The 126118-nt window shown below is 38.1% G+C and overlaps 1 protein-coding gene across 13 annotated transcripts; it reads left to right on the top strand.

Annotated features, from left to right (window-relative positions):
* The first annotated feature begins 7037 nt into the window (after window positions 1-7037).
* On the top strand, window positions 7038-125656 carry ZZZ3 (zinc finger ZZ-type containing 3). 13 transcript variants are annotated; one of them, XM_063624114.1, is made up of 15 exons: window positions 8249-12154; window positions 15414-15561; window positions 46859-46992; window positions 47068-47126; window positions 48901-49056; window positions 104872-105010; window positions 107326-107473; window positions 107561-107676; window positions 108384-108455; window positions 109785-109886; window positions 110547-110642; window positions 113330-113482; window positions 121686-121820; window positions 123980-124080; window positions 124378-125656. In XM_063624114.1, the coding sequence occupies exons 5-15, from the start codon at window positions 49034-49036 to the stop codon at window positions 124520-124522; spliced, it is 1230 nt and encodes a 409-aa protein (XP_063480184.1). In that variant the 5' UTR covers window positions 8249-12154; window positions 15414-15561; window positions 46859-46992; window positions 47068-47126; window positions 48901-49033; the 3' UTR covers window positions 124523-125656. The 13 variants fall into 13 exon arrangements, with proteins under 13 accessions (XP_063480182.1, XP_063480181.1, XP_063480185.1 ...); XM_063624116.1 differs by having other exon boundaries at window positions 15414-15587; XM_063624115.1 differs by lacking the exons at window positions 8249-12154; window positions 15414-15561 and adding an exon at window positions 7414-7554.
* The last annotated feature ends 462 nt before the right edge of the window (window positions 125657-126118 follow it).

The raw sequence follows: 126118 nt of genomic DNA, 5'->3' as shown, positions 1-126118 counted from the left end.
CAATGAATTCCTTTGAAACTGGTTGTGGTATCAGTCATACCAGTAGTGTCTGTTATTGGGATATACAATAAGATAAAGATACTGGTCCCTAAGAGCTTATATATATATATATATATATATATATATTTTTTTTTTTTTAATAATATTTTTGAGACAGGGTCTCACTCTGTTGCTCAGGCTGGAGTGCAGTGGCGCAATCTCAGCTCACATGTGACCTCGACCTCCTGGGCTCAAGCAATTCTCCCACCTCAGCATCCTGAGTAGCTGGAACTACAAGAATATGCCACCACACCCAGCTAATTCTTGTATTTTTTGTAGAGACAGCGTTTTGCCATGTCACCCAGGCTGGTTTCGATCTCCTGAACTCAAGCAATCCACCTGCCTTGGCCTCCCAGAGTGTTGGGATTACAGGCGTGAACCACCATGACCGGCCAATTTTTTTTTACATTATAATTGTCAAAATACATAATATGTTAAGTAAAGGTCTAGCAATACCATAGACTCATAGCTAAAGATTGATCTATGTGTTGACAGATGTGGGATAAAATAAATAGTTTCTCTAAGGATGATTTTCCTGGAAATAAGCTGAGAATTAGGAAAATTGCAATCAAAGGCTAGTGAGAGCCTATATGTGTTAAGAGTCTATTGATTTATAGGCCAGGCGTGGTGGCTCACGCCTGTAATCCCAGCAGTTTGGGAGGCCAAGGTGGATGGATCACTTGAGGTCAGGAGTTTGAGACCAGCCTGACCAACATGGTGAAACCCCATCTCTACTAAAAATACAAAATTAGCTGGCGTGGTGGCATGTGCCTGTAATCCCAGCTACTCGGGAGGCTGAGGCAGGAGAACTGCTTGAACCTGGGAGGCGGAGGTTGCAGTGAGCCAAGATCGTGCCACTGCACTCCAGCCTGGGCAACAAGAGCAAAACTCCATCTAAAAAAAAAGAAAAAAGCATCTTGATTTATAATATGAAGGTGGTTACTTTTGAGGCCCTCACGTCTGTTTGTTTAAATTCAAATCCTAGTAGCTATATTAACTGATTTGGAACAATATTTAAATTTCTCTGATTTCTAGTTTTCTTCATTTGCTAAATGAGAATGTTGTAGTTTGAGCTTTCCAGGAAGCAGACACTGAGATAGTGTTAATGCATGCGTATGATTTGTTGGGGAATAACACAGATGAAAGAAAATGAGAGAAACAGGATTGAGCAGGAGGAGTAACCAGAATGAGGCAGACCTCACAAATTCTCTTCACGTGATGTTATCGTTGTGAGAAACTGGGAGAAATTCATCTTTAGTCTTAGTCCTGGAGTAGTAATGCCTCCTGTGGGCAAAATATTTGTTACCCTAGGCATACTGAACCTGTTATAACTGATTTTGTTTTTCCTTGTTACAACATCTGCTACAAAGCTTAAAGCAAGTGTTCAGGACCTTAGAGCATGTTTTTTTTTTTTTTTAAATTATTTATTTTGAGACAGTCGTGCAGTGTTGCCTAGGCTGGACTGCAGTGGCATGGTCATGGCTCACTGCAGCCTCAACCTCCCATGCTCAAGCAATCCTTCCACCTCAGGCTCAGCTGGGACCACAGGCATGCGCCAACACACCTGGCTAATTTATTTTTATTTTTTGTAGGGATGGGGTCTCACTATGTTGCCCAGGTTGGCCTTGAACTCCTGTGCTCAAGCAGTCCTTCTAGCTTGGCCTCCCAAAGTGCTGGGACTACAGAGGTGTGAGCCAGTGCACCCAACCAAGCATGTATTTTTGTGCATCATTTTTGTTTCTATTTTCTTTTTGCCCTAAATTTCCCATTTTAATTATTTTGAATTCTATTTTACCTGTTATACTGATTTTTTTTGGGTAAGCTACATGTCTTTTTAGAAACAAGCAAGGTATAATTATTAAAAATATGGCCTATTTGGTGATGTATAACAATGTCTTCCCCACCAGACAGTAGGCACCAAAAGGTTTTGTCTTGTTCACCCCCTTGTGTTTAACATAATGTATGAGACAAAATAGGTTCCTGGTAAATTTGTCTAATAAGTTCACATTTAGGACTCCATATTCAAATTTCTTCCTCGCTGGTTTTTGGTTACCACTGTTCAGTTTTCCTTTACAGTTCTAGTCCCTCATTTCTCCTTTGTAGTTTTTACTTTCTTCCTTGACCTCAACAATGTCAGTGCTTCTCAGGGTTTTGTTCTTGATTTTGTTTTTCTCACTCTGTGCTCTCCCTGGGTAACCAAATCTAAACCTCAGGTTCCAGTTACTATTTCTAAGCTAAAGGCTCACAAACCTGTACTTGCAGCTGAGACCTGAAGCCAGCATCCTTGACATGTATCTAACTGACTCTTGGGTTCTTCATTTAGATGTACTGGGGTTGCCTGAAACTCATTATACTCTAATGATAAACACACCATTCCCCCATCTAAACTTGCTCCTACTTTAGTATTTTCTGTGGTCATCAATAATACCTCCATCTCCCTGGTCACCGAAGCCTAGACTCTCCTTTCACTTCCCACTAATTCAACCACCCAAATCTTAGGAGATTCAGCCCCCAAAAGAGCTGGACATATACTGCGTTTGGACATGGGGACACTTATTAAACCAATCATAATGCCATGATAGTGCCCCCAAACAGAAAAGTGGTTAAATTATGCAATCATTTATCAGGGTTTATTTTTATTTTTTAGAGATGGGGTCCCACTGTGTTGCCCAGGCTGGGCTGCAGTGGCATGATCATAGCTTACTGCAGCCTCAAACTCCTTGGCTCAGGTGATCCTTCTGCCTTAGTCTCCAGAGTAGCTGGGAGTACAGGTGTGTAGCACCAAGCCCGGCTAATTTTAAAATATTTTTTGTAGAGATGGGATGTTGCTATGTTGCCCAAGCTAGGCCCGAACTCCTGACTTCAAGTGATTCTCCCACATTGGCCTCCCAAAGTGCTGGGATTACAGGTGTGAGCCACTATGCTTGGCCCAGTTCTGGGGGTTTTTGAAGAATATTTAATGACATAGAAAAAAGCTTATGATCCAATGAAAGAAATTAGGATAGATGACTTCGTATCCGATTTTATATACATGGGGAAAAAAACAGTGGTTTCTTTCAGGCAACAGTAAGTAGTAGTAGTAAATAATAACTTCCATCCCATGTAGGGTGCTTTGCATCAACTGTTCTCTTTCTCTGGAGTGTTTTTACCACCTTTGCCCAACTCCTAAATGCATTCACACTTTAGAAGTAGTGAATGCATACTTCATCTCAGATTGGATGTTGTTTCCTCAGAAGTACTTTAGAACATGTATGTACTTTTGGGCATATGGACATATTCTCATAGTGACCTGCACTTTTTTTTATGTTCTCCAATTTAAAACTTTTAATTAAGGCCAGGCGCGGTGGCTCACGCCTGTAATCTCAGCACTTTGAGAGGCCAAGGTGGGCGGATCACGAGGTCAGGAGATCGAGACCATCCTGGCTAACACGGTGAAACCCCGTCTCTGCTAAAAATACAAAAAATTAGCCAGGCGTGGTAGCGGGCGTCTGTAGTCCCAGCTACTCGGGAGGCTGAGGCAGGAGAATGGCGTGAACCTGGGAGGCGGAGCTTGCAGTGAGCCGAGATCGCGCCACTGCATTCCAGGCTGGACGACAGAGCGATCCGTCTCAAAAAAAAAAAAGTAAACTTTAATGTCGAAAATGCAGACTCGGGGGGGTGGGGGGCGCAGAAAGATCACACACAAGGCTGTCACTTCACACTTGGAGGGTTGCACAGCTGCCAGCAGAGGGGCTCCTCACTTCCCAGATGGAAGGAGGGGTGGGGGGCGGGGCGACCGGGCAGAGGCCTTCCTCACTTCCCCGACTGGGCTGCCGCAGGCAGAGGCGCTCCTCATATTCCAGACAGTGCGGTGGCCGGGCAGAGGCGCTCCTCACTTCCCAGACAATGAGGGGACTGGGCAGAGGGGTTCCTCACTTCCTAGACGGGGTGGGGGCCGGGCAGAGGCACTCCTCACTTCCCAGACGGGTGACCTGCACTTTTCATGAATGGCACTAACCAGTTTGAATTTATGTGATTATATTTTAAATGTCAGCCTCCCTCCCTAGACTGTGGGCTCTGTCAGAGTAGGGTCTGTGCTTGCTTTGTTCACCACTGTATCTCTAGCACCGTGTATGGCACCTGGCATATTTGTTGAAAGAATGAACTACATCAATGATTTTCAGAGTGTGTTCTGAGGTAGCATCTTATGTGCCGTGGTAAGGGACTGAGGAAAATGTCAGCTGGTTGCCTACTCCCAGGTCCTGTTTTATTTGGCTCAAATATTGGATCCTGGCATAAGAATATGAGTATACAAGAAATTTCCAGTGCTTCAGAAAATATTGTACAAACTGCTGAATTAGTTGATGTTAATGTATCTTCCATCTTCAATATTCTGTGATCCTAGGTGAAAATAACAAAGGGGGCCAGGCGTGGTGGCTCACGCCTGTAATCTCAGTACTTTGGGAGGCTGAGGTGGGTGGATAGCTTGAGGCCAGGAGTTTTGAGACCAGCCTGGGCAACATGGCAAAACCTCATCTCTATAAAAAATACAAAAATTAACTGGGCACGGTGGTGCATATCTCAGCTACAAGGGACACAGGAGGCTGCAGTGAGCCTAGACCGTGCCAGTGCACACCAGCTTGGGCGACAGAGCGAGATCCTGTCTCCAAAAGAAAAAAAAAGAAAATAAAATAACAAAGGCCATGTAGGAATATGTATGTCGTAATTAGGGAGTGGTACTTGCCAGCAAAGTTGGCCGTGGTTCCCTTTTCCAGGAGCAATGAAGCTCCTCTCTCCTACTCTTAACTGAGGATCTCAGGGGCCCTTATCCCTTTCCACTTGGCTAAGAGTTATTCTCAGGCCTAGAGTTTTTTCTTGGCTACCCTCTTTACCATCCATGAGCTTTCTCCTTATCCTGTAGGGATTACCCCGAAGACCCTACAGTCCAGCCATTTGGGGTTACTTGTAGTTTTCTCCCATTCACATACTCATTCATGCAGTTCCCTCAGCCAAGAATTATCTTTTTTTCTTCTTAGCAAAGTCATCCTGTAACTTAAATGCCAATCCTTTTAAGAAGCCCTTCCCAGAAGCCCTCCTCCACTCCCACAATACTTTATGTATCTATATAGAAACTTCTGCAGTTCAAATGGGCAAGTTACTTGCTTTATCAATAGAAAAATACAAATAATGTTACAGGCTGGGTTCCCGGGAAGCACACTCTTACATGACTAGTGTGCAGGAGATTTATTAGGGAATGCTCTCAGGATCATCACTTGTGGGAGGGAAGAAAAGCTGAACTGGGCAGAAGAAGTTGGGCTTCAATGAAGTCTCAATGGAATGCCTTAGCTGATCCCGCAGGTTGTTCTGCAGGAGGAGAAAATCCATCAGAATTGTACCAAATGGAGGTGACAGGGCTGGGCCTTTTATCCCTGCATTGATCAGTCACTGGATGTGGCCTCTCTGAGAACATTATGACACTGTGACACTGGCGTGCCTGAAAGGGGCTGACAACCGATGGCTGGCTGTAGGTATGACTCTTGGCGGCAGCAGCTCAGTTCTTTATTCCTGAAGTGGGGTCTGAAAAGTGCATCTCAAGGCCTACCACAAATAGTATATATCTCATGGGATTGTCAGAAGCCTAAAATAGGGTAACACAGAAAAGTACACAACATTTGGCCTGGCACATAGGAATCAAAAGCATGCTAAGTATGGTTATTATAACAGAATTTGGCTCTGTAAGTAGAAAGAGCAAGGTAGGGAAACGTGTTTATTTTTGTATCTCTAGTCTTAGTATAGGGCACTAGTATGTTTTATCTTTCCTTTTTTATTTTTGAGACAGTCTTGCTCTGTCGCCCAGGCTGGAGTACAGTGGCGCGATCTCGGCTCACTGCAACCTCCACCTCCTGGGTTCAAGTAATTCTGCCTCAGCCTCCCAAGTAGCTGGGATTACATGGGATAACAGGCGTGTGCCACGACACCTGGCTAATTTTTCTATTTATAGTACAGACGAAGTTTCGCCATGTTGGCCAGACTGGTCTTTAACTCCTGACACCTCAGGTGATCTGTCTGTCAAGGCCTCCCAAAGTGGTGGGATTACAGGCGTGAGACACTGCGCCCAGCCTCCCCCACCCCCATTTTTTTTTTTTTTTTGACATACTGCCACCCAGAAACACTAGTATGTTCAATAAATACTTGATGTTAATTAATATAAAAACATGTAACCCTTTTTCTTGAAGTAGATGTTAGAGTTGAACTCAAAACTAAAACACAAAACACCACTTAAACCATTTAATAACTTATTTGCAACATAAAAGAAGGCACAATACGTATCCGCTTGCCTGAAAAAAAAATAATGTTGCAAAGGAAAACAAAAGTAATGATGCAGCACTGGACAACTGTCAAAGAAGAGCCCCAGTTAATGGCTTCTACCACTGGATTTTATATTTTTGGAACAATCTTTATAGCCAGGGAAGGAGGTTTAGCTGTTTTTCCACAGCTCATAAATGATGAAGTTGTTTATCTTCATTAATGTGTGTTGGGCTTTATTTTCCTACATGCTCAATATCGTTGGTAGATCTGGTTTGTGCCAGACACAATTCTGGGGATACAGCAATGAGCAAAACAGTTTACTAAGTCCCTGCTTTTAAAAATCTTACATTCCTGGTGGTGAGGATACTGACAAATAAATAAGGTCTGGAAGTTGTAACTTATGAAGATATAAAAGCAGGTAAAAAGTTAAAGCAATGGTGCAGGTGTACTTTTTTGGATACAGTGGTCTGGGCAGCCCTCTGAGAAGGGACCTGAAATATGCATCGAACATCGACGAGTTAAAAAAAAACCTGGAGGAGATGTTCTGCCAGAGAAATCAGCAAGCGCAAAGACCCGAAGTGGTTCGAGCTTGCGTGCTGTGGTACCAGCCAGAAAGCCAGAGGTGAACGAGGGGAGGCAGAAGCATCATTCTAAATACATGTATGGATGTTCTCCTGGCTTGAGACCACAGTGCTAAGGGAGGTGGGGTTTACAAATCTCTCAGGAGGCCACAAAGGGCAGGATGAAGCCGATTTCCAACGGCGGAGCTACGAGGACGCCTTTCCTCTGCTAGGGCCAGGTTGGACGGTTGCAAGGGATGGACTGCAACCCGCCCTCGGAAGACCAACCTTCGCCCAGGGGCAGGGACGGGCCGGGGAGGGCCTCGGCGGCCCCCGACCCGCGGGCGCTGCACGGGCCGCGGTTACCAGCAGGCGGTGTAGTGAGCGCGCCTGCAGCAGCAGCAGCAACACCAGCAGCAACAGCAGCAGCAGCAGTCGCCGCCGCCCGCCAGTCCCAACGAGGAGAAAGGAGGGGACCGGAAGGAGCCGCTGGTGCTGCGGGAAGTGGCAGGAGCAGGAGGCGGGGACCCACCTGGAAGCGCCGCGGCGCCGCTATCGAGCTTCCTGCAGCGGTGGCCACCCGAGCAAGCGCCGTGGCGGGGGAGGTGAGCGGCCACGGCGGCGGCGCCTCCCCAAGTGGCCCGTGGCGTCCGACCCCGCGTGAAAGGTGAGCAAGAGCTCGGGACACGTGGTGAGGGCCAGACACGGGGGAGGGAGAATGAAGGGGGAGGGAATGGGGGTGGCAAACGATCGGCTTGGGACCCGGATTTGGAGCCAAGTACCGGGAGGGGGTGGGCTGGAGGCGACGACTGCGACGGCTGCGACGGCGAAGCCCCCACGTGGGGCGGGGGTGCGCGCGCACGTGTGCGCGGGCGAAAGGGGGGGGCGGGGAGGGCTTTTGGGAGGGCGTCGGGAGCGCGCTCGCTCAGTAGCGGCCCACGTGACGGGCACGCCGAAAATGTTTCCACGTGACAGGGAGGCTGCCTGAGGCAGCGCGCTGCGCTCTGTTTATGTAGTATAACCGTGGTAATTGGAGGTTTTTAAGATTTCCGCTTTTTTCCTGTACAAGGGGAAAGGAGGAGACATAAAGCGGAAAGACTTCCTACTGTCTCAGTGTTTTAAATGTTCACTACTCCGTTAGTGAAGTGCTTTCTAAGTTCCGAAATACTGATTTTTTCTGTACCGCCATGTTGGGTCTAGAGGAAGCTCGCGAGATGCGAGTGGGTTTGTATCGCGAGATCTCTCGATTCTCGCGGGACCTCGTTGGCAGAGCAGTTGTCCTGGATGGCGGAGCCTTGGGTTCCGGGGGCCTGGGACCTGCAACTCTTTCTACAAGGCAAGTCGTTAGGGAGGGGCCCGGGGCGAGTGCCTCTTGGTGCCGGGATACGTGCTGCATCAGCTTCCCATAGTCTTGAAGGGAATACAGTAACCCCATTGAGGCAACACTGCCCTCCCCATCCCCCTGCGGGCGCTCCGCCACCTGCAAAAGCATTTGCACCCCTCACCCGGGTCCTCCCCAGGCAGTGATAGTTCCACCCTGTCCCACTCACTGGAAGTCCGGGAGCCGTGCTCGCGCAGACCTGATGATTCCATTGGATACCGTTCCTCTTACTTTAAAACGTTCTTGTCAGTTTTTCTCTTCTTGCCATTTTCTAAAGTATTCCAGACCGGTTAACTATTCTGTCACGTTTTCTGCTGCAGTACCTGACTCCAGTCTCCTGAAACAGAACTCCTCCCATCTATTTTCTCTGGGTGTCTTTACTCGTCACCCTGACTTCGTATTTTCAGTAACTTTTGGCAGTATTTGGAGGGCCCATTATGTCTCTGACAGCACCTGTGGTCAGAATAAAATCCTGCTTTTAATCATTTTGTACGTGCCTATTAACTCAGTTATCGGTAGGGTTTTAATTACTACTGTGTTACTGAGGTTGCCATCTTTGATGTTTAGGGATGATTGTTTTAGGTTATATATTTAAGGTAACAGATTGTTTCATGTGATTTTTTTTTTTTTTTTGAGACGGAGTCTCGCTCTTGTCGTCTAGGCTGGAGTGTAGTGTGGGGCGGTCTCGGCTCATTGCAACCTCCGCCTCCCGGGTTCAAGCGATTCTCCTGCCTCAGCCTCTCGAGTAGCGAGTAGCTGGGATTACAGTCGCGCTTCACCACGCCCGGCTAATTTTTGTATTTTTGGTAGAGACGGGGTTTCACCATGTTGGCCAGTCTGGTCTCAAACCCCTGACCTCAAGTGATCCACCTGCCTCGGCCTCCCAAAGTGCTGGGATTTCAGCGCTGTACAGGCGTGAGCCACCGTGCCCGGCCTCAGGTCAACTTTTTAGTAAAGAGCGAACTCATCAACTTTGGTATCAGAGTTTGAGCTTTATTTTTCTTAAATGAGTTTGAAATCAATTTAATATTTCTCTCCAATTCCCTAATGTCTCAGAAACGAATTTACAATATACCTTTGTTTTTTCGTATTCTTAAGTAGTGTTTGGATTTTATTTAGTAGTTGCAGTACTAAAGGAGTGGGGAGTTAATTACAAAACGAATCAGGTGACTAGTTAATTCATTCGTAGTTTGTTTTTTAAAACTACAAAAGTGTTTTTTTTTTCCTATACATAATACAGAGAGGTATATAGTATAGAGTAACACAGTGCTTGTTTCACGGTACCACAAAGTTCCAGTCCTCAGTCTTAAATCTCTGTAACCAGCCTTTGTGGTTGCTGTGTATCATTCCAGATATTTCCATGTTTTAGTTTAGTTTCTGTTTCTTAAATGAAGGGGAGAAAGTGTTGTTTTAATGGAGTACCAACACAGTATTGGCAATCAGTAAACATTTTTTAACTAAATTAAATTTTTATTTAGTGATATATGCGTGTTTGTCAAGACTTATGTATGCATACTTAAGCAGATTTTTTTGTTTGTACTGATTTTTTTGGTAGTATAATCTTGTGAAAATATCACAAGTAACAGTGTTATTTTTTCAGTAAAGTTGATTTATTGTGCTTGGTAGCTTTGCACAGAAAGAAAGTACATGTAAAACAAGATTTAAATAAATTAATGTTTTATCACTTGAGTTTTATATTTTTATGTTTAATGTTTGTTGTATATTTAACTTTATATATTATATATTCTAAACTGTAACCTAACTATATAGGAGTTTTTCAGACGTTTTAAAAGTTTATCAGTGTGATTAAAATGATAGTTTGACCATGCAATTTAGTGATCTCAACTGGAGAGTGGTAGACATCTTAGTAGTTGGTACAAACAAAGGTATATATACTTGAAGTTGCTAAGCGACTATCATTTTGTAAGTGTTGTTTTTGTAATTTCCCCCCCCAAACCTACCAGTAATAATATTTATCAGACCAGTCACATAAGAAAAGTGTCCACTCTTTGGGCAATGTGGTTTTTTGTTGTAACAGTGCAAGTAGAAATGTTGAGGAATAGAAGTGAGTGTTGAGAGGTATGATGTTGGAAAGAGGAAAACGGGACATTGGGAGTGTAGAGGTTGATACTGAAATGGAATTGGACAAGATGGGGAGAAAAGAGGAATGTAGAAGGTTGACAGTGAGGCAAGAGCCATGGCCCAAGAATAGGCTCATAATAGTTGGAGGACACCCCAAGTCAGTATTTGAGGCAACTTTCTCCTAATTTTTTTAGACAGTTCTGGATCCATTCACAGAATTGCTAGATATTTCCTGTCATAAAAGTCAGCAGCTTAAGGTTATACTTAATTGAAACCTTGTGAATTCTTTACTTTAGATAAAGCTATTCTGTTAAATAACATTTAAGTACATTTTATTATTATTTTTAGAAGTGGGAAATTGTGAAAATGACAATGAGTTTGAAGGTCACAGTTCTACAATGGTAGAACTTTGCAAAGGTATCTACATAAGTTTAGCTTGGTAACTGGGCCTTTAATAGTCCACGTGCATCTGATTTATGAAATAATGTATGTTCTTTGTTCTTAGAACTTTTGTTTTATAAACTTTTCAGTAGTGGGTCTTGGGAAATACCAGTCTTTTACAGATACAAAATTATTTGAGGTACTTGGTAGAAATATATTGAGAAAAATCCAAGAAAGAGGAAAAATGTATTTTTACATGGTTTGTGTTTGCTTGAGTAGAATTTAAATAACCAAGAAATTTAATTTTCATTTTTCTCAATTATTACGGTCATATAAATGATGAGAGCTAATGAACTTCAGTGATCAGAGGAAATTAGTAACAGTGATGATATAATAATACTGATTTATTCTCACTTGAATTTTTTCCTTAAGGTCTGACACCATGCCAATTTCCACAGACCTGTAACTTTAAGTTACCTTAAGCTGGGCCTGGTGGCTCACGCCTGTAATACCAGCACTTTGGGAGGGTGAGGTGGGAGGATTGCTTGAGACCAGCAACAACATAGTCAGACCACGTTTCTACCAAAGAAGAAAAAAAAAATTAGCTGGGCGTGGTAGTGCACGCCTGTAGTACCAGCTACTTGGGAGGCTGAGATGGGAGGATTGCTTGAGCCCAGAAGGTTGAGACTGCAGTGAGCTGTGATTGCACCATTGCACTCCAGCCTGGGCAACAGAGTGAGTGAGACCCTGTGTCAAAAATAAAATAAAAACACCTAAATTTCATATGAAGATTCAGTTTGGAGTTACCTACAAGAAATAGTTGCTAGAAGAGTTTCATTTTTATAGTAGTATTTACTAGAGATTTGGTATATACTCTGGTGCAAATTTCTGTAGTTAATGCTCTGATAACCACTATAATTGTACTCTGAAAACCACTCTCAGTAAATATTTCCCAAAGTCCAAAGTCTTGATTATTTTGTTTGACCCTTTCCTTCTCACCTTTCTGTTTTTCTTTTCAGCTGATTTTTCTCGTCTATGTAGGTAATTTTTGTCTTATTAGAGAGGAGTGAGTTGAGTAACTTGCCCTGAGGAGAATATCACTTTGTGATTAATCAAACTATTCAGGTATTATTATTACTGTTGTTTTGGAACTTCAGTATATTTGTAAGTTAGAGTCAGTAATTCAACTGACATTTATTGCTAATGACCTCAGCCATTTGAAACATAACAGAAATCCTGGACATAAAAAAATCTCTAAGCCTTCAAAATGACTGCAACCAAGTATAATAAGCCATTAGCCTTTATTAGGAAACTACTAATTGGAATTAGTCCACAGATTCAAATCTTCAGTGTTGGCCATTGGAGTTAGGGACATTGGCAGCTGAAATGTCATCTTCGGGGGAAAAGGAAGAGCTGTTAAAATGTAAGTGGAACTATGGTAGAATAGTGTTTTAAGGCCATTACATAAAGACATACACTCCTATAATCACTAACTTGTGAAGGAATGACAGTATCACAGAGCAGCCTAGTAAGTTGATGCATCACAATGATAACTTTAATAATAAACTTTTATTCTGTGTACTATGTTTAAGGAAGTAAGAAATTGGTGTCTTTTGAGATTGTTATAAAAGTAACCATTTTCAAAATTCTGTTAATTAAATGTTAAGTTTCAGTTTTCTGGAAAATTTACTTGTAGATCTCTCCTTATCGGATGATACCAAATAAAAATGGTACTATTGTGTATGGAACTTCCTTTGTTTTATTTTATTATTTTAAGCTATTTATCTTTCTACTTAATATTTCAAGGAATTACTCCCAAACAAGGCTCTATTACATTTAATATTTGATGTCAGTAATGAACAACCAATTGCCTAAAGATTAGCACATTTGCTAACGAAGAAGATAGTAAAGCAGATAATTAGAATTAGTAAATGACCTATGCATATGATTCAGTTGTATAGTTTAGAATCCTGGTATTGAGTCTATTAGCCAAAGTGTCCTAAGGTGCCAGGTTTTTGTAGTGAGTTTTTTTCGTTGCATTGCTGGCCTTCTCTGTCTCATTTACTATGTTAATTTAAACCTTATGCTTTCATTAGTGGTAAAGTAGATAGTTTTTGACTTGTGTATAAGGGGTGTGTATGTATTTTAATGACTTTGAAAGCTGGTTTGAGGAATTAGATCTTGGGAATTAATATAATTATTATTAGCATTTTGATATATTTCTTCCATTATTTTAATGTATATTTTTTATGTATTTGTGGGTAAAAACATTTAATTTCGTGTCCTGCTTTTTAACCTACTGTTAGGTACTTCTTTCCCATTCTCACAATGCATCTTAATAACTATCATTATAAATGATTGTAAAATGTTCTGTGCAGTGAACATATCATGTTATTCCCCTATGTGAAGAACATATTTATACATGTTTCTTGTATATAGTATTATATCTCTCTTGTATATTGCCAGAATTGATTTTTTAGGTACATTTTGAAGGCTCTTAAAACATACTGCACAATATTAATCAAAAGGGATAAATTTGTATTCTCGAGTGGTTGTTACCCTATACTCATCAACATTTAACATTTTTAATAAAGGTTTAATGGGAGTGTATGGCATATTGTGCTTTATTTCTTTTTTTTTTTTTGAGACGGAGTCTTGCTCTGTCACCCCAGGCTGGAGTGCAGTGGCGCAGTCTCGGCTCACTGCAAGCGCCGCCTCCCGGGTTCACGCCATTCTCCTGCCTCAGCCTCTCCGAGTAGCTGGGACTACAGGCGCCCACCACCACGCCCGGCTAATATTTTTTTTGTATTTTTAGTAGAGACGGGGTTTCACCATGGTCTCCATCTCCTGACCTCGTGATCCGCCCGCCTCGGCCTCCCAAAGTGCTGGGATTACAAGCGTGAGCCACCGTGCCCAGCCGCTTTATTTCTTTAATTACTGAGGTGAAGCATGTTTATAGGTGTATTTATCTTGCGAACTTTCAAGATAAGCAGATTTTAACATTATTGCAGTCAAACATCTTTTTGTTTGTTTTGAGACAGAGTCTTGCTCTATTGCACAGGCTGGAGTGCATTGGCACCATCTTGCCTCACTACAGCCTCTACCCCCCCGGGTTCAAGCGATTCTCCTGCCTCAGCCTCCTGAGTAGCTGGGACTACAGATGCACGCCACCACACCCGGCTAATTTTTGTATTTTTGTAGAGATGGGGTTTTGCCATGTTAGTCAGGCTGGTCTGGAACTCCTGACCTGAGGTGATCCACTTACCTCGGCCTCCCAAAGTGCTGGATTACAGGGGTGAGCCACCGTGCCCGGCCCAAACATCTTGATATAATTTTGTTCTACTGATTTTATGAAATTCCTCCCTTTTCAGAACTGTAATAAACAATATTTGTTTAATTCTGTTTGTTTAGTTTTTCTAAGTTAGATTTAAATAAATTTAAGTTTTTACCTCATCTGGCATTGGTGTGAAAAGAGAATCTAAATGTTTTCCTCCAAATTGGTAATTTTCTCAACTCTCTTAAATAATGCTTTATTTAATTTTTTAATTTTTCTTATTTTTTTGTTATGATTCATTTTTACATTTTAATCATTTTTATTTTAAATTGTTTATTTTTACCCCAAGCCTTAAAAACATTCATATTGTTTTTAGATGATTCTGTGATATGTTTAATATCTTTTGCCTTGGCTTTCTTATTGTGGTGTTTGTTTCCTTATTTATTTTTAGGATTACTGTAAGTCGAGGATAATAAAGCTTATTTTTTAACAAAACAATGTTTTATAATTCCTTTTCTTGTCAGCCAGAATTTGAAATAAGATTTTTTCTATACCACATAATTTAGTTGCATTGAATGAAAATTTCCCCCTTCTTGAACAGAGATAAAATGTTAAACTACTTAAAAGTACTATGCTGGCCACAGTGGCTCATGCCCGTAATCCCAACACTTTGAGAAGCTGAGGTGGGAGGATCGCTTCAGCCCAGGAGTTGGACACCAGTCTGGGCAACATAGTGTGACCTCATATCTACAAAAAATATACAAAATTAGCTTGGTGTGGTGGCGTGTGCCTGTACTTTGAGCTACTGGGGAGGATGAGGCAGAAGGATCACTTGACTCCAAAAGGTTGAGGCTACAATGAGCCCAGATTGCGCCCCTACACTCCAGCCTGGGTGACACAGTGAGACCCTTGTCAAAAAACCCCCAACCAACAAGTACAGTACTAGAGACTGTAAGGAGTAAAACTACTTTGGCAGATTTTGGGGAATTAGAGAAATTAACTCCTAACATTAACAGTTCAGGATGTATGCTTAAAGTGTTAAACAGCAGTATACAACTTGATATCATATACCTCTAATTAATGAAAAAGTCTCATTTAACAGCTGTAGGACTCAGGTTACAGAATCACAATACCTTTCTTTTTCAAATGTTGAGATAGCAATATGATACATTTACTGAAATTTAATAACATAAGACATTCAAGTAAGCTTTAGGAAGGTATCTATATCAAAGAGCATTTTTAATACTGAAAGTGCTTACTGTTTACTCATGCCTTTTTTTCTGTTATGAAATAATTTGTGATCTCAAAATAATTGAAAAAAGGTATTTATGTTTATTTACATTTTGAAATTGTGATGGCTACAAAGCTGTTAATTTTATTAAATGGCTTTAATATTTTCTGTTTACAGATTTTTCTGGTTACAATAATGCTAGTAAGAAAAGCCAGATTTAAGTAACTTTGAGTGTGAAAAAATAATAAATATTTGAAAAAAAAGAAGTGTGTCCTGTGCTTGAAGAACACCTACAGAGAACTGAAGATGAACAATTCGATGTGATGTAATTTCCTTCTATCTTGGGTTATGGTGAGATTTAAAGGGATTGGAACATAACACCTTTTTTTCCTACTGGAATTCTGCTGCCCCATGAGAGATGAGTTGCTTTTTCAAAATGTCACTCAAATTGTCCAGGAAATAGAGTTGCTAATTATATTCTGGCACTATTTACCCTCCTTACTAGTTTTTAAAGTTTTTTTTTAATTGGTCAGAAGTTCAAGGAAAATAGATCCTGCCATTGTTACACACTTTCCCATTGGAAAGCAGATTGATGTGTTTCATAAATAAAATGAAATAATGCTTTTAGGTGGCTTGGCTGTATTATAGAGGAAACTACCAAGATTATTTCTCCTGGCAAAGGGGTGTGTGTGAGATTTATGCACTGATAGCCCTTGAAGAACTTTGTAATACTTCTCTCTTTTATTTACATTTTTTTATTTCCATAGATTATCGGGGATGTAATACTTCTCTATATTAACTCTCCACTCTCCACCCCAAACCTATAATTCTTATCTGAACTGTCTTCACTATATGTAGATTTTTATGGTGTTTTTGCAGTAATTTTTTTTTGAGACCGAGTCTTACTGTGTTGCCCAGGCTGGAGTGCAGTGGCATGATCTCGGCTCACTGCAACCTCTGCCTCCTGGGTTCAAGCAATTCTCCTGACTTAGCCTCCTGAGTAGCTGGGACTACAGGCATGTGCCACTATGTGCAGCTCATTTTTGTATTTTTAGTAGGGATGGGGTTTCACCATGTTGGCGAGACTGGTCTTGAACTCCTGACCTCCGGTGATCTGCCCACCTCGGCCTCCCAAAGCGCTGAGATTACAGGTGTGAGCCACCGCACCCAGCCAATGTGTCTTTTCCTAAGGAGAAATCTCCTCTTTTTCCTTCTTTTTAAATAAAGATAAATACAATTAAAGTATAATACACATAGAAAGTTCTCATAAATGTACACCTCAGTGAATTTTCACAGTGTGAGCACACTGGTGTAATCGTCACTAAGAAGAACACTGTCAGAACTCCAGAAACTTGTGTGTTTATTCCGGTCATTAATGGTCCCTAGGTGCCACCCCCCCACCAAGAGAAACCACTCTTTTGATGTCTAGCACCACAGAATTATTTGCTTTTGAGCCTAGGATTTATATAGTGTGTATTGTTTTTGTGTTTGGCCTTTTTTGCTCAATGTTATGTTTGTGAGATTCAGCTGTTTTATTGTGTCTTCATCCTGTTCTGATATGAGTAACCTGAGAAATCCTGTAACTCAACCTGATTTGTACCTTGAGATCTCAACACTTAGACATTTTTCTCATGGCATTCATAGTTTTCAAGAACTCCTAGGAGGGGACATCAAATAAAAGGCTTCTTTGTTTTAAACTCTGTGGTAGACCTTTTTTTGTGTTTTAATGACTTTTTTTTGTGTTTTAATGCTATTTGGGTAAACAGTATATTTTAACATTTCTGTCACTGATGGCTTATGCAGTACCTCAGCTGCTTTTGTTTTTTTTTTCCTACTTAAAAATTTTGTCTTAAAAACTATGGTACAGGATTCCTGGCCAGCTAATGGCTTTTTGGACTTTTATCTTATGACTTGGTAGCTTACTTTTCATTCTTTGAATTCCTCAAGCAGTGATTCCCATCCTAATTTTTATGATACCATGTAGTATCTTCAGTTATTTCAAAGCATGTTGTGAGCCTCCCCACCAAGAAAAAGATTCCAATTTAAGTTTAAGCCACTTTACTTTCAAAATACATTTATGAACAGTACAACTTTTATATTTATGAACAGTACAACATTGTGGTGTGTAGATTATAAAATCAAATAGGCTGGTAAAAAATTGGGAATCAGCTAAGAGCCTTACCTGCTTATTAACCCCTTTCAGGCTAGCTTCAAGTGTAAAGTGCAACTTTTATTTGTGTGTGTGACACAGTCTCACTCTGTCACCCAGGATGGAGTGCAGTGGCGCAATCTCGGCTCACTGCAACCTCCAGCTCCTGAGTTCAAGCGATTCTTGTGCCTCAACCTCCCGAGTAGCTGGCATTACAGCCGCCTGCCACCATGCCCGGCTAATTTTTGTATTTTTAGTAGTGGCGGGGTTTCTCCATGTTGTCCAGGCTCGTTTCAAACCCCTGACCTCAGGTGATCTGCCCTCCTCAGCCTCCCAAAGTGCAGGGATTATAGGCGTGAGCCACCCTGCCTGGCCGTAAAGTGCAACTTTCTTCTCAGGAGTTCTCCTTTTGTATTTTCCTCTCATTTCACTTTCTTAATTTTAAGGAAAGTCATAGTGAAAGATTTATGACTGTATTCCTTCACATAATTTTTCTTTCATATAAGTCCTATGGTTATGATATGCCTGGACGAATGCTCAATTTCCTTTTTAAGTGAATTTTGGTTATTTCAGTCAGTAAGTGTTAGGGCCAGAATATTATAAATGGCCAATAGTTGTTGAAATTAGGTATTTTGGTCATGATTAAGAGTAATGTGTATACTTAGCAGTCCTGTACTTCAGTCATCTTTCATTTGCTGAGCTTTTGTGGAAATTAAATGATTGTAAAGTTTTAGCCTACTTTCTAAAAAAAATCATTTGTTTTTTAATCTGGAGAGTGTAAATGTCTGACTTTGGGGAAACATCATGCTATAGGGGAACATTATCTCCTGAAGAATGGGGGAGAGATGAATTAACTTTTGTAATGGTTATAGAGTTACTTCTAAATTTGAATAAATGCTGTTCCTACCTAGTGAACTAGTCAGAGCATTTTCCACGTTGACCTAAGCCAAGCACACGGGTAGCTACTTCTTTTTCTGTAGTTAAGAGAATTTCACCAAGGATATTTTGATTTATTTGTAGCTATATGGGAGTGGTTCTCAGTGTTTATCATTCATCATAATCGCCTGAAAGTTGTTTGTTTTAAATAATAGATTGCTGGGCTCTGCCCTTAGGGTTTCAGATTTAGTAGGTCAGGAGACCACACTTTGAGTAGCACTACTTGGGTATAGTCAGGACATCTGCATTAAAAAACAAAATGAACAGACAAAAACCCTACAAGTGATTCTGATACATATCCTAGATGAGAACCTTTGATCAATAGTTCTCAATACAGTATATGGTTCTGGGCATAGCAGCAGAGCATCACTTGGGAATTTTACAAGTGCAGATTTTCTCCAACTCTGGAGATGGAACCCAGAAATCTGTGTTTTAAACTAAACCACTAGAGGATTCTGGTGTGTGCTAAAGTTTGAGAACCATCCTTGTAACTTTATAGTTCCCTGGCACGTATCAGGGAACTTACTAGAAATTCAAATTTCACACTGCACTCAGAGCTCTCATATAACAGATTCTGAATATCAGAATCTCATTTTACAGTAGTCTCTCCCGCACTCTTATCTTCAGTTTCACTTTTCTTCGGCTGAACATATTAAATGGGAAATTCAAGAAATAAACAATTCATGTTTTAAATTGTGTGCCCTTTTGAGTATCCTGATGAAATCTCTTATTGTCCCTCTTGTTGTGCCTGGGATGTGAATCATCCCTTTGTCCAGCGTGTCCATACTTTGTATGCTTCCCACTGGTTAATCACTTAGTAGCCATCTCAGTTATCAGATTGAAAAAACATAGTGTATATCTGGTTTGGTACTATCCTCAATTTCAGGTATCTACTGGGGATCTTGGAATGTATCGCTTGTGGATGGGGGGAGGGAACTACTGTAACTAGATTCCTAGGTGGTTTGTATGTATATTGAAGATTGAAAAGAGCTGCTTTAGGTGATCTTAAAAATTCATAAAAGTAATACTAATAACTAAAATTTATTGGACATTTGCTGTGGGCCAGATACATGCTTGATACTCTATTCATTATCATTAGTACTCCCTACAACCTTATACAGAGGGTTACTGTAACCCTCATTCTATAAATAAGCAAATCAAAGCAGAGGGGTTTCGTATCTTGGTGTCGCACAGGTGCTAAATGCAGGGTTTGGGATTTGAACCTAAGCACTCAAACTGGAGTTTTGGAGTTTGAGGTGCTCTCTTCATATGTATCTTCAGTACCGTTTGTGTGCTTGTATGTCCTTCCTTGTTCCAGTGCCATAGATTATATTCCAATGAATGTTTTTGGTATCACATTTTACAGTGACATTTGAATTTTCTTTCAAGTCTTATATTCATCAGAACAATCAGAAGTGGAAATAGCTGTGGTTTGAATACTTTGATCTTGTCAACCTAAATAACAGGCTTTCTAAAAGAAAATGATGTTTGTTTGGGAATAGGGCTTTGCTGTGGGAATTCTGTTGCTATAGTAAGCCATGTGCATATACAGGGAGGTAAAAGAAGACCAAAGTTTTTAAAGGAAAAATGAGGAGGATTTCATAATTATTTTGAGATAATTATTCTTGGCTACAAGGGTCAATAAAGTGCCTCCATTCTGAGGTTGGACCGGCAGTTGCTGGCAGATGTCCTCACAGAAGTTTTTTTTTTTTTTTTTTTTTTTAAAAACAACCCCCTGCCACCCCCACAAAAGAACAGAGTGTTGCTGTGTTGCCCAGGCTAGATGTAAACTCCTGGGTTCAAGCAATCTTCCTGCTTCTTGGGTAGCTGGGATTATGGGTGTGTATGTACCATGCACCTGGCTTGTTTTTGTTTCACGTTTTGTATAAGGTTATAGTTTTTGCAGAGTCTTTTGTGATAGTTTTTATCATGCATACCTGCATGAGAGCCCTTCCTTCATGGCCTTTCCCTGGCTGTTTGTCAGGGTGGTTTTTTTTGTTTTGTTTTGTTTTTTTAAACAAAACAAACACTACTACTACTCCAGTTTGATTCTGATAACTTTCATATAAGTCTATTCATCAAGGTGTTGTTACCCATTCAAACTCTTTGTTGCCTTAATAGATTTTGTTTTTGTGTGTAATTTCAGTAAGGCAGCTCTTACTGGTTAATGTTTCTGGTAAAAATTCGCATGCTAGGTCAGGTGCGGTGGCTCATCATGCCTGTAATCCCAGCACTTTGAGAGGCCGAGGTGGGCGGATCATCTGAGGGCAGGAGTTCGAGACCAGCCCAGCCAACATGGCGAAACCCCGTCTCTACTAAAACAAAAAATTAGCCAGGCGTGCTGGAGTGTGCCTGTAGTCCCAGCTACTCGGGGAGGCTGAGGCAGGAGAATTGCTTGAACCCAGGAGGCGGAAGTTGCAGTGAACCGAGATCATGCCATTGCACTCCAGCCTGGGTGACAGAGTGAGACTCCGTCCCAAAAAAAGAAAAAAAAAAAAATTGCATGTTGTGTGTTCAAGGACTGTATTGGTTTATTAAAGAGGACAACAATGCAATTCAGTATCTGGATGCTCCCACGTATTAAAATTATGCTTTGGAGTTTAATTCAAGTAAAACATGGAGATTTGCTTGATAATAGACCTAAATGCTGGTGTTAATTTCAAGGGAGTAATATGGGGAGGGTCACAATATTTATTATATTAATAGGTTTTCGGGGGGGAATTTCTTAGTCATATTAATTCTTTTTTTTTTTTTTTTTTTTTTTTGAGACGGAGTCTCGCTCTGTCACCCAGGCTGGAGTGCAGTGGCGCGATCTCGGCTCGCTGCAAGCTCCACCTCCCAGGTTCACGCCATTCTCCTGCCTCAGCCTCTCCGAGTAGCTGGGACTACAGGCGCCCGCCACCACGCCCGGCTAATTTTTTGTATTTTTAGTAGAGACGGGGTTTCACCCTGGTCTCGATCTCCTGACCTCGTGATCCACCCGCCTCGGCCTCCCAAAGTGCTGGGATTACAAGCGTGAGCCACCGCGCCCGGCCATATTAATTCTTTTTAAGTGCACAATTCAGTGCTTTTTAGTAAAATTACAGTGCCATGCAACTATTACCTCAATCCAGTTTTAGAACATTTCTGTCACACCAGAATGATCTCTTTTACCTGTTTTAAGTCATTCCCACCCTCAGCCTGTTACAGTTTTCTTTTCTTTTTTTTTTAAATCAGCTGGTGCATTTTAGAAGTTCTTAGTAATAAAACCAACCTATAGACTTTAATCTATAAACCTTTTTAAACTTTTAAGAAACTGAGAGGCTGGGGCACAGTGGCTCATGCCTGTAATAGTAGCTCTTTGGGAGGCTGAGGTGGGTGCATCGCCTGAGGTCAGGAGTTCAAGACCAGCCTGGCCAACACAGACAAACCCCGTCTCTACTAAAAATACAAACATTAGCCAGGCATGGTGGTGGGTGCCTGTAATTCCAGCTACTCTGGAGGCTGAGGCAGGAGAATCGCTTGAACCCAGAGGGGCGGAGGTTGCAGTGAGCTGAGATTGCGCCATTTCACTCCAGCCTGGGCAATAGAGCGAAACTCCATCTCAAAAAAAAAAAAGAAAAAAACTGAGAATTTAAAGTGATGTGAACAGTAGTGTTTAGGGCTAGGAAACGTTCTTTCATTCACTTAATGGACCATTCACAATCTATGTAATGTATGAAGAGGAAATGGGAAGAGAAAGAGAAGATAATTAAGAGAAACTTAATATCTATAGTTCCATGATGATATTGACAACCTCGGAGTTCTTGTCTGTGGTGGTGATTTGGATTCTGGAAAACTACTGTGTGTTTCTGTTGTCTTGATCTGAATGCCTTTCAAGAATGACACTTTCTTTTAAGAGCTTTATCTCTACAAGCTATGTGTTTTAAGAACTCTGGGGATGAATAATCACACAGTGTGCTGACTTAGGATATAGTTGTGCATAAGGCTTTTTTTTTTTGTAACACAAAAATATCTGAAAAATATCTGAAGATATGGTTTTTGGTTTTGATTAATTAAATAATTCACTAATAATAAAGATGATCAGAGCTTCTGATAAATTCTTGTTTTTGCTGGTAGTTTAATCTCCTAAAAGTTGAAGAGAATTGCTGGTGTGAAATTGATTCTTACCAACAAGGAAGAACACTTGGATATAGAATTAACCATTATTGAACATCTGTTTTGGGCAAATGGACTGTTTTTATAGTCACTTTTTTTGTGGTGTGGTAAAAAGAACATGGACTTGGGATCAGATAGACTTTGATTTAAATTCTGGCTCTAGCATTTAGAGTGCTGTAACTTTTTTTTTTTTTTTTGAGACAGGGTCTTGCCCTGTCACCCAGGCTGGACGGAATACAGTGGTGTGATCATATGAGCGCTGTAATTTTAAGCAAGTTACTTATTTCTAAGCTTTGTTTTCCTTATTATAAATAGATGTGGTACTTTCTACTTATATAGAGAGTATATAATGTACTTGATATAAAATAGATGCTCAGTAAGTGCTATTTGTTAATTTATTGATGTGGAAACAGAGGCTCAGAGAAGTTTGTCACACAGCTAGTAACTGACAAATATCTGACTCCAAAGCCCGTGCTTTTCCATGCCTCCCAGGTAGAAATTGAAACGATGGGAATCAAAAGGTAGTGATCATTCTATGCTGTCTTGGAGTTTACCTTAGGTAGCAATTCCCAGAAAAGCAGGTTTCAGAAAGTTCAGAAAAGAAAATGGTAATGACCACAGGTAGTTTAAGCAGTCAATATTGATAGGCTCCTAAAAATGAAACCTGTTATTTAAATTACAAAGAAAATTCCACTGGGGAAGAAAAACATGTGAGTAATCTAAAGAAATTGGCCGGGCGCGGTGGCTCACGCCTGTAATCTCAGCACTTTGGGAGGCCAAGGCGGGCAGATCACGAGGTCAGGAGATCGAGACCACGGTGAAACCCCGTCTCTAATAAAAATATAAAAAAAATTAGCTGGGCGTGGTTGCGGGCACCTGTAGTCTGAGCTACTCGGGAGGCTGAGGCAGGAGAATGGCGTGAACCCGGGAGGCGGAGCTTGCAGTGAGCCAAGATTGCACCACTACACTCCAGCCTGGGCGACAGAGCGAGACTCCGTTTCAAAAAAAAAAAAAAAAAGAAATAAACATGATTTCCTCATAAGTAAATTTTTTCAAAAGAAAAACATATCAAGGATACCCATTAGCCAGGTGTAGCGGCTCACACCTGTAATCCCAGCACTTTGGGAGGCTGAGGTGGGCGGATCCCCTGAGGTCAGGAGTTCAAGACCAACCTGGCCAACATGGCGAAACCCTGTGTCTCTACTAAAAATTCAAAAATTAGCTGGGCGTGGTGGCAGGTGCCTGTAATCCCAGCTACTTGGAGGCTGAGGTAGGAGAATCACTTGAACCCAGTAGGTGGAGGTTGCAGTGAGCCAAGGTCATGCCACTGCACTCTAGTCTGGGCAACAGAGCGAGACTCTCTCTCTCAAAAAAAAAAAAAATACCCCTTTAACTAATGGTATATAAGGTTAATTTAAAAAATCATTTGACTTATTGATAGGATTTAAAGGATTTGAATTATTGATAGGACTTACTGATGTGATCAGTAGTGTTTAGGGCTAGGAAACATTCTTTCATTCACTTAATAAACCATTCACAATCTATGTAATGTATGAAGAGGAAATGGGGAGGAAAAAAAAGAAGATAATTAGGAATGTAGGTAGGCTAGATAGAGCTGGAATGAGGTAAGGGTTGTAAAAATGCTTAAGGACAGTAAAAAGGGCTAGTCAATAAAGAAGAAAGAAGCCTTTTGATTAGGGAGATAACATTAAATAATGAGAAATACCCAAATTCTGTTTTACTTTATGTGTAGGAGAAGGGTTTTCATACTGGAAGGAAGACGGTTAAAAAAAAGCTGTTTAAAGACGAAGTTTTATTCCTTGGTATGTTACATGACAAAGAGCATCTACTTTCATTAAAGAAATTTAGAGCTCCAATTCCAGTAAAATACTTAGAGCAATGAAGTGTCAGTTTGAGTTTATTGATGTCAGTGGCTGCTTTTGGTTGTAGAGCTGTTTACAATGTTTGCTTTTCTAAAATAATATTGAGTAATTAAAATCATCAATGTAAAAACTTGTCTTCAAGTTCAACTTATATATTTTCTTATTCTATTAACTAGCACATTATAAACTAAGAATACTTTTTCTGAGTGAGGGAAGACTTTGATTAATAGCCTAGTAATTATAATTGAACAGTAAGTCTCCCTTAAAATATCCTTGAGTAAAATGGCATCTATACTTGTTTTCTTTTCCTGGAATACTCTTCTCAAATATTTTCATGGCCTGTTCCCTCACTTCTGTGGTTCAAATGTTACCTCAGCTAGAAAGGTTTTCCCTGAGGGAGTTTTTGAGGGACATCATTTACATAGACTTCAATGTGAATGGTGCTCATTGGTGTGAACCTCATTATACTACCTAAAATAGCGTCTTCTTCCTTCACTTTCCCTGGTTTTTCTTAATAGTAATGATCATACCTGATATTTATTGTTTGTCTCTTCTGAGAATATAATATCCATGAAGGATGAGATTATGTTTTTTCTGCTGCAGTTCTTAGAGCCTGGAATGATGCCTAGTTCATGGTAGATGGTCAGTGAATACTTGCTGAATGAATGAATTGATTGATTGATTGATTGAGAGAGATTTCAACACATGAATGGGGACACACACGTTTAGTCCATATAAGTATTTATATTATTATTATTCTTTGAGATGGAGTCTCGCTCTGTGTCGCCCAGGCTGGAGTGCAGTGGCACGATCTTGGCTCACTGCAACCCCTGCCTCCTGGGTTTAAGCGATCTTCCCACCTCAGCTTCCCAAGTAGCTGGGATCACACGCGTGCACCACAACACCTGGCTAATTTTTGTATTATTAATAGAGGCAGGGTTTCACCGTGTTGGTGAACAGGCTAGTCTTAAACTCCTGACCTCAAGTGATCTGTCCGCCTTGGCCTCCCAAAGTGCTGGGATTACAGGCATGAGCCAACGTGCCAGAATGCATGAATTTATACTGTAAAGTATTGGGACAAGGTTGTGAGCCCTAGGAACATTGCAGTGTGAATGTTAGCTATTACCACTGCTACTGCTGCTTAACTGAATTACATTCCCTATATACGTTTGATATACTGTTTTATTTTTAAGCACTATTCCTTGTGGAGTAAATTTCAACAAGTAGGATTTTCCCAAATACTTTATTTATTTTTGAGATGGAGTCTCACTGTGTCTCCCAGGCTGGAGTGTACTGGTGCAATCTCAGCTCACTGCACCCTCCGCCTTCTGGGTTCAAGCAATTCTCCTGCCTCAGCCTCTTGAGTAGCGGAGATTACACGCGTGTGCCACCATGCCTGGCTGATTTTTGTATCTTAGTGGAGACTGGGTTTTGCCATGTTGGCCAGGCTGGTCTTGAACTCTTGACCTTAGGTGATCCGCCCGCCTCGGCCTCCCAAAGTGCTGGGATTACAGGTATGAGCCACCACACCCGGCTTCCCAAATACTTTAAAACTTTAAAATTTTATATTTTCTCTAGCTTTATTGAGTTATAATTGGTAAATATAAAAATTTTAAATTTAATGAATGAGACTTACAGTGAATCACAAATTTTCTTAAACATTCCAATATTCTTATTAACCAAGCTAAATATTCATACACCTTTAAACTTAAAATTATAAGTGTGAAGTCAGTTACTATTTTGAATTTAGAAACTATCATCGTCTATAGGAACTTAAAAAATATTTAGGATAGTTTTAAACCACACAGTATTAGTATCATGAGTTTGATATACTTAATTTCAATATTCTAATTAATCATGGACGTTGGGCAGTCACTTACCTACGGGAACAGTTTTGCTGTCTTCAAGTTGAGATTCCTGTGACATACTTTATGTCCACCGTTCAGTTACCATCTCTTGACAGGCTGTTTATCAGCTTCACATTGGCCTTGGAAGCTGTCTTTGTCTAGGTGGTTTTTCTCATGTCACAGATGGACGTAATGAACTGTTAGTAAAAATCATCTGTATGGTAACAGTGGAACTCTAAGTTGATGTTGGTTTCTCTGAATTGAAGTTTAAGACCTTTTGTAATTGTTTTGTAATTGCTTTTTAACTCTATTGCCAGATCAAGTTTTGTAAACCTCACCCAGATTATTTCACCACTTGATAGGATTCCAGGAATCCATTTTCTGTCTGGCTGATGGCACAGGTTTTAGATCATTTAAAGACATTAAGGAACTGAGAGGTATTGATAGCTTTTGTTAATTTGTTGTAACAAAAAGTATGCCAGAAGACTAGAAACAGCATAACGTCTTATTTTTAAAAAGGAAAGCAGTAGTTTTGGAGATTGTTTTCCTAGATATGCCTTGGAGAAGAGGGAGAGAAATACAGGCTTAACTCATCAGCATTAAGAACATTTCATTAATAGTGTAAAATAAACTTTCTTAAATACTGTTAGCAGGAATTAATGTCAGACTTTGAGAGAAGTATCTAAAAAGGTTTGTTGTCCATTTTTAATATTTTCATTAATGTTTTGAATAAATGTACAGTTGTGCTTATAAAATGTCAGAACAATTTAGCTGGCAAGGATAACTAAAACAACTTGTAAGTTCTGTCTGAAACTACAGGCAGAAACCTATAGTGTGAGCTGCTTAAAAGTGTGGAATTAAAAAAATATGGAATTCAGATAGAAAAAGTTATATGAGTAAAATTTTGTTCAATTAATGTTAAGGCACTGTATGTACTAAGAGAATAAAAAATGTATTGCTCTATTCCTTCAAGGAGCCTATAATTGAATAGGGAATATAGATATATCAAACTATACATTGTAATTTTATGATAGAATTATTAAGCATTATGGGAGCAAAGGAGAGAGCAGTTCATTCTGATGGATCATTGAATTGGCCTTTGAGGAATAAGAGTTTTCTAGGAATTGAAGAGGGGAGAAGGTCATCTCCTTTCTTTCCCTCCCCATTCTTCTTTAAGGTACTGAAAAATCAGATTCAGGGCAGTGTTTATTAAGACAGATATATTTGTGGGCAAATAAAGAGTAGATTGGAATGAGAGATTAATTAGGCTACTACAGTTGTTTAAATAGAATGATGATGGCCTGAGCTGGAGCAATAACAATAGAACAGAAAGAGTAGATAGTTTTTTTTTTTTTCCGAAGACATTTTGGAGATAGAATAAATAGGGTTTATTAGCCAGGTGCCATGGCTCACACCTGTAATCCCAACATTTTGGGAGGCTGAGGCAGGCAGATCACCTGAGGTCAGGAGTTCGAGACCAGCCTGACCAATATGATGAAACCCTGTCTCTACTAAAAATACAAAAATTAGCCAGGCGTGGTGGCACGCACCTGTAATCCCAGCTACTCAGGAGGCTGAGGCAGGAGAATCGCTTGAACCCGGGAGGTGGAGGGTTGCGGTGAGCCAAGATTGCACCATTGCACTCCAGCCTGGGCAACAAAAGCAAAACTCCGTCTCAAAAAAAAAAAAAAAATAGAGTTTATTGATTGTATATTATTAGGAGTTTGGTTTTATATAGTCTCAGACATCCAACTGGTGAGTTGCTTAAAAAAGAAAAAACTAATGAAGTACCAGGCTGCAGTAATAAGATTTTGTCCATAATAAGGGATATAATATTCATTCCATGTTGGTTAGGACACATTTACAATGTTGGCCTTATTTCTGAAAGCTACACTTTAAGAAAAGTAAATGAAAAGATAGATATGTCAAGAGGAGGGTAACCCCTGAGAACCTTTGAAGGAATTGAGAGTGCTTACTGTGGAGAAGGAAGACTTGACAGGAATGAGTGAAGGAGGGAAGGGGACAGTTGTTTTCAGGTAATGCATGGCTGTAATGAGTTGTTCCACAGAGCAGAATTAGATCCAAGATACCACCAGACTTTTTTTTTCTGAGAACCAGGATATTCTCTTAACTGCAGTTACAATGATCAAAATTAGGAAACTTGCAGTTACAATGATCAAAATTAGGAAACTTAACATTAATACCGTTATCTAATTTACAGTCCACAATCAAATTTTGTCAATTATCCTAATAATTATTTTTATAGCTTTTTAAAATCAAAGATCATACATTGCATTTGATTTCGTGTCTCTCCAGTCTCCTTTAATCTGGAACAGTTAGTCAGATTTTTTTTTTTTTTTTTTTTTTTTTTGAGACCGGGTCTGACTGTGTTACCCAGCCTAGAGTGCAGTAGCATGATGATGGTTCACTGCAACTTCCACCTCCCAGCCCCAGGCAATCTTTTCACGTCAGCCTCCCGAATAGCTAGGACCACAGGTGCGTGCTACCATGCCTGGCTAATGTTTTGTTTTTCTGTAGAGACGGAGCATCACTATATTATCCAGGCTGGTCTCCAACTCTTGACATCAAGGGATCCTCCTGGCCTCCCAAAGTGTTGAGATTACAGGCGTGAGCCACAGCACCTGGCCTCACATTTCTTTATTTTATGTATTTTTTTTTGAGACAAGGTCTCACTTTGTCACCCAGGCTGGAGTGTAGTGGCATGAATTTGGCTTACTGTAGCTTTGACCTCCTGGACTCAAGTGATCCTCCTGCTTTAGCCTCCCAAGTAGCTGGGATTACAGGCCTGAGCCACCATGTCCGGCCTGGCCTCACATTTCTTGACATTTTTTAAGAGATTAGGCCAGGTATTTAGTGTCCCTCAGTTTGAATGTCTTGTGGTTAGATTCAGGGTGAGTACACTGATACTTTGAATTCTAGTCACTACAGTGTATGTTCAAATTTGCCACCCTTCCATATTTGTGATATCTTAAGTTTTTTTGCTTCATGTTTAAAAATACCTTGTTGGGTGAGGCGCATTGGTTTATGCCTGTAATCCCAGCACTTTGGGAGGCCAAGGGAGGAGGATCCCTTGAGCCCAGGAGTTTGAGACCAGTCTGGGCAACATAGCGAGAACTTGTCTCTACAAAAAAAAAGCCAGGCCGGGCACAGTGGCTCATGCCTGTAGTCCCAGCACTTTGAGAGGCTGAGGTAGGCAGATCATGAGGTCCAGGAGTTTGAGACTAGCTTGGCCAATATGGTGAAACCCTGTCTCTACTAACAGTACAAAAATTAGCCAGGTGTGGTGGTGTGTGTCTGTCGTCCCAGCTACTCGGGAGGCTGAGGCAGAAGAATCGCTTGAACCTGGGAGGCAGAGGTTGCAGTGAGCCTAGATCATGCCACTGTACCAGCCTGGGCGACAGAGCAAAACTCCATCCAAAACAAAAACAAAAACAATGGTACAGAAAAACCAAGTAAAAAAAAAAAAAAAAAAAAAAGCCAGGCATCATGGCTTGCGCCTGTAGTCCTAGCTACTCAGGAGATTTAGGTGGGAGGATTGCTTGAGCCCAAGAGTTCAAGGTTGCAGTGAGCTATGATCGTGTCACTGCACTCTAGCCTGGGCAACAGAGCAAGACCTCATCTGGAAAACAAAAAAAATTCCTTGTTAGCAATTTGAAACTATAATCAAGAAATGAAAAGGGGGTATCTTGTGATTTAAGAGACTCCTCTAACTTGGAAAAAGAAAGCAATTTTGAGTGCCCACTTTATGCCAGACATTCCATAATCTGATATGGAATGGTAATTATTCAAGATTGGTGTGCCTTTTTCTTTCATGGAAGAGAAAAGTAGTTAATCTCTCCTCAGAGAGGTTGTAATTTTTTACCAGGTATCTAACTGCAGTGCCCTTAATCATTCCTCTGTGACAGGACAGCTAAGTGTCAGAAAAGCCAGTAGGGTATGTCTTCTAGGCTAAATAACTTCTGAGGGCCCTTTTAGTCATTGCATTGGAAATTTACTTGGTTTTTCTGTACCATTGTTTTTGTTTTTGTTTTGGATGGAGTTTTGCTTTTATTGCCCAGGCTGGACTGTAATGGCATGATCTTGGCTCACTGCAGCCTCCGACTCCTGGGCTCAAGCGATTCTCCTGCCTCAGCCTTCCAAGTAGCAGGGATTACATAATGTTACCTGACACTCTGCCCAGCTAATTTTTGTATTTTTAGTAGAGACGGGGTTTCACTCTGTTGGCCAGACTGGTCTCGAGCTCTGACCTCGTGATCTGCCCACCTCAGCCTCCCATAGTGCTGGGATTACAGGCATGAGCCACTGCGCCTGGCCTCTGTACCATTGTTAACTGTATGGTGTTCTGAGTGATTTTCCTAAAGGGTATTCAATGATTTTTTTTTTTTTTTTTTTTGCGTTAAAGCAATTAAAGTTCAATTTAATGATGGCAAATTAGGGTAACAAATACAAATTAGGAATTTGGGTTATTGAAGTTTCCTAGAAAAATATTTATAAATGAAAAATACGTGTTTGTGTTCATTGTGTGTTCATAAATGCGTGATTCTTTTTAGATCCACTATTTCTGTATATAATTGGAAGAAATAGAAATCAGTCCAGAATGGTAGAAAGCTTGAATTTGGTCATGATGGTAGTTATGAAGTGTAGAGAGAAGCAGTCTGAGAGTTGGGGCCTAAAATAATAGGATAGAAGTAATGTGATCTTCTGCAATTCCATGTCTGGGTTATTCCTGAAAGGATTGAAGGCCGGATCTTGAAGAGAGATTTGTACACCTGTGTTCATAGCCACACTGTTCACAATAGTTAAAATGTGAAAGCAACGCAAGTGTCCATTAATGGATGAGCAAAATGTGGTATATGCATAGGGAATATTATTTACCTCTAAAAAGGAAGGAGATTCTGACATGTTGCCACATGGATGAACCTTGAGGACATTATGTTAAGTGACATGAGCCAGTCACAAAAAGATACTATATGTTTCCACATATATGAGGTATTTAGAGTAGTTAAAATCATAGAAACAAAAAGTAGAAGGATAGTTGCCAGAGGCTAGAGGTGGGGGATATGCGGAGTTAATGTTTAAGGAGCATAGAGTTTCAGTTTTACAAAATGGAGTTTTGGAGATGGATGGTAGTGATGATTGCATTATGAATATATTGGATTACACTAAACCATACACTTAAAAATGATTAAGATGACAAATTTTATGTTATGTGTATTTTACCACAATAAAAAAAAATATTGGGGAGGGGAGAAGTAACTTACCTCTCACTAAAGAGGCATACCCTTCTTTACCTACTAGAAAATGAAATGTCAGCCAGGCACAGTGGCTCATGCCTGTAATCCCAGCTCTTTGGGAGGTTGAGATTGGAGGATCACTTGAGGCCAGGAGTACCACTCCAGCCTGGGCAACATAGTGAGACCCTGTTTCTATAAAAATTTAAAAAGTAGCTGGATGTGGTGGCAAGCCCCTGTAGTCCTAGCTACTTGGGAGGCTAAAGCAGGAGTATCACTTGAGCCCAGGAATTTGAGGTGGCGGTGAGCTATTGTTCCCGCCCACTGCCCTCTAGCCTGGGTGACAAGAGTGAGATCCTGTCTCAAAAAACAAAAAAACAAACCCACAACAACTGAGCTCTGCCTTCCCCCAATCCTCACTCCTCCAGTAATACTTTAAAAGGAACTTTTTTTTTTTTTTTTTTTTTTTTTGGGTAATCAAAACATAGGATTCAACTAGTTTCTTTCTTTTTTTTTTTTTTTTTTTGAGATGGAGTCTCGCTTTGTCACCCAGGCTGCTGGTGTGCCATGGCGTGATCTTGGCGCACTGCAACCTCCACGTCCCGGATTCAAGTGATTCTCCTGCTTCAGCCTCCTGAGTAGGATTACAGGCACGTGCCCCCACGCCTGGCTAATTTTTGTATTTTTAATAGAGATGGGGTTTCACCATGTTAGCCAGGCTGGTCTCGAGCTCCTGACCTCAGGTGATTCACCCACCATGGCCTCCCAAAGTGCTGGGATTACAGGAGTGAGCTACCACACCCGGATCAACTGGTTTTTTAAATTTAAAAATTGATTAAGTATATTAGAAAAATTCAATGAGATGATAAATCGAATTAGTTAAACTAAATTAAACATTTTTCTTTCATTAGTAATGTTAAAACACTTAAAGCTACATGGAGTGATAGCAAATTAGTAAAGCCTATTAAGTCTTCTATGTAAAGTATGCTTCAGAAATATATAAGTATATATATGCATGATCTTGGCTCACCGTAACCTCTGCCTCCCAGGTTCAAGCAGTTCTCCTGACTCAGCCTCCCTAGTAGCTGGGATTACAGGCATGTGCCACCACACTCGGCTAATTTTGTATTTTTAGTAGAGACAGGGTTTCTACATGTTGGTCAGTCTGGTCTTGAACTCCTGACCTCAGGTGATCCCGCCTCGGCCTCCCAAAGAAGTATATTTTAATGAACTTTCTTGCATAGTCATTTAAAAATGCTTTTAGAATTTTTAACAAATGAAGCTTTATCTTAAAAGCCACCTGACAGTGTCCTTCAAGGATGGAAACATTTATATTCTGTGACCCAACAAGTCTGTTTTGAGGTAATAATCAAATGCAGACATAGAGTGTACAAGAATGTTAATCACAGCATTTTAAATAATAAATAGTAAAATATCAGAAACAGCTTAAATGTCCTAACAGAATGGAAATGGTTAAATCAGAAACTTTTTATACGGTTTTTATATGGCCATTAACAATTTTAGGCTGGGCGGTGTGGCTCACGCCTGTAATCCCAACATTTTGGGAAGCCAAGACGGGAGGATCACTTGAGCCCAGGAGTTGGAGATGAGCCTGGGCAACATAGGGAGACCTTGTCTCTACTAAAAAGAAGAAAAAAAAAATAGCCAGGACATGGTAGTGTACACACCTATAGTCCCAGCTACTTGGGAGGCTAAGCTGGGAGGTTCGTTTGAGCCTGGGAGATCAAGGCTGCAGTGAACAGTGATCTCACCATTGCATTGCAGGCTGGGTGACAGAGTGAGACCCTGTCTCTAAAAAATAAAAAAATCCCAGACAATTTAGCCCTTAATTATGTGGCTTAAGTGGGGAATAAATGGCAGGATGCCCAATTAAGTGTGTGTGGTGTGAACTGTGATTTTAAAAATGCACATTGAAATAAGAATGGAAGAGAATACACTAGTATGTTGTTGTTTTTTTTTTTTTTGAGACAAAGTCTCGCTCTGTCACCCAGGCTGGAATGCAGTGGCGCAATCTCAGCTCACCGCAACCTCTGCCTCCTGGATTCAAGCGATTCTCCTGCCTCAGCCTCCCCAGTAGCTGGGATTATAGGCATGCGCCACTGAGCCTGGCTAATTTTTGTATTTTTAGTAGAGACAGGGTTTTGCCATGTTGGCCAGGCTGGTCTGGAACTCCTGACCTCAGGTGATCCACTCACCTTGGCCTCCTAAAGTGCTGGGATTACAGGCATGAGCCACTGCGCCCAGACCTACACTAGTATGTTAAGTGGTTGTTGAAATGGGGTAAGCTATATTTGTACTTTATATTGTGGATGTGTCTAAATTGTTGTATTTTGTATAATTATCCATTCATTTAACATTTATGGGATACTATATGCTTGTTAAATAATTTGACAATTATTTATTGGATACCTGTACTTGGAGTCCTAGAACCAATCCCCCCGTATACTGAGGGATGACTGTAGTCTGTTCTCATTATTCTTGGATTCCACGTTTGTGAACTCATTTACTGGCTAAAATTTATTTGTAACCCCCAAATCAATATGCCTGGCACTTTCACAGTCATTTGCGGACATGTTCAGAGTGGTGAAATTTGAGTTGCTTGATATACACATTTTCAAATGAGGTTAAACAAAATGACTCTCTGCTGCCTTGTTCTAGCTCTCTTGTCTATTTACTTAGTGCTACCTCTTTCCCACTTTTTTTTTAGAGGTGGTTTCACTGTTTAAAATTGCCCCTAAGTGTAGTGCTAAAGTGCTGTCTATAGTGTTCCTAAGTGTAAGAAGGCTGTGATGAAAAGTTATAGTGTTGTTGACTGAGTTCAGTGTTTATGTATCAGCAATATAGAAGTGTTTTTAGGCTGGGCGCGGTGGCTCACGTCTGTAATCCTAGCACTTTGGGAGGCCGAGGTGGGCGGATCACTTGATGCCAGGAGTTAGAGACCAGTCTGGCCAACACAGTGAAACTCCATCTCTACTAAAAATAGAAAAAATCAGCTGGGCATGGTGGTGCACACCTGTAATCCCAGCTACTCAGGAGGCTGAGGCATGAGAATCATTTGAACCCTGGAGGCAGAGGTTTCAGTGAGCCAAGATCATACCACTGCACTCCAGCCTGGACAACAAAGTGAGATTGTCTCGAAAAGTAAGTAAATAAATAAAGAAATAAAAGTGTTTTTAAATAAAAGCACAGATAAAACAAGGATATGTGTTGTTAGGCTGTTGAAAATGTTTTAGTCAGAGGCTAGCAGGAACTTCACTCTGAATTTCTCTTAGTATTGAGTATTTGATAATTCAGTGCTCATGGCAACTTTATTAGAATCAACTATGTATGATCTGTTATGGCACTTAGGGATTTTGAAATATTGAAACTAGCTTGGGAACTGCTTTACCTGTCCTGTAGATTCTTAGAGGTGACGGAGAATCCAGCTTAGAGGTTGGTTAATATGCTGGTAAAAATGTTTGTGCCCTCTGAAGACAGTACAAATGCAAGAATTTAGAGCAATGGTGCACATCTGATAAGATTCAGGGTCTCAATATTTTGATATTCAGACCTTGACTTTGATATCAAAAGATATTTCAGGGAGGACTCTGTCCCATGAGAAATGGTAAAATATCTTAACTCATTATGAATCTTTACCTTGATTCGTCTCCTTTAGATTATTTTATTTGCTTTTAAGACTTTTCCTAGTCTTTTTGATTGTTGTGTTGACAGAAACCATTGAGAATTCTTAAGACAGATGGAGCATGGCTTTTAGAGAGGATTAAGTAGTCATTTATTTATTACCTGTGACTGGCTTTAAAAAAAATTGACATTAAATAACATCCTTAAGGATAAATATCACTAAATAAAATTAATGGAAATTTTGACTTTTTTCCTAAATTTAACCAATTGACAAATTTAAAAAATATTTAAAGCAAGCCAAGAATTAAAATTTTTTGTAAGCGTTTTCAAAATGCAGTATACAGTTAGGCAGCTATAAAATATATCGTTGTGAGGAAAACTGTAAGTTGATGAAAGGGAAACATTTGTAAAAATTAAATATGTAGATGGATCTTTACATCAGGCATTTCACCTAGGCCTTGCTGAATTATTTATGCTTCATTTATGAATGTCCATTGAAGATGAATGGCTGTCCAGAGCTGAGATTATGTCTTAATGATAAGTACATAGTACACAGTGTGTGCTAAACTAATGTATCTTGAAATGAATCAGTCTTGCTTGTCCAATAATCATTTTCAAGTTAGTCTGTTCCAGGATTTAACAAGCTGGTTTGGACCTAAGAATGATATATGGTGCCTTCTCATCTCATTTCTTCTTCTAAGTCATAGATCAACAGAGGGATTTTATGGAACTGAAAAGTCCAGGGTGTTTATCTGGGTTCAGGCTGAGCTAAGTCAGTGTGTTTAAATGATGTCATATTAGTGCTCTGCTTCTGTTGCTCTACTGCTGACAAATTCAGCTTTATTTTTTGCTACCTGAAGGAGACACTTATCTATCTGCCTTGTCTGTCTGTCTCATTAGCTATTGTCTCAGTCTGTTTGAGCAGCTGTAACAGAAAACCATAAACTGGGTAGCAAATAAAATAAACAGCCATTTATTTCTCATGGTTCTGGAGGCTGAGAAGTCCAAGGGCAGATTAAGTGTTGGCAACGGCCCAGTTCCTGATTTATAAGTGGCCATCATCTCACCGTGTCCTCACATGGCTGAAGGGGCTTAAACTTGACCAAACCCAGTCAAAGTAAAGGTAATTCTAGAAGAAAATTAATTTTGATCTTAAAAACGCTTTACTTGATCACATTATATAAATATTAACGCTTTTACTGGCTTATCATATGCTATGGTTTGAATGTCCCATCCAAAACTCATGTTGAAACTTAATCCCCAATGTGGCACTATTGAGAGGTAGGGCCTTTAAGACGTGATTGGATCATGAAGTCTCTGCCCTCATGAATGTATTAGTGGGTTAATTGGCTAATGGATTAATGGGTTATCATGGGAGGGGAATTGGTGGCTTTATAAGAAGAAGAAGAGAGACCTGAGCTAGCACATTAGCATGCTAGCTCAACCTCACCTTGTGATGCTCTGTGCTACCTCGGATCTCTTCAGAGAATCCTCATGAGCAAGAAGGCTCTCACCAGAGACAATTCCTCGACCTTGGACTTCTCAGTCCCCATAACAGTAAGAAATCAATTTCTTGGCTGGGTGTGGTGGCTCATAACTGTAATCCCAGCACTTTGGGAGGCAAAGGTGGGAGGATTGCTTGAGTACAGGAGTTCGAGACCAGCTTGGGTGACATAGAACTTGTCTCTATTTAAAAAGAAAGAAAGGAAGAAATTTATTTTCCATAAATTACCCAATTTCTGGTATTCTGTTATAAACATAGAAAAAGGACTAAACTTCATAGAGATGGAAAAGATATCCATCTATCTATGGAGAGGCATGGGTACCAAACATAAGGCAATATATAAGGCCTGATGTCAAAAGGGCCAGTTATGTTTATTTCCTATTTTTTCTTTTCGGTTTTGTTTTTTCAGTCTGTTAATGTAGAGTGAATTGCATTGAACCAACCTTATGTACATGTAAGCCAGTCTTACATTTTGGGGATAAACATCATTTGGTCATGGTGTATTATTTTAAAAATATTATTAGATTTGGTTTGTTAAAAAGTTGTTTGGAGTTTTACATCTATGTTTATGAGGAATATAGGTTTGTAGTTCAATTTTCTTGTAATGTTTTTGTCTGGTTTTGAAATCAGACTAATGATGGCCTCATGGAGTGAGTTGGGAAATCTTCCTTTTCAGTTTTCTAGAAGAGTTTGGGTAGAATTAGGATTATTTTTTTCCTTAAATGTATATCAAGTGGCATAGTTAAAATTTACCAGTGAACTCACCTTGGCCTGGAATTTATTTGTTGCCAAGTTTTTAACTATACCTTCACTTTTTTTTTTTTTTTTTTGAGATGGAGTCTCGCTGTCGCTCAGGCTGGAGTGCAGTGGTGCCATCTCAGCTCACTGCAATCTCCGCCTCCCGGGTTCACGCCATTCTCCTGCCTCAGCCTCCCAAGTAGCTGGGACTACAGGCTCCTGCTACCATGCCTGGCTAATTTTTTGTATTTTTAGTAGAGACGGGGTTTCACCGTGTTAGCCAGGATGGTCTTGACCTCCTGACCTCTTGATCCTCCTGCCTCGGCCTCCCAAAGTGCTGGGATTACAGGTGTGAGCCACCGTTCCTGGCCTATAACTTCACTTTCTTTAAGGATATTTAAGAAGGAATTTCTTGAGTGAGTTTTGGGGAGTTTGCGGTTTTTCATGGAATGTGTCCATTTCATCTAAATAGTTGGGTTTATTGACATGAAGTTATTTGTAATATTCTCTTATCTTTTTTTTTTTTTTTTTTTGAGACAGAGTTTTGGTCTTGTTCCCCAGGCTAGAGTGCAATGGCACGATCTAGGCTCACCGCAACCTCTGCCTCCCAGGTTCAAGTGATTCTCCTGCCTCAGCCTCCCGAGTAGCTGGGATTACAGGCATGCGCCACCACACCTGGCTAATTTTATATTTTTAGTAGATACGGGATTTCTCCCTGTCGGTCAGGCTGGTCTTGAACTCCTGACCTCAGGTGATCCACCCACCTCAGCCTCACAAAGTGTTGAGATTACAGGTGTGAGCCATCGCACCTGGCTTATTCTCTTATCTTTTAAAAACATTGAGATATACACTTAACCATAAAAATCACCCTTTTAAAGTATACAATTTGGTGATTTTTAGTATATTTACAAAATAGGGCAACCATCAATAGTGCCTAATTGCAGAATACTTACATCACTCTAAAAAGAAACCCCATACCTATATAGCACTCACTTTCTACCATTTCCTCCCTCCCACAGTCTCTGCAATCACTTATCTCCTTTTTGTCTCTATGGATTTGCCTATTCTGGATCTCCTTCCTTCTTGCCTGCCTGTCTGCCTTTTTTTTTCTTTCAGAATCTTGCCCTTTTGCCCAGGCTGGAGTGCACTGGCACAATCATGGCTCACTGCAGCCTCAAACTGCCAGGCTCAAGCAATCCTCTTGCCTCAACCTTCTGAGTAGCTGGGACTACAGGCATGTGCAACTATGCCTGGCTAATTTTTTAATTTTTTGTAGAAACAATGTCTTATCATGTTGCCCAGGATGGTCTCGAACTCCTACAGTTCAAGTGATCTTCCTGTCTTGTCTAGGCCCCTCAAAGTGCTGGAATTACAGGTGTGAACCACTGCACCTGGCCTATTCAGGGTATTTTATATAAATGGGAATCTTACAATATGTAACCATTTGTGACTGACCTCTTTCAGTTAGCATAATGTTTTTAAGTTTCATCCATGTTACAGCATTTATCAATACCTCACTCCTTTTTATGGCCTAATTGTATTTCATTGTGTTGATATGATATTCCTTGTTTTGTTTATTCACTCAGCAGTTGATGGACCTTTAAGTTGTTTCCACTTTATAACTATTATGAATAATGCTGCTGTGAACATTTTTGTACAAGTTTTTGTGTAGACATATGTTTTCCTTTATTTTTGGGTGTATACCTAAGAATGGAATTCCTGGGTCATATGGTAATTCTATGTTTAACTTGTTGAGGAACTGCCAAACTATTTTCCAAAGCAGCTGCACCATTTTGCATTCCTACCAGCAATGTACGAGGGTGCAAATAACTACATCTTTGCCAACACATGTTTTTGTTGTCTTTTTTATTATAGCAGTACTAGTGGGTGTGAAGTATCTCACTGGTTTTGATTTGCATATCCCTGAGGGCTAATGATATGGAGCATTTTTTCATGTGCTTATTGGCTATTTGTATATCTTATTTGCAGAAATATCTGTTTAAGTCTTTTGCCCATTTTTAGATTAGGTTTATCTTTTTATTAAGTTGTAAGGGTTCTTATAGATAGAGAGATGATTACAAATATTTTCTCCCATTTGATGGGTTAACTTCTTACTCTCTTGAGTTCTTGGAAGCACAAAAGGTTTTAATTTTGACGATCCCCATTTATCTGTATTTTTCTTTGGTTGGTTGTGCTTTTTGAATTTTTATTTTTTAATTGTTGCAGAATATATGTAACGTAAAAGTTACCATTTTAACCTTTTCTTTTCTTTTTTTTTTTTTTTTTTTTGGAGATGGAGTTTTGCTCTTGTCGCCCAGACTGGAGAGCAGTGGTGCAATCTTGCATCTACCATGCCCTGCTTATTGAGCTTCTTTGATCTGTGAATTCGTCATTTCCATCATATTTAGAAAGTTTGGGATCATTTCTTCCAATATTTTTTCTGCTTCTCTTTCAGTCTTTTGGGGACTTCAGTTACCCATGTTTTAGGCGTCGTGATGATATTCTATATCTCATTCATGGTTTTGTTTCCACTCTTGTTTCTCTCTGTTAGATTTCTATTGCTATGGCATCAGATTGATTGACCTTTTCTTTCGGTGTCTAATCCCAGCATACTTTTCATTCCAAACTCTGTGTTTTTCTAAGTAGAAGAATCAATTTGCGTTAAAAAGACTTATGTATCTCTACTTAGCTTGCTTAATATATCCATCTACCGCTTTGAACATAAGAACTACAGTTATAACTGATTTAATATTCTTGTCTAGTGACTGTCATGTACAGTTCTTTTTCTGTCAATTGTTTTTCTCATTTTAAATGGTATTTTCCTGCTTCTTTATATGATTTTTTTTTTTTTTTTTTTGAGACAAGATTTCACTCTGTCACCCAGGCTGGAGTGCAGGGGCATGATCGTGGCTCATTGCAGCCTCAACCTCCTGGGTTCAAGCAAAACCCCCACCTTGGCCTCCCAAGAACCTGGGACTACAGGCATGCGCCACCACATCTGTCCAATTTTTGTAGAAATGGGGTCTTGCCATGTTGCTCAGGCTGGTCTGAAACTCCTGGGCTCAAGCAGCCGCCCACCTTGGCCTCCCAAAGTGTTGGGATTACAGGCGTGAACCACCACACTTGGCCTGTTTGGTAATTTCTGATTGGATTCCAGGCATTCTCAATTTTACCTTGTTTGGAGCTGGATGTTTAATTCCCATAAAAATTCTTGGACTGTGTTCTGGGACACAGTGGAGTTCATTGGAAATGGCTTTATCCTTTTGAGGCTTGTTTTTCATCTGTTAGGTGAGACCAGAATAGTCTTTAGTCTAGAGCTCAGTTTGCACCACTACTGATGCAGTGTGGTACTGAGCATTGTACTTCATGTCCCACGAATTATGAGGTTGTCTCCTGTGTCCAGTAGGTTAACCAGTTTTTCCTGACTATGTGTGAGCCAAGTGTGGTGTTATGCTCGAGCTGGCTCATGAGAGCCGATTGTTAAAATATCAGGAAGTTTGTGAGCTAGCTTAATTCTTAAGATAATTAAATTATATAAACATAATTAAATCACTTATTATGAACAAAGGTAGTAAATGCTCAAAACTCATTACCTCATATAATTATATTATTTTATATTACTGTTTTTGTGCACTCACGGGAATTTATATCTATTGGGTACTGTTTTTTTTTTTTTTTCCTTCCTGAGACAGAGTCTCACTCTGTTGGCTTGGCTGGAGTGCAGTGGTGCAATCTCAGCTCACTGCAACCTCCACCTCCCGGGTTTAAGCGATTCTCATGCCACAGCCTCCTGAGTAGCTGGCACCACAGGTGTGCACCACCATGCCCTGCTAATTTTTGTATTTTTAGTAGGGATGGGTTTTCGCCATGTTGGCTAGGCTGGTCTTGAACCCCTGGCCTCAAGCGATCTGCCTGCCTTGGCTCCCAAAGTGCTGGGATTACAGATGTGAGCTGCTGCAGCCAGCCTTACTATGTTCTTATGGTAGAAACACTATGTAATGTATAATGTGTTGCCATGTATTTTTTTCAGATTCTTATTCACTGATATGTTGGTAGCTTGAAATTGGCAGTGGTGGAAGTATATATACCACAAACATTAGTAACCCTATAAACTAGTAACTACATACCACCTACCCTTCAGTTATTACATGTTTTCTGGCATACCCTTGCCTATGGATGTCTTTCCCTGTTTTACTGATCAATACTCAGCTCGAGATTTAAGGAGGTCCCTTGGAGATTATCTGAGATCTTGCCTCTCCTTTCTGCTCTCTCCTCTGTGGTACTATGTTCTGGGAGACTGTAGCTACCTTGGCCTCCCCTAAACTCCTCATTTCATTATCTTAACTCCAGAAAACCACTGAGCTTGCTTGGGACACCTTCCTTTCTCTGCAGCTTAGAAATTCTCCAGTAAGTAAACTGGGGACAATTGTAGGCTTTACCTAATTTATTTTTTCTCTTTCATTGATCACTGTCCTGTGTTGTCTTGTTTCTTTTGTCAGAAATAATTTTCATACATTTTTTTGGTCTAGATTTTTAGTTGTTTCAGGTGGGAGAGCATAAGTTTCATGCCTGTTATTCTATCTTGGCAAGAAGCATAAGTCTCTTGGAAGAGTTTTAGATAGGAGAATGACATGTCATTCTGTAGATCATGCATTTTTAAAGGATAAGACTTAATGAAAGCAGAGCTGGGCGCAATAACTCATGTCTGTAATTCCAGCACTTTGAGTGGCTGAGGTGGGAGGATCACTTGAGCCCAGGAGTTCGGGACTAGCCTGGGCAACATGGTGTGAAATCCTGTCTCTACAAAAAATACAAAAATTAGCTGGGCATAGTGGCATGCACCAGTAGTCTCAGCTACTTGGGAGGCTGAGGCGGGAAGATCATTTGAGCCTGGGAGGTCGAAGCCTGCAGTGAGCGGTGATTGAGCCACTACACTCCAGCCTGGGCAACAGAGTGAGACCCTGTCTCAAAAAAAAAAAAAAACTTAAAGTAGAGAGACTAATTAGAAGGCATTTGGGTTAGTTCAAATGAGAGCCTAAGGTTGGTCATGGGTGATGATACTACAGAGGCAGGGACAATTTGAGAAATATTTAGGAGGAAGAATCTAGTTTAGGATTTCTAAAAGGGTGTATCATAACTCATTTACATCTGAATCTCCTAAATGATCATAAATGAAGATTGTATGCTCCATTCCAAGTTTATTGAATCTGAATTTTTTTTTTTTTTTTTGAGATGGAGTCTCGCTCTGTTGCCCAGGCTGAAGTGCAGTGGTGTGATCTCAGCTCACTGCAACCACCACCTCCCAGGTTCAAGCAATTCTTCTGCCTCAGCCTCCCGAGTAGCTGGGGATTACAGGCACGCACCACCACACCTGGCTAATTTTGTATTTTTAGTAGAGACAAGGTTTCATCACGTTGGCCAGGCTGGTCTTGAACTCCTGACCTTGGGTAATTTGCCCACCTCAGCCTCCCAGAGTGCTGCATTATAGGTGTGAGCCACTGCGCCCGCCTGAATCTGAATTTTTAAAGATGAGGTTTAGAAATTTGTATTTTATTTCATTTTCTTCTTATTTTGTTTTTAAGAGACAGGTCTGTTTTACTCCAATTGGAGTGCAGTGGCTGTTCATAGGTGCAGTCCCACTACTGATCAACATGGAAGTTTAGACCTGCTCTGTTTCCGACCTTGGCCCATTCTGCCATCCTTAGGTGACCTGGTCGTCCCCTGCTCCCCAGAGGTCACCATATTGATGCTGAACTTAATGCAGACACCTGATTGACATAGTGCACTACAACTTAGAACTCCTGGACTCAAGCGATCCTCCTCCCTCAGCCTCCCAAGTAGCTGGGACTATAGGCATGTATGACTGCGCCCAGCTAGAAATTTGTATTTTAAACATGTACCTAGATTTAATGCTTATGAACACTAAAGTTTTATTTCTTTTAATTAATTAATTAATTAATTAATTTTTTAGAGACAGGGCTTCACTTGGTTGCCCAGGCTGGAGTGCATTGGTGTGATCATAACTTACTGTAGCCTGCAGCCTCGAACTCCAGGCCTCTTGCTTCCTGAGTAGCTAGGACTACAACAGGTGCACACCACCATGCCCCACTAATTTATTGTGTGCATTTTTATTTTTCTGTAGAGACAGGGTCTTGCCAAGTTACCCAAGCTGGTCTCGAACTCCTAGCCTCAAAGTGATCCTTCTGCCTTGGTCTCTTAAAGAGCTGAGATTACCAGCGTGAGCCATTGTGCCCAGCCTGAACACTAAAGTTTTAGAAGAAACTGATGTAGTTTTTTCGAAGTATGATCATCACTGGGAGCACATACATTGGAATGACCTGAAGTGCTGAATTGAAAATGAAAATTTATGCATTTGTCTTCAGGCCTTCTGAATCTGAATTTATGAGGTGATTGGGTCCAGGGATTTCTTAGACACACTAAAATTTGGGAGTCGGTAACCTGAAGTACTTCACAGATGTGATCTCTTTCGAACTTCACAATAACCCTGAGAGGTAGTAGGCAGGTATTATGTCTTTTATTTTATAGATAAAGCACAGATAGGCAAAGTGACTTGCTCATGGTGAAGTAATTATTGATGACAGAGAATCACATTTCTGTCTCCTTCCACCAAATCATATATTCTTCCTACTGTCTTTCTGTTGACTGTGAAATAGGCTTATCTTTGAAAATCTATAGAAGGCATCCAAGACACTGAACATGTTGTTCTGAGCAGAAAATGTACTTTTCTTTGATTATTGTACCAAATGAAAATTTGGTTCAGCTCTTTATAGCAAGTAACTGTGAAAGCTTAATTGTCTAGGAAAGGTGTTTCTGGGCTGGGCGTGGTGGCTCATGCCTGTAATCCCAGCACTTTGGGAGGCCAAGGTGGGTGGGTCACCTGAGGTCAGGATTTGAGACCAGCCTGGCCGACATGGCAAAACCCCGTCTCTACTAAAAGTACAAAAATTAAATGGACGTGGTGGCAGGCGCCTGTAATCCCAGCTACTCAGGAGGCTGAGGCAGAAGAATCACTTGAATCTAGGAGGCAGAGGTTGCATTGAGCCGAGATCGCACCGTTGCACTCCAGCTTGGGCAACAAGAGCAAAACGCCGTCTCAAAAAAAAAAAAAAATGTTTCTGTCTTTGACCATATCTTAATGCTTTTTACAACTGACGTTGAATGTCTCTTTCTTATAAAATCATTTAAAATCATAGTATAGTGCTTATATGTGGTACTTTCACTTACAACAAGTGAAGAATCAGGTAATAAATATGACCTGTTGTATGACCTTCCTTTTGAATTTTTTCCAAGCTCTCATAAAACTAAAAAATAATTTGCCTGAAAATTTAGGGATTGTGCTTAACTTTGAACTTCATTGTTTTATTTTAATAGTAAGTTGTGTGGCTTATATCCTGGTTATATCACTAGGGCTGTATCTTCTAGTGAGAGTTATGTAGTCTTTTGAAGTGATTACATGTGTGCTGTGAATCTGAGATCATGTAATCTATTTAACACAGTAGTACCAGTGTTAAGACTGCAAGAAGTAGAAAAAGTAATTCTTTTCAGTGAAGATTGGTTTTGGGTTTGCTTTTGGAATGCTTGAATAGTCAATGAATTTTATTAGTACATGAAAACAAGCAAAGCTCTGTTCCAAGGGAATAAATAAGATGGCTTTAGGAATAGGACTTAGATAGTTTGTTTTCCATTTTGTATGCTTTTTAAAAGACAAAATGCTGTTTTTTAAACTTCTAGAAGTAAGTAACTGTAGTTAAATAATTCAAATTAAAAAATTACTGTGTATTGTCATAATTCAAAGCAGTGTTTCCACTGCAGAAAGCATATAACAGTTTTGCAGAATGCTTAAGTTTGAAATGTATATTGAATGAAGTGAAGAACACAATATAGGGGCTACAAGAGTTTTGGCTAGTTTAATTTCCTTGCTTTTGTTACATGAGAGGTCATGACAATTTTTAAACTTAAAAAATACTTAATCTGGTTTTTTTTTTTTTTTTTTCTTTGTCACCCAGGCTGGAATGCAGTGACGCAATCAGGTCTCACTGCCCCTCTAAGGATCCTCCCTAGCAGCTGGGATTACAGGCGCACTCCACCACATGTGGCTACCTTTTTCTATTTTTTGTACAGATGAGGCCTCACTTTGTTGCCCAGGATGGTTTCAAACTCCTAGGCTCAAGCGATCCTTCTGCCTTGGCATCCCAAAGTGTTTATTTTTTTATGGTGTTACTTATATAGTTTTAATGTTTGAAAACCAAATGAAGAAGGAATTGTGTTTGAGGATAGATAATAGTTTCTTAATCGCTCTATTGTTAATGAAACTTCTCACTGAGAATATCTGAATGGTTGACAACCCAAATAACAAGTTTTATCCAGAAAGCATGTGTCAGGTTATCTACATTTTCATTGAAAAAAATTTTTTTTTTGAGATAGGGTTTACTCTGTTGCCTGGGCTGTAGTGCGGTGGCACGATCATGGCTAACTGCAGCCTCAATCTCCTGGGCTCAGATGATCCTCCCACCTCAGCCTACCAAGTATTTGGGACTATAGACACACACAACCACGTCTGGCTAATTTTCATTTTTTTTTTTTTGTTTAGAGAAGAGGGCTCACTATGTTGCCCAGCCTGGTCTCGAATGCCTGAGCTCAAGGGATCCTCCTGCCTTGGCCTCCCAAAGTGCTGAGATTACAGGCATGAGCCATCATGCCTCGCTAGGTTATCTGTATTTTCTATGTTGATTTGTACTCTTTTTACTGTGTAGTGGAGTGGTACAGCATGATGAAACATTTTAGAATGCCATTCATACGCTGCTTTCTTTGATATGTATGAATGAACATTCTTTTGTAGCTCATTTTTTTCACTGATAAACTGGTTAAAATGACTTAAAATTCTGTACAGTGCTTTTGGTCATCACTGTAAGTGTGTAGATCTATTTGTACGACTTGTAGCCATCAACCAAGTCTGTTTTTAAGAAGCTTACCTTTAAGGAATGTTTGTATACCTACATCTCCGTTTATTTTAAATAACATTTATTTTCTGTTTACTTCCAAAATTACTTGAGAAAGATATCAGATGTTTAAAGTGACATTTAAAGGACAGTCATTATCTTTTTTTTACTTCATTTTTAAGCATTGTAGATTTATTCCCTAAAATATAAAACACACAAAAAGGTACTTTTCTATTAATGGAGAGTAACTGTAGACTTAAGGAAAATGACATGTATCTATATTGGTAGTAAGAAAAGGAACCTGAGGAGCTCTTCAATTTGTAAGGGTTTAAGTTTAGAATTAAATTTAGAATATTTGTATGTGGGTACTCTCTGAGAAGAACTTGGAAGTGCTAGCCAATCATCTTAGTTTGTTGAAGACACATATTTCACAGCTAAATGTAAGGAATTACTTGTGAAGTTTAGTAGAAAACGAAGTGTGCTATATAAGTGTTTGGAAATATTACCAATTTTATTCACAAGTTTGTAAACAGTAACACATCTATAGTGACTATATTATGGTTTCCCTTCACAGATATCAAGTTGTTCTAGTACGACCATATAAATAAATAATTCCTGAAGTCTCAGTGTAACATGGACAATTAACAGTGATGACAGATAAATACAGACGCATGGGGATCAAATACTAGGCGAAACGATTTTTAAAAGGTAAGAAATAATGTAATCTTAATTAAGGCCAAGTGGGGTTTAGTTAGAAGTAATTGATTGAAGTTTCTTTTTCAGTGTATCAGGCTTTTAAGAAACACTGCAGGATCCTATCTTAATGCTGATAGAGCTCAGCTGTAAGTATCAGTTCTGTGAAAATAACAGTTGCAGATGTTCTTGCCTGCTAAATGTCGTAGTGGATAATGTTCCTATAGTGAACTCTATTCAAATAGAGTAGTTATGTGGTTGATTAGAACTTGATAGAGTGCTACTAGGGCACATTCCAGTATGCTCAGAGATGTACTTTAAGTTGTAGATGTTCTTTGCTTTTGATGATTGCTACTACCATCACACACTGTAAAACGTGATGTTTTGCCATGTTTGTGAAAGGCTTCAGTGTTTGCTACAAAGGAGTTGTCACTTGGAGTCTGTTATAAGAAGAGTGGGTTTTCAAGTCAAGGGTTACTTTATTATGTAGGATCATGTTTTCACTGAGCTTCTCCCCATGTTAACTTAGAACATTTCTTAATGTACTGTAGTATTAAATGGTTATTAGACAATTTTCCTACCTTGTGCTTTTTAAAGCATTTCCAGGGCATGTTTGGGAGAGGTGGCATCTATAGATATTAGATATTATTAGCCCTATTCCCTTTCTAGCTGACTAGAGCAGTAACCTATTTTTATTATGCAGTAAGTCTGCCTAGTAATTACAAGATTTTGTAATTATATCAGTCTTTAAGTTGTAATGCTTTCCCCAAAATGTATCACTATTATAATATCTAGTTTTATGCTTATAATAAAGTGACAGTTTCTGTCATAAACATCTGCTGGTCTTTTTCTTAGTCCTCTTCCTTGTTTTCAGATGGGCACTCATAGTAACCCATTTAGCCAGATTGTACATTCTCTCTTTTTTTTTTTTTTTGAGACTGAGTTTCACTCTTGTTGCCCAGGCTAGAGTACAATGGGGCGATCTTGGCTCACTGCAACCTCTGCCTCCCAGGTTCAAGTGATTCTCCTGCCTCAGCCTCCTGAGTAGCTGGGATTACAGGCGCACACCACCATGTCCAGCTAATTTTTTGTATTTTTGGTAGAGATGGGGTTTCACCATGTTGGCCAGGCTGGTCTTGAACTCCTGACCTCGTGATCCACCTGTCTTGGTCTCCCAAAGTGCTGGGATTACAGGTGCGAGCCACTGCGCCTGGCCTGTACATTCTTTGAAAAGGATATCATAATAAATTATTATAAAGTAAAAATTAACCAGACTGTTCTAAGAAATGGAATGTAATTAGATTAATTAGTCTGGCTAATTGGGTACTAAAACCGGAAAATCCTTGTTGTTCTTGTTCTTTTTAAAAATACATATGCCAAAAATAATAGAAATGTCCTTTTGTAATTGAATTTTGTAGCACTTGAATAAGCATCAAGGTTATCCTATAGGTATAGAAGATTTGGTTGATGATTTGTGTGATTCTTTTATGCATAACCTAAATGGTTATGTATACTTGATGTCGAGAATTTGGAAAGTCCTCTAGGACAAGAGTTAAGAGATGATATTATAAATTCTATTGTGAGAAATGCTATCAAGGGCAATCTTTAGATCACCGCCAAAAAATTACTGCCTTAGAGCAGTGGCTAGAAAAGAGCAAGACACATTTCGACTCAGTTCAAACTAATATTGAGTTGTAAGGATTTGGTATATTTCAGTATCTTTTTGGTTTGCTTTTGTTGATTTCTAAAAATCCTATTTCAGTTTCTTAGTATTCTTGAGGCTACAGAGTTACCAAGAAGCATGGAAGATGTCACTATGAACAGATTCTATACCTGTATTTCTTCTTATTATAGAAGGAGTAAATCTATTAGCATAAGTTCATCATCTTCTTTAATCCTTTTTTTCATTATTTTATTTTAAAGAAAGAAATTTAGGAGGTTCTAGTATTCTTCATGGCTGAAGCTGAGAGAGTCTGAAACCCTGATGCTTAAGCTCCATTCTAGATCATAGCTCCAACTCCTTCAGGATATAAGGAAAAGAGATTATATTTCCACAATGATAGATCTTTGGTTGTACAGGTAAGTTATTTAGTTTTGCAGTAGTGAAGACAACTATAGTTTGACTTCTTTTTTTTTTTTTTTTTTTTGAGATGGGGAGACTTGTTATTTTTCCATACATCCTCTGTGTGGCAACTTGTAGTTTGGCTGGCTGTTTATAGGAGTATGGAGCTGCAGGGAATGGGTTAGGAATGAAATATTTCCCCCCTTTTTTTCTTCAGTGGGGTATAAATGAAATGACTGATTATGTTGGAATTTTTTACTCAGGAGGCATTGTGAAATTCCTTGACTTCCTTTTCCCGATTGTCTTTTAAAGTGTGTTTTCATTTACTTTTGTCTATCTCTCTGTCTGTCTGGCCATCTGCTTATCTGCCTGCCTGCCTACCTACCTACCTACCTACCTACCTATCTACCTACCTACCTACCTATCTACCTACCTACCTACCTACCTACCTACCTACCTACCTACCTACTTACCGACCATCTGTCGTACATCAGTTTCTCTTAATGGGAAAGAAATAAGAAGTCTCTTTATGTAAGACAATACATAATAGAATTCCCAGACTTCAAAGAGGTGGCTATTTAAGAACCTTAAGTTGAATTGCATGGATGGGTTACCAGCCAGGTTTTACTCTTCTACTTTTAACATTATAGATATGGTGGTAATTGCACTGCTGAGGTATTGTCTTAAAATACTTATATGACAAACATGGCCTCAACATTATTAAATAGTTTATGTTTAGACAGCTAGAAAAAGAATCATATTGGTTACACTTTCCAGTTGCATTTGCTCTTTTTTCCTTTTACTTTGGTTTGTCTATATGAATATATACTGGTATCGTGACCAGTTTACTAAAAATTTTTCACTTAATAAAACTAAATATTATGATAATAAATATCAGCTAGAACATTGGTGTGATGGAAGATTGCCAGCTGCTCAATTCCCAAAATAAACTTTACCACTTTGGTGATTATAGTAGGAACAAAAGCTTATAGGCAAGGTCTTTGAAATATCTTTTTGAAATTTCTTTCTCTTAAGTAAATAGCTGGAGAAGTGTGTCATTAGATGGGCCTTTTTTGTTTAATAATTATTATCTGTTTTCTTATTCATACAGTTCTACTGGTATGATCATAGGAGCTGGAAATTTATGACCTGAAACATAGCTGATAATGCTTCAAAGAGTGTTTTTCAGAATCCTATAGTTATATTTGGGTAACAGTAGATTCAAATTTATGAGAGGGCAATTCAGCAGCAAATATATGGGTAGGATATGTGAAATTATAGGTAGGATTGAGGGCTTAATATGAATGGACAAGTTGAAATTTGGTTGACTAGTCCTTCTCAGACATGGCCTCCAAGAGGATGAGAATTTATGAAGGTAGGGAAGAGAGGAAGGGAGTCTGGTTAATTCTAGTTACTGACCACACTCTCTTTTCTCTGAATTCTAGAAAGTGCCACCATTCATTATTTGGTAGATAACATATAGGAAAAACTCCAGTGTAGTTGTTAGATTGAGTTTTGCTCATATGAATATGATAATTAATGGCTTCCCTTATTTCTAAAACTAGAGTGCTTGCATTTCTAATTTCAGCTGGATGCTGGCTAAGGTTTTTACCATATACCTCTTATTTTGTTAGCCAACAGGGTTATTTCGTGAGATAATTTGTAAATAATTTCATTTTTATTCCTTAACAATATTTGGCAGAAATATAATTTTGTACTCTAAGGCTTCTTTATTGCATTCTTAAGAAACTTTTTGCGATGCAGCTAAAGTGAGGAAAACAACTGCTTTAGTCTATAATATTTTGCTAAGCTTGGCAAAACAATGTTGAGACTTGGTTGAGATAATACAGACTTTTTATTTTTTATTTTCTAACAGATAGGGTCTCACCATTGTCCAGGCAGTTCTCAAACTCCTGGGCTCAAGTGATCCTCTTGCCTCAGCCTCCTGAGTATCTGTGACTGTAGGTGGCCCCACTTCCCTGCCCCTGCACCTGGTTAATTTAGACATTTTTGATCCCTTTTTATTAACTGAATTTTGCACTCAGTTTATTAGATAATTATAGAAAGTATGTACCTTTATATATGCCTATCCAAAATAGAAAAGATATGAAGAAAAGGGTTAGAACAGAAAAAAATCATCAGACGGAAGATTAGCACAATTTTGTTTAACTCTGATCTTAATAATTTTAACCAGTTTATTACCTCAAGTGCACATCACATGTTAATTTCAGGCAAGATATTTTTATAGTCTTTCATTTGGTGCTTCCTTGGTCTTATTTATAAATTTTTTTATTATTAGGATCCAGTAAGAAATTAAAGGGTATTTTATAAATAGGTCTAATTTAGTTTGAAACTTGATGACTATTATCTTATCAGAATTCTGTCTGAGTTCAGTAGCCTAAGGCAGTGCTTCTCAAACCCTGATACATACATGGATCACCTAGGAGCCTAATTCACTGGTAGGTCTGGGGCAGGGCCTCGTATTCTGCATTTCTAACAAGCTTCCAGGAGATGCCCATGATTGAGTTGCAAGAGTCTGAGGTACCACAAGGATCCTTGTTACAAAACAAGTTCTCTTTCTTTTTTTTTTTTTTTGAGACGGAGTCTCGCTCTGTCGCCCAGGCTGGAGTGCAGTGGCGCGATCTCGGCTCACTGCAAGCTCCGCCCCCCGGGGTTCACGCCATTCTCCTGCCTCAGCCTCCCGAGTAGCTGGGACTACAGGCGCCCGCCACCACGCCCGGCTGATTTTTTGTATTTTTAGTAGAGACGGGGTTTCACCATGTTAGCCAGGATGGTCTCGATCTCCTGACCTCGTGATCCGCCCGCCTTAGCCTCCCAAAGTGCTGGGATTACAGGCGTGAGCCACCGCGCCCGGCCAACAAGTTCTCTTTCAATACAGCCCAACAGCACAGAATTTGAGAATCCTAGAACTAGGGCTTTGTTCTAGTTATTGAGTGAAATAAAAGCATTTTTAGGGTACAGAAGAAATGGAAAGAAGCTTAATCTTTTATGTTAATCAGTGTTTTCATATTTTATTTAACTTTTGTATTAATCAGTGTTTTCATATTTTAATCAGTGGAATGGTGAAAAAGTAAGATAGGCCTCACTATACGTGATTTTTTTTTTTTTCCTGAGACGGGGCCTTGCTGCCATCACCCAGGCTGAAGGGCAGTCACATCACTGCACCCTTGACTTCTCAGGCTCAAGTGATCCTCCCATTCAGCCTCCCTAGTACGTGGGACTACAGGCAGGCATCACTACACCTGGATAAATTTTTTGTATTTCTAGTAGAGACAGGGTTTCGCCATGTTGCCCAGTTTGGTCTTGAATTCCTGGGCTCAAGTGATCCACCTACCTCAGTTTCCCAAAGTGCTGGGATTACAGGCCTCAGCCACCATGACCAGCTTATAGGTGATATTTTATAGTAAAAAATATATGTATAAAAAAAGGTTTTTAGTACTACTAATAATAGGTTCATTTCATCCCAAATGGTCTCTCTTTGAGAAGTTTGTACTGCAAGGCAGATTTTGCTTCCATTCAGATTGGTGTGGAAAGAAAAGGTTAAGGAAGTCTTATTATTAGAATAATTTAAGAGGTTTATATGCCCTTAATTGGGATTGCATTTTAAGAAGTAAAGACTAACAGATTCTTTTGTGTGTTTATAAAGTATTTCTATTGTCAGTATTATTTTTGAACCATAAATTATGAGTATAATTAAATTTACATTGAAGATAATATGTATTAGATTTTGTAGGCATTTTAGTTATTAAATTAACTTAGCCTTATGCTTTTTTTGTGCATTTACATACATATTTAATATTTAAAAATAAGTAATCTTAACATTTTAGAGTGCCAGATTTGGATACATGAAACAAGTAAGTTGCTTTTCATGTATTTCAGTTTGTGTTCTTTTCTTTTCATTTTTTTTTTTGAGACAGCGTCTTGCTCTGTTGCCCAGGCTGGAGTGCAGTAGCGCGATCTTGGCTCACTGCAACCTTTGCCTCCTGGGTTCAAGCGGTTCTCCTGCCTCAGCCTCCCAAGTAGCTGGGATTATAGGCATGTGCCAGCATGCCCTACTAGTGTTTGTATTTTTAGTAGAGACGGGGTTTCACCACGTTGGCCAGGCTGGTCACGAACTCCTGTCCTCAAGTGATCCGTCTGCCTCGGCCTCCCAAAGTACTGGGATTACTGCCCCCGGCCAGTTTGTGTTCTTTTAAGACATTATTTGAAGTTTAACTTAAATGTTTTACAATTGAAAGTGAAAATTATGGAACACTCAGTGTTTGTTACCCATGAAAGAAACAGAAAGATTGTAATCTTCGTGATAATATATTAGCAAACGAGAATTAAATGTCAGCAGTTCTTTTAATGAATCCCCAAAACAATAAAAGTTTACTACTGTAAAAAATGTGTTTCTAAGTTCTGATTGGTGTCTCGTACTTATTGTTCACTTGGTTGCTATGAAATTCTCTAGAACAAATAACCATGCTTTAATTCCAGGGCTAGTTTTGTGATTACAAGATTTTAAAAAATTGTTAATTAAAAGTTTAAAAGTATGCCATACTCTGAGACAACACTAAACTCAGCCAACTTAAATATTTTACAGGGCACTTTCTCACTTAATTCACTTGTCAGTAGGCAGGAACAGGGAGATTATTTCCTGTAGTGTTTCTGTTTTATATGTGGTAGCATGTTGCTGTGTCTTCTGTAATTCTTCCAAACTTTCCACTATTAGATAGTTCTAGTTGAAGCAAGGAGAAATTGTGTTTGATTTTTAGGGGTAGGAGTCAGAATGGCATTTGGAGGTTTACATGAGAAGGGAGACTGTTGATGACCAAAGGCAGGAGGAAGGGACTGTGAAACTTTGCACTATTGCCACCACTGGCCTCTTTCTCTAACTAATCATCCTGCATCTCATTCAAAGTTAGGAAATAAAATGACAGGGTACCTTGTGAAAACTAAACAGAAGAGGAGTGGGGGAATAGAGACTTCAAATATTAACAGCTCCTTTATTCTGCTTGATGGGGGAGCCTCTGGAAAATATCACCAAATCACTAGTTTACCCAGATGGATCAATCAAGGCATTTTTCTATATCCCTTACATTTCTGTCATGTAAACCTTGAGCATCCACACCAGAATACCTGCTCATCTCCCAAACCACACATTAAAACTGGCACTGGCATATGCTGTACACAGGAGTTCAAAGAAGGAAAGGGTGGGATTATAGGAGTAGTCTCGATTTCTTAAATGTAAGTATTTGCTTCAGAGGCTTCTTCCCCATTTTCTTTTCTGGTCTTTGGAACACTACCTTTCACTTGCTAATTTATGGCTTTATTTCTAGAGACTAGGAAGGCTTGGGTTTGCTTTGTTTTGTTCTTAGCCAATGCAAGCTAGCATTGTGATCTTTGTCTATTTAGTTACGAAAAATTATACTGCAATAAAAAATTTTTGGATGCTAGATTATTAGTTATTAAGGGATTTGATCTGAAACTCATTTTAGCAAAAGTAAATTAAAAAGAGAAAAGCCTGCCTTTCTATATACCAGGAACATTTTGAAAGAACACGAGAAATGATTGGAATAGTTTTTTTGAAAGATAGCTGCTATGTAAGTTCAAGATTATTATTTTATTTATTTATTTTATTTATTTATTTTTTTGAGACAAAGTCTCGCTCTGTCGCCCAAGCTGGAGTGCAGTGGCATGATCTCAGCTCACTGCAACCTCTGCCTCCCGGGTTCAAGTAATTTTCCTGCCTCAGCCTCCTGAGTATCTGGGATTACAGGCGTGTGCCACCACACCTGGCTGATTTTTGTTATTTTTAGTAGAGACTGCGTTTCACCATGTTGGTCAGGCTGGTCTTGAACTCTTGACCTCGTGATCCTCCCACCTCAGCCTCCCAAAGTGCTAGGATTACAGGCATGAGCCACTGCGCCCGGCCGAAGATTATTATTTTAATGACCAAAATGAAATCACATCTTTAGGATAGATCTCTTCTGGGTATTTTATGCCTATCTGAGAGGCAGATACACAGTGAGGCAGTTATGGTCTCTAGAGCTCTGCCTTGCTACTTAATAGAGTTGTGACCTTGGATAGATTACTCAGAGTGTGCTTTAATCTCATTCGTGAAGTAGGGATGATGGTAGCACCTATCTGAGTTGTTGTGAGACTTAAGTGAGTTAATGTATGTAAGGCATATAGAAAGACTCATGGAACATATTAAGTACTGTGTGCTTGTTAGCTATAATTTATATAATTATTGGAAATGTTAAAGAATTTTTATCACATAATTTAATATTGGCAGTTATATAGACAGTTATAGACTATAACGTCCACGTATACTTGGATTAAAAAGTTATAGCTTTATACTTTCGTTCTAGGTATATTAACTATTACCTTTTTCTCATTATTTTGTTTACATTTTTGAAGGTTTCCCAATGAGTGGATCATGATGACCGTATTGTAGGGACTTGCCATAGTATGGCTGCTTCCCGATCTACTCGTGTTACAAGATCAACAGTGGGGTTAAACGGCTTGGATGAATCTTTTTGTGGTAGAACTTTAAGGAATCGTAGCATTGCGCATCCTGAAGAAATCTCTTCTAATTCTCAAGTACGATCAAGATCACCAAAGAAGAGACCAGAGCCCGTGCCAATTCAGAAAGGAAATAATAATGGGAGAACCACTGATTTAAAACAGCAGAGTACCCGAGAATCATGGGTAAGCCCTAGGAAAAGAGGACTTTCTTCTTCAGAAAAGGATAACATAGAAAGGCAGGCTATAGAAAATTGTGAGAGAAGGCAAACAGAACCTGTTTCACCAGTTTTAAAAAGAATTAAGCGTTGTCTTAGATCTGAAGCACCAAACAGTTCAGAAGAAGATTCTCCTATAAAATCAGACAAGGAGTCAGTAGAACAGAGGAGTACAGTAGTGGACAATGATGCAGATTTTCAAGGGACTAAACGAGCTTGTCGATGTCTTATACTGGATGATTGTGAGAAAAGGGAAATTAAAAAGGTGAATGTCAGTGAGGAAGGGCCACTTAATTCTGCAGTAGTTGAAGAAATCACAGGCTATTTGGCTGTCAATGGTGTTGATGACAGTGATTCAGCTGTTATAAACTGTGATGACTGTCAGCCTGATGGGAACACTAAACAAAATAGCATTGGTTCCCATGTGTTACAGGAAAAATCAGTAGCTGAAAATGGGGATACGGATACCCAAACTTCAATGTTCCTTGATAGTAGGAAGGAGGACAGTTATATAGACCATAACGTGCCTTGCACAAATTCACAAGTGCAGGTCAAGTTGGAGGACCACAAAATAGTAACTGCCTGCCTGCCTGTGGAACATGTTAATCAGCTGACTACTGAGCCAGCTACAGGGCCCTTTTCTGAAACTCAGTCATCTTTAAGGGATTCTGAGGAGGAAGTAGATGTGGTGGGAGATAGCAGTGCCTCAAAAGAGCAGTGTAAAGAAAACACCAGTAACAACCTGGACACAAGTCTTGAGAGTATGCCAGCCTCCGGAGAACCTGAACCATCTTCTGTTCTAGACTGTGTTTCAGCTCAAATGATGTCTTTATCAGAACCTCAAGAACATCGTTATACTCTGAGAACCTCACCACGAAGGGCAGCCCCTACCAGAGGTAGTCCCACTAAAAACAGTTCTCCTTACAGAGAAAACGGACAATTTGAGGAGAATAATCTTAGTCCTAATGAAACAAATGCAACTGTTAGTGATAATGTAAGTCAGTCTCCTACAAATCCTGGTGAAATTTCTCAAAATGAAAAAGGGATATGTTGTGACTCTCAAAATAATGGAAGTGAAGGAGTAAGTAAACCACCCTCAGAGGCAAGACTCAATATTGGACATTTGCCATCTGCCAAAGAGAGTGCCAGTCAGCACATTACAGAAGAGGAAGATGATGATCCTGATGTTTATTACTTTGAATCAGATCATGTGGCACTGAAACACAACAAAGAGTATGTGTAAATATGGTAACCATGAATTCTGCTTTGTTTATTATTCCCCAAGTTTTTCAGTATCTATTCATAAATGTCTATTCATAGTGTTTTTATTACAGCCAAAATTAATGTTTTCACTAAAATTTTAGGTTTAACATGATTTTCTCAACTCTTAGAAAAACTCTAAAAAAAGACTTAAACTCAACTTTACACGTGTTCTATGACAACATGGTCTTTCCAGTTAGTGTTTTTGTTTTTTTAATATGTTTTATATCATTTGTAGTTAATTTATACAATGGAAACACATTGAGTTACCACAGTATGCTTTGATTTATAGTTCTAGATAGCATAGGACAATTAATGAGTACTTAGACATCATCCAGATATGTGAAGTCTGGCAGGCTTGACATCTACTTTTATCTTAGTTACTTACATTTAATTCCCAATTAAAATTTTTTATTAAAAAATGTGCTTTATGCATCATCTTTGACTTTTGTGACTTAGAGAAGTGGATATTACTATTAACACTATGACAGTATATTGTAATTAGCATGGATTAGTCTACTGGATAGTTTCATAAAACATTTGACATAGCTTTTCCTGATACTAAATATAAAGGAAGACTGTATCTTAAAATATTACCAGCTGTCAACCTTTGCTAAGTCACTGTTGTAAATAAAGAATTCTGTATCCAAATTTTTCACAATATTACTTGCTTAGATTTCCTATAAAGTATTCGGGGCCATAACACAAAAGATTTGGAGCTTACTATGTCTAGATAATCCTGAAAGGAACTATAACACACAGTGCTCATCATAAATATCATGATTAGCAACAATAAAAGACAGACTTATGTAATAAGTTAATTACCTTCATTGCTACAGGGTAGGCTTTTGAATTAATATCACAATCAGATTATATAGACCGTACATAAATACTTTGATTTGAGGAACATTTCTAATGGTTTTGTTGTGACAATTGCCAGACCCTGGTATGTGTCAGAGCAAAGTATCAAATCCTGGTTGTGGGACATAATATTATTTTTGCCATGCATTGTAGATAGTTTAGATTTGTATGTGGTAATACAGTGGTCTTTCAGCATAGGCCTCTCTTCTGAAAAGTTTTCTTCTGCTCTCTTTTGAAATACTATCTTAATATTGTATTTGATAGTTCATGTCATCCGAGCATTTTACAATTTTGTGAAAATGTTAGGAGTCTCGAGTATTTGGAATATTTGAAGTCCAGTTTTAGATAGCAAAACAACTCATAAATGAAGTTTTTTTTGTATTAGAAATAAGTTGAGTTCTACTGTTCATATATACTGTCAGTTTTTTTTTTTTTTTTTTTGAGACAGCATCTCACTCCGTTGCCCAGGCTGGAGTACAGAGGTGCAATCATGGCTCACTGCAACCTTGACTTCCCTGGGCTCAAGCAATCCTCCCATCTCAGCCTCCCAAGTAGCTGGGACTACAGGCACATGCCACCACTCCTAGCTAATATTTTTTTGTATTTTGTAGAGGCAGGTTTTCGCCATGGTGCCCAGGCTGGTCTTAATCTCCTGGGCTCGACTAATCCTCCCACCTCAGCCTCCCAAAGTATTGAGTATAGGCATGAGCCACTGCACCTGGCCTAGTATCAGTTTTTAGAAGTAGACCTGTTTATCAGCAGTGCAGGGAAGGAGAGCATATGTCTTAGGAAAATACCAAAAAACTAAAGAAATGTGAATTTTTATAAAATGATATATGTTAGTTCTGTTCTTTGCTTTTTATTGTTTTAGTCTTGACTCGTTATTGATTGTGGAAATTTTTTTTCTAGTAATTCACTACAGTATTACTTTTTGTAAGAGATTGCCTGATAATAATTCTGAAGGATGATGTTCACATAAAACAGTTATCTAAAGATACAGTCATAACATTGATAATCCACATTCATAACCCTTTGAGGATGAGAACAATACAGCTTAATTGGTGCTTTTATACATTTTATATAGTGTGCTTTTATGTGTTTATTTTTCATGCGTTCCTTAAGATATAGAGAGTCCTTTGGAATTTGGATGCTAGTTGCTTTGTTAGAACAGTGTTTTCGAATTAATACCTCATTGGGTGACATTGGGGAAAAAATTACTGATTCTTGCTTTGTTGCCTTGCTCCAGATCTTTTGAAGGATAGCACTTTTTTTTTTTTGTTTTTCGTTTTGGAGACAGGGTCTCACTCTACCACCTGGGCTGGAGTGCAGTGGCATAGTCATGGCTCACTGCATCTTTGACCTCCCAGGCTTAGGTTATCCTCCCACCTCAGCCTCCCAAGGTTGCTGCTGGGACTACAGGTGCACGCCATCACACCTGTCTAATTTTTTGTAATTTTAGTTGAGACAGGGGTTCGCCATGTTGTCCAGGCTGATCTTGAACTCCTGGGCTCAAGCGATCTGCCCGCCTTGGCCTTCCAAAGTGCTGGGATTACAGGCATGAACCACTTTACCTGGCCAGGATCGCACTTTTGAAACTTTTCTCTTTTTTCTTTTTTTCAAAGGAAGCAAATCAGAAATGAGATGGAGTATCATGATTAGCATCTCAGAGCTAATTTAAGGAAAATTGGGAGAGGGTGTTTGATCATGTCAGATCTAATCTCTTTCAGTAAAGTCTCTCTTTTCTCCCCCATACCTTCATTGTCTAGAGCCAAGAGATGGTTGGATATAATGTTGGCTCTTTTTAATCCAAGTTGCCATCGCTAAAAATAGCATCATGACACCTGTCTAGTGCTTTCAAGTCTCAAGTAAATTTCTGGTAGTTTGAAAATGATGTTAAAAAGCACTTGGGTTTTAAAAAAAGGCACTTGAAGGAGATGGTTTATTATCCTGCTATACACACATATGTACATACCTTGTCAAATGTTACTTCTCTTCATTATTCTCCCTATGCTAGAAACGTTCTCCAGGTAATTGCTTTTTGAAACCGAGGTTGAGCATTGCCCAGCCTAAATATGAATATCTCTACCAGTAGGGAACGAATACTTCTTGATAGCCAGTTTTAAAAGTAAGTTGTTAATAGAAAAATACTGAGCATGGCATAATTCTTTGTCTAGAGCCAGGAGGACATAACTCTGTGTTATTCTAGTTGAAACTTTTCCTCTAAGCTAACAATGATCAACAGCCTTCTATCCTAGTGTTCAGCTTATAGTTTATCTGTCTTGTGTGCGAAGATATCCCATATAAGGTCATCTGATCACTTGTAAATGTTTGCAAAAGTATTGTGTAGAGTCCTAGTCTTAGATGTGATTTATGGTAAATTAGGCAATAGACCAGGGAAACAAATCTGTGGATGTTCTGGGTACTAGCTTGATGCCTCTCTAGATGCCATCCCTCTTCTCTAGCGCATAAATCCACAGTGTGCTTTTATATATTTATTTTTCCAAATGGAGAACCCCACTGTGAGAAAGGGACCAGAGAATATCTTTTTTTCTGGCAAGATTCTGTCTGTGGATTATTTTATTAGACATGCCTTCTGAAAGATTAGGGGTGGAGGATCAAAAGAAGTATTCTTTATCTGAAAGCTCTTTGATCTTCAGGGTTGATAGAATTTTGTTAAAGTGGTAGATAATACAGTACCTAATGACTTCTTTCTAGGCTTAAATAGCCTCACTGAATGAGATTATTTACTTAACTGTGATTGCCCTTTCTGTTTGGGAATTGACCTCTTGCTAATTTTTGAATCGAGCACTGAAACAAATCTCTAAATTTTGAAGGTCTGGCTCTAGGAAGCACAAGTGTGGAAGATTTTAGGTCTCAGATTTTAATGTTCAGAGCATTTTTTCCAATTTAAAACATAATCACTGGAAAATAAACTTCTAAATGAAAATGTGCTTTGGTCAGCTGCCTCTGAATTATCATTGTGCAACATTACTTACATAAATTGTGTTTGAAAGACCCTGGGTATCTTCATTTAAGGATCTTTGGTATTATAACATTTCATGAACAGATAAGGGGGTGAAAAGTCAAATATAGGGATTCTAGATTCTTGAGATCTTACAAAGATTAACTCATGGATAATAGATTGCTACCATTTATACCAGTTCTTAAGTTTCTAGATAATGAACCTGTAAGATAGTTATTGCTCATCTAAGAGTGTTGCTCAGGTACTCTGCAGGTGAGAATATTATTTTCAAGCCATGTTAAAGAGTTTCTAAGAATTGTAGTGTTAAACTTGGTTTTTGGAAAACGTTAATGATAGTAAATAATTATATGTCCTTCTATTGCACCATGCTTATTTCATAGTTGATTAAACAAACATTTGATATTTTCATCAATTTTGGAAGCTGCATAGAGAAAATCTTAATCAGTTCTTGGAGATTTACTTATTGAGAGTCTACTTTTACTGTTGGTCAAAGTAATTTCTTTCAAGGGGCCAGAAAAACTCCAGGATCTTGCTTAAAAATCACTAGAGGAGTCATCCTGCCCTGAATAAGATAATTTTACATTTGTATTGTGCTTCGTAATTTGCAAAACAATTTCATTAGTTTCTCATTTGACTATCATGACAGTTTGAAAGTAGACAGGAGGCACCGTTATACAGTCCCCATTTCCTAACTCGTAATTAAGAGTTTTAGATTATTAATTTAAAGTAACATAATGAATTACTAAATAGGATCAAACTTCTATCTTTTAATTACTAGTTTGAACTATACTTGGTTACCTCATCCAGTGACGACTTACTTCATGGACTTTTGGGTTTCTATGTTGAGAACTCTCATGGAGCAGATCTTGGGGATCATTTGTCAGGAATTCTTTACCCTGAGGTTAAGTTCTATAATTGTAGTCATGATTATCTGATTTTTATTTGCTACAGAATCAGCATTATAGGTAAGTAATTTGCTTTATTTATTGAATGAAATACTTTCATGTTCACTATTTTAAAGAACATCTTATTTGTGAAGAATAAACTGGTGAAATAAAACTATGGCTGTAGCTTGATTTCAAATAGAGGATTTGGATAATTTGAAAATAATACTCTGCGGTATTTTAGAATGCGGTAGGTATATTAAAGTCAAAGATTACTAAGGAAAACTCATGCTTGGTGTACCTTCTCAACTCACCAGAAAAGGCTGTAGGATAATAGCCGAATTTACCCCTCTGGTCTGGCACAAAGATTGATGGGAAGAGAGAGGTAGCTTTCTAAAACAGGGGTCCGCAACCAGTCTGTGGCCTGTTAGGAACCGGGCTGCACACCAGGAGGTGAGCAGCGGACAAGCAAGCAAAGCTGCGTCTATATTTACAGCTGCTCCTCCCTGAGGTGCACCTCCTGTCAGATCAGCAGTGAAATTAGATTCTCATAGGAGCACGAACTCTATTGTGAACCGTGTGTGTGAGGGATCTAGGTTGCACGCTCCGTATGAGAATCTAATGCCTGATGATCTGTCACTGTCTCCTGTCACCCCCAGATGAGATCATCTAGTTGCAGGAAAACAAGCTTAGGGCTCCCACTGATTCTACATTATGGTGAGTTGTATAATTATTTCATTAGATATTACAATGGAATAATAAGAATAATAGAAATAAAGTACACAGTAAATGTAATGTGCTTGAATCATCCTGAAACCACCCCTCCTGACCCCCCCATCACCCAGTCTGTGGAAAAAAATTGTCCTTCATGAAACCATTTCCCAGTGCCAAAAAGGTTGGGGACTGCTGCTCTAAAATATGTAATTTTTGCTTGTAAGTAGAGTAAGCCATTGACTGATCAAAACATTAAGTGAATTTTTTGCTTTTTCCTTTGAATACCAACTTCTTTTGTTTCAACTACTGTAGATGGTATCTAAAAGTGATTCTCTGCTGTAATCCAAGTATATTTGTACCCAAGTATAATTTAGCCTTTTCTTTTCTTTTCTTTTCTTTTTTTTTTGAGACAGGGTCTCACTCTGTCACCCAGGCTGGAGTGCAGTGGTGCCATCTCAGCTCACTGCAACCTCTGCCTCCCAGGTTCAAGTGATTCTCCTGCCTCAGCCTCCTGAGTAGCTGGAATTACAGACATGTGCCACCACACCCGGCTAGTTTTTGTATTTTTTTGTTTTTTTAGTAGAGACAGAGTTTCACCAAGTTGGCCAGGCTGGTCTCGAACTCCTGACCTCAAGTGATCCGCCCCCCCCCCCGCCCCAGCCTCCCAAAGTGCTGGGATTACAGGTGTGAGCCACCATGCCTGGCTTAAACTTTTCTTTTTGATTTAGGTTCATCTTTTTGACAGAGGTTATGAAGTAATACTTTTCTGGCATCATTGCCAGAATAGGTCTGTTTTTTTCCTGTGGTAAATGATTTTGGGCTACTTGGTTTTTTGTGTTCTTATAATCTGTTTCTTTTCTATGTTCTTTTCTAAGTTCTGTGACTTTTTATTGTTTTCTTCATTTTTGTTGGCTTTCATGAGTCACCTTCCTTTAATAACAGACTTTCCTTCTAATTGACTGCTTTTAGTTTTCTCTGAACTTGGATATCAGAATAACACTTGTCAGAATTATGTCTCATGATTCTTTAGTGATTGATACACTGGGGAGTTTATCTTTGAATGAATATGTGTTAGTGTGTGGGATGTTTGATTGTGTTTTCTTGTTTGTATGCTTTCCGGTTTGGGGGCTGTGTTTCATGTAAGTTACCAGATCTAAATTCCGAATAGAGAAACAATAATTGTTTCCTTATATATGATAAGAAAGACTCACTTAGCAATAAACCCCATCTAAAACAATTATTTATCTACAATTTTGATGCTAATTGAAGCTTAGCTTTTAGTTGCAGAAACTTAATTTTGGTAATTTTTTATATAAGCCTACAGAAAAAAACCCAACTTTTTTCCTTCTATACTCACTCTGTCTCAGTACTTCACTTCTGACACTAGATGTATAGGAAACCTCAACTGTTTTCTCTCTACTCACACTCAACACTTCTGTGACCAGATTTGTGGTGATTTTTCCCACTGACCAATTCTCTGACTCAGTTGAATATCCTAGGATTCCATTCAATATTCTGACACTAACTGGAGTTAGTGCAGATTCCACAGGTTAAGGTCTCCATCCTACAAGACTGCCTCCCACTTCAGAAGCCAATCACAAATGGGAGGTCGTCAGGTTACCCACAGTTTCTGTCTGACTTGGCTACAAATTGGAGGGTCCCACCACCCCCTCAGATTCGATAATTTGCTAGAGTGGCTCACAGACCTCAGGAAAACAATTTACTTATTATGGCTGATTAATTACAAAGGATATTTCAAAGGATCCAAATGAAGAGTCAGATGAAGAGGTATGTACAGCAAGATCTGGAAGGGTCCCAGGCACAGAAGCTTTTTTTCCTGTGGAGTTTGGGTCGGCAACCCTCATAGCTCGTAGATGTGTTTACCAATCTAGTAGCCCTCTAAACTTTGTCTTTTAGGGGTTTTTCCAAAATGGAGCTTCATTGCTCAGGCATGCATGATTATTAACTCAATCTCCAGCTCCTCTAATCTCCCCAGAGCACACAAGCGTTGGGGCTTGTAAGTTGTAATGATGGCTTGCTCTTTGTAATGACCATCCTCCACCCAGGACTCCACCCAGAGTGACTTTATTAGAACAAAAGGGTCTCCTATCATCCAGGAAATTCTAAGGGATTCAGGAACTCTGTGTCAGGCACTCCTGTCACTCAGGAAATTGTAGAGATCTTAGGAGCTCTTTTTTGTGTCAGGAACTGGGATCAAAGACCAACTATTAGGAACAAAGATTTTTCTAGCATCCCTATTTACAAGAGTTTTAGGAGCTCTATGCGCAGAACTGGGAGTAGAGACCAATATATTTACTTTATATTATTTCACAAGTAGGCTTAGGAATGTTGTGTTTTTACATATTAGTAAGAAGAGTATACCATATATGCCATTTTTTGTGTTGTTTCATGTTATCAGATATTATAATGTATAGTAATAAATGGGAAGATCTGTGTTGTGATCTACTTCTCTCTTTTTTTTGGTGTCACTTTTCAGTGGAGTCTTTTTGTTTGTTTAACTTTTATTTCTTTTACTGTGGAAAGCTGCTTTTGTTTGTCTCTTTATTCTCTGATTTTAACATAGGGAAAATCTGAATGTGGCCAGAGGAGACTAATAATTCGTGCAGGACCCTCTCAGGCAAGATTTTCTGTGGTGTGCTATGATTGAATTTTCACATGTCTACTAATCTTGGGAATTGGATTATAGACATTGTACATATGTTGCTGAGGGTCAGGATTTTGTTTTCTTAAAAAATGTTGACATTTGTTCTGCCAGGCAGTTAATTTGGGGATAAACTTGGTCCTGTTAAGGCTTATGCTTACCTTTATTAGGGGAAGTACAGAGTAGCCTGTTCTCTAGATCTCGGTTAGCCTTCTATAGTATGGCCTTAGTGATATCTTGTTTAAAGAGATAATTTACTATGGTTGATAGAATCCTGAATGTTTCTAGCCTTATGAGGACACTGTTAGTTGTTCTTTATACAGCTCCTTGGTAGTTGTTCTTTGCTTGGTTTGTGGAGTCTCATCTTATGTGTGTGCAGCATTATATTCAGCCAGACTCAAGAGGACCTCTATGCAGATAGCATTGTTTGTCTTTCTGTGTTACTTCTTCCTTTTTGATACTCCGTCCCACAAATTCTAGCCGCTTCAGCTTCCCCAAACTGTTCTGTCTGTCTGCTCAGCAACACACCTCCCTGTTCTGTAGTACTGACAGTACTTTCAAGTAGAAAGAGAGGGTGATAATAGGGCTTATTTCATTTGTTTGCCCTCTCTCACAGATCACAGTTACATGTTGTCTGTTGTCTAATGTTTGGAAATAGTTATTATTTGTATATTTTCTCCAGTTTTGTAGTTGTGGATGGCAGGATGGCCATTCCGTGTCAGTTACTCTGTTATGACTGTAAGTGGATGTCTCTGATGCAATTTTAGTATGCACTGGGTATGTTTTCTTCCTATAATACTCAACCCCAAGCCCCAAGCCTGCCATTTGATTATCTGGGGATTACTGTGTGCAAGCTTTTACTTATACCTTAAAAAATAGTTTCAGCAACTTCTTTTTTTAAAGAAATTGAAGTCAGAAATTGGAACAGTAGGAATTTTAATTGAAGAATGACGGTAACTTTTACCTACTTGTTTTAGTTATGATTAGGTATTGCTGAGGTTGGAACAGAAAAATTAGGTTACTGGTGAGATAAAGTTCATGAGGATGGGTAAAAGAGAGAAGGTGACATACAAAAAGATATGAAACTTTTTTACTAGATTTGAAATGGTAATTCTAAGAGTCTAAGGAATTATGTATTTGTTAGCTATTTTTCATAGATATTTCAAGGATTTTTGTTGTACCAGATTTGCTGTATAATATTTTAATAAAGCCATGGTGAATATGTTCTTTTTCAATCCAGTTTCTAGTAAGTGGTTTTCTTTTTAAATAAATTTAAATGTAAAGTATTTTGGAGAAATCTATTTTTCCTTGTACTTTAATTTTTACCATTTGTGTTGGAAAAATTTGATTCAGGTTTGTTTTTTTTTTTTTTTTTTTTGCTATTTTTCATTTGTTTTACATTATCATTCCTTTTAGTTTATTTTGTTTGTTTTGTTTTGTTTCTTTTGAGACAGGTTCTCACTCTGTCACCCAGGTTGTAGTGCAGTGGCACAGTCTAGGCTCACTGCAGCCTCAGCCCCTCTGGCTCAAGCAATCCTCTCACCTCAGCTGCCCGAGTAGCTGGGACTACAGGTGTGTGCCACCACACCGGGCTAATTTTTTTTTTTTTTTTTTTTTTTGTTGAGACAAGGTGTCACTATGTTGCCCAGGCTAGTTTTGAACTCCTGGCCTCCTTCCTTGGCCTCACAAAGTGTTGGGATTACAGGCATAAGCCAGCACACCCGACCCTTCAGTTACTAACGCAATCATATATTTTAACTAAAGATTCTCAAAACATAATTAAGATTATGCTTAAACTTTTAGTTGGAGGGAAGGATCATGTTACTGTCTTAACATGTAAGATGTGAGATTGAAAAAGTGTAAGATGTGAGATAAGATTACAATAAAAACTAGAAGTATATTCTTTTTTCTTTTATTTTATCATTATTATATTTATAGTTTTTCGAGACAGGGTCTCGCTCTGTTCCCTAGGCTGGAGTACAGTGGTGTGATCATGCCTTACTGCAGCCTTGATTTCCTGGGCACAGGAAATCCTCCTGTCTTGGCCTCCCAAGCAGCTGGGACTACAGGTGCGCACCACCACATGTGGCTAATTTTTATATTTTCTTGTAGAGATGGGGTTTTGCCATGTTGCCCAGGCGGGTCTCAAACTCCTGGGCTCAAGCCATCCGCCCACCTTGGCCTCCCAAAGTACTGGGATTACAGGTGTGAGGCACCATGCCTGGACTTTTTTTCTTTTAACTTAAATTTAAATTTAAATTTTTATTTCTTAAATTGTTTCCCAAACTCTTTTTTCGCTGGATGTTTTTTTTTAAAGGGAGGGTCTCACTGTGTCACCCAGGCTCAAGTGCAGTGACACAATCATGGCTCACTGCAGCCTTGAACTCCTGGGCTCAAGTGATCCTCCTGCCTCAGCCTTCTAATTTTATTTAATTTTTTTTGTAGAGACAGGCTCCTTCTGTGTTGCCCAGGCTGGTCACGAACTTTGGGTGTCAAGTGATCCTCCCAAAGTCTTGGGATTACAGTTATGAGCCACTGTGCCTGGCCAGTAGTGTTTTTTTGAGACACTAATTATAACTAGATAATGTTTTTATTTTCAAGATGCTTATATTATTTAGATCTAGAATCTCACTATATTGTTAAACTTTATTTTTAAATTATTTACCAAATCAAGGTGATTGGGCTAGATTTGAGGAACTCTACAACTGCCTTCCAATTATTTTTCACTGGCAGTATGATGCTAAGCTTTTGTTTCTACAAAAAACCTTTATTTTGATTTCTGTAGTTATAATTAGTGTATTATATACATGGTTTTGGATTCACTTCTTTCTGTGTTCTTGCCCTTACTTTTGGCACTGCTTAGGCTTCAGTTACTGGCTTTGTTCGTCCTTTGCATCCTCTCTCTGGGTGTTCCCACTCACTGCAGTGGCTTAAATTACTATCTATATACTGATGAATTTTGAAATGCCTATCACCAGCTTAGATTATTCTTGAGTATCAGACCATTTAGTAGATAGCTGCATTTCCATGTCCCATAGTATACCCAATGGAACATGTCTGAAACTGAACTTACTGCTTCTTTCATACTCATACTGAATATTCACATTTTTTCCCTTAATTTGGTGGAGTCTTTTACTTGCCCAATCCAGAAAAAGCAAAATATTCAACTACTTGTTTACTACACCTTCCTGTCTTACTGTTCTTACTGATTCAACTCAGTTTCCTTCCTTCCTTCCTTCCTTCCTTCCTTCCTTCCTTCCTTCCTTCCTTCCTTCCTCTCTCTCTCTCTCTCTTTCTTTCTTTCTTTCTTTCTTTCTAATGTAGGCCACTGTCATCTCTTTTCTGGATTACTTAACGTACTTCCTTATTTGCTTTCTGTGGTGCTAGTTTACTTTGCCAATGAACTCTTATACTGTAGCTGGAGTAAATGTCTTAGAATAAAATCGGCTCTTTAAAATGAATCATTGCATGATTTTTAAACATGTCTTTTACTCTCTGCCTCTCACTCTACATTCTATTCCAATTGAATCTTGATTTCCTTAGTTCCTTAATTATGTTCTCTCACTCTAGGCCCTCCTCGTATGCCTAACTGCCTGCTCTATATTTTCCCTGTTTTCTTGGTTATTGTGCTACTTCTACAAAGCCTTTCTCAATTTAGACATCATATTCTCTGAGAAATCTTTCTTATCTTCAGGACTGATTATTAGTTGCTCCTTGTGTGCAGTGTTGTAGTTATAATTGCCTGTAAATGTGTACAAGAGACCATAAGCTCTTTGAGGGAATCATGTCTGTCTGGTTGGTTGATGTATCGGTGGTGAAATTTCAAGCATTATCCTGCTTTGAAAATGTCAGAGAAAAATTTAGCATGCTTTTCATGGTAGAAAAATTTAAATACCATTATTTGACTTTCAAGATTCTGAATTTTATATAGCGTTAGTGATTTTTTTTAACATTTAAATTTTCAAAAGAAAAGATAAATATGCAATATCATCATTCATATGGTTCATTTAACTCAGCTATGCGGAGACACATAAGAGGAGTCTCATGTTTACAGATGAGTTGTCTGAGTTTGTTACCCTAGTGGTAAAATCATGTTTTTACATGGTCATATAAGAAATGTAAGCTCAGTTTTTAATAATACCAGACTTCCAGGCCGGGCACGGTGGCTCACGCTTGTAATCCCAGCACTTTGGGAGGCCGAGGCGGGCGGATCACGAGGTCAGGAGATCGAGACCATCCTGGCTAACACGGTGAAACCCTGTCTCTGCTAAAAATACAAAAAATTAGCCAGGCGTGGTGGCGGGCGCCTGTCGTCCCAGCTACTCGGGAGGCTGAGGCAGGAGAATGGCGCAAACCCGGGAGGCGGAGCTTGCAGTGAGCCAAGATCGTACCACTGCACTCCAGCCTGGGCGTCAGAGCGAGATTCCGTCTCAAAAAAAAAAAAAAAAAAAAAAAAATACCAGACTCCCAAAGAGAAGTCATTGTATTATAAAATAAATTTGTTTAGTATTATCAGCATGTTTTATATGATTGTAAATATAATTTTACAATCTAGAGTTTTGCCAGTAGGCATTAGAAGCCTACAGAGTGGTTAAGAATTTGATTGTGATTGTCTTTGCTGAATTGAAGGACTTGAAAGAAAATGTGTGTCCTTGCCTTTTTATGTGTGTCTGTTCTATTAAAGATTTTCAGTAGAGGATAGTACTCAACTTTCTCTGTAAAAACTCATAATTTTGAGTAGATACTAGAATTAATTTAAAATGACATGTACTGTGTCTTTGGAGTTACTATGAAATGATAGCCTACATATAGTTTAACATACATGTAGTTTGGGCTATATTTGAGGTATGTTGTTTGTTACAGTATTAGTTTTTAACTAGAAGTTACTAACTTGTCTCTGTTATATGAAACGTTTATGTATTTGTAATACTAGAATAAGCGGTAAACATTTTAGATTTTACAGTGGATTGTTTCATAGAATGGGTAATCTAAAATTCTGGAGTAGGGAAATATCAAGGGAATCTTGATCTGACTGGTTGTCAGGGGTTTTTTTCTAGACGACTGTGAAATTTTTATTCTGTTAGCTGTAATGTAGTTGCATTTAGCTTTCTATTTTAAGAGAGAAAACTCAAGAATTCTGTGGCATATATTTAGAAAGCAGAACCTAGGGATAAATTGAAAAGGTCATCTTTTAAGGTCTGTTCCCATAGGAATCTTTGAGTCTTCTGGGGAAAAAGACCGTTTTTTGAAGGCTATAATAATGTGATTAAAAAACACTGACAGATTGTTTTAAAATTTCCTGTACAAGTTACTTAAATTTACTGACTAGTAAATAACTTCTTTAAGCTATTTAAAACTAACAAGGACAATAAAGTTAAGGTAATCAGAACTTGTTTGGAGCTTGTTGCAGGAATCAGAAATTCAGAGTATCTCAAACAACCAAGGGGTTTATTTTAAATAGATGATAGCAAACAATCTTACGAATACTCATGATCAGAAAACAAATTTGAGGCAGGCCTCATGAAATTATAACCTGTCAGTATTCAAGATTATATATACTCTCTCACCACTGCTTGTCTTTGTACAGTACAGGCTAGTTTTTCTTATTAATGTTTTTTGCACACTTTCTTCCTTTCCCCTGAAATTTCATTTTGCAGATGGCATTGGCTTCCTACTGTGCTTGTCGTGATCCCAACTTTGTATGACATTTTATTCCCAGAGCCTCGTCACAGTCTCTAAAGAGAACCTGGTTCTTGACTATCCAATAGATTGGCTTCCTTGGTCAGTCCATCCCTGGCCGAATTATCAATTGTCAGGGGTGGGATTATTGGACAAAAAAAAAAAAAAAAGGCTGCATTGGTCTACTCTTCTAGAGCAAGGGTATATCTTCCAGCAAAAAGGTATGTGGGCAAGTTGGTAGGCTGCCAAAACATGCCCATTATAGACCATTTAGTTTTTTTGGGTAAAATTGTATTCTTGGTCAATTAATTGTTTATAAAATGAGATATGGAAACACTAATACATTGCTGGTGGCAGGGTAAAATGGTGCACCCACTGTGGATAACAGTTTGGTGGTTCCTCAATAAGTTAAACATAGAATTACCATATGATTCAGCAATTCCACATTTATTTATTTATTTTTTGAGATGGAGTTTTGCTCTGTCACCCAGGCTGGAGTGCAGTGATGCAGTCTTGTTTCACTGCAACCTCCGCCTTCTGGGTTCAAGTGATTCTCCTGCCTCAGCCTCCCAAGTAGCTGGGACTACAGGTGCTTGTCACCACGCCTGGCTATTTTTTTTTTTTTTTTTTGCAGTAGAGACAGGGTTTCACATGTTGGCTTGGCTGGTCTCCAATGCCTGACCTCAAATGATTCACCCACCTGGGCCTCCCAAAGTGCTGGGATTACAGGCATGAGCCACCACACCCGGCTCAGCAATTCCACTTTTAGATGTATACTCCAAATAATGAAAGATAGGTGTTTAAACACGAACTTGTACACAGATGTTCACAGCAGCACAATTCACAGTAGCCAAAAGGTAGAAACAGTTCAAGTGTCCATCAGCTGATGAATGGATACACAAAACAAGGTATATCAATACAATGGAATGGTATTCAGCTGTAAAAAGGAATGAAGCTACCATATGAATGAATCTTGAAACCATTGTACTAATGAAAGAAACCAGATATAATACGTCATATATGTTTCTATTTATATGAAATAATCAGAAGAGGCAAATTGATAAGAGACTGACAGCAGATGAATGGTTACCCAGGGTATCATCGGGGAAGGGTAGGATGAGGACTGCCTGCATAATGTGTATAGGATTTCCTTTTGGGGTGATGAAAATGTTTTGGAACTGGATAATGGTGATGGCTGCACAACATTGTGAATGTACTAAGTGCCACTGGATTATATACTTTAAAATGGTTAAAAAGGTAAATTTTATGTGATTCTTACCACAGTAAGACAGACGAAACTAAAGCGTGGGGGGATTATGTGCATACCCTGGTATGCACAAGATCATCCACTGGGGGATAGGAAGAAAATACTATTTAGAGGTTTTTTGCTCATTTTAAGAATGTCTGGGTTTTTTGAAATACATTATAACATATATTTGTAATGCATTTAAGTATAATAGAACATATAGTTTATAAGTAAGTATACATATATTGGGAACATGCCTGACAATTTTTATTTTTATTTTATTTATTTATTTATTTTAGAGATAGAGTCTCACTCTGTCTCCCAGGCTGGAGTGCAGTGGTGCAATCTCGGCTCACTGCAACCTCCGCCTCCTGGGTTCCAGCAATTCTCCTGCCTCAGTCTCCCTCCTGGGCTGGGACTACAGGTGGGTGCCACCACGCCCGGCTAATTTTTGTATTTTTTTAGTAGAGATGGGGTTTCACCGTATTGGCCAGACTGGTCTTGAACTCCTGACCTCGTGATCTGCCCGCCTCGACCTCCTAAAGTACTGGGATTACAGGTGTGAGCCTCTGCGCCCGGCTGACAATTTTAATTTTTTACCAGTAGAGATGCATAGAGCAAAAAGTGTGAAAATTGTTGTTTTTAATAAGGAAAAGCCACCTATTGCTCAATAATTTTTTACTTCAGCATTTAGGGGAAGTTTTTAAACAAAGTGCCAGATTCTCTTGAAGTATATAGGTTACAGAATCCTAGTAACACATTTAGAGAAACTACGGGGCTCAGTGGACATTTACTTAACAGTCTTGAAAATAACTTGGTTGCTTTTAAGCAAATGGTGTCTTCTATGAAAACTGCACTGACATTTTAAATGTGGCAGGTGTTCCTAAGAAGAGCACCAGAGTGTTCTTGGGCATTAGAAACTTGTTAATGTTCTTTCTACTCAGAAACTGTGAAGCCAATAACACTAATGATAATAAATATGAACATTTGGCATTTAAAGAAAAATCAACGATTGAGGGGGGAAGAGTCATGATTTCTTCAAGGGCAGGGGTAAGAAGCGTGTCTAATTAATGAGAGTTCTTTAAGAGACAAATGATTAGATAAAAATAACTCAGAGTGTATAATGTGTATAAACATTGTACACAGTGTGTTCCACGTCATTGTGGTTATTTCCTTTTTAAATTGTGATTAAAAAGAAAAACTAGTTAATTTTGTGTGTGTGTGGGGGAGGCCCTTTGACACACAGGAATTATGTAGTGGTTACATTAGGTAGCATATGCCTGTAAGGTAGCACTACTGAATTACCAAGCTTTATCTAAAAAATAAAACCAAATAGAATGTTTTCCTCTTTATAAGAATCAGTGCCTCACTTTACTGGACTCAATCGTTGTTCAAAATATATTTGGAACTCAACTTTTGGAACAGTTTGCAGAATATCCTCAGTGGTGGCAATTCTTTTTAAAGGATATTTAATTTTTACTAGAATTTTTAATTATGCAGAAATATGTAACATGGAGAAATATATTTTTTGTCAAAAATGAAATTATAAGTAGTGAAACTTACGTCCTTTCATGCCTCACTAACCTGAACTAAATGTGACTCATAAATTTGGCTCTAAAGAATTCTAGCAGGACAACCCCATAGGCATTTTGCATATGCACCATATAGCATGTAACACTTAGTGGACTGTTAATTTAACCATCTTTTTTCCTAGATAGTGAGATTTTTGAAGCTAGATCCCGAGTTTGTTTCTATGATGTACTTTCTCCATGTTGATTTTAACTGTTGTCATACTTGTTTAAAGATTCAGAATATTTTGTGGATGTTTTTTCCCCTCTCTGTGTCTTTTTCTAAACATATTGGTAAAAAGCATTCTGGGAATTCATACTGTTATTGATAACCTTCTTTGATTATATTTTGTAATTCTGCATCTGTTGAAATTTGAATGACCCTCGGCTGTCCAAAATTCATTTACTGTGATGTCACCATTTTTGTTGTTAGGTAGGAAGAAAGCTTCCTTGAATTGTTTGGTCTATTGATCATCAATTGTAAAAGCATAGAGAAAAGAGTGAGCAGTTAATACCAGTGTGGAGGCAGTGATTGCTCTGGATTCCTCCACTCTTGCTGCCACCACTGTGTCATCTGCACTCCTGCTACCCCATTCAGTTAATGCTTCTCTGAAGAATGAATTTTTTTTTTTTTTAAAGCCTACCACGCCTGACCCTGCTTTGCTGCTGAGATCAGATGAGATTGGGCACATTTGGGCTGGTATGGCCATAAACATGAATGTTCTATTTATATTTTCTTCATTAATATTAGAAATAGATTTTAACATCTGGTTTCATGACCATGGTTAGAACCTGAAATCCTGTTTTGATTTGAAAGTAGATAAATACCGTGTGGGATTTGGAACCTTTAGAACAAGAAATTTATCTAGTAACGTATTCCCCTGTATGTTGATTTACAGTATATTAAACTTACTAAAATTTATTTTTTCTCAAAGCTTAAAAAAGTGATACATGGTGTTAGGATTATTGGAACTTTATTTCTTTTCATGTTTTACATTTTTGCACTGAGTTTGTCTTGTAATATAATTAGAAAATATTTAAATAATGAAAAACAAAATTTAGTCTCATAAAGATATTATAGGGGATTTAAAAAAATAATTTTTAACCAGAAACCAACTTTAGTTTTCTTGTGCTGATGAGGAAGCAGAACTAAGCTACAGAATCAAGAGACATTAATGGAGGTCTTAGCCCTTAGCTGGGTAATCATGAAGAAGTCAATCTCTTTGAACTTCATTTTTTCAATTGTGAGATGAAGAGGTTGTGTTTATCCTTGAGGTGGTAACTTCTAGCCTTGTTACTCTATGATTACGTGGCATCTGTAGTTGCTGTTCCATTAATTTTGCATAACTAGAGTCGGCTTAGGAGAGGCATCGGGTTTTACAGCATTGGATATGTCTTGATAAGCTACTGTCAAAAACATTCCATGGCTAAAGTAATTTAAGGGTTGTGTTTAAGTCTTGATAGCAATCTGCATATGTTTAAAAAGCATATTTAAAAAATATTTTATATTAGTGTCATGTCATTAATCTGTATGTATTACTGGAAGACCTTAGTTGAGAGATGCATTTAAAATAATTTTCTATTTATTGTTTATAGCTATGTTTTGTAGGGCTTGCTGTATTTTTAAAAACATGTCATGCAGTCTACATCACAGGTAGCACTGCAGAGCTTTAACTGTTTTGTATTTGTTATTGAGTTATTGTGGCATTCAGTCTAAGGGCCCTTTGAAATTTTTGATATATTAAAAATGTATTATAGACTATGCTTAAAGAGATCCTAGATTTTTAAGTTTTAATATGTATTCAACATAGGGGAAAAGTCAATATGTAGGATATAACTTGTTTAGTTTATCAGGTAGGAATAGCACTCTTAGTATGTGTGTGGCAAGGAATGCAGAAGGTCAGGAGAAAAGAGAAAGGTCCTTGGCTGGATGTCTTTATTTTATTCTAATAAATGGATAATTTAATTTATTTCGTCCTTTAAAAAAGTCTCTTTACTTACTCTCCCTTCCTTACAATTGCATAACAACATTAGAGATGAGACATTTTGATTCCTCAGTCTCTACCTACCGTATAAACATATACCAAGAAACTCTTTAATTATAGATATCTGAGAAGCAGAGTTTAAAAATAGATGCTTTTTTTTTTAAAGGCGTGGAATAGCAGTGAAGAATAATGAGTTTTATTTATCTTGGTTCTAATAAATAATGTAGTAAATATCTTGCTTTTTAAGACCTAGTCTTCACAGGTTCATTGTGTGGTTAGGATTTGAAAGTGTAACTCAACTAAATGCAAATGAAAACAAATTTCTCTTTCAGAGAAGTCTCAATTATGATTACATTTTTTCTGCAAATGGAAGAGTAATCCCTGTATTCTATGTTGTTAGTGTTTCTGTGGTTCATACTAAAGACTAATAATCCATGAAGAAGTTACCAACATCTATATGATGTCTTAAATGATTTACTGAAGGCAAAATGTGTCAACTACAACCTAAAGAATTGGTAGAAGTAAAGACTATCAGACACTTTATTTAAAAAATAATAAATTTTATTGTGTAGATTTGAAGTTAGTAATATATTATAGGATACATATAGGTAGTAAGTGGTTACTATAGTGAAGCACATTAACGTATCATCTGTTATAGTTACCTTTTTGGTGACAAGAGCAACTGAAATCTGCTTACTTAATAAAAATCTCTAATAGAATTTATTAACTTTAGTCTTCATGCTGTATATTAGCTCTCTAAACTTGATCATCCTAGGTATCTACAATTTTGTATCCTTTGACCTATGTCTCCTCATAATCTCTTTCCCCATCCCCCTGCTGGTGGTATCCACTGTTTCATTATCTCTGCGTATTAGAGCTCTTTTTCTTTTCTAATATTCCACATATAAATGAGATCACGCAATGTTTGTCTTTCTGTGTCTGGCTTATTTCATGTAGCATAATGCCCTCTAGGTCTGTTGGTGTTGTGGCAAATGGCAGTATCTCCTTTTAAAAAATTGAATAGTATTTCATTGTGTATATACGTACCACATTTCTTTGTCCATTGTCTGTCAGTGGACATTTAGGTTGTTTCCATATCTTAGCTATTGTGAATAATGCTTCAGTGAATATGGGAGTGCAGATTTCTTTATGCCTCTGGGCATCTCCTTTGGGTAAATGCCCAGAGGAGGGATTGCTATGTCATATGGGAGTTCTTTTAAAAATTTCTTTAGGAGCTTCCATACTGTTTAGTATAATGTTTGTATCAATCTACATTTCCACCAACAGTGTGCTAGGGTTTCCTTTTCTCCATACCCTCAACCAGCATTTATTATCATCTGTCTTTTTGCTAGCAGCCATCCTTATGGGTGTGAGGTTATATCATATAGTGGACTTAATTTGCATTTCCCTGATGATTAGTGATGTTGAGTACCTTTTCATATACCCATTGACCATTTTTATGTCTTTGGAGAAATGTCTGTTCAACTTCTTTGCTCATTTTTAAATTGGATTATTTGTCTTTAAATTTTAGATACTAATCCCTTATCAGATATTTGATTTGCAAACATTTTTCCTTCTTTGTAGGTTGCCTTTTTATTTTGTTGATTGTTTCCTTTGCTGCGCTGAAGCTTTTTAGTTTGAGGTAGTCTCATTTATTTTTACCTTTGTAGCTAAGCTTTTTGTGTATTACCCAAAAAATCATTGCCAACACCAATGTTGAGGAACTTTCCTCCTATGTTCTCTTCTAGTTTATGGTTTCGGGTCTTATATTTAGGTCTTTCACCCATTTTCATTTGATTTTTGTATATGGTATGGGATAAAGGTCTAATTTTGTTCTTATGCTTGTGGATATCCAGTTTCCCCAGCATCGTTTATTGAACTGACTGTCCCTTATTGTGTGTTTTGGCCACCTTTGTCAAAGACCAATTGACTGCAAACACGTGGGTTTATTTCTACACTGTTTTATTTCATTTTCTGTTTTTTATGTCAGTACCATCCTATTTTGATTGTAATAGCTTTGTGTAGTATATTTTGAAATCATTGAGTGTGATGCTTCCGGCTTTGGGTTTTGTTTGTGTTTTTTGCTCAAGATTGCTTTGGCTATTTGGAGTCTTTTGTGGTTCCATACAAATTTTAGGATTGTTTTTTCTATATCTATGAAAAATGACATTGGAATTTTGATAGGGATTGCATTAAATCTGTAGGTTGCTTTGAGTAGTATGGACATTTTAATAATATTAATTCTTCCCATGTATTTCTATCTTCCTCAGTTGCTTTCATCAGTATTTTATAGTTTTCAGTGTAGAGTTCTTTTACCTTCTTGGTTAAAGTTGTTCCTAAGAGTTTTTGTGTTTTTTTTGTGTGTGGATTGTATTTATTTATTTTTGTTTTTTGGTAGCTATTTTTAAATGGGATTGTTTTCCTGGTTTCTTCTTTGGATAATTCATTGTTAGTGTATAGAAATGCTACTGATTATTGTATGTCGATTTTTGTATCCTGCAACTTTACTAATACTAAATTTGTTTATTCTAAAGGTGTTTTGGTAGAGTCTTTAGGGTTTTCTATGTATAAGATCATGTCATCTGCAAATGGTGACGATTTAATTTTTTCCTTTCCAATTTAGATGCTATTTCTCTTGACTAATTGCTGTGTCTAGGACTTCTATTACTGGGTTGAATGGTAGTGGTTTGGGGATCCTTGTCTTTTTTTCAGATCTTAGAGGAAAAGCATTCAACTTTTCACCCTTGAGTATGATGTTAGCTGTGGGCTTGTCATATATGGCCTTTATTGTGTTGAGGGTGTTGAGGTACATTCCTTCTATATTTAATTTGTTGAGAGTTTTTTTTTTTTTTTAATCATGAAGGGATGTCAAACTTTGCCAGTGCTTTTTCTGCAGCGATTGAAATGATCATACAGTTTTTGTCCTTCATTCTACTGATATGATGTATCACATTGATTTGCATATGTTGAACCATCCTTTCATCCCAGGGATAAATCCTAATTGGCCATGATGAATTTCTTTTTTAATGTATTGTTGAAGTTGGTTTGCTTGTATTTTGTTGAGGGTTTTTGTATCAACAGTCATCAGAGATATTGGCCTGTAGTTTTCTTTTTTTAACGTGTCTTTGTCTGGTTTGAGTATCAGGGTAATACTTCATATAATGAGTTTAGAAGTATTCCCTCCTCCTCTATTTTTTGGTATAGTTTGAGTAGGATTGGTATTAGTTCATCTTTAAATGTTTGGTAGAATTCAGCAATGAAGCCATTGGGTCCCAGGGTTTTCTTTACTGGGAGACTTTTTATTATGGCTTTGATCTTGTTACTTGTTATTGGTCTATTCAGGTTTTGGATTTATTCATGGCTTAGTCTTGGCAGATTATATCTAGCAATTTATCTATTCTAGATTTTCCAATTAGAGCAATTAGTTGCTCTAATGATCCTTTGACTTTCTGTGGTGTTGATTGTAATGTCTGCTTTTTTTTTTTTTATCTCTGATTTTATTTGGAGCTCTCTTTTTTTTTGTCTGGCCAAAGGTTTGTCAATTTTGTTTGTCTTTTCAAATTGATCATTTGTATTATTTTCTTTGTTTCAATTTCATTTACTTCTGATCTGTATGATTTCTTCTAATTTTGGGTTTGGTTTGCTCTTGTTTTAAGATGCATTTTAGGTTATCTATTTGAAGTTTTTTGTTTTTTTATGTTGGCACTGATGCCTATAAACTTTCCTTTTAGCATAGCTTTTGCTGTATCCTATAAGTTATGGTATGTTGTGTTTTAATTATCATTTGTTTCAAGAAATTTTTCAGTTTCCTTTTAAATTTCTTCATTGACCCACGGGTCATTCAGGAGTGTATTGTTTAATTTGCATGTGTTGGTATTGTTTCCAAAATCCTCTTTTTACTCATTTCTAGTTTTATTCCATTGTGATCAGAGAAGATGCTTGATATTATTTTTAGTTTTTCTTGAATGTTTTAAGACTTGTTTTGTGACCTAACATATTCTGTCCTCAAAAATGACCCATTTGCTGAGGAAAAGGATGTGTATTCTGCAAACACTGGATGAAATGTTCTGTATCTGTTAGGTCCATTTGGTCTATAGTGCAGATTAAGTCTGCTGTTTCTTTGTTTATTTTTCTGTCTGGAAGATCAGTCCAGTGCTGAAAGTGGAGTGTTGAAATCTCCAGCTGTTATTGTATTGGGGTCTACCTCTCTCTTTAGCTCTAACAATATTTGCTTTATACATCTGAGTGCTTCAGTGTTGAGTGCATATATATTTCTAATTTATATATCCTCTTGCTGAATTGACCCCTTTATCATTATATAGTGGCCTTCTTTGTCTCTTTTTATAGATTTTGTCTTAAAATCTGTTTTGTTTGGTAAAAGTATAGCTATTCCTGCTCTTTTTTGGTTTCCGTTGGCATGGAATATCTTTTTTCATCCCTTTATTTTCAGTGTATGTCTGTCTTTATAGGTGAAGTGTGTTTCTTGTAGACAGCAGATCCATGGGTCTTGTTTTTTTTTTTCATCCATTCAGCCAGTCTGTGTCTTTTGATTGGAGAATTTAGTCCATTTACATTTAATGTTATTACTGATAAGTAAAGACTTACTTCTGCCATTTTGTTATTTATTTTCTGGTTGTTTTGTGGTCCTCTCTTCCTGTCTTTTTTTAGTGAAGGTGATTTTTTCTGGTGTTGTGATTTAATTTCTACCATTTTATTTTTTGTGTATGTGTTATATGTTTTTTCATTTGAGGTAAGGTTACCATGAGGCTTGCAGAGACTATCTTTAACCCATTATTTTAACCTGATAACAGCTTCACACTGCCTGCATAAACAAATAAACAAAAACAAGACTTAAAAAAACTCTACACTTTAACCTTGTCCCTCTGCTTTTTAACTTTTTATTGTTTCATATCTTTTCGTACTGTCTATGTCTTGAAAAGTTATAGTCATTTTTGACTGGCTCATCTTTTAGTCTTTCTACTTAAGAGTAGCTTACATACCACAGTTACAGTGTTATATTATTCTGTGTTTTCCTGGGTACTTACTATTGCCAGTGAGTTTTGTACCTTCAGATGATTTCTTATTGCTCACTAATGTCCTTTTCTTTCTGATTGAAGTACCTCCTTTAGCATTTCTTGTAGGACAGGTCTGATGTTGATGAAATCCTTCAGATTTTGTTTGGGAACGTCATTATTTCTCCTTCATGTTTAAAGCATATTTTCACTGCCTATACTATTCTAGGGTAAAATTTTTTTCCTTCAGCACTGTAAGTTTGTCATGCCACTCTCTTTGGGCCTCTGAGCTTTCCACTGAAAAGTCTGCTGCCAGACATATTGGAGCTATGTTGTAATTTGTTTCTTTTCATTTGCTGCTTTTGGGATCCTTTCTTTATCCTTGACCTTTGGGAGTTTGATTATTAAATGACTTGAGGTAGTTTTCTTTGGGCTACATCTCCTTGGTTTTCTAGAACCTTCTTGTACTTGGATACCTTTCTCTAGGTTTGGGAAGTTCTCTGTTCTTATCCCTTTGAATAAACTTTCTACCCCTATCTCTTTCTTTGCCTCCTCTTTAAGGCTAATAACTCTTAGATTTGCCCTTGTGAGGCTATTTTCCAGATCCTGTAGTCATGGTTCATTGTTTTATATTCTTTTGTTGTTGTTGTTTCCTCCCTGTATTTTCCCTTCCTTCCTTCCTTCCTTCCTTTTTTTTTTTTTTTTTTTTTGAGACAGAGTCTTGTTCTGTTGCCTAGGCTGGACTGCAGTGGCATGATCTCAACTCACTGCAACCTCTGCCTCCCAGGTTCAAGCAATTCTCCTGCCTCAGCCTCCCATAGCTGGGACTACAGGCACGTGCCACCACACCCAGCTAATTTTTGTATTTTTAGGAGAGATAAGGTTTCACCATGTTCGCTAAGCTAGTCTCGAACTCCTGACCTCGTGATCTGCCCGCCTCAGCCTCCCAAAGTGCTAGGATTACAGGTCTGAGCCACCGTTGCCTGGCCTCCTCTGTGTATTTTCAAATAGCCTGTCTTAAAGCTCACTAATTCTTTCTTCTGTGTGTTCAGTTTTTCTATTAACAGACTCTGATTCATTCTTCAGTATATCAGTTGCATTTTTCAGCTGCAGAATTTCTGTTTCTTTTTCTTTCAATCTCTTTGTTAAATTTATCTGATAGAGTTTTGAATTCTTTCTCAATGATATCTTAAATTTCTCTGAGTTTCCTCGAAACAGTTTGATATGGTTTGGCTGTGTCCCCACCCAAGTCTCACCTTGAATTGTACGAATCCCCATATATCAAGGGCAGGGCCAGGTGGAGATAATTGAATCATGGGGATGGTGTCCTGCATAATATTCTCATAGTAGTGAGTAAGTCTCTCAAGATCTGATGGTTTTATAAATGGACATTCCCATACACAAGTCCTTTTGCATGCCCCCGTGTAAGACATGACTTTGTTCCTCATTTGCCTTCAGCCATGATTGTGAGGCCTCCCCAGCCATGTGGAATTGTGAGTCAATTAAACCTCTTTCCTGTCTAAATTACCCAGCCTCGAGTATGTCGTTATTAGTAGCATGAGAACAGACACACCGCTATTTTGAATTCTCTGTCTGAAAGGTCACATATCTCTGTTTCTCCAAGATTGGTCCCTGGTGCCTTATTTAGTTCATTTGGTGAGGTTCTGTTTTCCTGTGTTGGCTTGATGCTTGTAGTAGATGTTCATTAGTGTCTGGACATTGAGGAGTTAGATATTTATTTTAGTCTTCTCAGTCTGGGCTTGTTTGTAGCTGTCCTTCTTGGGAAGGCTTTCCAGGTATTTGAAAGGACTTGAGTGTTGTGATCTAAGCTATATCTGTATTAGAGGGCACCCCAAGCCCAGTAACATTGTAGTTCTTACAGACATACTACCTTGGTAGTCTTGGATAAGATCTGAAAGGATTCTCTGGATTACCAGGCAGAGATTCTTTTTCTCTTCCCTTACTTTCTCTCAAATAGAGTTTCTTTCTCTATACTGAGCTGCTTGGGGTTGGGCATGGGGTGACAGGCACCCCTGTGGCCACCACCACTGGGACTGGGCTTGGTCAAACTTAAAGGCAGCACAGCACTGGGTCTCACCCAAGACCCGCTATATCCACTACCTGGCTACAGCCTATGTTCGCTCAAGGCTCTAGGGCTTTATATTCATGTAGCAACCCCAGCCAGGCTTGTGTCCTTCCCTTCAGGGCGGTGAGTTCCCTGAGGCTCTGGGCAGGTCTAGAGATGCCATCCCGGAGCCAGGGACTGAAGTGAAAAACTTTAGATATCTACCTGGTGTTCTACTCTCCTGCACCGAGCTAGCACTCAAACCACAAGAAATGGTGCTTCCCACCTTTCCCTGCTTGCCATAGGCAGAGGAGCCTCACACCATGGCCACCATCACCACAGGCCCGTGGGGAGTACTGTCAGGCTGCCACTAATTTTCACTGAAGGCCCAAGGCCTCTTCAGTCAACTTGTAGTCAATGCTGCCAGGCTGGGGAGTAACACTTCAGGGTAGTGGGCCCCCTTCTGGCTCAGGGCAAGTCCAGAAATGCCATCTAAGAGCTAAGGCCTGGAATTGGGGACCCCAAGAGCCTGCTTGGTGCTCTATCCCACTGTGGCTGAGCTGATACTTAAGGTACAAGACAAATTCCCCTTTGCTTTTCCCTCTGCTTTTCTTAAGCAGAAGGAGTTTCTCACCATAGCCATCATAACTGGGAATGTGCTAGGTCTCACCCAAGGCCCATGGTGTACTACCTGAGTGTCACTGCTGGTTATTCAAGGCCCACAGGCTCTTTAGTCAGCAGCTGATGGATGCTGCCAGGACTGGTTCCTTCCCTTCAAGGCAGTGGGTTCCTTTCTGGCCTAGGGTGTGTCTAGAAATGTTATTTGGGAGCTGTGGCCTGGAATGGGGGCCCCATGACCTTGTCTGGTTCCCTATCCTGCTGTGGCTGAGCTTATAACCAAGATGCAAGACAAAGTCCTCATTACTCTTGTCTCCTTTCCTCAAGTGAAAGAAAGGGGTCACGAGCTGTGTTGCCTGTGGTTAGGGGAAGGGTGGTGCAAGCACTCCCTTAATTGCTCTGGCTGGAGTCTCAGTAGGTCACATGCCCCCCATGTCTCCTGGCTTCGAGCCCAGCTGACAACTAGAACTTGCCTAGGAACTGCAGTTGTGGCCTAGGCTGCTTTTCAAGTTTATTTAATGCTCCAGAGCACTTTAGTCCAGGTGGCCAGGGTTGCTGGAACTGAACGATTGCCCTCTGGCTAGGGCTAGTGTGAGCGGGCGTTAGCTGCCTGGTTTTGCTTTCTACTGTGACGGCAGCATGGAATTTGATGTAGTCTCATGATGAGTGCCCTCTCTCATTAATCATAGATTTTCTCTCAGTGCCTTGTGGTCACTGCTGGGGGATGGGGAAGGGGTGGCATCTGCAATTCAAGACTGTCTTTCCTACCCTCTTCAGTGCCTCTTTCAGCAATATGAAGTTAAAACCAAGTACTGTGAGTGTTCACCTGATTTTTGGGTCTCATGAAGGTTCTGTTTTTTTGGGTAGATAGTTGTTAGATTTAGTGTTCCCTTTTGGGGGGACCATCGGTGGAGCCTTATACTCGGCTATCTTGCTCTGCCCCTCTTTAGGATTTTTTTCAGTCAAAATCTTCTAGGTGAAAAATTTTCTCCTACACTTTGCAGTTAAAAAAAATTTGTGTGTTGGCGGGGATACGTGTATAAATGGATAATGGAGCTGGTCTATAAACAATGACAAGCATTCTTTTAGAAAATCTTATCAGATACAACATAGGAAACTTTGGAATGTGGTTAAGTGTATTTTGCACTACAGTGGCAGAGAAAAAAAGGAAAAAGAATATGATTAAGTGTAAAGTGATACTATCAAATGCTTACTGAAATATTTTGAGGTGTGGTAAGCCTTAATTTAAACATATTTACATTCAAAAGTATATAGACATTCAGCAAGGTGATATATCGATCTAGGGAAAGGGTTTAGAACATAGGGAATGCTTGAGTTGCCTGTTCTCACATAGTTTACTAGAAATATTACTTCTAGTAGATGATGCTGGTAATTCTTGCTTTCTTGATTTACGAAGATTTTAGAAATCTAGCCTGCAAATACTTTAAAAAAATTGTGTTGGAATTATATATTATCTTTGTACCTTAATGCTTAGAGTTATTTCATTCCTTCATTTTACTTGTGAATAGCCGTTTGTTTTCTATTACTAGTAATTCTTAATGAATCTATTTCTTTTTAAGAATGATACAGTGTAGTGGTTTTCAAATCTAGCTGCACATTAGAATCACTTGGGATATTATAAAAATATATGAATGCCTAGCCCTGCCTTAGAGAATCTAATTAATCTTTGAAGCCTCAGTCATCTCTATTACCAATTTTTTAAAAACGGCATCCCACTACAATACCTCTAGCCTAGGCTAGAGTGCAGTGGCTACTCATAATTGGAGACATAGCATCCTGCAGCTTTGAATCCTGGGCTCAAGCGATCCTCCCACTTCAGCCTCCTGAGCAGCGAGGACTACAGGTGTGGACCACCATACCCAGTAATTTTTAATTTTTTTTTTGTAGAGATGAGTTCTCACTATGTTGCCTGGGCTAGTCTCAAAATCCAGGCATCAAGTTCTCCTCCTGCATCAGCCTCCCAAAGTGCTAGGATTATAGGCATGAGCTGCTCCACCCAGCCTGCTTGATATTTTAGTTTAATTTTGTTGTCAGAAATAAGAATTTTGTTGTTAAAAGTTTTATGTCGGAAATAAGATCTGAGATCTGAAATATTCCTCTTTTTTTTAAGGAGAAGCTCTTCGAATCAGTGGCTCATAATCTTTATATAAAACTTACCCTACGTATTCGACCTCGAGTATAAAAAAAATTTTGCCTTGTCCTGTTAAAAATGTAGATTCCTAGGTCTGCATTTAGAGAGTGTTTTAGTAGATTAGGGACAGGAAATAGGCACCTGGATGTTTAACTTTGCATCTTGGGGATATTCATGCACATAATCTAGTCCTTACACCGCTTTGGGAAACCTGACCCTTAGAAGCTTTTTCTTTTATTCTTAAGAGATTCCCATGACCCTACTTTTGCAGGTGGAAGAGAAATACAATCTTCACTTTGCTTGGAAGAAAATTATTGAGGCAAAGAAAACATAGGTATGGTTTTTTGTGGTATGATTTCTATTGTATTAATAGTTGGGGCCAGGCATGGTGGCTCATTCCTATAATCCTAGCACTTTGGAAGTCCAAGGATGGGAGGATCACTTGAGCCCAGGAGTTTAAGACCAGTGTGGGCAACATGGTAAAACCCTGACTCTACAAAAAATACAAAAAATAGCTGGGCATGGTGGCTTGCGCCTGTAGTCCCAGCTACTTGGGAGGTTGAGATGGGAGGATTGATTCAGCCCAGGAGATCAAGGCTGCAGTGAGCCACGATCGTATCCTACTGCACTCCAGCCTGGGCAACAGAGCAAGACTCTGTTTAAAAAAAAAAAAGTTGACAGGTTCTTAAAGAAATAGGTATGTTCTGGTTTTCAGAAGTTATTTTTTTTTTCACTGCTAGATATGGCAATTTTTATTTAAGTTCAGAGTCCTAGGTCTGACTAATTAATTTAAAACTGCCTTGAAGATAGAGTGAAAAAAATTGCAGTACCCTGTTCATCTTACTCATAACTCATGTAGCCGAGTGTGGTGACTCATGTCTGTAATCCCAGCACTTTGGGAGGGCGAGGTGGGCAGATCATGAGGTCAGGAGTTCAATATGAGCCTGGCCAACATAGTGAAACCCCGTCTCTACTAAAAATATAAAAATTAGCCAGATGTGCACGTCTGTAATCCCAGCTACTGGGGGGGCTGAGGCAGGAGAATTGCCTGAACCCAGGAGGCAGATGTTGCAGTGAGCCCTGATCACGCCATTGCACTCCAGCCTGAGCAGCTGAGCAAGACTCCATCTCAAAAAAAAAAAAAAAAAAAATCAGTAAAAGTAATGGTTGTGTCTGGACCTGCATCTGTTTTCTCTTATTTAGTGTTCTTAATGATAAATGAAATTCTGGTTGGTCACTGGCATTATGATTTAGGGTTCCAAGTATAATATTTCAGTGCTAGAGTAATTACCTTTGGTCAACGCCAGTGCTTTAGATTATAGATTCTTTAATTTTATCAATCAAACAAATATGCACTCTGTACTGCTGTTGGTTTACTCTGAATAGGTGGACAAGTAATAATTGAGAAATAAATACATAGAAGAATACACAAAGTTATTTCGTTACAGCTGTACCTTTTCTGTATTTCCCCTTACCTATACTTGCTTCCTTTACTTATGTGGCTTAGATTACCTGTTTTTTAAGTGCATAGCTTTCTTGCCAACCGTTTTTCTTCCTTTCTCCCATTGCCTTTACTTTGCTCTTGTTGAAGAAAAATCAGATACTTCTGCATATTGCTACAACTCTAAATGCATGGTTTCCAATTATAGTTGGGAGCCTCTCAGGTGCTCTGTACCTTCCATGTTTCTCTAACGAGCTTTTTCTTTATGTTTATTTAAAATCTTTTTCACTTTCATTAAGCTGCCATATCCTCATTCAGCAGATTAGCAGAGCGGAACTTCCTCAGCCAACATCTTGCCACCAAACCTAATTTGCCTGTATCTGTCCCCATCCTTCCTGAGAGTATATAGCCTATTGATTATGCTCTTGGCAGTCAGGCTTAGGTGGGTTCAAATCCACCCTTGAAACCTTAGGCAAGGTTAGTTAACCTTCTTGAAGTTTGGTTTCCTAATCTATAAAGTGAGGGCAGTAATACTTACAGGACTCCTAGAGGTCATAAAGGACTTAGCATAGTATCTTATAAGTACTAAATTTTCAATGCTAAATGATGAGGAAAATGTAAACAGTCTTTTAAACAGGGAAATGAAGGGATCTCTTTCTCTCTTTTACTCTAAGCTAAGCCTACTGCCAGTGAATTGGGTCCCATCCCTTTTGGGACCTTGCTCTATTCTTACTCTTCACTGATTTTTCAAAATCAACCTTTCTGTTGGCCCTGTTCCTATCAGCATTTAAACATGATACAATTTTTTCTTATTTAAAAAATCCTCTTTTTTATATCTTGTATACTTTCGCAACTACTGTTCTACTTACTTTCTTCCCATCACAATTTCTTGAATAACTTGATTCTATTTTCTATTTCTATTTTGTTCATCTTTCACTTACTCTTAAACCATTGAAATCTAGGTTTGACCCTCATCACTCCACTGAAATGACTTACTAGTGATTTCCTTGTGTGAAGTCCAGTGGAGACATCTCATTGTTTTACCTTGGATTCTTCATTAGTAGTCGGTTTGGTAGGTCATAGCCTCCTTCTTGAAACATTTTTCCAGTTTCTGTGGTATTATTTTTGTCTAGACAGTCACCAAGTTCTGTAGGGCCCATCTTGCAAAGCTCTCAAATTCACCCTACTTACCTTTTCTATCTCCATCCCCACTACCTTAATACAGTCCACTTTCTCTTGGATTATCACAACAGCTCCTTAATTGGTCTTCCTCTAGAGTCTTGTTCCATTCTAATCCATTCTTCTTGTTCTGATGTGAATGATCTTTGTAAAATGCGAAACTATTGTGATTCTCCAGGTTAAAACTCCATCCTAGTCTGAGTGAGAACTCAGGTTAAAACTCAGTCTAGTCTGAGTCTAATCTTGGTTTTATAGAGCACTGTGGAATTGATTCCTGTCTTTAAAACTCCACCCTAGTTAGTCTAGTCTGAGTACAGTCTTGGTTTTATAGAGCACTGTGTAATTGATTCCTTTCTTCCTCTTGAGCCTCAACTCTTTCTTCACTCCAAGTCAATGCCAAAGCTGTTTGTGGTCTTAAAGTCCTGTACTTTGCCTAAAAACGTTTCTGCATGTTATCTCTTCTGTTTGGAACAACCCCGGGAACCCTTTCCCTTTTACTCCCTTTTCTTAGCTAATTCTCTTTCTTCTGCCTGGTCTCTGTTGAACTTCTTTTGGGAAGCCACCCCTGACCCTTAGAGATTTTTGTTTGATGCCCTCCTAAATTATGTGCTTCTCTCTTTATAGCACTTAACACCTCGTATTTTATTTACTTAACTGTGCAAATAAATATAATTTTCTCAGCTTTCTCCCTTGACTGATATCCTCTGTTAGGAAAAGTTCTTTGTCTATTTGTTCACTGTTATATCTCCAGTGCTTAGTACCGTACCTTAGCTTAATAGGTAAATGAATTAATGAATAAATGGGTGAAATCTTGCTGGTTCTTCAGGTATTTGGAAATAAGAAAAAAGATATTAAACATCTTTACTTCAGCCTGAGTATATGTTTGGCTTATTTAAGCCTTCTATGTAAACCACACCAAGTGGCTAATCTTTTCTTACAGTTTTAAGCCAAATAAAACAAGGAAAATACAGCTTAGCTGTCAAACATGGTCTTTTTTTTTTTTTTTTTTAAAGTCTTGTAGGGACATATACATATTATGCACTCTAATGTGGATGTAGTCTACCTTCCAAATTAACGTAGATTCTGGGAAGAGAAACCTGGTAACCTTTGTAATAGAGGCCATTGAAAGAATGGCTATATTTTCAGGATTGTTGATGAAACCTTTCATGCAAAAGAAAATAACATCTGAAACACATTAGGAAATATACTTCTTTCTGAGGGCTAACATAGATAACATATATAATGAAGACTTTTTGGAAAGAGGCAAGTGTTTTTGTACAATTGTTTGAGGTTATCAGAACTTTTAAATTATGGATGACATGTTTTGTTAGAAGATTGTCTGCTCTGATATATATACATTTAATTTTTTAAAAAACCTAGTACTCTTCTTTCTCTGCCTTTGTATTCTGTTACTGAATTAGTATTTGTACTAGCAGATGAATAAGAGCAGGAAGAGTTGTTAAACAGACCAATTTTTTTACTTGTTCTGCTGTATTTAAAAGTAAGGCAAGAAATTAAGGCCTCATTTAGGTTTTGGATCATTTCTGAGTTTTAGATATAGGTTAACTGTCCCAATGTATAAAATCTGAGCTCAGTATTACAGATAAATTAGTATATGTAAATAATTATATTATGAAAAGAATTGTATGGCAAGAATCTTCCACCCATACTTTTCTGAATTTTGTTTATGTCATCTGTAAAGTGGTAATAATACCTATTTCAAAGGGTTTTTCATCAAGAATAAGTATGATTACATATGTAATCATAACTAATGTATATTCAATAAATATTTGTGGAATGAGAGTATAAGTTAGGTAATACCAGTATAAAGAATAAAATTAATAGAATTGTAAAAGTGTAATGAATAATATTATAAGGTAGCAAATAGCTATATAATAATTTCTTTACAAGTTTTAATTTTGTCTTATGATTTTAAAATTTATATAAACTGAGCCTTTACCAGATGCTCATATACCTAAATACTACTTTTACCATTTATTTATTTATTTAAATACTCTTTAAAAACTACTGTCATGTAAATACTTAAGTTGGTCTAATATGATTCTATAAAAGGACTACCATTACTAAATTGAAGGAACTATTGCCCTTGAATTTGTCGTCTCTCCGGCCTCCTCATCAGAATGTATTAAGAATATATAGTAGCTGTGCCAGATATAATGGGGCCTGTTTAACTACTGTGCTAAAGCACTCAAATTGAAAGAGTAGAAGTGTACTTACTTAATAGCTAAAGTTATATAACTATAGTAGGTCTAACGATTAGATTTGTTTGGGAAATGCTTTAGCAACTGTCACTCTTAAGTAAAATAGAGATAATATCTAAAAAGGTATTTCAAATAAATCTCTCCATTGAGTCTAGATAGCAGCTAAGAATTATTTACAAATTGGTGAGTTCCAGAACTGGTGGCATGATTGCACTATGTCTTAATGTTTAACCAGAAATAAATAGCAATAAATTTGCTAACATAAAAAGGTAAATTTTAAGTTAATCACATGGGATCTCTTAAATTGTGATATTTCAACTGGTGCAATCTTAAATATGTACCTTAACTAAATACTTTCTCATTTGCTGTTCCAAGATAAAGCAGTAGTGGCTACAAGGAAGGTTGATAAATTTATATTTACAGTACTTGGGTTCAAACTGCGCAGGTCCACTTATGTGCAAATTTTCTCCTGCATCTGACACCCCTGAAACAGCAAGACCAACCCCTCCTCTTCCTTCTCCTCAGCCTATTCAATGTGAGGATAATGAAGATGAAGACCTTTAGGATGGTTCACTTCTACTTAATGAGTAGTAAATATATTTTCTCTTCCTTATGATTTTCTGAATAACATTTTCTGTTCTCTAACTTACTTTATTTTAAGAATATAGTATGTATCATAGGTAACATACAAAATATCTGTTAATCGACTGTTTATGTTATATGGTAAGGCTTCTGGGTCAACAGTAGCCTTAGTAGTTAAGTTTTCGGGAGTCAAAAGTATTTTAGACTACACTGGGAGCATCTGTGCTCCTAACCCCTGTTGTTGCTCAAGGGTCAACTGTATTTATTTATTTTTAAAAATAGACTTTTAAAAAAGCGTAGTTTTAGATTTACAGAAATATCTAGAACATATTACAGGGTTACTGTATACTCTGTACCCAATTTCCTCTATTATTACTATCTTACAGTAGTATGGTCTGGTTCATTTGTTACAATTAATGAATCAACATTGTTGTTATTAACTCAACTTTATACATTATTGAGTTCCTTAGTTTTTACCTAATGTCCTTTTTCTGTTCCAGAATCCCATGTAGGATACCACATTACATTTAGTTTTCATGTCACCTGAGTCTTCGAGCTTGGCTGGAGCAGTTTTTCAGACTTGCCTTGTTGTTGTTGATCTGAACAGTTCCGAGGGGTACTAGTCAGGTATTACAGATGCCTCTCTATTTGAATTTGTCTGATATTTTTCTCATGATTAGACTGGGGTTATGGGTTTTTGAAAGGGAAACAATAGAAGTAAAATGCCATTTCTATCACATGCTACCAGGGTGCATACTAGCAATAAGATTTATTGCTATTGATGTGACTTTAATCACCCAGCTGAGGTAGTGTTGGTCAGGTTTCTCCACTGTAGTTATTCTTTTTTCCTCCTGTTTTCATACTGTATTCTTTGGAAGGAAGTCACTATGCACAGGCCACACTGAAGGAATGGGGAGCTGCATTCCCTATTCTTGAGGGCAGAGTGTCTGCATAAGTTATTTGGAATTCTTCAAGGGAGACTTTTTCTCTTTTTCCTCATGTATTTATTTACTCATTTATTTATATCAGTGTGGACTGACAGCTGTTTTATACTTTGGATTATAATGTGGCACTGCTTTATTTATTGTTGCTCAAATTGTTCCAGCTTTTGGTTGTTGGGAACCTTTCTATTGGCTCTTGTGTCCCTGTGATATAATCCCATCAAGGTGATGTCTTTTTTTGTTGTTTTTTGAGTGCTTCTTACTTTTTGGCACTATAAAATACTTGACGCTCATTTTGTGTATTTCCTCCCTTAGTTCTAGAATCAGCCATCTGTCCAGGGAACTCTAGTTCCTATTGGAGAATGGTATTAGAAACCAAAATTTGGGTGCCAAATGTGCTTATTGCTGCTGGGACATTGTTGCTTTTATTTAGCTGTCTCAGCTGATAGAGCAAGAAAATATGTGTGTATATGAACCCATGTATATGCACGTATCTATAAACTGAGCTAAACCTGAGTTCATGTAATGACTCCCAACTCTAATCCATTACCACATGGATCATTGTAGCCTCCTTCCCTTGTTTATCGGGACATTTCCACTCCAGAAGTGGCAATCCTGGCCACCTGTCAACCATTTACTTATTTAATTTCATTATATATGGACATCAGTATCAGAATTGTTAATTGTGAATTGCGAAAAATCTATCAACTAGAATACAGTGCTATGTACAGTTCCTCTTGCCTTTGGTCTTACAGATGCCACTCATTTCCAGTTACATAGGTCAGCACCTTTTCTTCCTGCCCCTCAGTGAGGTTGTTTGAGACATTCGTAATATAGTCAGATTCTTTTATTCCTGAACTTGTAAATGACTTTTAAAAAATTTGTATACATTAAGGTTAATTCTTTGTGCTTAAAAGGTTTATGAGTTTTGATAAATGCATGGTATTATATACCCAACATTGCAGTGTTATATGGAAAAGTTTCACCTCATCAGTCTGCGAAAAAATTCCCTTTGCTTCATGTATGCAATCCTCCTCCAACCCCATTGAACTTCTAGGAACTACTGATGTTTTTATTGTCTCTGTAGTTTTGCCTTTTATGAATTGTCATATAATGAGAATCATAAAGTATATATAGCCTTTTAGACTGAAGAAAATTTTTTTAATGTTCTTTCCTAGTATCTTTAGAAACATTGATTTAGAATAACTTTGATTAAAGTCTAATCCAGACTTCCGTCTCATATATCACCTCTCTGCAGCATCCTTTGATGGTCAGTCATTCAATATCTGTTTCAGTTTATCTAGTTCTAGGGAATTCACTACTTTATGAAACAGCACATACCATTGTTTGTTATAACAGAAATTCTTTACTTGGTATTAAGCCTCAAATTCCTCCCCAGAAATTCTACCCAGTGATTTGGATTTGACTGTGGGATGACTTGAAATAGGTCTGTTCTCTTTTCTACACAGCAAGTATTCGTATCTTGAATGCAGTTTCAGTATACCCTCTTTTGCTTTTCAGTATACCCTCTTCTTTAAGTTTTCTGCTTTTTCAGTTAGTTAACAACTTCGGTGCTAAATAGGATGCTCAGAGTGTAATTTTATACGTCAGCTACATAGCTTTCTTTGAAGTTTCCTTTGCCATTTTCATCTCTCTCAAGTTTATCTTATACATTGTGATCATATTAGCCTTCCAAATGCAAATGTTTGCTTGTGTCATCATTGTTTAATTGTTTAAAACTTGCATTTACTCCGTATTGCATTAGAATGGTATGCTTTACAATAATTTGTGAAGGGCATGCTTCACAATAATCTGTGGAGTTTTAAAAACTATATAGATGCTCTACTTCCTGGGGATTCTGGAATTGGACAGAGATTTTAGAGAGTCTCCTATTTTGTAGAAGAGGAAACTAAAAGCCTGATAAGGTGTAATATTTGATATTCTGTCTAGAATGTCTTAACCTCTTTTTGCCTTTCCTTTTGAAATCCCATCTATTTTTCAGGATTCAACTTGCTTTTTACTTCTTATATGATGCATTGTTTGTATCTCCCTGAAATGATCATTTTGTTCATAACGTGCTAATGCATTCATCATGGCTAGTTAAATTTTGCATATGTGTATTTCTCTTAGAGTACATTAATCATTAAAACTCTGGCAAATTCTAGGAATTGACTAAGAATTTTATAAGCTTTCTTATTTTTCAATATTTAAATAAACAACTACTGTTCACACAGTCACATCTTCTTCCCTAAATTGTAATGATCTTGAAGGTAGTGCTGCATGTTGGTTATATGTGCATACTTTAGAATGGTTGATGTAACAGAACATACAGTGAATGTGCATGGTAATTGTTTGAATGGGTTGATGCAAGTTCAAGATAATGTTACATGTTTGTTGAGCAGCACTTTATACTTTGCCTCATAGTAAGCTAATGATCCAGCTGAGAGGACCACAATTTTTTTTTTTTTTTTTTTTTTGGGCCTGTCAAGGCAATTTCATGCCATCCTATACTTATCTGGTTGTTTTGTGATTCAATGCCATATTTTTTGTTTATGTAGTTAAACGTTATCTTGTTGTTGGTCTAGTTTTCTAGCTTGCCTGTTATTTCTTAATCCTGATTTTTTTAATCTATAGTATTTGTTATCCTTCTCAGCTTCATGTTCATAAATTTGGCAAGTTTGTCTTTTATGTGTTCATCTAAGTGTTAAGTGTTGAAAAGAATTGAGGCTTGTATGTTCCTTTAGCATACTTAAAGAACTCCCAAGATGTCATAAACAGAATATTAAAACAATGCTCTAAATATAGTCTAGAACTATATCTGAACTGTCGTCACTGAAGAGTCATCCATCTGTACAACTACTCAGCTCTTATTTTCTTTTGTAGTTTCTGTTTTCATTTTTATGAGCACTTTCTGTTTCTTGAACCTTACTATGCTATGGGACAGCATTAAAGATGTAGAAAAATGGCTTTCCTCTTAAAAAATCACATAATATAATAAAACAAGACATTCATTATAAGAACTAAAGGGATAGGTGTATCTAAAAATTTTCGCCTTCGGGAAGTATACCATTTAGTGACCTAGGGAACAGCCAGTCTCTTCATAAAAACCAGCCATAATATTCCTGATAATTTCCTTTTAGAAGTGACTTTTGTGAGAGAAATGTTATTAATGCCTCATGAGTAGACACTATGAAGTAGGAGAAACTTATCACATAGGTCTTTTTAAATATTCTCCTCTTTGAAGGCAGTAACTTTGCATACTTCTAGCTGTGGGCAGAGCCGATAAGCCCGGTTGTCAGATATGATTCTGTATGAAGAAAGCGGAGACTTAATGCTGTATTTGTGTATACAACATAAATGGAATCCATTTACAACTCAGAAAGAATATATAGTAATGAGTGACCTGAGTGGTACAAGTATCTTAGGATCCTTGAATATTTTGCTTAGAAAAAAAGCTTTTGCAATTATCTATCTTGTCCATTTTCATTTTAAAGACAAAGAAGCAAGACCCAAGGTTTAATGACTTGAATAAAGTTCCATGGTTAGCTGCTAGTAGAGCTGGGACTTGAACTAGGACTCTTAAGTGAATCTCAAAGTTCTAAAAGAGTGCAGGTGATCTCTTTGTAACATTTTCTTCCTAGAAAAGTTATTTTCCCTTTAAAAAAATTGTGCAATATCTTATGCATATAAGACTAATGAAATATTTATGCACAGTTATAGAGTAATTATGAAATCAAATAGCCTATAGTTGTTTAATCACTATCCAGGTTAAGAAATAAAATATTGATAGCACTTCACAAGTCTCCTATGAATAGTTCTTCGGTTATACCTTGCCCCTTTCCTCTTCCCAGAGGCAAATATGATCTTACTTTTGAGAAAATAATTCTTTGCTGTTTTAAAAGCTTTTAACCACCTATGTGTGTATCCTCTAACAATAAAGTTTAGTTTTTCATGCTTTTGAACCATACTGTATCTGTTCATTTGTAATACATTATGTTTGTGATATTTATATGTGTTGATGTAAATAGATGTCCATTTTCATTGCTATATTAAGCATTCGTATTAGATGGACTTTGGGGTTATTAATAAGGCTGCTATGAACATATGTCTTACACTGTGTATATTCAAGAGTTTCTTGAGGTTGTACCTAGGTATGGGATGTCTGGATCTTAGGGTATGTACATCTTCAACTTTACTAATTAATTCCAAACTGAGATATTCTAGTCTGTTCTGAGAAAGCTGTTTGCTTCCTGTTCACCCTTAGTTCTAAGGTATAGCCTTTCAGGATCCCAACCCAAAGGCTGGGCTGGTTTCAAAGTTCTCCCTTGATAGGCCGTAGACTCCAACTCTGATCTTCTAGTGTTTTAAGCTGTCAAAACGACTGCTCAGCCTCTCAGTCCTCTCTTCTGGATCAATAAATTGCTCCAGGCAAAAGTGCCCCAAAAACATGTTTTATCTTTTTGGTTTCCATTTTCTTGTGGATCTTTACCTCGTAATAACTCATAATTTTGTTAGTTCTTTGATGCTTTTAAGAACTTTAAAATATTTTCTCCAGCTTTATATTGGTTGTCTTCAGGGAAGAGTTTGTTTTGAATTTGCCTCGTCTGTGTTTTCCAGAAGTGAAAATTTGAACCCACTGAGCTTTTAGTTTTAGTTACTGTATTTTTAAATATTTTATTTGCTTCCTTTTAGAAGCTACATGCTCAATTTTTGTAGTTTCCTATACCTCATAAATATTTTTGAGCTCATCTTTTATTCTTGCTCTTTGTGTCTTGCTTCCTTGCATGCTTGATAATTTTTTGATGTGAGCAGGCTGGGCACGGTTGCTCACGCCTGTAATCCCAACACTTTGGGAGGCCGGGGTGGGCAGGTCACTTGAGGTCAGGATTTCAAAACCAGCCTGACCAACATGGTGAAACCCTGTCTCTACTAAAAATACAAAAAATAGCCAGGCGTGGTGGTGTGTGCCTGTAATCCCAGCTACTCAGAGGCTGAGACAGGAGAATCACTTGAACCCGGGAGGTGGAGGTTGCAGTGAGCTGAGATCGCGCCACTGCACTCCATCCTGGGGGACAGAGCCAAACTTTTTTAATGTGAGCTATTCACTTTCTTTGGAAAATTACTTATGGATTATCTTTGAGGCCCAGGATGAAAACATATTTCTCTAGACAGGATTGCGTTTGCTTCTGTGGGTATCTTGATTCAGGGTTGGAGGTGGGAGGGGGTTGTGTCCCAGTCCAGGGCCATTGACTTAAACTGTAGTCATGGGTTGAGGTTTTGGGGACCACCCAGGTAATATAATTTGGGGCAGTAAATATGTATTCTTTCCTCAGTCCCAAGGCAACTCTCCTTGGGGGTTGGAGTGAGGGATAGGGTCCCAGCTTAATGGGGAGAGACTATCTATCTTGGTGGCTTTGTCTTACTTTCCTTGGCCAAGTGAAGTCTAGAAAATTGAGCTCAAGGCCAGGCGCGGTGGCTCACGCTTGTAATCCCAGCACTTTGGGAGGCCGAGGCGGGCGGATCACGAGGTCAGGAGATCAAGACCACGGTGAAACCCCGTCTCTACCAAAAAAATACAAAAAAATTAGCCGGGCGTGGTGGCGGGCGCCTGTAGTCTCAGCTACTCGGAGAGGCTGAGGCAGGAGAATGGCGTGAACCCGGGAGGCAGAGCTTGCAGTGAGCCGAGATTGCGCCACTGCACTCCAGCCTGGGCGACAGAGCAACACTCCGTCTCAAAAAAAAAAAAAGAAAATTGAGCTCAAGCTTGCATGGTTCAGTACCTGCCCTCAAGCCAAAAGCAATTTTAGTTCTCCTTTTGCCCCTGTCAGTTTATTCTTTCAGTTAGATTTTGGCCTTAGTATCTTGCTGATTTGTCCATACTTCTGAAATAAACAAGTATCTGTTTTTTTCTTTGCTCATTTTAAATTCAGGGTTTTACTTACTTCCAATGCAGAGTTGATCTTTATACCTGGAAAACATATTATTGGGAGCTGAGGTATTAGTTTATGTCTTAACACAGAATATCATAAAAGGCTTTTGATCACCATTGACTTCTGGAGTTTTATTGAAAGTGAGTGGGCCTGGCTTATGCCTTGTAATCCCAGCACTTTGGTAGGCTGCCCTGGGAGAATCCCTTGAGGCCAGGAGCTCAAGACCAACTTGAGCCACATAGCAAGAACCTGTATCTACAAAAATGTTTTTAAAATTAGCCAGGCATGGTGCCATGTGCCTGTAGTCCCAGCTACTTGGGAGGCTGGGGTGGGAGGATAACTTGAGCCCTGAGTTTGAGGCTGCATTGAGCTATGATTGTGTACTCCAGCCTGGGCAACAGAGTGAGACACCATCTCTAATGAAAGAAAAGAATGAAGAGGGAGAAGGAGAGAGGGAGGGAGGAAAAGAAAAGAAAGAAAAAAAGTGGGAGATTATTTGTGAGTTACTGAATTTGCACTTCCTGTAAACTCTTTGAGCCCTTCATTAAGGAAGAGAAAGCATCTTATTATACAGCTCCTATTTCACTAAATAATTTTTAAAATTTTGTGTGCTGCATACATATATTTATCGTTACGTCACCTTATGTCCTCTGGTTGTTTTCAGTATGTTTAATGAGGCTCAGTGTTCATAGGGAAATCAAGCTGCTCTTTTTGAGTAGCAAAGTATAATGAAGACTTTTTGTTCCTTGGTTTTTATTTAGGAAAAGTATAAAACTTAGAAAAACTAAAACAGTAATATGATAAGAATCTGCATAACCTTCACCTAAATTCACCAGTTGTTAACAACTTAACATTTTCTAATGTATTTTCTCTCCTTTTACCCTTATTCTCCTTCCCATCTGGTACAACATACTTTTAAAATTGCTGAGTCATTTAAAAGTAGGTTGTAGACTCATCACTCATACTTCGGCAAATATCTCCTAAAAAGAAGGGCATTTCCCTGTATAACTTTAAATACCATTATTATACTCCAGCAATTTAACATTGGTATAATAAAATTATATACTCCACAACCTATATTTAAATTTTTCCATTTATCCGCAAAAATGTCTTTTATAGCTGTTTAACCCCTGGGGGGATCTAGCCCAAGATTATGCATTACATTTGCTTGTCATGTCCTTGTGTCCTTTAATCTAGAGCACGGCTTGGCAAACTTTCTTAAAGGACCAGATAGTAAATATTTTAGGCTTTGTGGATAATGCGGTTCTGTTGCAGCTCCTCCTCTTTGTCATTATAGCTAGAAAGCAGCCATAGAAATTATGTAAACAAATGAGTGTGGCTATGTTCCAGTAAAACTTTAGTTAGACTCCTGTTGTAAAATAGCTGTCCCTCTTTTTTTGTTTTTTTGAGACGGAGTCTTGCTCTGTCACCCAGGCTGGAGTAAGCAATGGCATGATCTCGACTCACAGCAACCTCTACCTCCCGGGTTCACGCAATTCTCCTGCCTCAGCCTCCCAGGTAGCTGAGATTACAGGCATGCACCACCATGTCCAGCTAATTTTTGTATTTTTAGTAGAGACAGGGGCTTCACCATGTTGGCCAGGCTGGTCTCGAACCCTTGACCTCTGGTGATCCACCTGCCTTGGCCTCCCAAAGTGCTGGGATTACAGGCGTGAGCCACTGCACCTGGCCCTCTTTTTTGTTTTTAATGACACTATTTAATGACTATTTTGAAGAATCAGGCTGATATTTTGGCAGAGTGTCATTGATATGGATTTTAAAAAATGTTTCTCCATTAGTTTTTTTAGATTACAAATTCCCATGGAATCTTAAGAGTTGTTACCACAGTAGAAATGGAAATCTAGTTTTTTGAAAAAGATTCTGATGCAGTTGAATATAAAATCTTTCCTTCTGTTTCTGTCTGCCTGTCTATGCCTCCCTCCTGCACTCCTTCCTTCCATCCCTCCCTGATTATTGTGTATGTAATATTACTGCCTATAAATTTTTTTTTGGACAGTAAAATTAACTTATAGGCCGAGCACAGTGGTTCATGCCTATAATCCTAGCACTTTTGGAGGCTGTGGTGGGAGGAGTGTTTGAAGCCAGGAGTTTGAGACCAGCCTGGGCAACAAAGCGAGACCCTGTCCCTACAAAAAACCAAAACCAAACCAAACCCCAGAGAACAAAATTCGCTGGGAATGGTGGCATACCTGTGGCCCTAGCTACTCGGGAGGCTGAGGCGAGAGGATCACTTTAGCCCAGGAGTTTGAGGCCACAGTGAGCTATGATTGCACCACTGCCCTTCAACCTGGGTGACAGAGTGAGACTCCATCAAATAAATAAATAAATAAAATCAACCTCCAGATTGCTAATTCCTTGATGTTCTCTTCAGATGTCAGGATTTTTACCTATATACTCTTTCATATAAATGTTTTTATATTCATAAATATACATAATTCAAGAAGACTTGGATATTGAAAAGTAGTAAAAATAACTTAGATAAGGACTTGAAAGGGCATTTATACTTTGGCCAAATATATAAAGCCAAAATGTCTTTTTGTTGGAGATGTAAAAGTAAAAACAGTTCTGGTTGGGTCTGGGGGCTCACACCTATAATCCCAGCACTTCGGGAGGCCAAGGTGGGAGGAAAGCTTGAGGCCAGGAGTTTAAGATTAGCCTGGGCAACACAGCGAGACCCTTTCTCTACGAAAAATTAAAAAATTAGCTGGGCATGGTGGTGCACACCTGTCCCAGCTACTTGGGAGGCTGAAGTGAGAGGATTGCTTGAGCTTGAGAGGTAGAGGCTGCACTGAGCCATGATCTGACACTGCCCGCCTGCCAGGGTAACACAGCGACTCCCTGTCTCAAAAGGCGAAAATAAGAAAACCCTAATTCTTTGACACAAGTAAGTTCACTGTTGTTAGCATCGTGTAAGATTTAGATTTAGACATAAATAACAAATAATTTTAATAGATTTAATACGAAGGTATCCTTACGGAAAAGGTTTAACTATGATTTTATCCATGCAAAAATATGTGTAATTTTTTTTGGAGTTATTCTGTTCTCTTGCTTGGTTCAGTGAGTAGCAAAAGTAAAAGTAGGATGTTTTACTGGAATTAAAGAGTTTCAGGTTTTTAGTGCTTGAATTTCTTTTAAATATCTGTCTGAACATCTATGGTGATTGGGTGCTATCCTACCATCTTTTATTAGTTTTGACTGAGACAAGGTTTTTCTTCATATTGTGTCTTTATCACAATTTGCTCCTGGTTTGACCCTTTATACTCTATAAAACAAGTCTATTTTTTTTCCTGCATAGCTGTTTGTTAAGTAAAAATGGAAATGGTATTCTAGTGGAGGTTTTCATGTCTTGACTAAATATTCTCAGAGTCTTTAACCATTCCTCACATTGCAGCGCCACCATAAATAGCTTGTATGATCTTGGGGAGTTACTTAATCTGTGCTTGGTTTCCTTATCTTTAAAATTAAGAATGTTGGTACTGGGCTTATAAATTTATTGTGAGGATTGAGTTATTACATTTAAAATACAACATTGTCTGGCGTGTAGTACACATTTAGTAAATGTTAGACACCACAGTTGACCCTTGAACAACACAGGGATTGGGCATAGACCTCCTGTGTAGTTGAAAATCCATGTATAACTTTTGACTCCCCTGAAACTTAACTACTAATAGCCTACTGTTGACCCAGAAGCTTTACTATATAACATAAACAGTTGATGAACACAAATGTTGTCTGTTACATGTATTTTATACTGTATTCTTGCAACAAAGTAAGCTAGAAAATAGAAGGTGTTATTAAGAAAATCATAATAAAGAGAAAATGTATTTACTATTCATTAAGTGAAAGTGGACCAACCTAAAAGTATTCACCCTCATTGTCCTCACACTGAGTAGGCTGAGGTAGAGGAGGAAGAGGAGGGGTTGGTCTTGCTGTCTCAGGGATGTCAGAGGTAGAAGAAAATTTTTGTATAAGTGGATCCACGCAGTTGAAACTGTTTTGTGTTGTTCAAGGGCCAACTGTATTGTTATTTCATCTTACATTGTTTCTCATCCATCTTGTCTATTTATGAACCTGTTTGTCTTTCTTAAAGCATAGCGGAATGCAGTGGCAGCTGTGATCTGATCAGCCCAGAAGGAGTAGTACAGTCGTCACCTCCCCCATTAATGTGGGTCAAAGGGCTGGGCGCGGTGGCTCACGCCTGTAATCCCAGCACTTTGGGAGGCCGATGTGGGCGGATAACGAGGTCAGGAGATCGAGACCATCCTAGCTAACATGGTGAAACCCCATCTCTACTAAAAATACAAAAAATTAGCTGGGCGTGATGGCGGGCGCCTGTAGTCCCAGCTACTCAGGAGGCTGAGGCAGGAGAATGGCGTGAACCTGGCAGGCAGAGCTTGCAGTGAGCCGAGATCGCACCACTGCACTCCAGTCTGGGCAACAGAGCAAGACTCCATCTCAAAAAAAAAAAAAAAAAAGGGTCAAAGTTGGAGTTGATTTTTAAACATTCATTGTGGAGAATTTAAAACATAAAAAAAAGTAGATAGACTAGTATGATGTACCCTCATATACCCATCCTCCATCCCCAGCAACACAACCAATCCAGCCCTATTTGTACTTCATCTAGTTCCTCCATGGTATAATTGTAGCTCCTCTATTACACTTAGACTCCACGCCTGGTTTATCTTGATAATTACTAATGCTTTTAGGATAATGCCTTGTTTTCTTAGTAGATAATTGTTGAATTAATGAAAAATTGAATCTTGCCTTGGATTTATGCCTGGATCAGCTTCTGTAGTTTGCTTGTGTAGGTGGGTGAGCGGGATTGAAAATAGATTTGTCTATATTTACTGTTTTTTAGATGTTACTCCAGTTTTGTTTAAATAATTTCTTCCATATCTGCTCATGGATATATATGGTAATCTTACTGGTGCAGTGTCTGAGTATGCTGGGAAATAATTCCAATTATCTGGGATAGAAGACTTGAATTTACTATTTTCTTAAGAGTTCATTATTTTGAGCTTGAAGACTTTACCAGTGTTTATCATAGGCATTCCAGTCTGATAATTATTTTGTCTTAATTAAATGAAAGCAGAATTGAAGAATATACTTTATTTGCCATCTTAGATGGAATTATTTTTTAAGTCAGATTTATTGTGCAATAATTTACATACTGTAAAATTGTGGTAATTTGTTGGCTTCAAATTAGAGGCCCTTCTTCCCAGTGTCTGTTTGTTCCAAACCTAACAAAAAAACAGCTGCCATTGTAATTGACTGTAGCACCTTTTTCAAGCTTGTTTTTTTGTAACCCTATTTTTACTTGTGCCTTATTAGTTGTTACTGTGCCTACAGCATTTACTGAAGTTTTAATAGATTCACAGTTGCTTTTAAAGTGATACCAAAGTGTGTAACTCCTGCTTAAAACAGGGATAGAGGCAATATAAGTCTTTGGTTGTATTCAGCTGGTGGGATAGGAATTCTGAAGGTGAAGTATGACAGTTAAGAGTATTGTATAGAGAGGACAGCTTCTAGCACTCAGATCACTACCATCACCCTAAGATTGAGCCTGTGTGAGCCTGTTTAGTAGAAACAGCCAGCTGAGACAGGATTCGTACACTGCATCCACCTCAAAGCAAAAGAAGGCTTAGGGAAGGGAATTTAGATTTATCCTCTGTAATTTATCCAGTAGTGACTTAGTATAGCTCTACCTTTCCCACTCATAGTTCTAGTTTTAAATGAAATATCTCTAGCTGGAGAGGAGTCTTGCCCTTCAATGTTAGCAGTTTTACCTTAATTATTAAAAATTTCATCAAGGATTAGTTAACAAGGATTTGAAAACAAGAATAAGATTTGTTTTAGAGAGGAGGTGAGGAAAGTATTCTGATAGAGAACATCATGTTGCCAGGACGGCCTGTGAACTTCAAAACTGCAGTATTTCACCTTTGATACTTCTGCTGGTTTGCTTACTTCTGAACTTAAAAGATTCACAGAATACCTATTCATTTAGAAAATATTTATTAAGCATCTGTGTGCTGGGAAGTATGTTGCATACTAGCTAAACAAAACAATGAACAAAGCAGATGAACTTGCCATTATGGAGTTTAGTCTAGTAGGAAACAAAATGAAAGTTATTTGAAGCCATATAGAAAAATTGTGCTTTGCTTATACTTTAAGGATTTAACCAGTTATTTTAAAGTGAACTTGGAGTGACTTTTCCTTGAGTTGTTTTGCAAAATGTATTTGAGCATTCGGAACTTTGGGTTTAATGTGTTTCTCTATGTGTATCAATAATGTGAAATTAAATATTAGAGAGGCAGGACAATTTAAACAGAGGGAGAATATTAGAATAGATGTATTGTAGTGAGATTTCAGGATAATGACATGTAATATATTTGTGTGGGTAAAACTATATGTTTGTTGTGCCAAATGGACCTTTGCAAGCAGGAGAGTATAAATATCTTTATGGTCTTTCTTCTCTTTAAATGATTAATTCTTAAGAATTGAACATTTGTCTTTATCTTTCATGCAGAGGAAAAAAACAACAGATTTGTTGATGGAAAAGTAAACCTTTAAAATAGGAGGGAGGGTATAATAGAGCAAATGGAAACCATGAGACTAAAATCACGTTGGAATTACATGACAGTGTCGTGTGTCTCTGGGCGAGAAAGCATACCTCAGATTACCTTATTTCAACAGAGTACAACAAAGTGCCTGAATTGAGTGATTCCTCCTAGTGTTAAGATTTTATCATTTTAATTTTTTTTTTTTTAATCTAGTAGTTTCTTAATGACTTTGATTGTTGGAAGGTCAAAATGCTCTTTTATTTTGGTACTTGTTCAGGTTCAAGAATTAAAAACTTAAGATGGGGGAAGAAGGCTTTGCTTTCTCTAACTCTTATTTTCTGTAGGTACTTCGTAACTCAGGAAGACCTCATTTATTCCCAGTAATATGTTTTACTAAACTCTTTCAGGTAACTCTTAAAAGACTGTGTGACTTAATAGTAGATCATGGCTTGAACTCAGTTTTTATTTATTGTTGTTACTAGAAAATTTTTGTGAAATGTTTTTCTTTGTCTCTGTAGTTATCAGAGACTATTACAGACGATTGCTGTACTCGAGGCTCAGCGTTCTCAAGCAGTCCAAGACCTTGAAAGTTTAGGCAGGCACCAGAGAGAAGCACTAAAAAATCCCATTGGATTTGTGGAAAAACTCCAGAAGAAGGTATACATTGAACCCTTTTTAAGATTTACTAAGATCTATTTGGGAATAGCTTAAGAGAATTTGGTTAATTCTTTTTTATGGGTATATACTTCTTAAAATGTTTAATTTTTTTCGTCTATAATTAGCCGTACGACGTAAGGCAAGATACCAACTTCTTCCACCTCCACCAGGCACACAATAAAATATATCCAAATGAAAATAGCTAGAAGCTTTTATTGGATATTTGTATGGGAACTTGTCCTATTCCTTAGCCATTTTTTTTCTAGCTTTTCCTGTTATCTTCCCCTTCTTTGAGTATTTTTCCTCCTCTGTTTCAGGACTTAGGGATTAGTAAAGCTAAAAGAAAAAAGTACTTCAGAATTGATTAACTACTTCTGTTTCTGGGTTACTTTTGCACACTAGTACCTTTGTGCATATTGAGAGAGAAAACAATGGTGATCAAAACAAAATCTGTTTTAAATATCTTGAGTCCATGAGGAAGAAGTATAAATTTTACTTAATTTTGTTTTTCTTAAAACAGAACTTTCATGTTTAACACTTAACCACTTAAAAGTGATACAGGTTTTTATAATGAATTTCTTGGTGTGTAAATATGGAGATGATCTTGATGTGCATTTGTGCTGTAATAGGGACCCACTAATTGTTCATTAAATTTGAGAGGTATAATATTAATCAGCATTGTATGAAAAGGTTAAAACTGAAAAATGATGAAAAAGAATCCTCTTCTTAAAAAAGAAATGAAACCTTATCTTATATGACAACTTTAGTATTTTTATGAGTTACCTGTTTTTAGTGAGTTACAAAAGTGGTCTACCAGGTGTTAGGAGAGCAGCCCTGGGGACTTTATTTCACTAGATGTGTTAATTTATTATTTGAATTATGCTAGGTATATTACTTAGTTGGTAAACATTTCTTTCTCTTCATGCTTTTAGAAAACATTGAATATCATAATAGATATAGAGTCTATATGTTGATTTGTTAAAACTTCTAAGGTTTTTAGAATTTTGGTGTACCTTCTGTGTTAAAATGAGGCCCGTTTAAGTGTTTAGTGATTCTGCATTGCTGTTATTAAATAATTTACTGGTACAAAAAGATATAAGACTTACAATGGTCATTTACAATGGGTTCAACTAAAACAGATGGTGTTAGTAAATACTAATGAAAAATTTGTTAACCTTAATTTCATTTCATTTACTTTCCCAGGTAGGCAAAAAGATGCAATTAGGCATATTTACTAGATTTGCATGCAGTTGATTATTTCCTGATTCTTCACTTTCAGGTTTAGTTTAGAACGGACTTTCATTTCTTTCTTTTTTTTTTTTTTTTTGAGATGGAGTCTCACTAGGTCACCCAGGCTGGAGTGCAGTGGGGCCTGATCTCAGTTCGCTGTAACCTCTGCCTCCCAGGTTCAAGCGATTCTCCTGCCTCAGCCTCCTGAGTATCTGGGACTGCAAGTGCACTGTACCATGCCTGGCTAATTTTTTTATTTTTAGTAGAGACTGGGTTTCACCATGTCGGCCAGGTTGGTCTGAACTCCTGACCTGAAGTGATCCACCAGCCTCGGCTTCCCAAAGTGCTGAGATTACAGGCATGAGCCGCTGCGCTCAGCCTAGAATGGAATTTCTTTTCACTTTATTTCAGAAATAAAGATGTGATGTTGACCAGCTTAATAATTTTTTATAAAAATACACGGAAATATATTAAATTAAGATACTTTAATAACCATGAATTTATCAGTGTCCGGGACTTTTTAAAAAAAAAAAAAAAAAAAAGAAAAAAATTACCATGAAAGTCCTATGTTCTTTGGAAAAAAATTTTCCTACTAGGTTTAATTTAAAAAGTTGATTCTTCTATTTTTCTGGGTTTGCTCATGCAGAGTCAATTTGCCTATTTTATTTAGATTTATCATACTAGTTATGTTGTTGACTTGTAACATGTTTGTTTTAGTGGACATATAAAAAATTCCTCTTAGTTCATATTAATGAAACTGGTGACATATATTGGTATATTGAATGCAGAGAACATTTATGGGTTGTTAGTTTTATTTATATTATTATCATTATTTTAAAAGACAATGCCCTCCATCTAGAAGTAGTACTTAGGTTTTGCTAAATTCATTTCTTCACTTACCATCTTTAGCATTTAATATTTAGGCTATATTAATTAACTTTATTGTCTCTTGGATTTAAACATGAATAGAAATGCCCCATTGATTATTTGGATTTGGAGTCATCTGAAAATTTGACTGTGGTGGATTATTTCTTTAATTAAGTTTAGACTTTTACTTTATTTTGTTTTTTCTCCCCTGCCTCCAGGCTGATATTGGGCTTCCATATCCACAGAGAGTTGTTCAATTGCCTGAGATCGTATGGGACCAATATACCCATAGCCTTGGGAACTTTGAAAGAGAATTTAAAAATCGTAAAAGACATACTAGAAGAGTTAAGCTAGTTTTTGATAAAGGTAAGAAATCATATGATAAGAATTTAAGTAGAAAGATATCTGGCAATGTTTTGCTTTAACAGTTCTGTATGTGGTCTTATTTTTCAGTAGGTTTACCTGCTAGACCAAAAAGTCCTTTAGATCCTAAGAAGGATGGAGAGCCCCTTTCATATTCTATGTTGCCTTTGAGTGATGGTCCAGAAGGCTCAAGCAGTCGTCCTCAGGTAAGCACTGTGAAATATTGGAGTAGGAAAATTTGAATTTTAGACAAAACATTTTAACATTTTGCTGGTTTGTGTTCTTAAAATTAAAGCAGTCTTTCACTGGAAGATAAAGGAGATATGAACTTTGAAATTAAGAGAAACTTAGGTTGGAGTCCTAACTTAACTAGCCGTGAACCTTCAGACATCATTTACGCTGAAGTCTCTAAGCTGCAGTTTCCTTTTGTATAAAATGTAGTTGATATTACTGATCTTGTAGGGTTGTTGGTGAGGGTTAAATAGGTAGTATATGCAATGTGCCTAGTACAGTATCTGACACATAGTATTTACTCTAAAAATAGTAGCTCCTTTGTGTGTAGTGAAATGTGATCAGGATTTGAGTCCTGGCCTTGCCACTCTTAGTTAGATGAACCTCAGTGGACGTGTTACTTTTCAATTCTGAGCCCTCATTTCCTTTCCCTTTTTTAAAAAATGAAGTTACAGTACTATTATGTATTTCACAGGATTGCTGGGAGTATAAAACCAAACGAAATAAAATAATGTGAAGGCATTTTGTAAACAGTTAAAACAAAAGCATATACATTAAAAAACAAATTTACTCAAATATTTTGAAATTAATTTAAAAATTCCACAATTTATGTGTTATTTGGCTATATCAAAGGATAGATGTTGTTATTTTCTCTCTGACAAAAGCCTTGTCTTATGTGCAGATGATAAGAGGACGCCTGTGTGATGATACCAAACCTGAAACATTTAACCAATTGTGGACTGTTGAAGAACAGGTAATAGATATTTCAAAATCGTGTAGGCTTAAAAAAACAAGTAAACAGTTAACATCAGAGTCAGTATTATGAGGCCAGGTGCAGTGGCTCACGCCTGTAATCCCAGCACTTTGGGAGGCTGATATGGGTGGATCACTTGAAGTCAGGAGTTCAAGACCAACCTGGCCAACATGGTGAAACCCTACTAAAAATACAAAAATTAGCCGGGTGTGATGGTGTGTGCATATATAATCCCAGCTACTCCGGAGGCTGAGGCAGGAGAATTGCTTGAACCCAGGAGGCAGAGGTTGCATTGAGCCAGGATCATGCCACTGCACTCCAGGCTGGGCAACAGAGTGAGACTCCATCTCAAAAAGAAAAGACCCCGTATTTTGAGTCAGGTGTATATTATTGTATGTGATGCCTGTTAGCCATGAGTTTTAAATATTTAGGCTTATTTTTGTATCCTTTTTGCATACTTCAAGAATTTTGGATTTTGAGAATGTGTAAACTTTTGTTTGGAGATAATTTAAAAGAAGGAACCTGGGTTTTGAGAGGGGAGTAAAAGTGGATAGAATAAAATAGATGTTTTTGTAATGTAGCTTTGGGAGAGAGAAAAACCTGAGGCTGGTACAGCTGAGCTTCAAAGTGCATTCTTATTTTTGTTGTCGAAGGGAGATGAGGAAGCCAAGTCAGTTTTGGCATACAGTTAGAATTGTTTTTTGGCTAATGGCTAGGGTTGTTAGTGGGTAAAGTTCGAGGCACATCTTTGTCTCATATGGTTATTAACCCCACAGCTATACGTTTAACTTTTTATAAAAAGCTTTGGGAAATCTATTTATTTAAGCATCCAGATTTTTCTGCATCTTTAGGACTATGAGAAGATATAGGAGACAAGAAGGAATATTAAAATCAAATATTTGAATAAAGGACCATACAAAAGAAGGAAAAGCCTCTTTTAATAGTCAAAATTTAAGTGAATTTACATGTTTTTGTCAAAACTGTAGGGGAAAGAAAAGTAAGAAAAGATGGTCAGTGGAAATCACTAAAATGTGTAATCTACCAATTTGTTTACTTATTTTCTGTTTTCTTATGAGATCTTTTTACTTACGTGAATAGAAAACTTTTCTAAGCTCTTTCATAAGTTTATTCTCTAATTTCATTGTTCCCTGTGAAGTCTTAAGTTTCTAACTAGAAATTTTTCCTACCATGAGGATTTCTAGTTATGTAACCTCCAAAGGTGGGAGAGAGTATTACACTTTGAAATGAAATGTGAATGTATTTATTTAGAAATTCAATATATAAAATTAAATACATATTTTCTTAAATTTGGTCTTGGGTATGGCTTAGAAAAAGCTGGAACAGCTCCTCATCAAATACCCTCCTGAAGAAGTAGAATCTCGACGCTGGCAGAAGATAGCAGATGAATTGGGTAACAGGACAGCAAAACAGGTAATTGAGGAGATGACTGCAGATTGCTGGTATGCTTTTGGTAGTTTTTTAATAAAGGAGAATAATGCAGCTGACATTGGGCGATCTGCCATAACACTTTCAGCTACAGAGTGCTGTAGTATGTGGTGTTTTTTAAAAAAAATTGTATATATTTTTGTTGATTTCAGAAACAACTTGAGATACTTCTGCTTTGGATCATTACGAAATATTAAAAAATGAACATATAATGGACTTAGTTTCTCTTGAATGCTTACTAAATATACTAATTGTATACTTTTTGGTTATACTGAGCAAACAGATTTGTTTCATTGCCTTAGTATTCCCTGGTTGTCTTTCTAAAAATATATCTCTTGTAGTTTACTCCTTCATATTCCCATCTATATTAATAGATGTGTTTTTATACTACAAATGTAAGTGTTCACAAGTTGAAATATGTGTTTAGATTTAGAATCAAATTTAAATTTACTTGAATAATTTTTGTTTGGCCTAGATTTTAAAATATATGTGTATTTGGTGGCAGTTTATTGTTATTTCTAGATTCATGATGAGTGTATTGAATTCTTAGCATTCATTAGATACTCATGTACGTTTTAATTTTAAAAACGACTCAGGTATTGTATGTCATCTCATTGTGTTAAGAGACTTGTCATGTTTCCTTAGGTTGCCAGCCGAGTACAGAAGTATTTCATAAAGCTGACTAAAGCTGGCATTCCAGTACCAGGCAGAACACCAAACTTATATATATACTCCAAAAAGGTAAAAGAAAATACATAAAGTAAACTGTAGATTAAATTTATTAAAGTAAGAATTGCTATGTAAAAATCTACACATTTGACAGAATAGTGTCGTATTTTAAAACTTCTGTTCATTCTAAGCATTTCCTTATATTGTGCATAAATGGAGGGTAAGGACTCCATTATTGCTACTCAGTGAAATTCATGATTCTTCATTATTTTCTTTGGAGTAATGTGAATGAGTGCTACTTGAAAGATTTTAGATTCAAAATATGTTAGAAAGGGCTTTGTGAGGGTAAAGTTTTTAGGATATTTGATTATTTAATAAATACAATCAATTTCTGTTTTGTAGATAATGCTACATAAATCCAAGAATAGAAAGGTTTATTATGATATTCTAAAGCCAGGCACAGTGGTGTGCACCTGTTGTCCCAGCTACTTGGGAGGCTGAGGCACGAGGAGCACTTGAGGCCAGGAGTTTGAGTCCAACTTAGGCAACTTAGTGAGGTCCCATATCTTTAAAAAAATAAAATATTGTATTTAATCCTTACTACAATTCTTGAAATATAAATAGTCTTATCATCTTCACTTTATTGACATAATATTAATAGCTAGCTGTTATATTGAGGGCTCTGAGCCAGACTCTACTGTTCTATAACTTTTTATTAGATAATGAAACTGGGCCCTCAGGTATGTTGAGTGAATTATCTAGTTGCTTAGCTGCTAAGTCTGGGAACCACTGATTCTCTCTCATTCTGATGCCACGCTTTTTCCACTTTTCTCTGTTGCTTTCTACAGTGGAGAAGCTCCTGTTTCTTTCCCAAACAGGACACTACATTAAAACGTAGCCAGTTTCGGCCGGGCACGGTGGCTCACGCCTGTAATCCCAGCACTTTGGGAGGCCGAGGCGGGTGGATCACGAGGTCAGGAGTTCAAGACCAGCCTGGCCAATGTGGTGAAACCCCGTCTCTACTAAGAATACAAAAATTAGCCGGGTGTGGTGGCACGTGCCTGCAGTCCCAGCTGTTCGGGAGGCTGAGGCAGAAGAATCGCTTGAACCTAGGAGGCGGAGGTTGCAGTGAGCCGAGATTGCATCACTGCACTCCAGCCTGGGCGACAGAGGGAGATTCCGTCTCAAAAAAAAAAAGTAGCCAGTTTCTTGTAATTGCAAAAAATAAAGACACCTAATTGGCTGTTTTAAATTTCCTTAATAAGTTATCCTGGTACTTTTCCCTCCCCACCACTGACATCTTTCTCATAAAGAGAAGCTAAGAGTATATCTAGTGCTGTTACCCTTCCATACTGAAGCTATTTAATGTAATTTTACATTAAGAATATTGTCTATACAGTTTCATGTTTTATACATTAAAAAAAAATTTTTTTTAACCAAGCTTTGGAAGCTTGTTTTAATTTGCCAATTGTTTTAAATATTTTGGGTTTCCCACCAAATACAGCATAACCTGTGTAGATATGTAGCGTTCATCCTATAACTGTGGAATATTGGAACCTTACGTTAATCTGTGTTTAATGTAAGAGCTCTTATTTTCATGGTTAATTTCTAAGCTAATTTTATAGATGTGCTGTAACCATATGTTTTCATAGTTACCACTGGATATTGATAACAAAAGGAATACTGGAGAACCTACATGTGTTTTTTTTCCCTTAGGTGTACTGTATTTTGGCTGTGAAGATCTAGTACAGCTATATTTACAATGCTTGCCATGGTTAGAGTTTAAATTTGGAAAATTAGAGTTTAACTTTGGAAAGTTAAAATTGCTTGCCATGGTTAGAGTTTAAATTTGGAAACAGGTGAAATGATGGTTCTCCGTGTAGCTGAGGGTGTTCTTTGTGACTGTGCTATTGATCAAGACAGGCAGGCTGCATAGTGGTGGAAAGTGAGAATTTGGGCACCACATAGGCCTAGTTTATAATCCTGGTTCTACCACTATCTAGCTGCAACACACTGAACAAGAAACTTAACCTCCCTGTCCTCAGTTTTCTCATCTTTAAATTAGAGGTGATGATAATTACTTTATAGGAATGTTGTAAGGATTAAATGACATTGGCATAGAGCAAGCTTGTCCAACCCATGGCCCACGTACCACGTGTGGCCCAGGACAGCTTTGAATGTGGCCCAACACAAATTGGTAAACTTTCTTAAAACATTACAAGATTTTTTTTTTTTTCTTTTAGTGTGGCCCAAGACAATTCTTCTTCCAGTGTAGCCCAGGGAAGCCAAAGATTGGACACCCCTGGCATAGAATAAGCAGTCAATCAATGTTAGATAAGTATTTTCAGATATTCATAATGTTATAGAAATTTTCCTTTTACTGGATAGTTTTATGTCTGGCATAGGCCACTTCATCCTCTCTGATCTTCTATAAGATGATCATAAGAGTTCAGTGCAGCCAGCATTTGACTGCCAAGAGTGTGATAAATGCTGGGGATACACATATAAGCTAGATATTGAGCATGTGGTCCATTTTACCGTTGTTGGGGTATTTCCCCACATTAAAAAAAAATTTTTTTAAGGCTAGTTATGCTTTAAAAACACAGAAAACATAGAAAAAGCAACAACATAAGAGTATGCTAAAGGATAGAGTGAAATTCTTCTGATAGACTTGTTGGAAGTAACATTTGTATTTTTATATTTTTGATTCTTGTAATGATTTTTCACTGTCCCAATTAAAAATTTGTTTTCTTACTTAGTCTTCAACAAGCAGACGACAGCACCCTCTTAATAAGCATCTCTTTAAGCCTTCCACTTTCATGACTTCACATGAACCGCCAGTGTATATGGATGAAGATGATGACCGATCTTGTTTTCATAGCCACATGAACACTGCTGTTGAAGATGCATCAGTAAGTTATCTACTTAGTTGTTATACACATCAAGGTATAGAAGAGAGTAGGATTTTCTAATTATTTCCACTCTTTAGAGAATGTTGGTTTCTTTTAATGAACAAGTCAAATGTATAGTTTTTAAGTAATGTGCTTTTGTGAGGAAAATTTCAAACATATACAAAAATAGAATAGTATAATGAACCTTAACAATTATCAACATGAAGCTACCTTATTTTATCTCTACTCCCTCCCTACCCACCTCAACTCTGCTCTGGATTATTTTGGAGCAAGTCCCAGATATTACAGAATATAATTATCATGTTTATAAAAGGTAATTTGTTATACAGTGAAATATATAGTCACCGTTCATGATTTTTTTTCTAATTTTTTCATTTGGGCTTGGATCCAAATAAAGCCCATAAATCACAATAGGTTCATTCTCCCTCTTTCACTTTCCTTTATTCCCTCTCCCAGTGTTTTTGTTGAAGAACTCGTTCATTTGTCCTATAGAATTTTGCAGTATGGATTTTATTGATTACATCTTCTTGTTGTCATTTAATCTGTTCCTCTGTTTTCTGAACTTCCTGTAAATTCACAGTAGGTCAAGAGCATTGATGAGATTCAGATGTATTTGTTTGTTACGGTGGGCAGGTTTACTTTCATCAGCCTGGTTGTCTCTTTTTTTGGCATAACAGCCACTGATCATTGCCTAGATCGATTAGTTCGTTAGATGTTACAGAATAGTGATTATGCTATCATTTCTTCATTTCCTTGATGGACTATTCTAAAAGTAATCCCCCTGCCCCCCAGTCAACTATTTGGTTACTCTGAGGTACATATAGAAAAGGTGGGATAATTGCTCAATTCTCCCTTTATTTTCTTTTTCTTTTTTTTTTTTTAGGCAGAGTCTCGCTCTGTCGCCCACGCTAGAGTGCAGTGGTACAATCTCGGCTCATTGCAGCCTCCGCCTCCCAGGTTCAAGTGATTCTCCTGCCTCAGCTGCCCACGTAGCTGAGACTACAGGCGTGTGCTACCACGCCCGGCTAGTTTTTGTATTTTCAGTAGAGGCGGGGGTTCACCATGTTGGCCAGGATATTCTCAATGTCCTGACCTCGTGATCTGCCTGCCTTGGCCTCCCAAAGTGCTGAGATTATAGGTGTGAGCCACCATGCCTGGACTATTTTCTGGTTTTTAAAATAATGAGTTAATTTTCTCATATCCTTCAAAGATGACCAATGAGGTTTAAGAATTTTTTGTATTCTTATGAACTATTGGCCCTAAATGTATTTAATGTATTTCAATTCATTGATGTTACTGCCTTCGTTAGTGTTCAAACTGGCCCATCTTTGGTTAGTTGTAGCCTATTTAAGTTGGTTTATAAGTTCTTTTGATAAGACTCTAATAGTGTTTAATAGCTTAATACCCATTTTTAACAAGGAAAATCCAGGCTCATCTTGTATATTTCCTGCCTCAGACCCAGAGTCAGTCCTTCTTTTTACTGGGAAATGGTATTTAGAGACTATATCCTGACTGTAAGAGTGTTACTTGCTGCTGGGTTCATCATTGTTTGTAGGCCTGTTAATGGACACAGCTGGGAAATATGATACATTTTTATTTTATTTAAGGATGAAAGACATCATTAAGTTCATATTTTAATTTCAAATTCAACTTAAGAACTCTAGGACTTTTATCTACCCTAATCGATCTTAAATATGTATCTCCTTTCTGCAGGTTAAAAATCACAGTTCTCAATGATATCAATGTAATACTTACTTCTTTTGTCTCATGCTGCCCAGAACAATCTCAGAATATATTAATAACCAACACTACTATTAATATGGTTCCTGAAAACTGTTTTTCAGTTCTTTATTTTGCCATATCTATATCTATATCTATATATATCACGCTACAGAAGTAAAGTCAAATTGGTTTTTAAATTATCTTGGAATGAATAATCCCTCTCAGTGTTGCCATGGTTGGATATTAATTTAGGTTAATTCACTTTATTTTACTTTACATATATAGGGATTTCTTTTTGTTGCTGTTAATATTTTTTATTATTTACTATTCCTGAAATTATTTTCTCAATACTTAACCTGATTCTGATTCCTTGCTTAAAAGGACATAAAGATTACCCTATATCTTCCTTAATTCTCTGATTATGTAGAACTGGAAAAGGATATTTTAATGAAAAGTTATCAAATAAAAGTAAGCTCCTTTGTTCTATAGCTAGATTAATCAAATACTGATTGTATACTTTGGCATCAAACTACCTTCATAACTGTATTCATAAAAATTTTTAAATTTCCTTTTAAACTTGTCTTTTGAAAAATGACTAATATCAGTGCTGTATCTTAAACAGTATTTGTGTATAATTTCATACTTTGTGATTATTAGAATTGAACATCTGAGAAATATTTATTTAAACTTACTATTTATCAGGCTTTGCTAGGGATTAGATACATAGTTATGAACAAAATATGTTTGATCTTTGTGCTCATAAATTTTAGTCTGTAGGAGGAGATAGATGTGTAATCACATCAGCTTACTTTTATTTGATAACTTTTCATTAAAATATCCTTTTCCAGTTTTATATAATCAGAGAATTAAGGAAGATATAGGGTAATCTTTATGTCCTTTTAAATCACACATTTAAAAAAGTGCTTCGGACCGGGCACTGTGGCTCACGCCTATAATCCCAGCACTTTGGGAGGCAGAGGTGGGCAGATCACCTGAGGTCAGGAGTTCAAGACCAGCCTGGCCAACATGGTAAAACCTCATCTCTACTTAAAAAAAAAAAAAAAAAAAAAAAATTAGCTGGGCATGGTGGTGCATGCCTGTAATCTCAGCTACTCAGGAGGTTGAGGCAGGATAATTGCCTGAACCCGGGAGGTGGAGGTTGCCAGGAGCTGGGATTGCACCACTGCACTCTAGCCTGGGCAACAAGGGCAAAAACTCCATCTCCAAAAAAATAAATTAAAAAATGCTTGAAAGGAAAAAGAGATGCTAACATAATTATTTAAGAGGTACTTAATTTAGATTGAGAGTTTCAGGGGAAGACCTGAGAGGGTGACAGTGAAGATGGTACTTGAAGTATGGATAAAAATTGGCCAGATGAAGAGTGGTGGTGGAGTACTTAAAAAAAGTACAATTTGGCTAGGCGTGGTGGCTCACAACTGTAATCCTAGTACCGCCGGAAGCTGAGGCAGGAGGATCACTTGAGCCTCGGAGTTCAAGACCAGCCTGGGCAACATAGCGAGACCCCATCTCTACAAAAAAGATAAAAGGGCCGGGCGCGGTGGCTCAAGCCTGTAATCCCAGCACTTTGGGAGGCCGAGGCGGGCGGATCACGAGGTCAGGAGATCGAGACCATCCTGGCTAACACAGTGAAACCCCGTCTCTACTAAAAATACAAAAAATTAGCCGGACGTGTTGGCGGGCGCCTGTAGTCCCAGCTACTCAGGAGGCTGAGGCAGGAGAATGGCATGAACCCGGGAGGCGGAGCTTGCAGTGAGCCGAGATCGCGCCATTGCACTCCCGCCTGGGAGACAGAGCAAGACTCCGTCTCAAAAAAAAAAAAAAGAAAAAAGAAAAAAGAAAAAATTCTCAGCCTGGCATGGTGGTGCATTCCTGAAGTCCCATCTACTCAAGAGGCTGAGATGGGAGGATCACTTGAGCCTGGGAAATTGGGCCTGCAGTGAACCTGGATGACGCCACTGCATTCTAGCCTGGGTGACAGAGGGAGAATCTATCTTAAAAAAAAAACAAACAAAAAGGCTGGGCACAGTGTCTCACACCTGTAATCCCAGCACTTTGGGAGGCCGAGGTGGGCGGATCGTGAGGTCAGATGTTGGAGACCAGCCTGGCCAACATGGTGAAACCCCGTCTCTACTAAAAATACAAAAATTAGCCAGGTATGGTGGCTCATGCTTGTAGTCCCAGCTACTCGGGAGGCTGAGGCAGGAGGATCACTTGAACCCAGGAGGCAGAGGTTTGCAGTGAGCTGAGATCGTGCCACTGCACTCCAGCCTGGAAGACAGAGTGAGACTCCATCTCAAAAAACAAAATAAAAAAACGCAAAACCCTCAGAAAAACCCACAAAAAAACAAAACCCAAAGTTACAGTTTGACAAATAGGCAAAATATAATAGAGTGGATTGGATTTGATGTAATTTTTGTTGTTGTTGAGTTTATTTATTTAAAAATGAGTGCCAGTTCAAATTATTCTGATCACTTTAAAATAGCTACTCAAAATGTATATTTATGAAGCATCTGGTGGAAAAATTTATAGATTTTAATTTCTCTTTTCAAAAAGCAATAGATAGAACACTTACTTACATGTTATTTACCTGTGGCTTTGAAATCTGTATACAGTTTTAGCTCCATTTGATATTAATCCCCTTTAAGTAAGTTTAAAGTGATTATGATTAGGAAATCTATGAGGCTTTAAAAAATTTTTCTTTTAATTTTGGTGAAATACACATAACATGAAATTTACCATCCTCACCATTTTTATAGTATACAGTTCAGCAGTGCTATGTACAGTCACATTATTGTGCAGCCAGTCTCCAGAGCTCTCAGCTTACATGACTGAAACTCTGTACCTATTAAACATCTCCCCAAAACCCCTCTTTCTAGCCTCTGGCAGTCATTATTCTGCTTTCTGTATCTATAAATTTGACTACTCTGCATACCTCAAGTAAGTGGAAGCATACAGTATTTGTCCTTTTGTGACTGGCTTGTTTCACCCAGCATATGTTCTTCAAGGTTCATCCATTTTGTAGCATGTATCACAATTTCTTTCCTTTTTAAGGCTGCATTATATTCCCAATATTGTATGCCAAATTTTGTTTATCCAGTCATCTGTTGATGGATACTTGGGTTGCTTCCACCTTTTGGCTATTGTGAATAATGCTACTGTGAACATGGGTATACAAATATCCTGCTTTCAGTTCTTTTGGGAAGTAGAATTGCTAGATTGTATGGTAATTTTATGTTAAATTTTTTGAGGAACCACCATACTGTTTTCCATAGGAGCTGTACCATTTACATTCTCACCAACAGTGCACAAGGATTCCAATTTATTTACATCCTTGCCAACACTGGTTTTCCTTTTTTTTTTTTTTTTTTTAGTAGTAGCCACCTACTGGGTGTGAGGTGATTTAACTTTTCTTAATCTTAGCCTTGCTGATCACATTTAATAATATCCTTAGCATTTAAATGCAAATGTAAAAATGTAAAAGTGTTTACACTCTTTGCATTTGCAAAATACCTGAATTAAGTAAATTTCATTAAGACGTTTCTTACTACATTATCTAATTATTTGGGTCACTTATTTATTAGTGTATAGCATTACTTACGTTGTGTTTCTCAGTGGTGACATAGGATGGTAATAACAATCATCAAACATCTTTAGTTGACAAGAATTTGAAATGGATAGTGGGGCCAGGTGCAGTGGCTCATGCTGTAATCCTAGCAATAAGTGAGGCCTAGATGAGCAAATCGCTTGAGCCCAGAAGTTCGAGACCAGCCTGAGCAACATGACGAAACCCCGTCTCTACAAAAAAAAAAAAAAATTAGCCAGGCTTGGTGGTGTACGCGTCATCTCAGCTGCTCAGGAGACTGAGGTGGGAGAATCACTTGAGCTTGGGAGGTCAAGGCTGCAGAGAGCCCCACCATTGCACTCCAGCCTGGGTGACAGAGTGAAACCCTCTCTCTCAAAAAATAAATAAATAAATAAATAATAAATAAATAAATAAATAAATAAAAATAAAAAAACAGGAAAAAGTGGGAGATAAGATAGATGAAGTGTGAAATTGTAAAGAATCTTTTATTCAGCTGAAGACTTTGGACTTGATGCTGTAGATAGGAAACCATTGGGAACTTTTAAGTAATGGTAGGGGCAAAGGAGGGGGTGGATACTAGAGGACGGATTTGAGAGAGATTGTAGAAAGTATTAAGAAATGACAGGATTTGTTACATTCGATATAAGACGGAGTGAAAAACTGAGGATAGGCCAGGCGTGGTGCGCCTGTAATCCCAGCACTTTGGGAGGCTGAGGCGGGCAGATCACGAGGTCAGGAGATCAAGACCATCCTGGCTAACATGGTGAAACCCCGTCTCTACTAAAAATACAAAAAAAATGGCCAGGCGCGGTGGCTCACGCTTGTAATCCCAGCACTTTGGGAGGCCGAGGCGGGCAGATCACAAGGTCAGGAGATCGAGACCACAGTGAAACCCCGTCTCTACTAAAAAATACAAAAAATTAGCCGGGTGTGGTGGCGGGCGCCTGTAGTCCCAGCTACTCGGAGAGGCTGAGGCAGGAGAATGGCGTGAACCCGGGAGGCGGAGCTTGCAGTGAGCCGAGATTGCGCCACTTCACTCCAGCCTGGGCGACAGAGCAAGACTCCGTCTCAAAAAAAAAAAAAACAAAAAAACAAAAAAATTAGCTGGGTGTGGTGGCGGGCGCCTGTAGTCCCAGCTACTTGGGAGGCTGGGGCAGGAGAATGGCGTGAACCCGGAAGGTGGAGTTTGCAGTGAGCCGAAATCGCGCCACTGCACTCCATCATGGGTGACAGAGCGAGACTCTGGTCTCAGAAAAAAAAGAAAAACTGAGGATAACACTTAGATTTCTGACTTGGGCTGCTTTGTGTAAGCTTTTGTTTACTTGATATAAAAAAACATAGCACTTAATACCTAATGTAGCAGGAGGAACGGGTGGGGTAGGGCTTGTCTGGTCCAGGATTGGGAATTTACAGAACATGGATCAGAGAACTGAGGATGCTTTTAGGAAATTAGTGAGCATGGGATCAGTCATGAGGTAGCAAAGGAAAGAAATAGAACCTGGGTGGCAGAGCACAAATGAATTGGGAGAATGGGAAGCAGAATAGTGATTAGAAATGTCAACGAGGTTAAAAAAATAAGCTGATTATTTGGGGTGAGAATATGAGAGAAGTAGGAATAACAGTGGAGGTAGGAAATCTAAGCTTAATATTTGGGATGTAAAACACTTATAGTTGAAGGCAAGGTCCAAGGTATGGCTGTTGGAGTGGGAGACTGAGAAGGAATGAAAATGAAGATCATTTCAGTAGAATCAGTGTAAGATTAGAGGCCAGAAATAGCGAGTTGGGCATCTGTGATAATCTTGAAGTTGTCTAGGATGATGAACCACAGTGTTGTCAGCAATTTTAAATAGACAAATTCTGCATGTTAATACTTTGAGTAGAAAACTACTTGTCAATTTGGGAGGTGGGGGATGGTCCTGAACATATGTATCTAAAAGTTCGGAATCATAAATAGACTTTATACCTTGAAAGCCAGTTTATTAAGGGATACTTCAACTTAATACATTTATTTAATTTTTTAATTTTGAGACGGAGTCTCACTCTGTCTCCCAGGCTGGAGTGCAGTGGTACAGTCTTGCCTCCCAGGTGCAAGCAATTCTCCTGCCTCAGCTTCCCGAGTAGCAGGGATTACAGGTGCGTGCCACCACGCCCAGCTAATTTTTGTATTTTTAGTAGAGACAGGCTTTTGCCATGTTGGCTAGGCTGGTCTTGAACTCCTAACCTAAAGTGATCCGTCCACCTCAGCCTCCCAAAGTGCTGGGATTACAGGTGTAAGCCACTGCGCCTAGCCTACTCAATACATTTATATAGTTTTTACTGTTGATGTCTCTTACAGTCTGTTCTAAATAGTCATCTTTGTAACTCAGTTCATCTTGTTGAGTAGGAGAGAAATGTTCTACTTTGATCATTGGGAGTACAGAGCAAAAAACAAGAGCAGAGGTTGGTTTGCTTGTTATTAAGAAAGTGTCATGTTTACAGGAGCAAATGTAAAAATCTGTTAGATTGGAGAAGAGAAACTTCCTTAAATGAGGGAGAAGTAGATTACAAGTCACTCAAGTAACCGTGAAAATATAAAGATGGGATTGGGTTTGCAATAGTGTATGACAGAGGTGGTAAGCATGGCCACGCTTCCCTTTTACCTGCATTGAAGTAGTCTGCTACAATTCAGAATTTCTATTTTGTTAAAAAAAAAAAAAAAAAAAACCGTCCAAAAGCGTTAGTGGAAAACACTGCTAATAGCAGCACTAATTTTCTATGAGTACTAAGAGATATTTTAAAAATGAAAAATATCAGTAGAAAAATATTCTGTATCAGTATTTCTTACACTTAATTCATTTTAATTACCAAACCAACATTTTTGTTTTGTTTTTTTGATAGGATGACGAAAGTATTCCTATCATATGTAGGAATTTACCTGAATATAAAGAACTATTACAGTTTAAAAAGTTAAAGAAGCAGAAACTTCAGCAAATGCAAGCTGAAAGTGGATTTGTGCAACATGTGGGCTTTAAGGTAAGTTCTATTTAATTTTAGGATTCATTTAATTAAATAATTAATTAATTTAGAGACAGAGTCTCGCTGTTGCCCAGGCTGGAGTGCAGTGGCGTGATCTCAGCTTACTGCAACCTCTGCCTCCCGGGTTCAAGCGATTCTCGTGTCTCAGCCACCCAAGTAGCTGGGATTACAGGTGTGTGCCACTATGCCTAGCTAATTTTTGTATTTTTAGTAGAGATGGGGGTTTCACCATGTTGGCCAGGCTGCAGTATTCATTTAATTTTAAAAGGGTGATAAGAGATACTTTAAAGTGGTTTCTGTAGTGTTAAACTCCAGAACTGCTAAGCATGTAGGAAAAGGTTTATCTTTTATCCCATTCATTTATACAAAGCAGTGGTGCCATCGTTCCTGATGTGACAAGTTTATTATTTAGTAGAGTGAAGACAGACATACAGGTAGCTATCAATTGAGGTAAAATGTGAGGGGCTTTTATTTAGCTATTTCTCTTTTCGTTGCTGTTGTTCATGGGTCAGAAATGGGTTTTTTCCCCTTTCTGATTGAGAGGCTAATAGAAATGCATATACTCATTCTGCAGAATTTTGTAATACACATTATGTTCCAGTCACTTTGCTAAGTGCTAGAGTAAACAAGACAGACTCAGTTCTTATAAGCAGTAAACAAGACAGACTCAGTTCTTGCCCTTATTCTGTTTTCATTCTCATAAGGAATTTAGAGAAGTTAAACAAAATAGTTGAGCGTGGCTAGAGTACATACTAGAGAGTAGTTAGAGGCTGCTTGCACCGCCTTATAAATTTTGCTAAGGAGCTCACACTATCCTGAGAGGTTGGTGGGGGGAACCATTGAATGATTTTAAGCAGAAAGTAACATGAAATTTACGTTTTGGAAAGAATTCTAGTTACTTAAACTATTGGGGGTGATGATCTTTAGGAAAGCAGTGGGTTTGGAACTGACCAGCTTTTCCCCTCATCATTTTGGCCATAGTATGGAAACTTAATTAGAGGAAGGCAAGACTAGAGTCAAGGAAACTGGTTAGAGATTCTTTTGATAATTTAGACAAAAGAGAAGGGTGTCCTCAACTTGACTGGTGGCCATGGAAATAAAGATTGGCAAGTTTGAGAAGCCTTTAGGCATTAGAATTGACTTGGTTGGACTGGAGGAAGTAATAATGAGACCATAAACTTGGTGGTGTTGGTGGGTACACATGAAAGTATTGATGTGTGCTGTGACTGGTAAACCAAATTGAAAACAAAGCTATACCTTTGATCCTCTAGAGTAGCCAGTAACCATACTATATTAAATGATTTTCCCTCTTGATCTTTCAGTGACCCTGCTTCTCCAATAGAGATTTTCCTAACTGGCAGCTCTGCCCTTTCAGAAAGAAACTTGCTTCACTTCTCCTAATTTTGCTGCAAAACCCAGCCATGGTTTTTTTGCCAGTCTGTCAGCCACTATAGTTGACCAGATGATCAAAGAAACTAGAAATGATAGATCCTTTGATTTCCAAAAGTGCACAGAATACACTGAGGACTGTCACAATGCTAGCACGCTGAGAAAGAGCTAGATCTGCCTTTTTGACATGATGGGCATTGGTTATTAGGAGTCTTTAGGCTTTGGAGAGCGATTCAATACGATAAAAGTTTAGACAGAATTTCATTGTTGCCTGGGTTTATGTTAGCCAAGAGAACCTGCTAAAACAATTCTGTATCAATTACCAACAGTGAAGCACTACAGGAGGCAACTGTGGCATTGCTTCCTTAACCAGTATTTGGATAGTTTTAACTGTGGTATTAACTCTCTGTTTCTCAACCACAGTCATCATACAGTGGTCTGAGGTACCTTTCAAGTAGATGGTTACAAATAACAAAACACCCAAATTGGAGATGGTTTACTTTTAAAAATTTTTAAATAAATTTAAGCTGATTGAAGATTATCCCTTCTAATGTTCCTCTCACCCATATCTTGATATTGAGTGGATGGAATTTTACCTAGTTTGCTAGAAGTTGTCTCTAACAGATAACCATTTGTGTGTTATATTACTGTCCTGTGCATGGAGAGAGAAGAGATGTCTATGTGCACATCATGTGTTTCCTTGTGGAAAATAAAAAAGATCGTGGAACAGTATAACTTAATACATTTTCTCTCTGAATCTGTTATAGTGTGATAACTGTGGCGTAGAACCCATCCAGGGTGTTCGCTGGCATTGCCAGGATTGTCCTCCAGAAATGTCTTTGGATTTCTGTGATTCTTGTTCAGACTGGTAAGTGTTTTCTTCATTGTCAGTCTTCAACTTAGACAAGAAAAGAGCTTCTCAGCCATTAGTGAATTTGATTTCCAAACATAGAAAATGTTAATACCCACACTTAGTGAATTAAACTTTGTTGTTCTAGGCAATTAATTTTTTTCTGTAATCATACCACATGTCAAGTAACTTTCCGTTAGAGATTTTGATAGATTAATGGATTTAAACAGGGAGAGCTGTGAGGAAGCTTTGTAATACACAGACTGAAATGCATCCAATACCATGTAATGATATGTGTCTTTTTTTTCTTTGCAGCCTACATGAAACAGATATTCACAAGGAAGATCACCAATTAGAACCTATTTATAGGTCAGAGACATTCTTAGACAGAGACTACTGTGTGTCTCAGGGCACCAGTTACAATTACCTTGACCCAAACTACTTTCCAGCAAACAGATGACATGGAAGAGAACATCATTTACTAGTCCTCTTCAACACATAGCAATGGTGTCATTGTTAATTATGTGCACAGTTTGGAAAGATTCTCTGCTTTCCCAGAAATGACACTCACAGCATGAGAGCTTCCTGAGTGTTCTCGTCAAGTACAGCTCTGCACCGTTGTGGCTCTAGATCACTTCAGCAGCTGAACATTCCTGGTGAGCAAAGGGTTTCCCTGGTGAATTTTTCACCACTGCATTTTAGGTGGTGATCTTAAATGGGTGAGATGGAGCGAGAGCACACATTAAAGAGAGAGTAAATTCCAAAGGTTTCAAAGAACTTGGTCATAAATATGATAATGAGAAGACAAAGTATTTATATTAAAACAGTTTAGTAGCCTTCAGTTTGTGAAAATAGTTTTCAGCACAGAAACTGACTTCTTTTAGACAAAGTTTTAACCAATGATGGTGTTTGCTTCTAGGATATACACTTGAAAAGAACTCACTGTCCCAGTGGTGGTCATTGATGGCCTTTAGTAAATTGGAGCTGCTTAATCATATTGATATCTAATTTCTTTTAACCACAATGAATTGTCCTTAATTACCAACAGTGAAGCACTACAGGAGGCAACTGTGGCATTGCTTCCTTAACCAGCTCATGGTGTGTGAATGTTATAAAATTGTCACTCAGATATATTTTTTAAATGTAATGTTATATAAGATGATCATGTGATGTGTACAAACTATGGTGAAAAGTGCCAGTGGTAGTAACTGTGTAAAGTTTCTAATTCACAACATTAATTCCTTTAAAATACACAGCCTTCTGCCTCTGTATTTGGAGTTGTCAGTACAACTCATCAAAGAAAACTGCCTAATATAAAAATCACATATATGGTAATAATTTCCCTCTTTTGTAGTCTGCACAAGATCCATAAAAGATTGTATTTTTATTACTATTTAAACAAGTGATTAAATTTAGTCTGCACAGTGAGCAAGGGTTCACATGCATTCTTTTATACTGCTGGATTTTGTTGTGCATCATTTAAAACATTTTGTATGTTTCTTCTTATCTGTGTATACAGTATGTTCTTGAATGATGTTCATTTGTCAGGAGAACTGTGAGAAATAAACTATGTGGATACTGTCTGTTTATATTATAGAATGCTTGTTGTGACTTCCTTTTGGTTAGATTTTGGATTTTTTTTTTTACCAGTGTTAAAACCAGAAATTGGTACTTTTTAAAATGGTTTGCTTCACATATTTAAGAGTTTTCTTTCTGTCGTTTATGAAGAATAAGGAATATATTAGAAAAGAGGGTGATCTTAAGCAACCCTGTAAAAGATGGTAATGTTTTTTACTCAGTGTGTGCTGAAACACTAAATGAAACTAGCTTACAAAAAGGAAACAGACCATGGTTAAAGAAAAAGGCAATTATTAATGCTCAGGTGTGAAAACTAAAGTTGAAAATTTTTTTTCTGGTTGTGTCTCATGAAAATAAGCCCCCATGTATTTAAACAGATGGCTTTTGAAAAATCACCTTGTTTCCTGGAAATTACTATTAACTATAGGAAAAGATAGTATAAATATTCTAAGATTGATTGTTATATTTGACCCAATTT

Source organism: Symphalangus syndactylus, chromosome 12 (genome assembly GCF_028878055.3).
Source record: "Symphalangus syndactylus isolate Jambi chromosome 12, NHGRI_mSymSyn1-v2.1_pri, whole genome shotgun sequence".
NCBI classification, from domain to species: Eukaryota; Metazoa; Chordata; class Mammalia; order Primates; family Hylobatidae; genus Symphalangus; species Symphalangus syndactylus.
The sequence above is the reverse complement of the archived record's forward strand: the minus strand, read 5'-3'. Positions and strand labels throughout refer to the sequence as shown.

Coding starts and splice junctions, on each gene's coding strand:
- ZZZ3 (XM_063624107.1), top strand. CDS start 55,517: ATGGCTGCTTCCCGATCTACTCGTGTTACAAGATCAACAGTGGGGTTA. Junction 107,474..107,560: donor TAAGCTAGTTTTTGATAAAG/GTAAGAAATCAT, acceptor CTTATTTTTCAG/TAGGTTTACCTGCTAGACCA. Junction 113,483..121,685: donor CTGCTGTTGAAGATGCATCA/GTAAGTTATCTA, acceptor TTTTTTTGATAG/GATGACGAAAGTATTCCTAT.